The sequence below is a fragment of the Sciurus vulgaris genome, assembly GCF_902686455.1.
Source record: "Sciurus vulgaris genome assembly, chromosome: 1".
NCBI lineage: Eukaryota > Metazoa > Chordata > Mammalia > Rodentia > Sciuridae > Sciurus > Sciurus vulgaris.
Genome location: NC_136461.1, coordinates 135,950,441 through 136,072,336, shown reverse-complemented (window position 1 = coordinate 136,072,336; position 121,896 = coordinate 135,950,441). Strand labels below are relative to the sequence as shown.

Below are 121,896 nucleotides of genomic sequence, written 5' to 3'. Positions count from 1 at the left end.
ACTTCTCATATAGAAATATGTAGTGTGGTACCTCTTGGCAAATCTCATCATCTCATCTCATCGTGTACCTGTTCATGTATTTTTATCTTGGTTACCCAACAAGATCACAATATCCTAAGAAGTAATGACCCAGTGTCTCTGAGTATCTGTCTACCAGTAATAGGTTCTGTGTAGTACTTGGATACATAGAAGGGAATCAAAGCACAGGGTACTTGGGCACTTTGATTCCTTCCAAAAAATGTTAGTGTGTGTCCATTCTATATGCTGCATTTTGTAGTGTTGTTGAGAGGAATTAAATTCAAAATGTCCAATCCTAGATTTTATTCTTGGTTTCCCTGCCTTCCCCCCAGAGTCCTGCCACTTATCAGAGAGAGATGAGATGGATATTCACCTTTTATTCACATTTAATATTAAATGTGTTTGAGCATACATACAATTTAGAAGCATGTTATTCAAGCATCCCTTAGTGGTAAACAATCATAAGTAAATTCTCAGAGTATTTTCGGAAGTAAAATCAACGTGGAACACCAGGCATACCCATTAGGATAGCTCTAATCAAAAAGTCAGATAATAACCAGTATTGGAGAAGATGTGGAGAAATTAGAAACCATCTACACTGCTAATGGTGGGAGTGATAAATAAGGGTAGCCACTTTGGAAAACTGTTTTTCAAAGTTTAGAGAAGGAATTACCATTTGACCCAGCAATTCCACTCCTGGATTTCAATTTCACCCAACACAAATGAAAGTCCAAGTCCACAGAAAAACTGATGCATGAATGTTTACGCCAGCATTAATCTCCAATTAATGGACTGTTATGTCCATCAATTGATGAATATATAAATTCAATGTAGTATATTCATACAATGGAATACACTCCAGCAATAAAAATGAAGTACTGATTCGTGCTATAGCACCAATATACCTTGAGAGTATAGACCACATATTGTATGACTGCATTATTTGAAATGTTCAGACTAGGCAAATTCGGAGACAAAGCTGATTAGTGTTTGCTATGTCAGGGGCTTTGGGAGGGGCGGTTCGGGGTAGTAATAAGTAAAGGCTATAGGTTTCTTTATGAGGTGATGAAAATGCTCTAAAACTGTGGGGATAATTGCACGTATCTGTGAATATACTAAAAACCACAGTAGTTACATTTTAAACGGGTGAATTCTTTGGTATGTCAATTATATCTCAATCAAGTTGTTATTAAAATGACAAAAAAGTCACGGGATTAATTATTTCAACAATTGAGATTTGCGATCTAAAGCTACAAAATATTGTTTCAAGTCCCCACAGTCAACAAATTGGTGGTTTATGGGCAAGCATCGATTTTCATTCGTAAAATTAAAATGCCCCACTGTAAGGACTGGCGCAATGTTTCGTGTGTAAAGACCGCTCCTCATCTGGCCTCTGGCCTTTGATGGACTCCCGGGGCGGCCCGAGTGTGGGGCGCCTCGGGTCACCGCGCGCCCCTCCTCCGGGCCTGAGTCACTGCGCCGCCGGAGTCCCCACGCGAGGATGCTGCGGTGAGCGCGGCCGGACGCCGCGGGGCCCCTGGGGCGCAGAGTCGGGCTCTCGGCCGCCCAGCGGCGCCGCTCGGGAAGCCAGGCCCGCAGCCGCGCGCTCCCGGACGGCCGCCGCGTCCGCCTTCCCTGTGGCTGCTCCGGACCTCCTCGGCGGGCGGCGGCGGGGCCTGCCGTGCGCTCCGCGCCCGCCCGCGCCTGCTCTCCATGGCGTTTATCCGGAAGAAGCAGCAGGAGCAGCAGCTGCAGCTCTACTCCAAGGAGAGGTGCGCGCCCTGCGGAGGGAGGGCCGGGCCGGCGGCGGCGGGGAGGGCCGGGGGCTGACGGCCCGGTCGGGGCAGGGAGTGGAGACCTGAGGGTCGGAGTCGGAGTGAAAGCCGGGACTGTGTCCGAGCCAGGCGCTGGGGCCAGAGGCCGGAGCAGGAAGGGAGCGCCGGCCAGAGCCCTGGGGGACGGAGCCGGCGTGGGGACCGGGCAGAGGCCGGGCGAGGAACGTGTCCTAGGCCTGAGTCCTGGTCTGGGTGGCGCCCGCCGGGTGTAGGGGCAGGAACCGGAGCCCGGGCCCGGAGCCGTCCCGCGGCGAAGCCGCGCGGGAGCCCGGGCCGGCTCACCCGGAAGGCGGCGCCGAGTCGGGCGCGGGTCCCCCGGAGCCCGGGAGCCCGGCGTTCGCCAGGGAGCGTGGTTTAGCCGGCCGAGCGCACGTCCCCTCTTCCTCACACCCGGAAAGGTCCTTATCCAGGATCGGGTCCGAGCACTCGGGGTCGCGCAGCCCGGCGACCGTCCTCGTCTGCACTTGGGTGACGCTGACCTAAGGCACCGCGCTTGTTTCCCGACATCAAACAAATGCAAGGCCAGCTGTCTGTCCTAGTGGGCTGAAAGGAGGGCTGCCAGAAAGGCCTCATTCTGAGAAAAGCCAGGGTTCTCCCCGCCACCACCTGCACCGCAGACATCTCCCCGAGCAGTGGTCTTGATCTAAGCGTGTTTGAAGGCACTGCGTTCAAAAGCGCGGGGCAAAGGGTCCTTTTCACCCGCGTTCGGGTAAGGATTTAGGGTCTCACAACAGTGCTGTTTAGGAGTGTCTCACCCCATCCCCAGAATTCTCTCTTAAGAAAGTTCACTTAGGCTCTTCCTAATGCTTGCTCTTGACCAAAGCAACTCTTTTGACTTCTCAGGTTTGTGGTCTTAGCCAACTGCCAAAAGAAACTCTGGTTAAATCATTTTGCAAACATAGTTTTAGTTGTGAGAGCTATAGTTATCTCCTAATGCTACCAGCCTGTCGCGTTGTCTCAGAGTGGATACCAAGAAAGATTATACATGCAAGTACAAGTGCAATTAAATATGTGTAATTTTTGTAGCATCTGCACCTCTACCTCTGTAGGTGTTGGCTCAGTCACTTCCATCCAAACACTGGCCTCTCCAGGTTACCCAGTGTGAAATTGCATTTCCCTCCTGTAGAGAAATGACAGAAAACAGAAAACACTGGATTTGGCTTCCAAAAGCGTTTTTGGGAGTGCGATGAGGCTGTAGTCACAGAAAGATTTGTTTGTTAAATAACAATTGGGCCACAATTAAAATAACTCACACTCTTTATTCCTAAGGCCTGTTTCTTGTATAAAGATCGTTTGGTACCAGCAGTATCCAGACTTACTGGTGCTCTGTATTAAATAGATGAAAATCCAAACGAACATTTTCAGAACTTTGAAACACTTGAATTGCTGTCATGTTCTATGTCCTGAGGGTCATATATAATAATTCTGTGACTTGTTTGATATACAGGGAAACTTGTTTTCTTTAGGTCTGCCTCTTATTTTGATGGAAATAATTTGTTTATTTTGGTTAGCTTATACAGCTCTGCAGTTTCACAAAAATCTTCTGCTCTTGTTATTTCCATGTATAGGCTGCTTTGTTGATGTCCATTGATCAGAAAACATTACAACTGTCAACATTTGAAGTTAAGAGTTCTCACAACCAAAATATTTATCAATCAGGGTGCATCAGCTATCCCTGAGTGTCAGTAATTTGAAAACTTGGTACAACATGTTTTATATTTATTTGGATTCTACTTACCACCCACATTCCTTAAAGCTCTGCTCCATGGCTTTGCAACCTTGGGCTGATGGGTATACTCTAAAGTAGGATGTTATTCATAGAATATTGATTTGAATTACCGGAATCTGACAATGAATATAGACTGGAATCATGCAGTCTGTTTTTAAGTTCTTGAATTCATCTGAAAAACAAGAGTATTTTAAACCTTTATGGAGCCTCAGGTTTACCATTTATGCAAAGTTTTTTCTTGGCTTATTCCTTGGCAACAATAAACCCATATTAGCAAGATTGACATAGACCACTGGCTTGGGCATACCCAAGATACTTGTTACTTTCTCTGGAAAACTTGAAGTTACCCATGAGTGACCTCATGTATTCTTTATGAGCTCATTGGCTTCTCTTATGTTAAGTTAGGGATTTTAGATTTCTACAGCTAACAAATTGTGACCCCAAAGAAAGAGAAATTTGAAGTTAGCATTTATTTCTTATGTTGATGCTGCTGAGTTTGAAGGAAGTGATTTTTTTTAATTTTTTTTTAATAAAAGTAGAAGCATAGAGACTGTCCTGGAGATTCTTGCATTGGTGGCAACAGAAGGAATGGAGAACATTGGATTGATTCTGGATGTTTTCAGGAGGTAGAATGAATGGGTTCCACTGTGTTATATTGCATCTAAAAGGTGACAGAGGAAAAATCCCAGTTAGAATTGTCAGATAAAATACAGGATACCCAGTTAAATTCAAATTTCAGGTAGGTAATTAATAATTTTTTTAGTATAAGTATATCCCATGAAAGTTTGGGATATACATACAGTAAAATATTTCAGCATAATATTTTAGTATAAATTTTTGTATAAGCATGTTGTTTATTTGAAATTCAAATTTAACTGGGTATCATGTATTTTATTGGGTAAACATGGTAATCCCACCCTCAGACTTTTGAAAGGAATAAGTACACAATAGTGCCATTTATTGATGATGTTTGTAAAGAAATTCTTGGGTAATTTTCAGAATTAGGAAACAGACACTTAGCCATTCAAATTAAGTACACTAGTATCCTGGTTAAGATTTAGATGGCAGGAACCATATTAATGTACTAGTTGTTCAAAATATCCTGTGCAGGTGTTGATGAAGGTAAATGAAAAAAATTTAAATGACAACTCACATATATTCCTTGGAATTGTTAGGAATGGCAGATGTGGTCAGTGGGTTAGCCGATAAGGATATTTCATAAACTGCTGCTATTTAAGATATTTCTGTTTTAAGTTTAGTAGTAGAGTAATTGTTAAATATTTTTTGGCTTCATGTCTAGCTGTGGTGGTGGGACCACACTGATTTTCATATAGAGTTACGCAGAATTTTAGGTAATGAGGCATATTCCTCTGAGACGCAGTCATAGTTTTATCTCTGTAATGTTATGGAATAAATTAGTTGTGATTTGTAAGCAGTCATTTTAGAATAACACATTAGTGATCTTAATTCTCTGTTGGATACCTACATATTACATTCACAGTTTTACAGGCATTTGTAAGACCTCAACTTTGCTTCAGACATTGCATGGATATACAATTATCTTGGTTATGTTGATATTAAATTTCCTTAACTCAACATGTTTGTTTAATCAATTGGACCTGTATTCATTATATTAAAAACACTTCTTGACCAGCTGTGGCCACACAGGCCTATAATTCCAGGTGCTGGGAGCAGAGAAGAGGCAGGTGGATCCCGGAGATCTAGTTCAGCCTTAGCAATTTGACTAGACCCTCAATCCAAATAAAAACTGAACGCAGCTCAGAGGTAGAGCACTTTCCTCGTATGTGTGAGGCCCCGGGTTCAATTTCCAGTACTGCAAAATAAATAAATGAAAACACTTGTAAAGACAAAATGATTTGTTATACTCCTGTTTAATCTTCCATTTTTAAGGTGGATCATCCTAGTCCTTTAATCTCTCTTCCTGGGATATAACAGGTATTGAAAAGGAAAAATTGCAGAATCAGCACTCAGGAATGCTGATCAGTTGCAAGAAATCTGCCTAACTTAAAGAAATAGGGTTCATTTATTTTCTCACATAAAAAGAAGAATAACAGGATAGGATGTAAATGTTGCAAATATTTTAACTTACAATTTCCTTTGGCCTCACCCCAAATGCACACTAGCCTATACCCTTATTCTTTTATTTTACCACATTAACTTCTTCCAAAATGGCTGTTTTTGAGAAGGCACAAGAATTGACCCATAAATAGATTTCGAGTGTGTTTGCTGTATGATTTAAATTTGAAAATGTCTTTAAAAATGTGATATAAAATAGCAATAGCCATGTAAGGATTCAGTGCTTGGTTCCTCCTAAATACCATTGTGATTTCATCTTTTACCTGTTAGATATTTGGAAATGCATCTTAAAATTTCCATCTCATAGATTTCAAAAAATACTTTTTTGTTATTACTTATGTATTATTTGTTTATTTATTGTAACAAAGGAGATAGAACCCTGGAATCCTAGCATGCTAGGCAGACTTGCTCTACCACTGAGCTACACACCTAGCCCTTTTGGTTTTTTTAACTTGTATCTCATGAATAGCTTAGAAATGTTATTTTCTTGGCAAAGTGAATCTTTTATGAACATATAATGACCTCTTTACATAAAGTAATGATTTTGTCATTTTCTCTTATATTAATGTATCTGTCAGGTTTCTTACAGGTTATTAGCATTATATTGAATTTGCCATTTTAATATTTCTGTGTCCTTAATTAGGCATTTTTTATAGATAGCTTAGATTTTAACTCTTTTTAAAAGCTTTTGAAATTGTTAATACACTTTACATATAATGCAACTCAGGTAAAGATGATTTAAAGGCATGTAGCAAATATACCAGGATGTTATGATATTCAATATATGAAGAACTCTTCTAAGTCACTTAAAAAAGATGAATGCACCAACAGAAAAATGTCAGAGAACAAACAGAAAATGGAAAGAAACTATCACTTATTGCCAGTAAAGACGTAAAAACTTATTTTTCAACCTCACTACTAATCAGAGAGATGCTGTTTAATATCATAAAATAGGATTTGTCATCAAGCAAATCAGAAAAGATTGTTCAAAGTGAGAGTGTAATGTCAATAACAGTGTGATGAGAAAGATACTCATTCACTGCTGATGGCAGTGGAAATTGAAAAAGAAATTGCAGAATGCAGTTTGGCATTTTTATGCTTTTCTCTATTACCTGAATTTTCTGCAGTGATCCTTTTATTATAAAAATACTTTATTTAAAAATTACATTTTGAAAATAAACTTTTTTCTAATTTTGATAATTTTTATCTTAAATTAGTTCAATTGTATTTATAATTACAAACATTTTGATTCATTTTTACTTTTTTATTTTACTCTTGTATCTTCTTTTCCCCCTTCTTTGAATTAAATAAAGTACACTGGCTGTCTTTGATTTTTCCCTGAAGAATATGGAAGGTATATATTCTATTTCTGTTTTTCTAGGGCTTACCTGATATTTTACCCTCCTAACAGTATAAGGATCTTGTAATACCTAACTCCTGTTTTCCCATTCCAAATTATACTCTAATGTTGTTTGGTATTTTTATTAATTAATTTATTTATTTATTTATTGGGTACTGGGGATTGAACTCAGGGGCACTCAACCACTGAACCACATTCCCAGCCCTATTTTGTAGTTTGTTTAGAGACAGGGTGTCACTGAGTTGCTTAGCACCTCGCTTTTGCTGAGGCTGGCTTTGATCTTCTGATCCTCCTGCCTTAGCCTCTGAGCCTCTGGGATTACAGGCATGTGCCATGTTGCCTGGCTGTTTGGTATTTTTATCACTATTTAAAATCTATACGTTAGGCATTATGATTGTCCAGTTAATGCTTCTATAGTTCTGGCTGCTTATTTACCGTTGTCTTTGTTCAGCATTCCTTTTTATATGTCTTATCTTTCTTATGGAATTATTTTTTCTTTCCTGAAGACTGTCCTTCGGAAGTTCCTGAAACCAGGGTTTTATGATATAAACTGCTTCTGGTCTATCTGAACATACTCTTATTTTGCCCTTCTTTACAAAGTCAGTTTTGCTAGATGTATCTCAGCATTTTGAAAATTGTACAGAGGTAAATGACCAGAGAATATTGCCCCAGATTTACTGGAACAGTGTTAAATAGAAGGGAGAATCAGAAAAGAAAAGAAAAAAAAAAAAAAAAAAAGCCAGTAGCAGCTTGTTCTGTGTCCTCCTGGGGCAGTGCACAGCTGCCTGGCTGGGCCAACCTCAGGCTCTAAGAGACTCAAGGAGAGACCAAGGGCCAGGATGCAGTAGGACTCTGCTGTGGGGGAGCCTTGGTTCATCTGTCCAGTTCTGCATTTGTGACTATGGGCTGTCCTTGCCCCCTCTCTGGCTCATTTGGGGGCTGAGTCGGTATGATGTTACAGGGTAGGAGCAGGATATGTTGCATCACTTTCATGGTTTGATGGGGAAGAACCAGCACTTTGCCTGGCATGATTAGGACCCTGGGGTCCAAGCCTTGTGACTGATTGCCTTAAACACAGCCAAAGCAGGAGCAGGATTCTGTGGATCTTTTCAAGAGACCACCTTGTCTTCTGGGACAGCAGCCTACAACAAAGCAGTACTGCTCAAGTCTGCTCTTTCTATGTAATCTGTCTTTTCTCCAGTGGCTTTTAAGATTTCATCTTTGTAGTGTTTTGCTGTTTGTCTAGATATAGATTTCTTCATTTATAACTGCTTGGGGTTCCTAACGCTGAAATAGTTTTGGAAACTTTTGGGGTAGGTCTCTTGACGTATTGTTTCTCCCTTATTCTTTTATGGTTCCAAAATGCCTCTTTAATATTTATCATCTTTATTTTCCTTTGGTGCATTATGGGTTATTTAAACCCATTTTACAGCTTACTAATTTTCTCTGAAATTAAATTGCCTAATTTGGTGTTTAACCCACTATTTAAAATTTTAATTTGAGTTTTTTTTTTTTTTTTTTTTAAGTTTCTAGGTCTTTTTGGTTCATTTTAATAACTGTCTGGTCATTTTATCTTATTAAACATAACTATAAAAAAACCAGCTGTAGATTATGAAATATTTGTGGCCTTTCCAGGTTTAATTAAGTGGTTTGTTGTTTCCCTGACAATCAGTAATTGTACTTCCTAGTGTGTTTAATAATTTTTGATTGTGGCTTCTTGTTCCTTGAAAATTCTTCCTCAAGAAATCTCTCAGGCCTAAGTGTAAAGTGTATTTTTTCTGGAAAGTTTTCATTTGTTTCTGTCTGAGTAGGGAGAGGGACCCCATTCATTTCTCTTGGGTTTTATTTTACTGTATCCTTTGGATTTGCCCCTAATAAGTTCAGGATATTTCTTGAAAGTTAGGAAAAGCCCCCAGGGGAAAAAAAGACTGTTCCAATGTCTACTGACTCCACAGGATGTCTGCTTGTGTTTACTTTGTACTTCCAAGACTCTCCCTTACTTGTTCATCCTTTCAGCCAAGGACTCAAAAAGATTTTTATGGTGACTTTTCTAGCAATTTCAGAACATCTATAGTGAGGTTGTTTCTTTAGACATTGGAACTGCTATTATGCCTGAAATAAAATCCCTACTGACTTCTTTAAGCTCAGGTTTATTTATAGTTTCACTGGTTAAGAAGAAAATCTAGTCTTTATCTCCCTAAGTTTTATGTTGAAGAATGTAAGGCCTACATAAGTTATTTGACCAAGGTCAAAAAACTAAGTCCTGGCTGAGCTAAGGCCAGCACTAAAATTCTCTTATCCAAATTCAGCGCCTTTTTCAGTGTAACATACTGCTTCTGTTCTAAATATGAGGTCTGTGGGCTACTGGCCTGTGCTTATCTTCATGGTTTTCCAGTTTAGAATGTTTCTGCAATGGTTGAAGCCTGGTTTATGTGGATATTGGAACCTTGATACTTCTTGGTACTCTAAAAGTGTGGTACCCTGGCCAGCAACAGGAACATACCTAGGACTTGTTAGACACGCAAACTCTCAGGCCCTATTCCAGATCTTCTGCATCAGAATCTGCATTTAACAAGATGCCTAGAGGATTGTGTTCACGTTAAAGTATGAGAAGCACTGTTCTAGATAACACTATTCTAGATACAAGTGTGTATTCATCCTGGATTTTTGGTTTGCTGGTTAGTCCCTTCAACCATACTTCCTTCTTTATCTTCATTGTGTAGATAAGGCTTGTGAAAGCATCCTGACCTGGGCTATGAGCCTTGAGAAAATTGAAAGAAATTGAAAGAAAATTGAAAATTGAAAATTATTATTTTTACCTCTCTCTTGAGATTGTTGAGACTTGGGATTGGAAAGAAACAACTGGCTTTACGTGGCATCAGTGAAAGGGATTTTGATATAAGAACTGTCTCGGCATCTCACAGAAGTCAGAGAGGAATATAATTTCCTAGAGTCTGACTGGGTGATAGAGCTTAAACTTACTACTGAAGGAGGTCTAAAAAGGCCAGGTGAAACAGTGAATTTGATTATGTTGGAGGACACTACCACTGAAATGAAGTGCTTCTGTGGGGGACGAGTGGCTGGTAATTTGCATGAAAAAACAATGGTGCAGTAACTAGAAATACTATTTAGTCACTCAGATATCTCTATATAAATATGTAGAACATGGTTAATAAAATGAGCCAGGTTATATTACAAAGGAGGATTAGTGTGTGTGTCACTGAAACTTGATAGGACCAGACTCAAGATCAGAAAAGACTCTAATGCTGAAAAGCTATATATTTATACAAAAGGAAAGTTGTGTTCGTGGAGAGCCCACTGGCTTTGAATATCAGGAAGATGTAAAACGTTTGTACCGACATTCATGACCAGAAGGAAAAAACCCAGAGAACATAATGGAAAGAGGAACAAAGAACATAATTGTATTCATAATTGTTATAGGCCAAGATAGTGGGTGGAAGAAATGGCAGATGTGTACCTGGTGTAGATCAGAAAACAGGAAGTGGCCATTCTGATACCTGCTGAAGGCTTAGATCTAATTACAGTTCTTTGACTTCCTTGTTGAAGTTTTAATTAATCCTAATGCAGAGAGCTTGGGAACTTTACTTAATTCTGAACATTAAAAAATTAATACGTAGCAATGAAGAAGCTGCCAGAAAAAACAGTCATATCATGTTACTTATTAACTGAAACTATATTTTTAAGAAAACAGATGAAAGGTTCAAGAAATAAAATGAGAAGTATTGACAGTTCTGGAGTCTTCAAAATTATTATTCTGAACTTCCAACTGAAATCATCTTTCCTACAGAGTTATGGATCAGGCAATAAGATACAGTAATTGCACAGGTAGTGTTCCACCAACCTTATAATATTTTTTAAAATATGAAGCAAGAAGGTTAAACACTGCTACCTTCAAAATGTTAACTCCCCACTTGAGTAGAGGCTTTAAAAAATGCTATAGATTAAAATAACAAAAACAAAGCAAATATTCTAAAGTTGCATTTGAAATGAGGAAGTACTGACTGTGGCCTCGGACCCAGTCTGGTCGTCTAACATTGATTTATGACAGAGAAAGTGGTCCTTATTCTGTACTCTGTGCATGACACTGATCATCAGGATGAACTTTCATAAGACGCATGAAGATGCAGAGAATACACATGCGTTCCTGGCTCCTGGCTTATCATCCTGGGAGAGTTTGAGAGTAAAAACAAAACAGTTTCAGTGATCTAGGAACTTTGAGTGCAAAGAACATGTACATATAGGTTTAGTGCTAATTTGAGATGAGACAGATGGTTCCTAAACCACTAAAAGAGGAAGTTGTCACCAATCTCCAGCATGAATTCACTACAAAGTCAAGTCATGTTATTCTAATCTTCTTTAGTAGAGTTCTTCTAACTTGTAGGTTCAGAAAATGCAGTAGATTTAGATCATCTGAACTTTGGCAGAGAATAAGGTTTGTTTTTGTGATATCTTAGTAACAGAATTAAGAAAGTGGAAATTAAGATTAGTATAGTTAGTTGAAATAATATTGTCGGAATGACTGTGTTAGGGCTCAGAAAATGATACCCCAAAGTATGGCACTTCAGCATGTTAAGTACATTACCTTAGAGCTTGGAAAGCCTTACCAGTGGCCTCAGAAGCAAAGTCCCCGCCTCTTGCCTTCCCTCCTCCAGTCTCTTCCTCCCTGTGAATGAGTCATAGAAACCAGAATTCCCCTTTCTCAAAGTGGGTCATAGAAACTAGAACCCTTCTCCCCCAAAGTAAGCCATAAAACCTAGGAAGGTCAATTACCTTCTCCCTCTTTTCTGAGGACCTTCATTTCAGAGGGGTCCTTCCCATATTCTGGAGGAAGGAAGACTTCCCAGAGGGGCAAGAAGAATCTGGACAGACAGGCCTTGTTGAGTTTTCCCTTGGCTTGTTTCCATTGTGTCCAGTCATTTTCTTCATGGCTATCCATTTTTCATTGAACCTAAGGCCAAAAATGGATAGTTTTCCTGTGTCTTAGGGTTTTTTTTATTATTGAAGACTTCTACATCATGTTAAACTTTGATTAAACACGTTTTTTTGGTCTTGCTTTTCTTTTATTAACCTATCTTTTATTACTGAAGTATCAGCTCTGACCCTTGTGATGGGTGAGGAAAGGTGTCACATCTTCTGCCCCTACAGTGCTCTTCAAATATTGCTGTCAAGTGTATTATTGGAGGCATTTCCAGTGAGGGGGGTGGTCAGACACAGGATTGCAATCTTACCCTATCAGTTTTCTTAATTTTTTCTTTATTTCAGAAACTATTTAAAAAGTTTGGATAAACCAACTCACTTGTTAAGCTCACTGTTGTCAGACTAATGCAAGGATGGTGTTGGAGTGTTCAGAGTATAGATGGCAAATATATGGCACCCGTGGCTCTCCAGGCCCCTGTGGATATCACAGCACTTTCTCCCATTGAGCTTGCATCACACCCCTCACAGTGAAGCCTCTCTTGCTTCTATCATTTGGATATAGGATTGGCTGGTAAAACTGTCAGTACTGTTCATCAACAGAATGTTGAATAATTCTCAAGTGACTACAAATGCCAGGCTATCCCTAAAGACTGGAGTGGAGCTATTTGATGTTCTTGGCTAAGTGTTAAGCATGTAAGTATGCTTTAAAATTCAGTGACATTGCTAGGCACAGCAGCATGCGACCTGTAATCCCAGTGACTAGAGAGGCTGAGGCAGGAGGATTGCAGGTTTGAGACCAGCCTCAGCAACTTAGCAAGACCCTGTCTCAAAATAAAACAAAAAGGTCTGGGACTGTAGCTCAGTGGTAGAATACTGGGTTCAATCCCCGGTCAAGAAAACAACAACAAAGATTCAGGTGACACAAGGATAGGACAACATCTTTTTAGTAAAGTTGACTTGCTCCATGAGGAAATTTATCTAAAGAGAATGACTCCATACTCTGTAAAGGTGGGTTAAACCAGGAATATTCAGGGCCACAGTCAAGAATCTCCTAAAGAAATAACTTACAGCCTGATGTAATACTACTGGTTGAGACCATACAACTACAAAACAATGATTTTAATTTTGTTTAAAGCATGGGATCTTTTAACAAAATTAGAATATAGCTTGAAAATCATTGTAAAAACCATGAAACTTAATTGTTATAATTTTAAGTGGAAAAATATTAAAGAAGATATAACTATATACTTTAGTAAACAGGAAAAAACACACATGAAAGTTTCTTACTAAGTTTGAACAAGTATGATTTAGTTATATACCTTCTCCATGTGTTTTACATTTAATGCAAAATATGCATATAGATAAATTGAGGAAACTATATTAATCTGTTTGCTAAAATGATGATTTTAGTTCTAAAATAATTAACATAAACCTTTTTGTGGGTAGTACTAGAGATTGAACTTATGGATGCTTTACCAGTGAGCTACATCCCCAAACTTTTTAGTTTTTTAAAATTTTTGAGACAAGGTCTTAGGAAGTTTCTGAGACTGGCCTAGAACTGTGATCCTCCTGCCTCAGCCTCCTGAGTTGCTGGAATTATAGGCATGCACCACCATGCCTGGCTGATATGAACATATTTTAATAATTATATGGAAGAACTAGTTGTCTCTGAAGGTGGCTTGTGCTTCATAGCTATAAAATGATGACATTGTCTTCCTGGAGAATATTTGTTTTTCCCTCTCCATAAGAGTAGGAAGATCAGGAGAGAGAAGAAAGAAGTGCTCAACTCCAGCCTAAGCAAAGGGTTTCCAGACATTGAGATGTAAGGTAAAAACAAGGGACAAAGTAATTAATATCTCCCTGGTTTATACCTTCCTGGAAATCATCTGACACATCAAAGGACTGTTTCTAGCTATCCTAAATCTTGTGAGTATGTTGAAATTCAAATAAGTATTGAGCATTTCAAATTTTGCTCTGGTAGTTTAGCCTCCTTCTGTCTCCCCCCACCCGCCCCCCCAACACATACACATACCTATGACATATTTATATTGCCTATGACATACACATACCCATACATACATACATACATGCATACTGGGTATTGAACCCAACTTATGACTGATTTTTGTTCATGGATATAAAATGAATTACAGGTCAATAAAAGTTTCCTATTAGGATAATAAAACTGGTTTCTATGATCATTAATTTCCTGAGTCACTCGTTTTGGTTCAGATCATTTTTTTAAATGAACAATATTTTGGGGGGTCATGAGTATAATTTTCTGTTTGTGAGGATATTAATTATGGTCTCTTGACCTTCTGTTCTCTGCATTGCCTCTAGTCCCTCAAGTTGCATTCTTCCTGCTTGCTTGGATCTTGTTTTTCACACTAGGGGTTGGTGATCCTGGGATGTCCATTTGTATTTATATACTCTCTTGGAACTTGATACCTGCCATTTCTGGACTTTTTGGAAATCCTGCAGCCTGCTTGGTTTTCTACTGAGTGGTGCCTCCTCGGAGGCATCTGATATTCTTTATGGCTCTGCTTACTCCTCCATTCTGCTTTCTATCTCCCACAGATTTGCTCAAAACTCTTTCTTGCTTTGATGTCTTTCTAATTTGTGTTAATATTTGGATTTTGCCATTTTAAAATATTTTTATTTAAATTTTAGTTGTATTTCAGAAGGAAACAAAAGAAGCATGTATGTGTAACCTGTCACACTTAATCTGCATATCTTTATCCAACACACCACAACTCCAAAATGCATCTCAAGTTCCACACTTCTGATGAACACTTTTCCCTGTAACTCTAGATGCTATTATGTTTCCTGGTCCTTACCACAAAACAAACTATGCTTGTTTTCACTTCTTTGCCATAGATATTTTCTGTGGCCATGCAACTCAATTTTTTTTCATCTTCCTTACTTATTTTTATAAGTTTAAAACACTTAAAACTTAAAGAATTATAATTCAACCCATTGCATTCAGTTTACTTACTTATTAAATACCACTGTGCACAAAGCATTAGGTTGGTAATGACAGGCACTATCAAGACTGTCCTACAGGCACACAGTCTTGTGGGAGTAACAAGATGAACTCAAATCACTATGAGATGTGATGTTGGCAGGGAAGAAGTGGGGGAAGCCTGACATGTTCCCTCAAGTAGAAACTAAAAATTCCATAGGTGGGAGAGAACCAAGCTTCTTCAGGCCAGAAAAAGTTTAATTTCATGAAAACTTGGGATTTCTATAAACAAATCCCTCATCTGCTTGATGAGTGACTTCATTTTTGGCATAGTGGTCATTTGACCCACCAGGTGGGCTGGTCTATATGCTTCCTCCCCTACTGGGTAGCTAGAGAAGAGTGCCTGGCATGCAAGAAATGCTTCAAAAGTACTTTTAAATTAAGAAATGGGAAAGCACTTGACCTGCTTATACTTCCTAAAAACTAAATATAAAAGAATTTTTTTTCTCTCCCCAATTTAGGTTTTCCTTGTTGCTGCTTAACTTGGAGGAATACTACTTTGAACAGCATACAGCTAATCATGTTCAGCACAGTGGTAGCCAGGAAGAAAGGTAGGAGAGCTCTTGGAGGTTTGTGCACTAACATACCTTTCTGATGTCTGTTTTTTTATTTAAATGTAGGATCACATAGGATTTTTCTCTCTTCTTCTTAGGTAGAAATTAACAAGGAAATAGATTTATAAGTTACTGTCATAACTTTAAATATTTTTCAAAGCCAAAGGTGGTTCCTTCTAATTTTTCCAAACTTGCTGAACAGGACTCTGAAGTTACCCATTATTTTTTTCTTATAGTTAAAACAGTGTACTCTGTTCTTAATCATTGTGGTTATGGTGTTATAAAGGAATGATCATAAACAGTAAGACTGATATAAAATCAACTCTTTCAAAATGAATAAGTAATAATGTAGTTTGAACTAGAAGCAAAATCTTAATTTCTCCATGTTTTAGTAACTATGGTTATGACTTTTAAAAGATTCTTCTTATTTGTTCTTATCTTTAGAAAGCTTTCTATAAAAGTGCGTAGTGAAGTTTTTTTGTTTATTTTCCTTGTACAAGTTGTATTTCAGTGTCACCAAATTGCCAATTAGTTCTTTGCTAACACATTCTATCTAATAAATACAGAAGGAATGATAACATTTCAATCCCTAATGAAATAATGGATCACACTAGGAGATCAGCAAACTATGGCCTATTGGCCAAATCTGATCCACTACTTCTAAATAAAATTTTACTGGAACACAGGGCCCATCCATTTGTTTGTATTGCATGCATCTGACCTCTGCAACGTTAGAGGTGAATAGTTGTAATGGAGATCTTCTAGTCTCCAAAGCCAGAGATACTATCTGGCTCGTCACAGAGGTTTGCCAACCTCTGATCTAGACAGTAGTCTTCAATGGCTGCTGAAACCATTAGTAAGAAGTTTCTGAGAAATCTTATAATGGATATTATCCAGATGGACATCACCTGAGGCCTCCAGTATCTGCTGAAGCAAAGGCAATACCTGTGCCCCTCCTCTGAAATATTCTTGTCAGAAGATCAAACCACAGTCTGATCCAGTCATTTAATCTTACCAATAATTTCAAGGAAGTACGTGGGTATAGGAAAACCATAGAGATGCATTTAGCAAAATTTGTAGTATGAGAAAATTAGCTTAGATTAAGAGATGTGATATGGACTTTTTTGGGATTTTATTTGAGCAAACTGACTGTGAAGACATTCATACAATAGAAGAATCTACTTTCTATTATAAAATACGAAAATATGAACACTGACTATGTACTTGGTGAAATTAAGGAATTGTTTTTAGTGCTTGGGAATGGGCTTTGCACACATGCTTAGCATGTACTGTACCACTGAGCTATGTTCTCAGTCCTAATTTTTAAGTGTGATAATGAAAGGCCATTTATTAAGAGTGTTTCCTGTGTGATTCATACTAAAGTATTTATGGATGAAGTGAATGATGTCAAGAATCTTCTCAGTAGTCCATGTGTTCAGTCAGCGTTCCATTTATTTAACAAACACTTGAGATATCAGCTTACAAAGAGACAAGATGTTTTTTGGTTCACAATTTTAAAGGTTTCAGTTCATGACCAGCTTGCCCTGTTTTTTTGAGCCTGTGGTGGCACATCAGGGCAGGCAACATGTGGCGGAACAAACCTGTTCACCTCATAACCAAGAAGCCAAAGTGGGAAAGGAAAAGGAGCTGGGGTGCCATTATCCCTTTAAAGGGCATGTCCCAGTGACCTGACGACCTCTCACTAAGCCCCACCTCTAAGCTCCTTCCACCTCCCAGTAGTGCCTAGGGGGACCAAGTCTTTAGCACATGGTCTTCTGAAGGACAGTTATCCAAACATGGCATTCCTGTCTATTCATGTTAGAAATTTTACAAGCTTTTTTTTTTTTTTTTTTTTAAGTTACTATTGGGCAAGTTTGGGCATAAAAAGTAAATGCATGTAACAATATGAAAAAATGATATAAAATTTCAAAACCCTTTGAGGAAGAGGATTATAAAGAATCACAATCATCGGTGTGATGGGCCTTCTCATCCATTCAATGCATATGTATTGAGCACTGAAGAGAGAAAGCTAAATAAATACTTCCTTCCCACAGAAGAACAGGGAGTTTTACTCTGTTGGTGCTGGCGGGAGGTCTGAGGAAGCAGCGTTATCAGACCATAAGCCTTGTTTCCCTTTGTGATTATCTTCTTTGCATATCAACAGGTCCTTATATAGAAATTTGGGTATACAGTTGTTCCCCAGAATCTACAAGGGATTAATTCCTGGACTCCCGCAGATGCTGGAATCTTTAGATGTCCTCCTACATACTTTAAATCATCTCTAGATTACTTATAATAACCTAAGTATAGAGCTGACACATCACTTCATTCTCATGAATTCAGTGTAGTACTAGGTACATGGCAAATTCAAGTTTTGCCTTTTGGAACTTGCTGGAATTATTAAGAGAATTTTTTTCCTGTAAGATGGATTGCATATGTAGATTCAGAACCTCAAATATGGAGGGCTTCTATTAAGTCAGGGAGATAAGAGAGCCCTGGGATGGACAAAGCAAGAGGGTTGACCAGAACACCAAGAAATAGCCAGAGAAAAATTCCAAATGTAATGGAAGTTATTTTAAAGAACCTGAGATTTTTAAAATTCTACTTGTAGACAAAATGTACTATTGGAAACTGATCTTAAGGTGATTTCTGTATATTAGTTTTCCAGTATCTTCTCATTCACATTCTGACTACATAATAAGCCATTGTCTTGGTTTGATCATTGATAAGTCATCCAAACAATAAATGAAAATAAAATTTATAGTTTTTTATTATCTTCTGGAAAGTGATGCTTATTAGCCAAAACTAACAACTGCCTCTAAAATGTGTGAGCATGTTTCTTTCTAGAACTTATTGAAAACACATAAATGTCAAGAAAATATGAAAATGGTAAAGTCCATAACTGATTTACTTGATATCATAGTAGTAGATAGATTTAAAAGCATTTATTATCATGGAACAGATTTTTTTTCCCTCAATTCCTCCATACCCAAAATCTCTGTAATAGGCATTTTATGTGCTGAATTTAAACTCTATATTTTTGTATGACTTTAAATTAAAAATACCTTTACCTAATCAATTTTAGATGTTTAATATTACCTTCTGAATTGGTCTTTTGACTATAGAGAATTTACTGAAGATATGGTAGAGTCAGTATTTATTAACCTTTCTGGTCCTTAGTTTCTCTTGTAGAATAGCTGTGAGGACCAAATAAGGCAATAAAAATAGCAGGTATGATACAGTGCTCAACAGATGAAACCATAATTTAAAAGTGTGCAGATTTATCTAACATCTAAGGGGGTGGAGATAAGGGAAAATTATTTTATTTTTTATACGCTGCCATATCTTCTCTAATTGTGTTACTGAACCTTTATTAGCTGATGACTTAGAAACCTGTTTTCTACTTAAAGTGTATCATGATTATTTTGAGACTATTGTTATATTCATTAAGTAATATCTTCTATTTTAATTCCCAGGAAAATCAGAGGCTCCTTAAAAATATGTTCAAAATCAGTGATTTTTGAACCAGATGCAATATCCCAACCTATAATTAAGGTAAACATATTCTAAGTGTGAACAGAAACATTCCTGGTTTTTGTGTATTTTACCTTTGCTTATTTTTATAATATTTTTTCTCAATTTTATCTAGATTCCTTTGAGAGATTGTATAAAGATAGGAAAACATGGAGAAAATGGAGCCAATAGAAACTTTGCAAAGTATGTCCTCTTCATTAACTGTTTATCTTTTAGTTTAATCAAAGAGTTTTATATATCTGATTACTTTTATCTGTATTTTAGGGCAAAATCTGGGGGTATTTCACTCATTTTCAGTCAGGTAAGAAGCACCTAGTAAATCTTTTTTTCTAACTTTTATGAACACTTATATATATATATATATATATATATATATATATATATATATATTCGTGTGGTTTCTTTTCACATTATGAATTTTTTTTGTAGAAATGTTACCATTGGGATATATGTGTAAATACTTTTAAAATTTAGTCATTGAAGAAAACTTTTTAAGGATGTGTTCTCCAACAGGATCCTTGATGTTTACTAGGTGTGTAATATCTGTGGGCTTAGGGTTTTGTCCTCAGGTGCTCAGTCAATGTGGGTAGATTGAAAGAAGAGTTCCTCCTTAACCTTGTAGCCATTTAGAAGGCGGAAGGCCAGCAAGAGCCGGTCACATGCATAGCTCAGGCTGACTCAGGACAGCCCAGGTGTGACTCAGGAGGTGTCATCTTGTATCATCATGACTGTTGGGGTCATGGTCTTTTGTTGATTCTGAATTTATTCTGAATTCTTTATGTACCCATTATTGTGCTCAATATAGGTGCTCAGTATAGTACTGGCATTACGAGAGATTAAAACCTGTATATGTTTTGTATTGACGTCATATGATTAGCGTGTAGATTTTCTTTAAAGTTGTAAATGAAAAGGGAGTAGAGATCTACCACTTTCTTTGGGTTCTCGATTTCTTCTTCACCTTAAAATGAAACATTAGCTGTGCTGCCTCAATTCTGCAGGGCTCTAGTTCTTTGAGGTGTGGAAGTGTTCAGAGAAAGATCATTCTGTGATCAAGTAAGTTTCAGAAAAGCTAAACAAAGACAGATTTGTTTCAGGACCCCATTCAAAGGCTCACCTAAGACAGTGTGGGGAGTCTTGGGGCGGTAACTGAGGAGAGAGAGTGACCCTACCACTCCTTGGATCACTGAACCCTTTGGTTCATGGGACACTGTTTATTGTGTGTTGAAATTTATTTTATGAAATCTAAGAGATTTCAGATTAGATGATTTTCTGTGTCTGTCTTCCATGAGTCTATTAATTTTAAGGAAGAAAATATTTTGTGAGCTCCTTTTTTTTTTTTTTTTGGTGCTGGGGATTGAACCCAGGGCCTTGTGCATGTGAGGCAAGCACTCTACCAGCTGAGCTACATCCCCAGTCCTTTTGTGAGCTCCTTGACTACTTCTTTTATTTATTTATTTTGCAGTACAAGCGATTGAATCTGGGGCACTCTACCTCTGAGCTACTTCCCCAGTCCTTTTCATTTTTATTTTTATTTTGAGATATAATCTTAAATGGGGAACTTGCAATCCTCACACCTGAGCCTCCTGAGTGGCTGGAATTATAGACCTACACTACCACGCTGGAAACTTCATGTTATTTCACTGGCCTAAGTGAATACAGTTTTTCTACTGTTTTGAGAAGCTGCTGTTAATTCTGGTCCACCCCTGTGTTCTCATATCTATTTATCTTACTACTTTATGATCCTATTTTTTAACATCTAAATTTGGAAAAGTTATTTTATCACTTGAAAGTAGGATTTCCATTATAAAACTTTGATTTTAGTTACTTTAGCAAAGTAACCAGGCGACTTTTCTGTTTTCTGATTACTTCCTGGGTCATAGGCTCTTATAAATATGCTGTGGTGCTTTAGATTTAGAGTTTTGCTTCCAGATGTTTTTGGTGCTGCTAAAATAACAAAGGGTGTATGTTATGTAAGTATTAGTTTTAATTGATGCATTCAGTAAATATGCAGGGCCCCAGATAGAAGAAAGAACAAGATATCCAAAGCCTCTCTCTCTCTCCATGAATTATTCTTTTCAATGGGAGAGACTGATACTAAGCAAGTATTTTATCCAGTGTCAGGTAGGGATAAATATTACGAAGAAAATGAAAGCAGGACCAAAAAATAGAAGGTGCAGGAGAATATTACTGTGAGTGTTCAGCGATGCCTTCCTGAAAAGGTACCACTTGACTAGACTCCCAAAGGCAGGAAAGAGGGAGCTATGGGACTATCATGAGCAGAGCAGAGCGTTCCAGGTGTAGAGAGTGGTGGTGAGAAACCATGAGGTGTCCATGGAGCAGGAGGGTGTGTGTGCTGGGTGGCAGGAGTTGAGAAGCACGCTCAGAGGGAGACTGGAACTGGGGCTGGAGCCATGGTAATGCTTTAAGGTTTTAGAATAAAGGGAAAAGAAGAAAACCTACTGGAGAACTAAAAGAGAAGAGTCAAAATCTGATTTGTACATAGTTATAAGTCTCTTTAGAGACTGGGTAGAGAACAAGCTGTTCAAGGGCAAGTTGGGGGACCCTTGGGGGTGTTCAGAAACTCAGTCATTTTGGGTCAGGATAGTGACTGTTGGTCTTTGGATATATTCTGAAGAAAAACCTAACAGATGTGCCAATAGATTAGTGGCAGAGTATATAGCAGAACAATCAGGAAGGACTCCAGTAGGTGCATTAGTGGTGCCTTTTATTGAGATAAAGAAGTCTGGGGAAAAACAGGCATGGTTTAGAATGTGAGATTTGAGATGCCTAACAGACCTTCAAGAGAAGTCCAATAGGTGTTAGGATGCATTTGTCTGGGTTTTGGAGAGGAAACTGAGGTTAGAAAGATAAGTGAAGGAGTTGAAAATTTCCAGATAGTACTGCTGCTTCTTTTTTTTTTTTTTTTCTTTTCTTTTCTTTGGTACCAGGGATTGAACTCAGGGTCACTTAACCACTGAACCACATCCCCAGTCCTTTCCTTTTTTTTATATTTGATTTTGAGACAGGGTCTCACTAAGTAGCTCAGGACCTCACCAATATTCTGATGCTGGCCTTGAACTTGCAATCCTCCTTCCTCAGCCTCCTGAGCTACTGGGATTATAGGTGGGCACTGTGCCTGTCTCCAGATAGTCATTAAACCCTGGGAATAGAGATTTGGACAGAGAATAGAGAATGGACGGAGAGGTCCAAGGACTAGGGCCCTGCTGCTCTCTAGCATTAGAGGTTGGGAAGGTGGTGTGGGGAAGGGGTGGGGGGAAGGGTGCAACAGGAGCCAGTGTCCTACAAGCCTAGTGGAAATGCCATCAACTCTGTCATGTGCTCTGAGGAGAGCTAAGGTAGACTGGCAAACCCACTGTTGAATTTGGTGCATGGAGATTTTGTGCACCTTTTGTAACCACTGAAGAAGTGGTTTCTACCATGGTAGTGTGGCTGGGTGAAAACCTGTCATGGACCCAAGGAAAGGTACAGGAAGCTCTTGCAAAGTTTTGCCACAAAAAGGAACAGAAATAGCCAGAGGAGGATGTGAGACCAAGCAGGGTTGGTTACCTGTGATTTGTGTAAAATGGGAAAGGGTGCAGTGTATAATCACACACTTGCAGAATTGACTCACAGGTAGAGGGGTGCGGTCAGCATTCTGTGCCCCAGGAGAGCAGCTGACCTTTGAGAGCCCACGCAGTCCCTCCACTGTCTCTGGGAGGACAGGCAGGGACAGGGTACAGGTGCAAGAAGTCAGTGCTCTGATGAATGGTGTTGCTTGTTCTACATAATTATCAATGCATTGTGTGAGAACTGATGGCCTGCTGAAAACACTATTCATTTTTGTTAATGTATTTCATACCACAGTGGCTTTGTTTTACCCACTTCTTAGAAAACTCAGTGCTTATATTAGCTTCCTTCTGTCTACTTTGTTACTTGGTACAAATAATAACATTCATTAAGAATCTTAGATATTCATCTATTCAGTAATTATTATTTCAATGTTATCTTGATGATTCTCTTTTTAATTTAATATTTGTTATTTTAATATCTGAACTTTAAAACCATACAAGTATTAATGCAATGCTTTCATAAATAGAGATTATGTAATGATGATTTAAAGTATTCTATTCATAATTTCCTAGTTTATAGTTAATCTTTATGGTAAAAAATTTTGGTTATTATTTCAAAAGTATTGACTTGTCTTCCTCAGGTGTATTTTATTAAAGAACATAATATTGTTGCACCATATAAAATAGAAAGGGTAAGTAAAGTTCTTCATGTATTCCCAACAATTTATGTAGTGATTTTTCAGTATTAAGATTTTGTGACTTGATTAGCATCTTTAATCAAATATAACAATATTGGATACTTAAAAGTTTATTACCAGTTAAAACAAAATTACCTAAGGGAGGCACAGACTTTAATCCAAGAGAATTGAATTGACATCAAAAAATAAATAAATATGCCTATAAGAGGGAGAGCTTAAATGATTAGATTAGAAATTGAAATCAGAATATGGATCATTTATAAAAGTATTTACTGGACTTCGCTGAGAATTTATTTGCTAATACATTACTAAAATGTTTATTTACAAGTTATAAAATACTCTTCTTTGAAAACTCAGTTATAACTTACAAATACTCTTAATTGGGTTGAAGCTATGAGTAGACTTGAATACAATTCTTTATACTTCAGCTTAATATATGTTAAAGAGGTAACTAGCTAAAAGAGAGTGTTTACAGCAGTTAGGAACAGGGCCAGTGCTTCTTATCTGTGAAGTAGGAAAATCCCTTCCTTGGGTTGACACAGTTGGTCCAAGTAGCAGACCAACCTGCAGTGTCTTAGCCAGCAGTTTATTAAATGCACAACTGGATCTCGCTGATAAGCGGATGATGACACATAATGGGGGGTGGGAGGGGTTAGGGTTAGGGTTAGGTTTAGGGTTAGGGTTAGGGAGAGGGGCAAGAATGGAGGAAGGAAGGACTGTATAGAGGGAAAAGAGGGGTAGGAGAGGTGGGGGGAAGGGAAAAAATAACAGAATGAATCAAACAACATTACCCTATGTAAATTTATGATTACACAAATGGTATGCCTTTACTCCATGTACAGAGAAACAACATGTATCCCATTTGTTTACAAAAAAATAAATAAATAAATAAATAAATGCACAACTGTATGTGCCTGTGGGTTTTACAAACATTTGTATGCCCTGATTACTCCGAAAATACAAATATCGAGTTTTAATTACTCTTACAAGATATTGCTGGCATTTTGGGCAGGACAATTCTTCACTGTATGTGGCTGTCCCTCCTTATAGTCTCTTGCTGCCTGCTAAATGGCTCATACACTGCTCCCTTGTTTGGACAGCACCTCAACACATTGACAGAAACCTCCAGAGAAGTGGAAGACCCTGCCCCCAAATAGAGAACCCCTCCCTGCGGTGCTGTCTCTCTTAAAGGCTCTCCCGAAACCCACCTTAAGTGCAAGCTGCACAGTTATACATATATGTGTTAGGGTTCTCTCGAGAAACAGAACCAATAGGATGTATATATATGTATGTATGTGCATTAGTACATACATGAATGCATTGTGTGTGTGTGTGTGAGGAGATTGAGATTATTATAAGGAATTGACTCATATGATTGTAGAGATTGAAAGGCACAGACCCAGGAAAGCCGTCCACGTAAGTTCTACTTTGAGTTTGAGTCCTAGTCTGAAGACAGGACATCACCAATATCCTAGCTTGAAGACAGAGGAAGAAAATTTTTTTTCTACTTAGCCTTTTATTTTATTCAGGTCCTCAGCAGATTAGAGGAGGCCCACCCACATTGGGGAGGTTAATCTGCTTTACTAAGTTTACTAATTCAAGTGTTTATCTCATTCAAAAATTCTTCAGAGAGACATCCAGATACAATGTTTAATAAAATATTTTGGCATCCTATGGCCTAATCTCATTGGCACATAAAATTACCTATCACAATATATAAACATCCAATCTCAGAGCACCTAATCATATGAATTGATCAATAGATCAATAACAGATTTCAGTATAGGTAGAACATTGGGTAGAACATCTAGATAGAACATCAGTGAGGAAACAGAAGACGAGAAGCATTGTAGACCAAATGGACCTGGCAGACACACACAGAACATTCTACCCAACGGCAGCAGAACACACATTCTTCTCAAGCTCGTGGGACATTCCCAGGACAGATCAGATGTTAGGTCACAAAACAAGTCTTAACACATTTAAGATGATTGAAATATCACTTATCCTTTCCACCCACAATGGAATGAAACTAGAAATAATAGCAGAAAGCTGGGAAGTTCAAAGATATAGGGCAATTAAACAACATGCTGTCAGCCAACCAGTGAATTAAATAAGAAATCAAAAGAGAAATTATGAAGTATCTTAAGACAAGTAAGAACAAAACACAACATACACAACAATGTATGGGAGCAAAACAGCATTGAGGGAAGTTCATATAGATAAACGTTAAAAAAGAAGACAGATCTCAGAATAAAAATCCTAATTACACATCAAGGAATTGGAACAAGAAGGGAAGAGTAAATCCAAAGTTAGCAGAAGGCAGGAAGTAATAAAATAGCAAATCCAGGGTGAGGCAGAAATAGGCAGAATTTAGCAGGTGTTGTACAAATGACCTTAATGTCACAGGGTTGACATGCTCCTTCTCCTCTGATGTTTTGATATCTTCCTCTTTATGTTAGGGCAAAATGGAATATGTCTTTGAATTGGATGTTTCAGGAAAAGTGGAAGATGTGGTGGAGACACTGCTTCAGGTAAGCCAGTGTCTTAGCCACTCCCTGGAAGAAGAACTCAAAGCAAACTGAGGCAGAAACTATTTTTTAAAATGACATATTTCCCTATTATCCAAACAGCAATCTCTTTTCTATATACCTGGCAGATTTATTTGAATATGTAGAATGTGCAAACTGTCTATTAGGAAGTAGCCATAAATATATACAAAATAATCTGGGCTATCACCAAGTGATAGAATAATTAGTGTATTTTGTTGCTTCTAAAGAAATACTCCATGCCATCTGAGAAAAAAACTGATCGTGTGTATTTATGATATCGTAGCTTCACAGAGCATCATGCCTTGACAAACTGGGCGACCAAACTGCCATGGTGAGTGTTCCCATTAGTGTCTGTGTGAATTACCTTGTGTCGATATGTTACTCATAAGTACTTAACTTTCATGATTTTTAATGGTTCTCTTCTCATAGATAACAGCTATCTTGCAGTCACGTCTGGCTAGGACATCATTTGACAAAAACAGGTATGTTTTTAATAATTTTGTTTCCTGGTTAGAAAAGCAGTGGACATTGTCATCTATAGATCTCACTGAGCATGTCCAAGATTGATAATGTCATTGTCATCTCACCCCAAACCTGCCCACCCTAGGGGATGCACCGGTCCCAGTTGAGGAGGAATTTGGGGACTTCCTCCACTCTTCACACTTAACATGTCAGTGAGCCGTGTTCATTATGCTCCCTGATCTCTCCAGTATGTCCACTGTGTCTTCACCCTGTGGTTGCCCTTGTTCAGGCCACCTTGACCTCCACCCAGCGTACCTTCACAGCTCTTAGTCCATTTGCCTGACTCAAGTCTTCCCTCTTCATTTGTCCTCTACCCTGGACCTAATGTCATTTTAAATGATGCTATTTCTGAAGGACTTAATTAATCATATCGCTTGCCTGCTTATAGTTCTTCAAGACTCTCCAGGCCTTCAGGATGAGTCTAAACACCTCCCTGTGGGCCCAGCTCTTAGGGGCCAGTTCATTTTTCTGTTCCTAGTATCTAATTGCTTTTGAGCTCTGGGCTCTAGCTGTTTGCATTATGTGAGTTCCTGTCATCTCATGGGTTCTTACCTCAGAGCCCTTGCTCTGCTTAGAACATACACACTCCTCTTTTGCACATAGCTTTCTCGCTTTTCTGATTTCAATTTAGATATCAGTTCTTCTAGAAAGTCTTTCTTGACCCCTCAAGTTGCTTTAAATACTTTTCTGTGGTGCCCCAAAGGGACCTAGAGAGAGTACATACACTCTTACAGTTCTGTTGTTCTTTTCATTGATTTTCTTGGCTTTATTAAGTAAATAGTGTATTTTCTGTAAGTAATAATATTTTTGTATTATCCTATTCTCTTGTTTCTTGCCTTATATTAAGTAAATTTGAGCTGTATATCTCTATCTTCCTCTCTGGACCATTGTGTCAATTACTCTTGACTCATGGTGCCTATTGACACCTGGTGGTTGGTATAAGGCCTCACATCCTGTTTTCCTAGTTTAAATTATATCTTCACTAATCTTGGTCTTATTCACTTTTGTATAAATTTAGAATCAGTTTGTCATTTTCCATAAAAGAAAGTTTGGAACTTTCTGCAGTGACTGCAGAGAATCTGTAGTCTTCTGTTAAATCTTCTTTAAAATCTTCTCTATAATCTTTCCTATCTGATGTTAGATTTATTTCAAATACTTCAGGTTTTTGATGGCATTACAAATGATGTTATTAAAATTTTCATTTTCTGTTGGTGTTGATATATGGGATGCAATAGATGGTTGCGTATTCATCTTTTCATCAACCCTGCTAAACTCCACAATCAATTTCATTAACTTTAGATTCTTTATATGTATAAAATGTTATCTATGAATTACTTGTAGTCTCCATTAGCATTTTTATTTTAGACTTTTGCATTTGTAAGCATTCATTCTTCAGACAGGAGAAAGTATCAGTGGAACAGATTGATTTATGGATTATTATGTTCTAGGCTTTTGCTAGAAGCCTATGTTTATAAATGAGATTTGTTTGTAATATTGTATTAGATTGCTGTCTTTGTGAAATTTGGGAATCAGAATCATCCTGACCTTTGCCCCTATATTTTAATGTGTTAAAGAACTTGCCTGCAAAGCTGGGCAGTAGTCCTATTTTTGTTTTGTTTGCTTCCTTTTCCTTTATGCTCTACAGTATTAATTTTCTTTCCACTTTTGTAGTGGCAGGATATTTTAGGTAATTGGATTGCCAAAGGAAGAATAGTTTTCATTTTAGAAAGGAAAAGAATAAATAATAAGAATCACCTTCCCCTGTCATTTTTCTAAGTAGTGATTTAGACTTCAATTCTGTCCCTCTATATTATATTCTGTTAATTATAAAGAAATTTACTTATTTTGGTGCTGGGGATTTGAACCCAGCATTGAACTTATGCATGCTAAGCATATGCTCTACCACTGAGCTATACCCCCAGCCCAACAAGATTTATTTTCAACCCAGATTTTTAAAGTATTGCCATAAAATATGACAGATTTGGTTGTTTTCATAATAATTTTAAATTCATAAAGCAGAGTAGATTTTTCTTAATATTAGTTCTTTTTAGATATATATGACAGTAGAGTGTATTAGATTTTTTTGATTATATATTTTAGTAGTGGCTAATAGGTCATTTTTTACATTCTTTATTAAAATAGATCTGAACAACAAATATACTTTGAAATGACATTGAAATAATTGTAATTACGTAGTCATAGCCTGTTAAAGTATAGTGTGAATAAATGTCATTTATGTCAAAACTGTTTCTATGACTATTAAAATAGGTCTGAATGACACAAAAAATAGAAAAGTATATGAAGGTAAGAATAGTTTCATGGTCAGTTTATTTTGGGAGGAGTTAGAGTTCATCTAAGGGTGGTTATATGTATTTGCCTTGCCCCTGATACATAATCTCTTTTGTTTTTAAAACATCAAATTTTCATTATATCATAAAATAATATCATCTCTATCTTAGTAGCCAATTTATATTACCACTTTCTTATGTTAAATGTGATTAGACAAATGTCATACAAAGTCACACTATATAGATAAACCTAGAACATAGATCAATTTCTTCCTTTTTTTTTCTTTTTTTTTTTCCTTTTGCTGAAATCACATTTTCAGATTCCAAAGTGTTTCTGAAAAGCTACATATGGAATGCAAAGCAGAAATGGTGACACCTCTGGTGACGAATCCTGGACACGTTTGCATCACAGACACGAACCTATATTTTCAGCCTCTCAATGGGTACCCGGTATGTAGACCCCAGGGTCGGGTGCAGAGCTGCCTCCATCTTTGAACTTGATTTTTCTGGGATCTTGACTTCACAATTACAGTGTCCTCACATTTTGTTGAGGGTCAAAATCACCTTCCCGCTACCCCTCCCAGCACCTATGTATTTTGCAGGTTCCCTATGTAATCCTGGAGCACAATCACCAAAGTTCAAGTTCCTTCAATCTATTTTAGGTCATTCTAGAGTCTCTTGATTTTAGTATTGTAGAAAGAAACCCTGCCGTTCCTGATTTTAAGGGTCAATGGAGATTTCTACCTTTTTATTAGAAAGCACTGCTGAAAGAGACCAAGGAAATACACTACCATTAAAAAGAAATGGATGTTTCCTATATATTCACTTATGTGTATACATAGGAGGGTATTTCTTATTTCTCCTTAATCACAAACACAGCAGATCTGAATGAAGATTTCTTTTATCTTTTTATCTTTTTCTTGAAGAAATACTATGAACCTGCCCTCTTGGTTAGCATGGAGGGGCATGTAGAGATGCCATTTTGGGGGCTCCTTCTATGATCTTTGAAATAATCTTCTCTTTCACAAGGACATTAGACTCACTGGGCCAGAAAGTATACTCAGATTTCTTCACTAAAATCTGTAAAGAGTTGTTGCAAATAAATAAATAAGAAGAGTTGTTATTTCCAGAGAATAGGCTTCTTTTTGGGATGGTTCATTTAAAAAAAAGCAAAAACAAGAAATCCTAACACCCTTTAGCAGTGCAACTTAGAAAACTGAGAATGTTTTCTGCCATAGAAAGCAACATCATGAAAATTCTCCTGATCATGAAAGAACACTAATGCAGCTTGTGCTGTGTGCTGTTTTAGTCAAGGATGGTGCTATACCAACTCCCTCCACTAGGTGGTGAGGCATACTTGCTAAGTTCTCCAGTAGATGGTACACATGACTGGAATGGCGTTCTCTAAATAGTGAAGTGAATTGACTTGGCTACTACCATTACTGTTGCTTAGCTCTTACCCCTCCCAGATCTGAGGGCCAGGATCCTTTACCTGACTGGGATCTTTGAGGCATTTAACTATTGCATTACCTGGCCTCTGCAGGCTCTTCCTCCCTCTCACCTGGAAGCAGGAATGTGGAAGCATTGCCAATTGTAGTACCTCTTGATTCATCTCATTTCTCTCTCATTAGTGCTCTAAGTTCTGGAGTAGCAAGAAAACTTTTTTCTTTGTTAAGAAACAGTTCAAAAAAAAAAAAAAAAAAGAGTTCAGAGGCCCTGCCATATTCCATGTAGTAATTTAGTACACTGTAATTGTTAAGGAGCTATAAAACAGGATTCTAAAATAAAGTATGTCAGTGTATCTGCAAAAAGATAACAAAATTTCTGAGTTGTTATCTATACTAGTCCTTTAATATCCCATATCATCCAACAATCTTGAAATAACCTTAAAGGTAGCTGACTGCATTGTTACTGGGGGGTTACTGACATGGCCAAGGTCATGAAGATAGTGAAAAATAGCAGAACAGAATGTAAAATCAGATATGCCTTGTTCCAAGTTCACTTGTAACAACACATTGGGGAAGAAGTATTTGGCCTTTTTTTCCACCCTGCTCTTTCCTGGTATTAAAGAATAGCTTCTAATTGTGTTAAAATGTTGATGTTTGAGATTATCTTTCTACTTTTTAAAAAGAAACCTGTGGTCCAGATAACACTCCAAGACGTCCGCCGCATTTACAAAAGGAGGCATGGCCTCATGCCCTTGGTGAGTTTGAGTACAATTCTATTTCTTGGTGAATGGTTGTCAGACCTTCAGTTTAGCTGGTGGCTTATTGACTTACAGTTCCTAAGGAATGCTTGATAAGTACAAGTATGTTATGTTGTAAGCACATGGACTCTAATTCTTGTTATTCTTTCTTTTGGATAAACTTGAAATCAACAAAAGAATAGCTCCTTTCTGTAAATAAGAGGTTTCCTTGTGGAAATGTTTCTTTTGTTTCAAGATCTAGAGGTCTAGAGTGCCCCTAAGTCTCTCACCCCTGAGTTCTCAGAGTTTCTAGGCTTAGGCTAAAATTATGAATGCAGACCTAATCCAGCACTCTTCCTTGCCACCTGTTCACTGCAGCTCATTCTCAGAGTAGAATTTGGAAGATATTATGAAGGTAACTCTTCAGTAGAACTGTGGTATAGTCATAGTTAACTTATATCAGCTCAACCTTTGGTCTTGGTGACAGAAATAGATAATATAATCATTTAAATCATATGGGCTGTTCTTCCCACCATTCCCCTGAATAAGCATATGTCTGAATTTCTGTTTATCTTACTTACTTTAGAAACCATTCCTTACTGAAGGTATTTCGATGTTACATCAATATATAGTTATTTTATTTTCTCCTTGGAAGATCAACCAGTGACTTCATTACAGAAGTATTGTGGAATTTTAATTCTCATTTTCTGTGTTTTCAAATTGTGAAATATAACTTTTGCTGCCTATGTAAATACTGATACTACTTTACACTGCCTTTCCAGTGGTAATAGAGAATCAGGTAAACAGATACTGTTAAAAATCTCCTTCTCTGAGTATAGAGATCAGTCAGATAGAGAAGAAATAAATACTGATTAAGTGCCTTCTTTGTCATTTGCCATGATAATCTCTGTGAGGTGAATGATCTTATATTTTAATAATAAAGAAATTGAGATTTAAAGAATTAGCTTCCTAAGTTTCCTAGCTAGTAAATGAAGAAAACCTGAATTTGAACCTAGAACATGTCTGGTCATTCATCTTTAGTCCGTTCCTGCCCTAAATCCCCTTGTCTGCACAATATTTATAAAGCTCATAGTTTTCTGAAAAATAATTGTACTTTATTAATTGAATGGGTTACTCAGTTACCACTTTGTTAAATATACATAATTATTTGTAGAGAAAGCTAAATTTATGTGTCTGAAAAAGATCTTGAAGGCATGGATAAGTTAATTTTGAATTTCAAAGTAATAAGTTCATGAAAGGTATTATCAATGCAAGCATTCAACACCAAAGAGAATTTTATAGTTTACTTGAAATGCATGTGCTATTCTCAGGAAGTTTATAAATACAACATACATAAATATAGAGAGACATATCTGTATCCTTGAGTCAAATTATAGGTGGAAAACAAGTTGTAAAAATCAAAAATACAGATATGTGACTGAAAAGTTTTTGTAATTAGGCACTTACTCTGGGATTGCAAGATAAGCCTGGTACCATTTGTTCTACTCTTTTGTTTCTGAATTACAGGGCCTGGAAGTGTTCTGCACAGAAGACAATCTGTGTTCTGACATCTACCTGAAATTCTATGAGCCTCAAGATCGAGATGACCTCTATTTTTACATTGCCACATACCTAGGTTTGCTGTTCACCCTTCATCTTGTCTTTTCATGTGAAGGTGGTTTAACTCCTGAGGAGCTGGGATAGCACCAAGGAGGAGAAAGATGCTCTATCTAGAACCACCTCCCCATTGGTGCTACTTACTTCTCATCAGTAACTATAGTTGTCAAAATAATATCTTAAAAACTGAGGGATATATACATTCATTTTGGTAATAGTTCATTCCACTTGAGTATTTTTAAAAATCTTGATAAATGTGTTTAAATGTTTTTACTATTTTAATGATCTCCAACTTGAATAGATTATAATGAATCTTCCCAAGTATTTTTTATACTGTCATGTCTTATGGTAGTTTATGAAAACCAGGACTGAATTTCTTAATGTGAGACAGTGATGTATCCAGTGATATGATTGTGATCACTGATTTTGGTCTTAATCACAGAGCTGCAAAACCACACAGAAGGATCACATAAACCTTCTGATATAGCACCGTCAGACTAAAAATCACTTTTCATTAATGATGATTGCTTAACCTTTATTGAATTTCCTTGCCTCTATCAGAGGGACACCTGTATTTTTCTTATCGAGCATATGCTTTTTTTAATAAGTTGCATTACTAAAATAAACTTATTATTTACAAAGTTGCTAGATTACTAGAATGATTTTTAAAAATGAATGTTGGGGTTTTACTAATACTATCTTAATTTTGTTTGTTCTTCTAGCATACAGTGTATCCATTTATGAGATACATAGTGAAGTACATTTTCCCTTACCAATTGAATTTACACTCAAAGAAGGATAGTTTGCTTGCAAAAAGGAGTATATATTATTTTACATTAGGTTTATAATTACATTTTTTTAATTCATTGAACTATTTAAGTGAACTTAATACATGTCTAAGCTTTGCTACAAAGTTTGCTTTTATTTTTTGGTTCCTGAATTATTTTATTTTATTTTTTTCTAATTATAATAAGACTACAGCAAAAAAATCAGCTTCCATGATGAATCCTAAAATACCAAGTCAAAAACCTTTCCATGATCTAAAACATCTGTCTTCTCTCAAGCCTTCAGTTCCCTTTGAATTTTTTCCTAAGATTGTACTTTTTCAGAAGTGGCAAAAGGGGAGGGGGAGAATTTTGATTTTTGAAGCCCTTTCCTAGTATCTGATTGGAAAAGATACTTGTTAAAAGTAAATATGAATATCAAATTAACATGAATTCAATTGCTTGATTTAATTGCATCCAGTAAAAAACTGATAGCAGAATTTTCTGAACAAAATGAAAACCCTACTTGTAGGAGGACAGTTGGTTTGTTCCACGCTGTGAGACTAAAGTTCTCATTGGTACATGTTATCTGCGATTCCATTTTTGCAGTCAGAGGCCTCTCTGGTTCTTCCGGTTTGAGAATTGGTCCTCCTGCCAAAATTTTTTTTTTCTTTAACAGTTTCTTTTCTTTTTCTTAGTCCTCATGTACATGATATGTAATTGTTGACTGATTAGTATTAGTATACCTCTTCCAGATCTAAAAGAAAACCAAAGGATAGTTTTTTTTTTCTGATTCCATAAAAAGTGAAGATAATAAACCTTCACAAATGACCACTGGTTTTAAAAATGCACTAGAACTCAGCACATTTGGAATGATCGTTTATTATTTATTGTATAAATATCTGGTTGCCTTTTAATATTTATATATTTGCTCTGTAATTTTATATTTGTTTAGGTTATATTATATTTTTATGGTTAGATACTAGTAGCTCAGTATATTTAATAACTTACCCTCCTAGATCGTAGAGATACTCATGTTCAGTTCAGCTACTGCTTTGTGAAAACAAATCAACAGCCTACTTTTCTTTTTCTTAAAACATGTTTCAGAAATTTGTGGGAGGGTCTACATTTTAAGCATGTAGTTTTTACATACTAAGTGAATGCCAGCCAGCCATTTGCAGAGTGAAGTGACAGACTCTGGGCCTTTCTTCCTTCAGAGCACCACATGGCAGAGCACACTGCTGAGAGCTACATGCTGCAGTGGCAGCGGGGGCACCTTTCCAACTACCAGTACCTCCTCCACCTCAACAACCTGGCTGACCGCAGCTGCAATGACCTCTCCCAGTATCCCGTGTTTCCATGGGTAATCAGTGATTATTACAGCTCAGAACTAGGTAAATGCTATGCATGGGTTTTGATAGAACTTAGTTGGCAGCAGTCGTTCTTTATTGTTTTTAAAGGAAACAATTCTACTTTAGAATTGTGATGTCATACATGAGCAAATTAGAACTCATTACAGTTTTATTACTTAACATCACCAATTTCTATTCCAAGATACTGGATAAATGTTCCATAAGTCATATAAATGTTTTTTCCACCATATCTCTTGAAGGAGACACAGAAAATATGTGTGTAATTTTTATCTGGTGTTAATATTGTTTTCTATAAATACCAAGTTTGAAATATTTAAGCTTTTCATTGAAAATCTTGACTCAGTTCATCTTATTATTTTAAAATTCATTTTGAAAATGGTGATTACCAAAAGAAATTTAACTCTTTATTAGGTAATATTTAATCAAAGAAGGAAATAGAAATCATCCATATTTGTATAACTGAGACATAACCATTTTAACTTTGTGGTCTATGTACTTTTTTTTGCTCCCTCAAATTATTAAAAATGTAATCACATTGTAATTTTATTATGTAAATTTTTTTAATTATACATTGTGGAACAATGAGTTCCTTTTGACAGTTCACTAAATTGAACCTTTGTCATGGAAAGAGATAAAAAAATTTTTAGGAATATGAAAATTTATATCTCATAATATTCAGGTCCCTAGTTTTCAAATTATGCTAATATCACAGAATAATAATATTCACTGTCATCCAAACATAGGAAAGACGTCTTGATAGAATTACTTTTTATGTTTCTTTAATTTCTTCTTGTTTTACTTAGAGTACAGTTTTTTTGTTTTTAGAAACCTTTTTTTAAAAAAATCAATTTTATTGATTTTTGTCAACGCTGTTACTCTTATATGGATTTTGCTAACCTTTTTATGATAGCTTTATAAATAACAAATGCTGTACTTCTTATGAATTTATATTGATTGTTTTAAAAAACTATTGTAAAAATAAAAGTGTGAATTTGAATCAATTTAATAGGATGATGGCATAAGCTGAAGTTATTTGTTCATATCTACAGATTTGTCAAATCCAGGAACCTTTCGTGACCTTAGTAAGCCTGTGGGAGCCTTGAATAAGGAACGTCTGGAGAGACTGCTGGTACTGGAGGGGGGTTCTTGGTTTTGTGAGCCACAGCCTGTGTTTCCACAGTCACTGAAATTCATTTCTCCCAGACTTTGGGGAGGTGTACCAGGAGTGACTCACTAGACCCTACATTATGTGGTTTTTCACCCCTTTTCCACCATGAGTGTTCCCCAATTGCATTTTTGATCTACAATTCAGGAAGTAGGAGGGTAACCTGTTTAAGACTTACCGAATTATTTTCATGAAGGCGTTCAATGGTAAATGGCAGAAGGGATGCATGAAATCAGGTCTATTTCATCCAGCCCCAACACCGTTACCACAAAGTGAAGGAAACCAAAATTTTTGTGACAGGAATGCTGTTAGTCACAGTTATTCCTTCCCTCTTAGAAACTTCTGTTTTTCCTATCTAAGAGGGAAATTAAAGAATGTAATGTATCTGTGCCATGATCTCTTAGATTTTTACCTGAGTCAATTACTACTTTATAGCCAACACTTAGCACTGTTTTTCTTCCTATATTATAGACACGCTACGAAGAAATGCCTGAACCAAAGTTCATGTATGGAAGTCACTACTCTTCCCCAGGTTATGTGCTATTTTATCTTGTTAGAATTGGTAAGATTCTTCAGCATTACCCTGAGTTACATTTTATGTTTCTTCCTGAAATGTCTCTGTGATCTGACGTAACCTGATTTTTTTTCCCTCTAGCACCAGAATATATGCTGTGCCTACAGAATGGAAGATTTGATAATGCAGATAGAATGTTCAACAGGTTTGATATCAATGCCTCCCCATTTTTAACATTTTGATTACGTATGCACAGCGAGTTTGTTTTAAAATACTAGACATAAACAAAAACATGAATATTAAAAATCACTATTTCTTATAACTTTTCCTTTCAGGATTTTTCAAAATATATGTGCATGAATGTGTATATAAATGAGAGAACATATTTTAAATATAGATTTTTCTCCTGGTTTTTTATAGCCTATTAGATCTTGACATTTCCCCCATATTATTAGCTATTCTCTAAAATAGTGATTTTAAAAATTATTATATCACATTCTAACATGTCATAAATTATTTCAACTATCTTTCTCTGTCGTTGGACATTTAGATTGTTTCCAACATTTTATCATTCTTAATTCTGCTATAAATTGATTCTAACTTTCTGAAGGCAGGAAATGAGGGTGGGAAATATTATTTACAGTAATATTTCCTTTAAAAAATAAAAACATAAAGAAGTAAATTTACTTGGAATCTCACCATGCTGATATGATAGTCATTGTTAATCTTTTGGTTTATGTCTATACACATACTTTTAAATGAGCTATTAAAACAGTTGGGCTGATCTTTTAATCCTTGAATGGGTCCAGTATGTGTGTGTGTTGTCTAATGGTATGGACTCAAACTCCACACTCATCCCTCTGTGACCCCAAAAGAAGTTACATCAGCTCCTTGAGCCCCAATTTTCTCTTCCATTGAAGGGGGATATTCACTCATGTGGATGTTGAGAACTGTGAGTGAATGAGAAAAATGAGTTCATATAAGTAAAGAGTAGAACAGTAGTTGTTGCATAGGTGGGTGCATAGGGAGCTCTGCTGTTGCTATTTCTGTAGCTCAGATTTAACATGAGATTTTTTTCCATATTCAGTATTGCAGAAACCTGGAAAAACTGTTTGGATGGTGCGACAGATTTTAAAGAGGTGAGCAGTACATACTGATGATTCACAGGGCTTGCAGTTTCTAACTTCATTAAAAAGGTTACTGTTTTCTTTTTTCCCCTGGAACTTTCAGTTGATTCCAGAATTCTATGGTGATGATGTCAGCTTTTTAGTCAATAGTCTGAAGTTGGATTTGGGGAAGAGACAAGGAGGACAGATGGTTGATGATGTAGAACTTCCCCTGTGGGCCTCAAGTGAGTACCTTCTTGTAGGGATTGTGTTATGTACATTCTTTACCGAGTAATGCAATTTCAGTGTCATTATTTTCTTGCTTCAGTTTTTAAAAGTAACAGTATTATTTTATAAATAAGTCAATATCTTTAGTCTGTTCCATCCAGAAGTATTCTGAGTCTATGATATAAAAACATTCATATGTATTTGAGAGAACTAAAGATTGGAAAAATGATTCTTACCACTTCCCTCTTCCCTCTCCCCACAAAATGTACATTTCATGTGGGAGGGAAAATCTCATTAAGAAATATACACCTCCTGCCTATCCTAGAAGTTTGATTTGCATAGAGACAGACAAAAGAGAGTAAATGTGATGGAGTCTGCATCAGGTTTTGATTGAGTCTAATTTGATAGGTCCTGAGGACTTTCTCCAGAAGAGCAAGGATGCACTGGAAAGCAATTATGTATCAGAGCATCTCCATGAATGGATTGATCTGATATTTGGCTACAAGCAAAAAGGGAATGATGCTGTTGGGGCCCATAATGGTATGTTATATTCATTAAAATTTCAATTAGGTTTTATTGAGGAGGAAAGCAAACAAAGAAAAATAAGGTTAGAGCAATCAAACATTTCTTTAGCAGAAGCATCTTATATCAAAAAATAGTGGTCACTGGCTCCATGACTGGGTTAGATACAGAGTAACCAAGGAGGTAGGGCTTTTGCCTAAACAACAACTGCTGCACTGTGGTCTCAGTGATCCCTTGGTATCTATGGGTAATTGGTTCCAGGACCCCCTGTGGTTACCAAAACCTGTGGATGGTTAAGAGTTCCTTATGTAAAATGGTGTTGTGTTTGCAAATAACCTTACATACGTCATCCTGCATATTTAAATCATCTCTAGATTACTTATAACACCAAATACAATGTAAATTCTGTGTAAATAACTGTTATATTGTTTAGAGAATAATAAAAGAAAAAATCCTGTACCTGTTTAGTATAGATGCAGTTCTTTCTTTCAAATATATGCAGTTGGTTGAATCCACAGATGCGAAATCCACAGATACAGAGGGCTTACTGTACTTTCCATCCCATTTAATAATGTCAATTAAAACTTAGTAAAATTGGATAGAACAGCAACCTCAATTCTTATGAAGGGCCCCAGAGTTTCTTTTTAATTAAACAGAAAGAAAGTAGCCACAGTATACCTCCTCTTCAGCTTCTGTGCTTATCTTACTCCACCTTTCTGTGTCAATAACAAGAAACTGAAGCTGGAAATTCAGACCTCAGTTCTCATATGGAAGTGCAGTCTCAGACTAAACACTGACTCAGGCTCCCCTTAAGGAGAAAATAATGCTGACTGAGATACACTAAGATAACAAGTCAACTAATCAGCCAATTAGATTTTTGTTCATCAACAGATAATAGTTCAAGTTAATATTTACTCAGTTTATAGTAGTATGTTTTGCCAAGTGCAAATCAGTCTCTTTGAATACAGTTTTAAGTTGTTAGATTGCTTGTTTAAATTCTGAACAGGGTGTGAATAGTATACCTAAATAGTACATCTTTAAATAGTGTTTACATCTCTCTTTCAGTATTTCATCCCCTGACCTATGAAGGAGGCGTAGACTTGAACAGGTACTTAAATGTCTATAAGGCATTTCTATAAGAGTTATAAAATATCTCTACCTGAATTATTAATGTAGTTATTTGAGAGTGTTAAAGTATGGAAATTTTAAAATAATTTCTGTCTTGCCTTCACCATTATGTTAGTTATAAAATAATTTAAAGGTTGTGATGAGGCTTAGATAGTCCTGGCCCATAGTTGCTATTATTATTTGAGGATTAATCTCTCCTGTTGATCTGCATTATTTAAAATATGTGCTTTCAGGGATCTTGAACCTGGTGGTTCACTGCATTATTTGTGTTCTGTTCTAAAGCATTGAGGATCCTGATGAGAAAGTAGCCATGCTAACTCAAATCTTAGAATTTGGGCAGACACCAAAACAACTGTTTGTGACACCGCATCCTCGAAGGATCACCCCCAAATTTAAAAGTTTGTCCCAGACCTCCAGTTATAATGCTTCCATGGTAGATTCCCCAGGTAAGTTTCATAAAAAGACTGTGAGCACCTTCTGTTTCTCCTTTGTGTTTAAGATGTTTCTGAAGATTCTGAAGAGGAGATGAACTGCTTAGAGATGTTTGTTTCTCAGGGGCTGGAGGTGCAGCTCAATGGTAGATAACTTGCCTAGCATGCGGAAGACCTTGGTTCAATCCCCAGCACTGAGAGGAAGATGTTTGTTTTTCTTCTATCCTGGCTTTTTTTTTTTTTTTTTAACTGTTAACTTTAAGATAAACACTTTTATTTTCTGGTAATTTGAGTAAGACTTGGATGTATTTTGTGCTGTTAGTCCCTTTCTTTTCTGTTTTACAAGCTGCTGTTCATTGCTGAGCAGTTCACATATTCTTACTTAAAGCCCCCACCATGGCTTCCTCCACCCCTAATTCCTTACCAAACCCACATACAAATCTCAAATTCAAACTGCTCTGTTTCTTTATTTCTTTTTTGTTATGTAACTTTTGATAGACAGGTACAGAGTTTTCTGTTCAGGCATATGCTAGGTGCTGAAATGAACTTGACCCACTTCTCCTACTTAATATTTGGAAAGGAAGGAACCATCACCGTACCTTCAGCCAGTTATGTGTGTTTTATATCTGACATGAGAGATCCTCAGCGCACAACCCCTGAGGAGGACCTGTGTGGTACCATATGGCACCTTGGCAGCAAATTCACTACATCTCATTTTATCTCCAATTCGGTCTCTCCCCAAACACATCCAGGCTTCTCAGGCTCACAGTCTTAAGACTGGAGGAACAGCTTACAGGAGTTACTTGACCCAGGGGTAGCTCAGTGCACTTCTTTAAGATGTTCTGTGTGTTTCACTGGGTTAAGTCATAAGACCATAGGATTATCTTGTGATACTGTTTCACCCTGTGCTCTGCTTAGTCACCAATTGTAACCGTGTCATGTGATTGCTTTGAAGTGTGATTGCTCCAGCATTTCTTAAAGCGGAAGTGAAAGCATTTCTTCTATTCTGAAACCCTTGTGTTGATTTCTTCTCTCCTCCTCCACCTCAAAAACAAAATAAAACTTCAGCATTCTTAGGCAGTGGCCAGGTTTTTGCAAAAATTGCTGATAAGGAAATGGTTACTAATTCTTATATTTCCAGAAATTCATAAGTCAGTAGGCAAGTAAAAGCTTTGCAAATTTTGGAAGACTATAGTATTCAAAGGTACCTTTTCATCTTTCTCTACACGATTTCTTTCCTTATCTAACATGGGGCTATATCTAACAAGTACATTTGAAAGCAATTACGATTTTATGAGGTGTTTTGTTTTCCTGGTGGTTTAATTTTCATAGATAATAACATGAATAGGATGCAGCTGTCTGATTTAGTTGACTCAGCAATGATTTAATGTAGTCTCCCCAGGTGAAGAGTCTTTTGAAGATCTGACCGAAGAAAGCAAAACACTGGCCTGGAATAACATCACCAAACTGCAGTTACATGAGCAGTATAAAATCCACAAAGAGTAAGGATATCTCCATGCTTCTCTGCAGCCTATAGTTATTGTGAAAGTCCTGACATGGGATTGAATGTTTTAAACTGAGTTGTGGGGGGAAAGTTTGCTTTCAATGTTGTCTTGGTTGCTTTTTATCCTCCCCCCACCCTAATGTCTATAATGATCTGCCACCTAAAGTTGATGTAGCAAGTGAAAACTTTTGGCACAAAATGATGTGTGCTGGCCCCCCTCAGCTCATGCTGCTATTCCTGCCATCTGTCGATCTGTAACATGAGTTGAAGTCTGAAGACAAGAAATGGTTTTGTACTTCTCAAACTGAACACACTACCCCTAGAATTGTTGCTCATCTAAAGTTAACTGGATTTCACTGCATGGTCATTGCAGATTTTATGCCAAATTTTTTTGCTAAAACAGTGGGATACCACCCATTATGTGAAGCTTTTTATTACTATTATTATGCTGGTAGTCCTTAAAAATCATTTGTTACTAAACTGTCTTTGGTACAGGATTAGAATGTGTAGAATACTCATAAATATGTGTTAATGTGGTGGCCATGAATGTGATGAAATACCAGGAGAAGCATGATCTGTCTTCCTCAAATGTCGAATTTACTGGTAATATAGGGGGAAATGCCTCTTTTAAAAATATTATAACAAATATTAGTGTATACACAGAGAACATTGCAAAGATCATATGAATTTTAAAATAATATCTGTACTTCAAAGAAATGGGGTTTGCTTGGACGCAGAGGGGATGTGTGTGTTCCCTGTACTCCTGTAGGAAGGTTTGAGAAGCACTAACCTAGCCTGGCCCACCCTGCTGCAGGAAGAAAACCCAGGCCTGGGAGTCCAGGGTCCTGCTCCATGGCCATCAACAGCCTGACAGTTTGGTGACTGCATATGCCATTGTTCATGGGTGGACCTGTACATGCTGTATGCCTGGCTTCAGGTGCATGGCTCAAACCCAGAAGCATTCTGAAAAGAAATAACTAGTTCTATCCTGTTTATTATTTTAACGATGGCATTTCTTTTCTCAACTTATCCAAATAGCATGTAGAAAGGGACCTTATAATGCAGGACATGAATAAACCTCTAGTGTTCATTCATGTGATGTTTAATGACTCTTGAATGTCATCTAGGAGGACATGCTAGAACCAGATAATTGTGTCATTCTTGACAGACCAGATGCCAGGGAAATTGGATTTGGAAATGACACAAGCGAGGTGATTATAAAGAGGAGGTTCAGTTATTTTGGTGATGGTCAAATAAGGTAGGATTGAAGGAGAAGCATTTTCCATTTGTCAAAAACTGTCAGAAACATGTTCAACAGTGATCCTGTCAGCTTGGAAAGCTAAGAATGAATGGGAATGTTTTCTGGCCACAAGGTATCATCAGATCAAAGACAGATATTGCCAAACAGTGATCTGGTAATGGCAGGTATATGCTGTACAGATCCAGCAGACAAGGTTCAAAGAAAAAATTAAGTAACTTAGTGAAAGTAAATTAAGGACTTGGAACACAGCAGATGTCTGAGTACATGGCTGATAGTAATTTATAAAACTTTATTTTTAAACAGGGCAGTCACAGGGATAGCAGTCTCTTGCAATGGGTCTTCAGTTTTTACAACATCACAAGGTATGTTTTCCTACCCAAAAAGAGGTTTAAATAGATTCATAAAGCATCCACATTTCTTTATCTACTGGTTGAACACTCTACTTGCATATGCTGCCTCCATATAAAATAGATTTGGAACAATTTGTTTGTAATATATTACGGAAAATTTCATTGTAGTCAAACACAAAATGAAATACCTTTCTGTTGTTGATAAGTTTTCCCAGAATGAAGATATAGGACAGAGTCTTTTACCCATGTTCATGTTTGGTGGGGATCTTTACCACCTGCCATGGAGACATGCCAGGTCTGCTTGCTGACTGTGCATCAGCCTAGAAAGGGATGGTAGAGTGTCGTGCTGTACCAGACATAAGTGTGTGCATTAGCACGTGGAAGTACAGATTTGCTGTTACATTTCTTACTATTGTCATGCAGCATATATCTGTTTGGGATGGGGTTTTTTTGTAGGATTTAACTTGAAATTGAATTCATATATTGCTAATGTGGCTATACCATGTCAAAATTCTAAAAACCCCTGACATGACTTATTGATAAAACTTACAACTGTTTTTCAATGATACATTACAGTTCGGCCATCTTGATCTTAAATAACAAAATGGATTTCTTGCTGTGCATTTCTTTGTTTCCCTGGTAGTCTGTGTAATTATATAATTAATCAAAGTGTGTCCTGTCCCTGTTATGTTCAGAGCCTCAGTTGGCACCCTAGAAGATATGAAGGTAAAAAGGGTAATACTTCAGCTGTCCTGCTTCAGTGATAAGAAAACCAGTCTGAAAAACTGAGCAACTGTTTTTAATGAGGCTACTTGTTCTTTAGTCCTTACTTATAATAGGATTACGTTTTTCATCCATCAAGTAATCATATCCAACTAAACACTTCCAGGTGCATCAGTACTCAGGTTCTGTTTCCATGGTTTATGGTCTGTAGGATTTCATTAACTTCTCCAAATATATTCTCAGATTTTATAAAACAGAATTTTCTACAAAATAGAAAATGTTGGTACTGTAGACCCTAAGGAACATCACATGCAAGACCCACACCGGCCAGATCAGAGTCCTGAGACGGTGCTGTGGTAGAGCGAAGCAGTCCATGTTTTGCCAGGATTTCCACTTGCTGAGTTTGCCAACATTACAGTGCCAGAGATGATTTTTTTTTTTTTTTCTTTTGGTACCAGGAATTAATCTCAGGGGCACTCAACCAATGAGCCACATTCCCAGCCCCATTTTGTATTTTATTTATAGACAGGGTAATTCTTTTTTTTTTAAGGCCCTAAAAATAATTTATTTTTATTTTTATTTTTTTATTTTAAGGTATTTTTATTGTAAACAAATGGGATACATGTTGTTTCTGTTTGTACATGGAGTAACAGCATACCATTTGTGTAATCATACATTTACATAGGGTAATGTTGTTTGATTCATTCTGTTTCTTTCCTCCCCCCCTTCCCACTCCTCTTTTCCCTCTATACAGTCCCTCCTTCCTCCAATCTTGCCTCACTTCGACCCCCCCATTATGTGTCATCATCCGCTTATCAGTGAGATCATTCGTCCTTTGGTTTTTTGAGATCGGCTTATCTCACTTAGCATGATATTCTCCAATTTCATCCATTTGCCTGCAAATGCCATAATTTTATTATTCTTTATAGCTGAGTAATATTCCATTGTATATATATACCACAGTTTCTTTATCCATTCATCAATTGAAGGGCATCTAGGTTGCTTCCACAATCTGGCTATAGTGAATTGAGCAGCTATGAACATTGTTGTGGCTGTATCTCTATAGTATGCTGATTTCAGTCCTTTAGGTATAGGCCAAGGAGTGGGATAGCTGGGTCAAATGGTGGTTCCATTCCAAGTTTTCTGAGGAATCTCCATACTGCTTTCCAGAGTTGCTGCACTAATTTGCAGCCCCACCAGCAGTGTATGAGTGTACCTTTCTCCCCACATCCTTGCCAACACCTACTGTTGCTTGTATTCTTGATAATCACCATTCTAATTGGGGTGAGATGGAATCTTAGGGTAGTTTTGATTTGCATTTCTCTTATTACTAAAGACGGTGAACATTTTTTCATATGTTTGTTGATTGCTTGTAGATCTTCTTCTGTGAAGTATCTGTTCATATCCTTAGCCCATTTGTTGATTGGGTTATTTGTATTCTTGGTGTAGAGTTTTTTGAGTTCTTTATATATTCTGGAAATTAGTGCTCTATCTGAAGTATGAGCGCAAAGATTTTCTCCCACTCTGTAGGCTCTCTCTTCGCATTGCTGCTGGTTCATCCCTGGAATGCAAGGATGGTTTAACATCCGTAAATCAATAAATGTAATCCATCATGTCAATAGACTTAAGGATAAGAATCATATGGTTATTTCAATTGATACAGCAAAAGCATTTGACAAAATACAACACCCTTTCATGCTCAAAACACTAGAAAAAATAGGGATAGGAGGAACATACCTGAACATTGTAAAGGCTATTTATTCTAAGCCCATGGCCAACATCATTCTTAATGGAGAAAAACTGAAACCATTTCCTTTAAAAATGGGAACAAGACAGGGATGTCCTCTTTCACCACTTCTATTCAACATTGTCCTCAAAACTCTAGCCAGAGCAATTAGACAGACTAAAGAAATTAAAGGCATACAAATAGGAAAAGAGGAACTTAAGCTGTCACTATTTGCTAATGACATGATTCTATATTTAGAGGATCCAAAAAACTCCTCCAGAAAACTTCTAGATCTCATCAATGAATTCAGCAAAATAGCAGGCTATAAAATCAACACGCATAAATCTAAAGCATTTTTATACGCAAGCGATGAAACATCTGAAAGGGAAATGAGGAAAACAACTCCATTTGCAACAGCCTCAAACACAATAAAATACTTGGGAATCAATCTAACCAAAGAGGTAAAAGATCTCTATGATGAAAACTATAAAACATTGAATAAAGAAATTGAGGAAGACCTTAGAAGATGGAAAGATCTCCCAAGTCCTTGGATAGGCAGAATTAATATTGTCAAAATGGCCATACTACCAAAAGTGCTATACAGATTCAATGCAATTCCAATTAAAATCCCAATGATGTACCTTACGGGAATAGAGCAAGCAATCATGAAATTCATCTGGAAGAATAAGAAACCCAGAATAGCTAAAGCAATCCTTAGCAGGAAGAATGAAACAGGGATATCGCAATACCAGAACTTCAACTATACTACAAAGCATTAGTAACAAAAATGGCATGGTATTGGCACCAAAATAGACAGGTAGATCAATGGTACAGAGTAGAGGACATGGATACACACCCAAATAAATACAATTTTCTCACACTAGACGAAGGTGTCAAAAATATGTAATGGAGAAAAGATAGCCTCTTCAACAAATGGGGCTGGGAAAACTGGAAATCCATATGCAGCAGAATGAAACTAAACCCCTATCTCTCACCCTGCACAAAAATCAACTCACAATGGATCAAGAACCTCGGAATCAGACCAGAGACCCTTCGTCTTATAGAAGAAAAAGTAGGTTCAGATCTTCAACTTGTTGGCTTAGGATCAGACTTCCTTAACAGGACTCCCATAGCACAAGAAATAAAAGCAAGAATCAATAACTGGGATAGATTCAAACTAAAAAGCTTTCTCTCAGCAAAGAAAACTATCAGCAATGCGAAGAGAGAGAATGCTGCTTTAATGAAGCCTGTGCTATTAGCTGGATCTTTCTGGCATGGTTTATTAAATTCTTCAGCTCACTATACTTGCATGACCCTCTGAACCTCAATTTTTATGAGTATCAATCTTCAGCTCTCAGGCTTATTAAGCATTATACCACTTATTTGTGGATTTGCCAAATAAAGCAAGAGATTTTTTTTTTTAATTTTTTGTTTGTTTCTTGTCATGTTTAAACTTTCATGATATGTGGTACTGATTTGTATGTATTCTGATGGTCAGCCCAAAGTTACATTCCTTCCTCATCTATGCTGCCCAGTTTAGGAATGTGGGTATTCACAGTACGTACTACCTGAGATCAGCTCTTAATGCAGTCTCTCACCTGATCATCTCTGGTATAGGGAGCAAATCTGATTTCAAGTAAAACATCTTCACATTCCCGACTGGCTTAAAGTGTTCTGTAGGATTTTGTTCAGTATTTTGTAGTGAACATTCACAATTGCCTAATAGGATCAAAAGCGTGGTTGGGAAGATTTATCAGCATGATCCTACCTCCCAAGCATGTTTGTTCTTTTGTTTTGGTTTTCAAGTTAATGCTGAAGCTATTTGCCTTCACTTTAACTTCAGTTCACCTCAGTTACCAGGCTTTATTGTCTGCAGTCATGCTGAAACATCAACAGTGTACCATGTTTATACTGATTTCTGGGTTGGTTTCCTCATCATGGAGTTCTAGACTGTAGAATATTCATGTGGATGAGGCCTTAGATCATCCAACCCCGTCGACACCCAGTCCCTTGGAATTAACATTCCCCATTAGCCTCCAGGAATAAGAAGAGCAGCCCTCCTTTGCCATCTGTAGTGGGTAGAACTCTTTCTTATATGTCTGCTTTCTCATTACTACCCTAGATTCTACCTTGAAGATGTTTTCTAAAGAATCCAAAATGCTTCAAAGAAGTATATCATTTTCAAATATGGTGAGTTCATTTCATCAGTATTGTTATGGAAATTCATATAGTAGTTTGTTTTATACATACATATAATATTTAATTTCTGCCAAAACAACTTAGTTTATTCCTGTGTGGCATCTGTAGAATACCTTGGTTAAATTACTTCTAAATTCAATTTAAATTTTTTTAGGTTATCTCTTTCTCATACTATTGTGATTTCCTTTTCAGCCTAAAAATCTCGAAGAACCACCCAGTAGAATTCTCCTTAATAAATCTTTCCTTTTTTTTTTTTCTAACTGCCAGACTAAATGTTTATGTGCTACTTAACTTAGGTATTTCCAAATTGGTAGGATACCCACTGCAACAAAAACAATTCCTCTAAACTTAGAACACATTTTTAATATAAATCATCCAAAACATCTTGGAATTCCCTGAGGGATTTTTGAAGTTTTCCTCATTTATATAAATGTGTAACCTGGAGAGGGCATTTTTGTTGTTGAGCATTATCCCCAGCCTGCAGTCCACCCTTTGTTTGTGCCAGAGTGTTAACAGGACCTCCTCTAGCCCAGGGCAGTGAGGGCCACCAGAGCATGAGAGTCTTAGGTCATAATACACTTGACACATTTGGACATTGGGAGGGATCCTTACATCTGAAATTTGCCAGTTCAGAAAACCTGGTCATGAGGAGAGCCACCATAAAGAGAATTTGAACATTCATCTTGGGAGGAACTTATAATATAGTTGACCATGTTAATGATTTACTAATAACTTCAGATTGTTAATGTCAGGTCATTTATATTCCAGGCTTTATCGTCTTGTTTACTTTTACCAGGAGATGCCACTGTCATAAGTTCTTCTTGGGATAATAACGTGTATGTATCTATGCACACTCCTTTGTAATTCTGCATGCAAAATAGCAGAACCTTCCACTGCCAGGACGCTTATGTTTTCTAGAGAGAACAAATATTAGAGATGAGGACAATATAAATTATATTCAAATACCATTATTTGAATCTAAAAATTTCTCCACTGGAACCTGTTTTCTTCTAAGTTTTAAATGGGTGAAAATACAAATGAGCCAGACTGAGAAATTTTTAGTTTTAAATTCAAATTTTGAATATTTTGCTTTAATAACATCAGAACAAGCAATTTGTAATTTTAGTAAGCCTTAGGAAGTATAGCATTAAATAATATTGTGTTTTCTTAAATATGTGTTTGAGTCTTAAAATTAAGCTGGAATACCACTTTAATACCTCTTATTATCTTTTAGCTATTTTTATTCCATAGCATTTGGAAGACGCCAGGACACGCTGATGGGACATGATGATGCTGTTAGTAAGATCTGTTGGCATAACGACAGGCTATATTCTGCATCTTGGGACTCAACAGTGAAGGTTTATATCTAACTTTTACTTGAAATGTTTGAGCATAAAAAATTATAGATTGTTGACCAACTACCTGATTTTAGTATCATCAATCACTTCACTCTTTAACAAAGTGTATAAGTAAGGATACTGAATATTATTGCCTTTTTCTGAAAATTTATGTACCTAATATAATAAGTTTATACTGATTTCTGTACTTTGTATTCAACTGGTGGTTGAATGTTCTAATATTCATTAAAAGTTGTAGACAAAAATACAGGAGTCGACCCTCTTATCTGACCTGCCTAGAACTAGTAGAGATCAGTTAATCAGAAAATTTCAAGTTAAAGTGAACAATAATTAAAAGATATGTTTAAAATCTAAAACATATAGATGCTTCATTTTCATTTAACATTCTTTTTATGTAAGACTAGGCAAGCCCTTTTCTTTGGAATCCTACACAACTTTCCCACATAAACCACACCAGTGTTCATCTTAGATTTTTTTTGGGAGGGGAGTGGGTGGGGGTACCAGGGATTGAACTCAGGGGCATTCAACCACTAAGCCACATCCCCAGCTCTATTTTGTATTTTATTTAGAGACAGGATCTCACTGAGTTGCTTAGTGCCTCATTTTTGCTGAGGCTGGTTTTGAACTTGCAATCCTCCTGCTTCAGCTGCTGGGATTACAGGCTTGTGCCACCATGCCCAGCTAGTCATCTTAGATTTTCAATTTATATTTATGTAAAAGAAAGCAAGACCCTTAAAACCCTTTGAATTTCCTCAGGAGTTTTTCAGGATTTTTTTTCTCTATTTGATATGTTTACTTGCCTATACCTAATTTTAGTAAAATTTTCAAATATTAATGACATTATACTGCTACACTCATATATCATTGCTCACAAAATACTTAAAGCACATAATTATAGCAGTAAATGACAGGGACAGACACAGGCACAGTCACCTGTAAACAAGCACATGCTGGCAGGGGCAGTGGAGGGAGTATGGGCCCCAGGAAGGAGGAGCTGGATGGACTGTTATCAGCTTAACTTCATCAGCAAGTATATTAAATGGAGGTAGGTCAAGACAGTTTTCCCTAAACAGGTTGGAAATGATTTTATATGTAAAGTTTGAAAATACCTTCTATAATTATGTTCCCTCCTAGGTGTGGTCTGGTGTACCTGCAGAGATGCCAGGCACCAAAAAACACCAGTTTGACTTGCTGGCTGAGCTGGAACATGAAGTCAGTGTGAGTACCATCAACAGAACTGCAGAAAGCTGAGCTCAAAAGTCTAGCGGGTGGATGGGGAAGAGGTTCCTGTTTTAATTTGTGTGTATTAATTCATTGGTGGTGTTGTATTTTTCTTATTGGAAACAGAATAACTGTTTATCAAGTTGACCCTAACTTTCTGAGTCTGCTTTCTTTTCTTTTTCCTCCAATATGCATCTTTTCACATTTCCCTGAGAATTAACTTCTATCCCTCTAGACTCAAAATATCAATTTCTGAGCCTCAAATTCTTTGGGGCAACAAGATAGAACCATCTTGGGACCACGTCTTCTGACCTGGAAGGTAGATGGGACCTGTCTGTTCAGGAGACACACATCTCACAGTTAAGAACAGTTACCTGCCATCTAGGATGGCCAGTTGTGCACAGCCTGGTGGCAGAAACAAAAGGGATCTTAGTTCTTGCACATTCTGTTTTCATTGGTCACACTGCTGCATCTTAGGCTATAACTTACGGCACTGTCTTTCCCTTACGGCTGTGAATTGATGTCTAATATTCATGGTCTTCAGATTAGCTGAGGTTGAAAAATATTGAGTATGTAATACAGGATGATATGCAAGTGTAATTCTGTGGATCGATTCTCACTCCTTATAAATCCCTCAAATAGTCATGGATCAGCCCTACTTCAGGCAGTTTGGTACCACACAATTTATAGGTCATGGAATTGTCTGAGACTAAGAGTTTTAGGCTTTTTGAAAATAGCATGGCAGTTGCCCTCTCAATACTTCATTTTCATCTCTACTTGTATTTGGCAGCACATTAAGAATTCTACTTCATTTTAAAATAAATTATCATTCAATAGGATGCTGTTGAAATACGCCTATATTAGCTACACCAGCATACTGCGTGAAAGTTTATATCATATGACCACATATTTCAGTCAACCTGGGGAAATGTAGCTAATGATCATTCTTCTTAGTGGAATATGTATTCCTGTGTTTTCTTCTGTAGGTAGATACAATCAGTTTAAATGCTGCAAGCACACTGTTGGTTTCAGGCACCAAGGAAGGCATGGTGAATATTTGGGACCTTACTACTGCCACCCTGTTGCACCAGATTCCATGCCATTCAGGGACTGTTTGTGATGCTGCTTTTAGCCCAGGTAGGTATTATCCTTTTTAATACAGATTATACCGTGTGTATTAAAATTCTGAAATAAATGATAAAATGTTAAATGAAAAACTCTTTGCTGGTAAGTGCCTATAGCTAAGGCCAGTGTACAGTATACAGTATACCTGTGTCACTGCTACACAGTAGAAAAGGATTGTATGTTTTTCTTAATTCCTCAACTCATCAGGGAAATTAATGTGTAAGATAAAAATGAACTCACAGCAAAGACTTATCATCTCATCCCTGTGTCTTAGATAGAACAGGACAGTATAGTTATTGCTTAAACGTAAGTTGATGGGGAAAAATGTGGACAGTAGTAGGCCACTGGATTCAGAAATAAGATCTCAGAATAAACTAACCAACAGTCTGAAGCCATCAGTCTATCTGTGCTTCCCTTTGTGTTGCAGATAGTCGCCACATCCTCAGCACAGGAGCAGATGGCTGTCTGAATGTAGTAGATGTGCAGACAGGGATGCTCATCTCCTCCCTGACGTCAGACGAGCCCCAAAGGTACAGTTCTTGAGCAGGCCTTGAAGACCTTTGCGCACACACAACCATTTCATTTGGGTTTATTTGGCCAGTGTAACCTACCCTTCTTTCATGATGACAGAACAACTGTTTTCAAATCATTCTTGCAGGTGCTTTATCTGGGATGGAAATTCCGTTTTATCTGGAAGTCAGTCTGGCGAGCTGTTCGTTTGGGACCTCCTTGGAGCAAAAGTCAGTGAGCGAATACAGGGCCACACAGGTAAGCAGTTACTGCAGCTGTCTTTTCTAAGATACTCAAGCCTACCTCTTCCATCAGGGAACACATCTTGGACAGATCCTCATCTCTTAGGTATGGATTTTGTTTTATGCTGACAGATATTTTGACTCCAAAAAGGAAGTCTTAATATTAACTTTCACAAGAATTAAAAACCATAGTAAAGTTATATAATAAGTTTTTAAATATAATATATAACGAAAGTTTTTTTTTTTTTTTTTGCTACATCCCTGGTCCCTTTTTATTTTTTATTTTTTTTTTGAAAGTTTTTTTTTAAAGCCAGAAATATTTCAATGTAATTGTAATGAATTACAATTAAAAACTAAGGCTTCCTCCTACTGCTATCACACTGACTCTGGTATCCCAGTCCTCCTGAGAGGACATTCACCAATATATGCTCTTATGTGCATTCTCTTTAATGAGAGAGTGTATGTGGCTAAAACTGTAGGATACATGAAGTGTAATATAAAACGGTTCTGCTTTTTTTCTCCATCTAGTGGTATCTTTTGGAGGTTTCACTGTCATGCTTGCATATTGCATGCTTTCCTCCTGATCATTCAACTGAAGAACTGAGTTTTTAATTCTAGTATCTATTGACTTCCTGCTGTGAATTTAACTTCCCATTTTTATCCTCTCCCATGTTCCTGATTCACGATTATTTCTTATTAAATTTATACCTTAAAATTATGCATCTTTTTTTCCTTCAATAGCTCTAATTGATATTTGATTCCTTCCAATGGAAAAGGACACAAATCAGCAAACTTGGCCTATTTGGCCACCTTTTCCCTCCCAATCTGTTTCCTGACATAATTCCAGTTCTTTTGGCTTTAGATATACATTTAAATCATTTCTTTTCATTCCTCACAAGTTCTTTGTACCAAGCAGTTAATTTTTAATATACTACAAGGATTTTATTAGAGAAAGAGACAAGTAGCACTTACTTTTCTACTTCATAAATGAATAGCAAGCCAAGAGTGTATCTTTTGGCTACCTCCTGGTCACCTTTTCTATTTAACCAAAACATTTCTTTCTCTCAGGTGCTGTGACTTGCATATGGATGAATGAACAGTGTAGCAGCATCATCACGGGAGGGGAAGACAGACAAATTATGTTCTGGAAATTGCAGTATTAAGTGCCTTTTCCTCTCTTGAACATAAAATTCTATTTAAAGTATTTTTAAACCAAACTTTTAAAAGAACTGGTGAATGTGCAATGGTAGTTATTAGAAGTTTTACCACATGGAAAATTTGTGGTTTTAAACTTTCTAAATCATGGTGATTTTGTTTTTGAAAGCCATTCGTTGCCATTCTCTAAGGCAGATAGAATTATGGCAGGGTTAAGGAGAAAACATTACATCCCAGTGTGATGATGGGTAGAAGACTGGGTTAAGTGGCAGAGAAAAGCTAAGAGATACTAAACGGGGTTGGGGAAACATCAGAAAGCACAACAGCTTAGAATTCCCCAAGAAAATGTGCAGTTATCCTCTGCTACTTCTGAGTCACTCTATTTTGACTTCCTGATCTATCACAATTGCTGACACTGGGTTTTTAAGAATGTGTTTTTTTCATGGCGTGGTTACTTTCTATAATGCTGTACCCAGCTTCTAAGAACCTGGGAAAGGATTAGCAGTTCTTATAACAGTAAATTTACTGTGTATAGGAATGGTTTGTATTTCATTAAGCTATTAAATGCTCATCTTTTCTACATTAAAAATATTTTTCTGTAATGAGAGAAGTTTCATTTTCTTAAATTTATTATAAACACTAGTAGCTTTTATAAATCACAAGTGTTGATCCTTCTTAGAAAACCAGTTTAAGAAATAATGGAACTATATTCATCACTATCTTCACACTAAAATCCAACTAGCCAGATAGATAATGAAACTGGGAAATGTACTAAATTTCAAACAAGGTAACCTATATAGCAATAACACCGATTTTCTTTCATGTTCAACTTCTGAACAACAATAATTATGTAATTTTAAATTTTCCACACTCTTTAGAAAGCATTGTTATCTTGCAGGAGTGCAGCATAAGGAGAAAAATTCTGAATCAACCAAGATAACAGATATCAAGGTCAGTTTTAAGTGTCAGTAAATATCACATGGTCTGTGATGTTGGTAGAGAGAATCCGAGTTCTTGCTGCACAGCCTGAGTGCACAGGGTGAATAATCCCTCAGATTTGCAAACTGGGGCTCCTGGCTAGAAGGGGGAGCTTCGACGCTCACAGCCTCTGAGGTGTAAGGGAAGTTCTCAACAGCCATGGATGTCAGCTGCTCACAGAGAGCACAGCCCTGCTGCCTTCCATAGCTGGAAACAAATTTCACATGCCCATCAAGACTATAAACAAGTATGACGACTGATAAAGTTCCAAATGATGCAATAACAGACTAAAATTTAACTTTATACATATTTAATTAAAATAGGATAGGCATAAATCAAAAAGAAAACAGGATAAAATGTCACTGCATTTTGTTTTCAAGGAAGAGTCAGTCAGGGACAACAAATTATCAGGAAAACATTCTAAGAGCATTCTGAAGTAGGTAAGTTACACATAATTAAGATTCAAATGCCAAAATTAAGTATTATCTCACTTAATCCACAAATGAAAAAAAGGAGTCCAAAAGTTATCCTGTTTAGTATAAGAAATTTTTACATTAAATATAATAGCAATTTATTTTTCAGAAAGTGATACTGGCAAATATTAGAAGAAAGAAATTTCTATTATGCAATGACTAGAAAATCTCGACTACAACTAAGCAGCTATGCCATAGCTCAGTAAGTACCATTAAACTGTTATGGGCTAGTGTACATTTCAGTTTAATATACAACTACATTTTGGGTTTCAGAAAGGCAGCAATAATTATATTTTGGCTTTTATTCTAGATGCTTAACACAGTTAAGGCGACAGTTCAAGCATTATTAAGTGAAGGTAGTTAAAATTTAATAACAATCATTACAATCTCTGGCAACCTACATACACTGTAATGCTTACATGGAATGAAATCAGTGTTACTTAATTGGTGTCATACACACACACACACACACACACACACGCACAGAACTTAAACTATCAAAGGCAATCATCCTAAATGTACTATGGTAACATGTTAAAAATGTAAATACACCATACAACTAAAGTAACATGAACACACTATTCATTACTCAGGAGACAAGTGACTGCTTCTCACACAAAACTAAACCTGTATCAGTCATCCTAATCACAATGGCTTATAAAAGCATCAGGTTCCCAGTAGAGAAACTATTCTAGGAAAGTCAGTAAATCTTTTGAAAGTTTCACATCTGTAAAACCAGGATAAGGCTACAACTATCTTGAAATCTGAAGAAAGTATCAGATGCAACAGTAAGGTTCCCAGCCATGATGTACAGAAAGGTCCTCATGCAGCATATGCTCCCTGGCTCCAGGAAAGCTTCGAGTGCATAACGCAGAAGTTGCCGAAGAAGGAAATTGGAGAAGTTCAGCTGTGTTTACACTGTGCTATGACTTAAACCTCAGGAATGGTGTGATCCATCAGGCTTTTCATAATGCTCGGTGCCATCCTATAAGAGAGTCACTTTTATTACCCTTGGAGCTTTGGTTTGGTTTTTAAAAAAATGCTATGTTAAGTTAAAGAAAACCCCAATTACATTTGAGCATCAATTATCATCAGTGAGATGGGGAAGATGGAAAAGTTCTTTCAGATGAGCTCAGATCTAAGTCTCTGGTAATTTTGTTGATGGAAAACAGTGTGAAAGGCTAGACAAATTAAGATATAAGTTCTAAAAAACACACGGTCATAATTAATTGGAGAGGAAATGGGGAAGAAGTGGTTTAAGGAAAAACTCTACAAAAATTCGTCTTGAAAGTAACTCTTCTCTACAATAGGTAGTTACCAGAAGCTTCTACCTAGAAGCCAACATAAAAATTTCATTACAAAGGTCATGTTTATGAATTTGTAAAATCTCATATCCACATGCATGACAGAAATTCTGAAAGGAGGATTCTAAGTAGGCTTGGCAAAAACAGTTATAACAGAAGCTCAGATTTAAAAAGTACTAGTGAAAGTAGCCCTATTCAGTTTTTTCCACTGAGCTTCCCAATCCTATCCTGTGGACAGACAGCAGCACTACCTGAGATGCTCAAGAGAAATTCTCTATTATTTTTGTATGCAGCACTGGGACTGAACCCAGGACCTTGCACATGCTAGGCAAGTACTTGACCTCTGAGCTACACTGCCCACTCCTTTTTAATTTTAGTTTTGAGAGAGGGTCTCACTAGGTTGCTCCTCTAACTTCTGATCCTACTGCTTCAGCCTCCCAAGTAGCTGGGATTACAGGCATGCACAACTGTGCCTAGCTATTATTCTTAACATTCAGTAAGTAAGAATTCACCACCACAAACCAGCATGACTAGATTTCTACTGAGTAGAGGAATTGTAGGCAGAGTGCTACTGCAGTCATTTGTATTGCAAGTTGAAAGCAAGTTACCTCTTCTTGAAAACCTTTTACTAGGCATTGTTAAAATTTATCAAGAGTATGGTGAATTTTATTTCATACTTGGGAAATAGCAAGGAGCCATCCTTACACCAAACAATTCCTCTGATATAAATAATTTATTTCAAATTTCTAGATAAAAACACCAATGTCATCTTTAAGGTAAAAGAACCAAAGGACTGGAAATTAGATATGGTGCTTATATGAAGTCCCATATCTATACATGTTAAGTTGAAGAATTTATGTACTTACCGTTTAATAATGTGCTCAAAGATAAAAGCAGGCATGACTGTGATGGTAACTACAGTCCCTGATGTTGACAGTATGTCTGCAATTTGAGAGTCCTGAAGAAAACACATAATGAAAGTTAATTTCACTGGAACTTTCTTTAATATTCTTGATAAATATTTAATATACATCCTGTTGTATTTTATTAGTATATCCAAAATCCTGACCCTTGGTATTTCTAAACTTTTTAAGCTTTCCTTGCAAAGTTTAATTCTACACTATTTTACAGCTGGTAACAAAATCACTAAAGTAAACTGAGCTAAATATACTAGACAAATCATCTTTTCATTATTTACAAATGAGTAATTTTTCCATACATAATACAGTATCATGTCAGTTAACTACATTCTACAGTTCAAGAAATGGGGTCTTAATTAAACCTTTATGACTGAAAACAATTTGTGGAAAGAGACAAAAAAAGTCTAAAATGGACAAAAATTATTACTCATTTCCTAAATTCCTGGATTGAAAAGATAGCCAAACCAATCACTCATTAAATGTTGTCAAAATTTTCACTGCCCAAGTCTCCACAGAATTTTAACTCAAGTAACTTCAGGGATCATTTAGTCCAGCCCCTTCTGTACACAGGAAAGATGATTCTAGAAAACATTCCAGAGAATTTTTGTGACTGTCCCAAGAACAAAGCTAGCTGAGCCCAGGCCAGACCACAGCCCAAGGTCCTATGCCTCCCACCTCCCAAGTTTCTGTATTTTGGAGGTCAATATAAAACAGCACCACCTAAATGGTCAAAGGAAAAAGACATCTGATAGAATAAAACTGCAGCAGAACCAAGCAGAAGGACTATTCCTCACCTTCAAACCAATGACATTCTGCCCGTTGATTTCACAGATGTTATGTTCGGTGAGAAGACCATTTCTGGCTGCAGAACTATCTTTCACTATGGATGTTATTTTTCCATTTTTAAAGATAAAACCAACATGTCCAGTACTATCCTTGTGCATGGTAACTGTGCGTTCAAAGGGTCTGAAAACAAAATGGACAATTCCAATTAAAATTTTAATACCAAGGTAAACATTTCAATGAAATTGCTATGCCATAAATTCCATCCCATTGAATAGTTTGTTAAATTCTGTTTCCAGTAACAACTTATTATAGCTCTGATGTACATGTACCAAACTTTGTGTAAAATGTTTTTAAAAATCTCTTCATTATGATTTGACTTATCTGAGGAAGGAAATCTTGATTAGTATCATAATGCTTCATGCAGTTCATCAACAGCTTTTTCCTTTAAAATTCATACTTTTGCATTAGCAATGGGCTTTGAACTGAATCAAGAGTTAAAATTGAGCATTTACTTTTCATTGACTTTAAGCATTTCTTGAAGCCTAACTCTTAAGAAACATTTTTAAAATTTTAAAGCCTTTATAATATTTCTCACATCATAAGTTTGAAAATTTTATAGAAAATGTTTTTTTGTTGTTGCTTTATTTTGCTCTATTTTAGAAGAACTGCAGAAGCAGTAAGATTTCCTCCAGAGGGTACACAGCTATTATAAAGAGACAGTGTGTGTGTGCTCTTAGAAGGTGTCATACCAGTTATACTTCCTCACATCTTTAAAACTCTGCTATCTGGGGGCTGGAGACATAGCTCAGACCAGCACTACCACAATCCCCAGCACCACCACCAAAAAACAAAAACAAAACTCTGCTAGCATGTTATAAGGGTTTTACAATCAACCTATGCTTACATTATAAAATTCAGAAGAGTCCTATCTTCTGTTGGTGAAATTGTGCTTATACAAAAAAAAATGACTTTCATCTATAAGAATGTTTAGTAAATATCTAAAATATATAAGAAATTAGAAACAATTTTAGAAAAAACAGAAGTTTAACTGAGAAGAGAAAAGAATTCACAAGTTTATTGTAACAATGTGATACAGCTCCACCCTTCATACTTACAGGGACTGGAAAAGAAAAGAAAGGAAGGCTCAGTATGATGAGCTTAATAGTTAAGAGTTATAACTGAACTAACTGCTACTAGACAACATTTTATCCTCTTGACAACAACAGCTGCATAACCACCCAAAAGGCCAGATTTGGTTTTCAAAAATCATAAACTTCCTGGGGTTCTAAGTGGACTCTAACCCTCACGATGCTTATAAATTCTGAAATAAGGTATATATGCAAAATCAGAATTCTATTTTTAAAAAATCAAACTATATAAGAAAAATCTGCATCATAAAACTACAAGACTATAAGGCTTGTCAACATGTGATTATTTTCTGCAACACTATATTCACAAAATCCTGAAAGCCCAAGAAAATAGCCCCCTAAATTTTCATTTTGAACTGTTTACTAATAGTTTACCTGTCACGAATGGTCATAGTAATCTTCTCTCCAAAAGCCTGTTTGAGCACCTTGTGTGCTTTATCAGAGTTCCAGCCTGCACAGTTTTCACCGTTGATCTGCAGCACCTGGTCCCCAAATCTCAGACCAACTAATGAGGCTGGAGAATTAGCCTGGACTAGCTGAACAAATATACCCTAAACAATAAGGAAAATAATTGGTCATTTCCTGTTAGATATTTGAAAGTACTGTTTAGAAATCTCCCTTCAAAACCAGGGGGGAAAAAAAAAAAAAAAAAGGAAAACTATATAACATGGCAAATTAACCCCTTAACAGAATATGAAACCTTTATCCAGGCAATCACCTCAACAAACAAGGCAAGGGCTTGTGTTGTAGCTCAGTGGTAGAGTGCTTAACTAGCACATGTGAGGCACTGGGTTCGATCCTCAGCACCACATAAAGATAAATAAATAAATTACAACTAAAAACCATTTAAAAAAAGAAGAAGAACGAGGCAAACAGATTAAGATCTCAGTGGTAATTTCTACCGCAAATCATGAGTACCTGACCAACCTCAATCAGCCCCTTCATCACCTTAGAGTGAAAACACTAAGGAGAATGAAGTAGGACAGTTTTCATCAAGATAACCCTCTAGAAGTCTGATAGAATACTAGATGGGTGTTCTTATCTGGGGGGAAAGCAAGTCAAGTGTTAGAAGTCTGGTGAATCTTTTATGGCTTTAAAAAAAGGTAAGGCAAGAATTTTTGCTTTTAAGCTAAAAAAATCCTTTGCTTATTTGCTAAATTATGCATATCAAGTAAGATTAGAGTTTAATGCCTAAAATAATGAACATATTAAATATGATGTGAGCTCTTACAAAAAATCCACTATGAAATAAAGAAAACTCAAGCATCACTAACTAAGAATTAAACCCACATGGATAGTCTTATTTATGTAAGCTCTCAGATACTGAACCAAATATAATGAAGAGTAAACCTGGGAAAATACCAACACATCTACAAGGCTAGACCTTTTTCTACAAAGGTAGGTCAGACATGATTTTTGTCATTATACTTTAAGGTAGCTCCCCATAAAATGGACCAATATGCTTTGGCCAAGTGGGCAAATCCACTACAAGGATAACTACAGTGGGGCAAAGGGGCCTACAAAGACTACCTTTTTTCTTTATGGCACAGAAAAGAAGCAGGAAAGATATCCTGGCTGATGAGTCAACTGCAAATTCTACTCACGGAAAAGGAAGTGAGAAAGAGTAGCTAAATCAGGACTCCCAATCAAGCACAATGATGTGTCTTCAAATGAGCTATGAGTGTGCAGATATCAAATACCCTCAGCCCTCTAGATTGTCAGGCAGACATGGGGCTTCCTGCCAAGGTCAGCCTTATTGTGTGTGGAAAAGCTAGACTTAGTGAGCTGATGAGACTTAATACTGACACTAAATCCAATAAGGTAATGGCTAAAACCACAAATAAGGATAAAGACCCAACATGTTCTGTTCTTTTTTTTTTTTTTTTTTGGGGGGGGTACTGGGGATCGAACTCAGGGCCTTATGCTTGCAAGGCAAGCACTCTACCAGCTGAGCTATCTCCCCAGCCCCCAAACTGTTCTTAACAAATTCTAAAATGTTCCTCAGTGAGTAACCCCGTTTCATGTCTTCAGTATGATGAGAAATAATTGCTTTACTACTACTTTATTAAAATGATTTATTTACTAAAGTTACTTACTTTATTAAAATAAAGTAGTAATTGCCCTAATTAGAAGAAACAGGCTCAGAAAATGACCTATTAAACTGAATTTTAAGGACACAAATAACCTTCAAAATCATCTTACAAACTAAATAATCATCATTTAGTTTAAAAATGCATGCATGTTGATCCTTACTGATCAGTTTTTAGCTTTCATATATGTTGCCCTATTTCAATCCCAGAATGCTCTTCTATTATGTTATAGACACTAACATAGTTTATAATAATAAGACTAGTAAACTTTGTTAGAGTACTCAGAAAAGAAAAAAAAAATAGATCAAAGTAATATCCTTGCAAGTTCTCACTCTGCTTTCTCAAAATAGGGCATCTACAATTGAACAAATTTAAGGTTGTAAATTTATAATATCCTCAGTTACAGATGCATCATTACAACTAAAGCATTTCCATTTCAAATTATTCTAACATTATTAATTATTCTAACATTAATTACTTAATATAAAGCTATTTAGATAAATGAAAATAGATATGAAAATACTTACATTATCTATTGATTTAAGCCTAAGCCCAATTTTTCCATCTTGATCCTTACACAAAATGACTTCACGAATCCCTTGCTTAATCTCTGCTCTACGAATTCCAACATCATTACCGGTTACAGGAGCCACCATATAATTCATACTGGAAGGCCTTGCTACCAACTGCTGACAAAAACATATAGAATGTGTCAATATTTAGTAACACTGTCCTGAAAAAAATTTAAAATACCTGGAAAGTAATTCAGTTGTGTTTTTCCAAAAATTAATTCATAAATAATTTCCTTCAGATAAAGTCTAATCTGCAAAAATGGCACTCATATTTATTTACTAATTTCCTCAGGTAATTCCCTGTTGTGTGCCTTCTCAAATTCACTGCGATTTGTTTCATGCATACCATCTTTTGCTGCATAAAGACACAGAACTCAACCACAGACCACCAATGACAGTGGTCTAGTACGTTATGGCCTATTGATTTAACAGCCATCTTAGTTTGTGCAAATACACTCTATATGTGCACAATGATGAAATCAATTAAAATCATTTTGTAGAACATATTCCTCTCATAAAGCAACTCTACTTTGATTTGTCTTATTTCAAATATATTTTCCTTGAACTTAAAGCCCATGCTATACTTTTGAGACACACTTTCCAGAATGATCTTTTATGCTGAAGCCACTTCATTTTTATCAGAGGTACTTGGCTTGATTTTTACACACTCCTAAGTTAAGAATGATTTTTATGTTTTTAAAAGTTGTAAACAAACAAGAAAACATGACAGATCAAAAGTGATTATTAAAACCTAAAATAATTATGGGAATCTTTATGGAAAAAAAAAACTGTTGAATCTCAGTTTTATGAAGGTGAATTGCATCTTTTACAAATAAAATACAAAGCTGTTACTGTTATATAAAGTTCAAATATTTCTAGAAGTATGTGGATATACACAGAATCATAAAAGTACGTAGTCTCTGGTACTAAGCTACTGTCTGTAAGCTCCAGATCCACCTTTCTATTCTTAACTTGGTGACATTGGGGCTTGAACTGTTAGTTACATTTTCCTTTATCAGAATCTTTTGGGTTCCCTTCTATCACATGAGGCCCTAGACAGACCACAGGGACAAGAGCCTATTCTTTCCTGTTTGCTGCTTGTTCTTATCAGCACTGCTTGAGTATGGCCCTTAACTTACACAGCAGCACCTATTTCCAGTCTCCAGATTTTAGTGACACTTAGAACCAGCCTCATTTCAACCTTTGAGGGTTGATACTTCTAGCAGGATCCTCTCCTCTAAGGTCGGAGTCCTAGCTCTTGGGATCTTTGCCTTAGCTTCAAGCTTCTATTAACTTCAACTTCTTGGAGTCCTGAGAGAAGGAGCTAACTTTCTGCAGTTACACCTCTGTTCCACTTTTGCTTTTTCAATTCTTCATTTCTTAAATTATCTCTGTTGAAAACTTACTACAATTTAATTTCACAACTGAACCCTGACTAATTACAAGCCAAGTTTTCAATATTTGGTAAATAAACACAAAATACTGTATTAAGCACTGGGGTTATGGCAACAAGACAGACATGGATTCTGTCATGATGTATTTTACTGTAATTATAACTAAGCGCTATACAGTGCTATGGTCTTACAGGAATGGCTGTAATAAAATAAATATGTTACCCAAAATCTGGGGCCTAATTATAAGGAGTTTTGGATTTTATAGGAATGTTAAGAGATACAAGCAAAGAAATGATAAGTGACAGATCTGTACTTCAGATTAATTAACCCAACAGCATCTTAATACTGTTTGAAATAAGAAGTTACTATGGGAAATGTACCAGATTACTGTAATAGTCTAGTTTACAAGTCCAGAAACCCTGAATACAGTTATAGTAGAACCAGAGTGGATAAAATGAGCACAAGAAATATGGTAACGACAGAATCACTAGGCCTCAGTAACTGGCTAAATGCAGAAGACAAAGAACCAGTAAAAAGCATCTGAATTTTAAGTCCAAATAAATCCAAACAGTGATAATAGCACAAAAGGAAGCAGATGATGCAAGAATATCCACAAAGAAATCTAAAATTTGAGAAGTCAATGCTTAAGTTATAAATTTGAGAGTTAGTTACAAAAAGGAGAGCTTATATCTATGTATAAAATTATGACATATAATTCAAAATTAATTATACTATACATACCCCCTGAACTGGTGCTCCAGGGACCATGGCCATATTTGCACGTATTTCTTCATCATTTAAACTTAGGCCCATGTACTGGGAGAGCTCTGGATACAGTTTAGGATAGAGATCTAACATAAATAAATGGAAGAATGAATGAATGAAAAAAGGCACTGAAAGAATACTCAAAAGGAAAACTGTTCACACAGGGCTTCTACCTGTGTTTTAAAAATGACATTTAAGTTAGAAAACTTAGGATGAATATAAAGTAGCAATTTAGAAGAGGACTTCCCTATCTATGTGATTAAAAATGAAAAATACAGAAAATGTTTAAGATAAAAGTCATAAAATATGAATATATCTGAACTGAAAAAATCTTCAAGTTCTAAAACAGGTATTCCTTAATATCCATGGGGGATTGGTTTCAGGTCCCACCACAGATAACCAAATCTGCGAATCCTCAAGTTCTTTATATAAAATGGTGTAGTATTTACATATAACCTATGCATATCCTCTTATATACTTTAAATCTCCACTAGATTACTTGTATTAATTAATATAATGCAAATGTTATAATTTGCATAAATGTTAATACAAATGTTATATAAATGGTTATTGATTATATTATTTAGGGAATAAATGACAAGAAAACAATTTTGTACATGGTCAGTATAGATTGTTTTTCTGTTTTTATTTTTTATTTACTTATTTTTGGTACTGGAGATTGAATCCAGGGGTACTTTGACACTGGGCTATGTTCCCAGTCCTTTTTATTTTTTATTTGAGACAGGGTCTTGCTAAGTTGCTCAGTTAGTTTGGCCTTGAATACTTATAATCCTCCTGTCTCAGCCTCCAGAGTTGTTGGGATTATAGGCATGCACAACCACACCCAGCAATTCTATTTTCAGTGTGTAGTTAAATCAATCTGTGGATAAAGAACCCAAGGAAACAGAGGACTGACTATTCAAGAGTAAAAACAATTTTTCCAAATAAATTATATTGCCCTTTTGTTTCTTAAACCTATTTCATTAGGAATTATATACGAATACTGCTGATTTCTCCAATTCAGAACTGACCAAAATGTCTACTTTCAAGTCAGCTACTATTCACTAAACACAGCTATGGAATGAATCTTCTCAACTAACAACAATAAGAAATAAAATTCAAAGCTCATAATATTATTTAGTGCCATATCATTTTAATGTTAATCAAATTCCAACAAAATCCTAAAAATAGTATTTTTAAAGATTAATAGTACTTTGACTTTTTAGTAGTTGTGTATTATTTCTAAAAAGCTCTTTTTAAAATGATCTATTTGTAAATTAAAATGGATTTTCTAAAGGAACAATGTTATAAATAGCTATAAAACAAGATGACAGGTCCCAAAGACCTTACAGTTAACATTTGATTTGCATCTTAAATCCTCTTATTTAAAAAGACTCTGTCCTGAATTTCCCTCTGAAATTTGAAGGAAAAGTAAGAAAAGACAGGATATGGAGATTTAAAACACTCTTGGATTTGAGAAATATTCCAAAAAGTAGGTGGTTGGAAATTTTAGAAGTTCCCCTAGCAAAGACAAAAGATGGTTGAGGAAGTTCAAGAGCAATAAATAAACCAGTGCTTCTGCAAATTAGCTAATAAATTACTATTTTCAGAGAGTAATCCAAAATGGATGGCAAAACATTTTACATTTTCATAGTTCCCATGTAAGGTTTTTAAATAAATGAGTCCACCGTGTGTGAGAGACTTAAGAGTCAGAATAAAATCAGTTTTCCTTAAGTTAGAAACAAATCTTCATATTCAGTTATTTTCTTAATTAGGTAAAGGACTATATTTTTTAATAAATATTTTTCTTATTTCTACAAGAGCTTTAACCACCAATTTTATACAGTATATCAAAAAGGAAAAATAAATAAATATTGGACACTTAACAGGTATTTCTGTGCTGAGAGAATAAACCCAAAGTATAAACCTACTTCCATCTTGAGAGATGGGAGCAGAAGCTTCTGACAAAATTGCTGGGTTGGCAGGGTTTGCAGAAAAGGCAGTTTGAGCCTGAAAAAGAGGAGAAGAAAATTCTCACATCACATCATAAATTCTTACTTAACATTCTTAATTTACAAGTTTAACCCAGTACTTCCAAAAAGAAACTAAAACCTTAAGTTTTCTAGTAAGTTTCATTTCAAACACTTCACAGCAACAAATTTTTTCAAAGGAAATCTGTAAATCAAAAATATATTGCATACTCTGAATATTTTAAAGCTATCATAAAAATTGAATAAACATCATTTTACCTCTATTTCATCCCCCTGCCCCCAGCACTGGGGATTGAATCCAGGGCCTCACATATGCTAGGCAAGTATACTACCAATGAAGTACCTGTCCAGCATTTTTTTTTTAAGCACTTTTTATTTTTTGAAAAAGGGTCTCACTAAGTTACCCAGGCTGGCCTTGAATTTGTAAGATCCTTCTGCCTCAGCCTCCTAAGTATCTGGAATCATAGCTGTACACCATCACCCCTAACCATTCTACATATCTTGGTAACCAGTATTTAACAGTGCTTCTGCAAATTAATAAATTACTATTTTCAAAGAGTAATTCAAAATGGATGGCAAAACATTTAAATTTTCATTATTCTTTAATTAGTCCAAATGAAAGCATTTAAATTATTTGCATAAGAAAAAAAGTTCAATCATATTCATGTAAGTCACATATCAGAAAACACCTAAATTTTCATATTATTTTGTTAATTTTTATTCTACCATTTTAGCATGTCTCACTGAAATAATATATGATATACTTAGCAAGTACAGGAAGGGATTAATTATAAACTATGCCTAAAACATACTTCATCACTAATGTAAAAGAATGGTATTAAAACACTTGCAGTATTTTCACTAAGTAGACATTTGTCCATGCTACTCATGCTCAAGTATGCTTTTTCATGGGGCTTCATAGCCTACGTCATATTAAGTACAAAGTACATTCCACTGATGGAAGTACTTTGTCCTTTGAATAAAGAACTCTCTTTGCAATAGTCATGTCATTTTGAAACAAGTTTGGCAATAAGTTGTATGACCAATCTCTAATTATCACTTATTACCCAGCTGGACATGTGTCAAATTAAGAAATGAAATGGATACTTATATCTCAACCTAGCTATGCAATCAATGTCAAAAATAGTCTCAAAGATGCTAAGAGAGATAGAACTTTAAATAAGTACAGTCTATGAAAGCTCTGAATGGTACTAAACTTATTTGAATTGTGAATGTTCTCATATATTTACTTATAATTGAGTCATCCTATAATGTTTTAGAATTTATTATACATTCAAAATTGAAACAAAATGCAGCATGAAAATACTTTAATTGTAATAATCCACAAATCCAAAGTGAATTCTGAAAGTTCTTTTACCAACTTTCAACTAAAAGTAGTCAAGTAGCTAGTTGGATTTTCTTGAACCATCTCTAAGGAAATAAAAGATACTGCTCATTGCCAAAAATAAACAAGTTATCAAGCCGTGAAAAGACAGGGCAGAAACTTAAATACATATTACTAAGTGAAAGAAGACAATGTGAAAGGGCTAGGTATTGTATGATTTCAACAATATGACATTCTGGAAAAGGCAAAACTGTGCAGACAGTAAAAGGATTAGTGGTTGCCAGGGGTTAAGAAGAGAGAGATGAACAGGCAGAACACAGATTTTCAGGGCAGTGAAACTATTCTGTATAATATGACAATTTCTTCATATATTTGTCAAGGCCCATAGAAAATGACACATAAATCAGTGAACCCATAGTAAACTATGGAGTTTGGGTGACAATGATAGAGATTAATCAACTGTTAAAAAATGTACCACTCAAGTGCACATGTCCATGTGTGGCAAAGGTTGCACACATGTGGGAGTAAGGGGTGTACTGTGCCTTTTTTTCCACTTTGTTGTGAACCTAAAATTGCTCTAAAATACAGCTTATGAATTTTAAAAATACTGCTTTTCCTTAAACTATTTTTTATTCTTTCATTATTATAATTACAACACTTGAGAATTTATACAGAAAGTTCTCTGAAAGTAATATTATATAAACTTAATCATGTAATTTGTAGTAAAAATAAAAGGAAACATGCAACAGAGTCTAAAGACAGAAAACTATTAAATGTAGCAAATTATTTCAAAGTTACTTTGAAAACTGAACCTGTTTTTAAACAGAGGGTTGGGGCATAAGGGAGACTGCTCCAAAAAGCAGGCAATTACTGCTAGGGCATGCTCTTTCTGTCATTTACAGAAAGCAGGTGGAGAAACCATGCTTGTAGAGTCACTTATGCTGTCAAACTCTGCTCACCATTAAGAGGAAACTGAAAGCACTGGTTCTCTGCATCATTGTTTCTTAAAAGCTTGATTTTTTTTTACAGGATGAGGAACCACAGGCTCTTGTTAGGATTATATGATGCTGAAAGCCACAGCCTAATGGCTATTGTAAAATAGGTCACAAAATATGAACTGCCAGTTCACTGCTACAACTTAGCTTTGCTGTGATATAAAAGGCCAGGAGATGAGAAAATGAATACTACACTGCTCTATATAGTACCTTTTCAGGAACACTGAGAATAAAACAAATGCATCATCCATATTAGAAAAATGAAGCAAAAACACCCAAAACATAGTCCAAGATTTTAATGGCTAAATTAGTGATATTTTTAAACATGGTTAAAAGAACTATGTAGCCCTCCTTACTTAGCTCCATCACTTAGCAACTATTTTTCTGATCTAACAAGAAAGGTCCTGTAACAGAATTATTCATGCAATGTTTCTCCTTAAAGAAATCAGCCTGATGTAGATGGTAACCCTCTTTATTTTTCAATCCAACATCTGTCAATATCGATGGCTTTTTCTGTTTTCAAAATCAAAAGCCTCTGTTCAGAGCCAACTGTAGTTAAGTTCAATTCCACAAAAGGCTAACCAAAAAAAGTGGAAACAAAGTTTAGTCACTCTCAAATCTGCCTACACATCCTTATCAGATAATGTACTGATGTCATATTAATGGCTTAATGGCTCGTTCTGGAAAGTTAAGTATTTAATATAAAAGCTTTCTAAAAAGAAAGAGCACTTGTTCAGATGAACTTTATGGAAATAAAAACCACATTAAAAAACATTGCCAAAATACTAAAGAACTGATACAACATTTAAGATGACTGAACAAGCCACTTAAAACTCAGAAGTATCAAAGTTTTGACAGCTCAACTATAGATTACAGAGATTTTACAAACCACATTTTAGTACCCACCCTGGATCTACAATGGTAAATAACTGTCCATGACTCCGTTCAAGTAGCAATTTGCTCACCCACTACCACAAAGTTAATAATCCTAGTCACACCTTACTGCTACTGCTCTATTTGTCTTTTCTTTTACCCCAGTAAGGCCAAAATTTTGCCTAAAATATGCTTATATTCTTCAGGTTGCTTAAGACTTTTCACATCTTCATAATAAACTTATTCTGTTCATTAGTCAATCATTAAGAAATAATCTCATTTTAGAATAAAAGGAGGTCAGGACTCAAGTAAAATGAGTTTAGGATAAGGAGTTTTCAAATAGTGAGCAATTCAAAAAGAAACTCCTCTTACTAATCATATTAAAAACATTATTTGGAGAATTAGTATAAAGAGTTCAGTTTATTTTGTGAAATTTAAAGAATAAACCATAGCCTAATTGATTCTGAGTTTATAAGAGATCAAGTGGAAAGCAAACTATAATCAGAAGGGTTCAAAATTGTCACCAGTTAAAAAGATTACCAAACATTTTCCAAAATAGGAAAAACCTAACCCAACTACACATTTTCTTTAGAAGTAGAAGCTAATACATAAGGGACTATAAAAATTTCAACTTAATGTTATTAGAAACAGTGTGATGTCCAACAGACATTTAAAAGCAGGAACAAGTGAAATGCCTGCTGCTTACCTCTAAAAGGAAAAAAATCACTACACCTTTGCACTTTTACAATACTGTTCTTTTAAAAGGAGCATGTGCTCCACTATTTCTGAATTTTTAAACTTCAAATAAGAGGCTAAGAATTATTATAAAGACTGGTCACCTAAAGATCCAAAAGAAAAATGTACCACTTCTACACAAAATTTTAAGTATGTAAAGGCTGGAGTACATTTTATCAACTTAAATTTGTTGTAGTTTAAATTTTAGTCTGAAAAAGAAACTGTCTTTTAAGTTTAAGGCAAATTTTGAAGAAATAACATCCCATACCTATTCACAGTGAAATGAAAAAGAAATACTAGTTTCTCTGTAATATTTTCATTTACCATTAACAGAACTGAACAAAAAGTTTTATGAATTATAAAAATGAACAAATACATCTGCAAGTTGTTTCTTGCTTTGCTTCACAAATAGAATGTATGTTACAGTATAGTAAAAAAAATAAGAAATATTTAAACATACCTGAATTACTTTGTCTACCTTCAAATCTTCAAGAGATGGATAGAGAGACATTTTTGTAGGATTTTTCTAAAGAAAAAAAAGTTGTATTATTCAAGTGTCACAGAATACACAGTATGCACAGCCAGCAACAGACCTGTGATCATGTACAACTGTTTAATGCAATAAAAACATATGAATTTTTTGTATTTCCCTAATGACTAATAATGTTGAGCAACTTTTCATGTGCTTGACCATCTGCATTCTTATTATCTATCTCTGCATCTTCTATCTATACAAAAATGTCTATTCATATCCACTGCCTGATTTTTAAAAACTGGATTATTTATCTTTTTTTTTGAGTAGTAAACAGTTCTGCATATATTCCAGTCATTACTCTTAATTCATTCAGGCTACAAAAACAACCAATCATGGACTAGGTGGCTTATAAACACAAATCTATTTCTCACAGCTATGAACAATAAAGTCCAAGGACAAGGTGCCCAAAGATCTGGTGGCTGGTGAGGCTCCATTTCCTATGCAATAGATGGTGCCTTCAACTTGCACATGGTGAGAGGGACAAGGCAGCTCTGAGGTCTTTTTTATAAGAGCACTAATCCTATTCATGAAAGCAGAGCCCACACAAGCTATTCGCTCCCAAATGTTCCACCTTCACCTTGGTCACTATGGGATGCAACATATGAACTGGGGGTGGTGGAGGGAAGACAAACATTCAGACCATCTCACAGAACCCTATCAGATGATTTGTATATACTTTCTTCCTATGAACTGCTTTGTAACATTCTTGATAGTGTCCTTTACAGCACCAAAGTTTTAAATTTGGATAAAAGTCAAATCTGTGTTTCTTCTTGGTTGCTTATGCTTCAAATGAATTATTTAAGAAACTAACTCAAAGTCACTAAGACATACATTTGTTTTTGTCTAAAAATATTATAGTTTTAACTCTTACAATTAGGTCTTTGATCTAGTTTAACTTTTTTATTTTTGGTGGGGGTGGGGGGTTCCTGGGATTGAACTCAGGGGAACTCGGGCCACTGAGCCACATCCCCAGCCCTATTTTATATTTTATTTAGAGATAGGTTCTCACTGAGTTACTTAGTGCTGTGCCGGTGCTGAGGCTGGCTTTGGACTCTAGATCCTCCTGTCTCAGCCTCCTCAGCCTCTGGGATTACAAGCATGCGCCACCACACCTGGCTATTTTAACTAATTTTGGTAAATAAGTATCCAACTTCTCTTCTAGGTGGGAAGTCAAATGTCCCAGCACCATTTTTTGAAAACTTTTTTTTCTATTTAGTTATTTTGGCCCCCTTGTTGAAAATCAATTGCTTATAAATATATTATTTCTGGACTCTAAATTCTATCCCATTGAGCTATATGTCTATCCTTTTAACAATACCACACAGTCTTGATTACTGTACAGTTGTAGTTAAATTTTGAAATTAGGAAATATGGCTCCTACTACTGTATTCTTATTTTTCAAGACTATTCTGGTTATTTTATGAATCCTTTCAATTCATTATGAATATTAGGATCTATGTGTCTCCTTTTACAAGGAAAAAGAAAATTACATAGAGATTTCAATGACTTTGTAGAAGTCTTACGTCCATGAATGGGTTTTCCTATTTATTTAAATCGTCTTTATACTCTTTCAATTATGTGCTTTTGCTTATGAATCTTATATTTCCTGTGTTAAACTGCTTCCTCCTATATATACTTATTAATGAATGTGATTTTTTTTTGTGGTGTTAGGGATTGAACCTAGAGCCTCATGCATGCTAGATATGCACTCTACCACTGAGCCACACTTCCAGTCCTAATTTCATTTTTAGATTGTTCATTACTAGTCCCAGAAATAAATCCAATTTTGTACACTGATATTGTACACAACTGTGCTGAACTCAGTATCAGCTCTAATAATCTTTTTTGGCAGGTGGATTTATTGGGATGTTCTATTTATAAGATCAAGTAGTTTGAAATGAGATCACTTTTCCTTTTATTCCTTTCCTACCCAGATGACTTCTTTCTTGTTCTTTTAAAGTAGTAGCAAAATATACATAAAATATCCACCCTTTTAACAGTTTTTAAGTGGTTAGCATAATTATATGCACAATGTGTGGTTTTCTACAATTTCATTCCATGACTACAGATACTGAACAACTCTCTATTTCCCCTCCCCATCTGTAACAATCACCATTCTACTTCCTGTTTCTATTGACTATTTTTAAAATGTCATGTGAATAGAATTATGCAGTATTTGTCCACCTCTTGACCGACTTCTGCTTTCAATTATTTTGAAGAAATCCCATTTCATCATGGTGTAGATCCTTTAGGTGAGCTGAACTTGGTTAGCTAGTATTTTGTTGGGGATTTCTGCATCTATGATTGTCAGTTATATGGCCTGCAGTTTTCTCTTCCTGTGATGTGGTTATTTGTGTTTGTTGTCAGGGTAATGCTGGTCTTATAAAATGAATACAGAAGATTCCCTCCTCTTCAATTTTTTGAAGAGTTGTCAGAACTGGTATCACTTTAAATAGCTGGTAGTTTTCTCTATTGAAGCTTTTTGGTTCTGGACTTTCACTTGTCAAAAGGATTTTGAATACAGATTCAATTTTCTTATTCATTTTGTTCTTTATTAGTCTGTTTTCTATTATAAGAAAATGAGGCTAAATAAAGAAGAAAGATTTAGCTCATATTCTCAAGCTCAAAGTCCAAGATGGGGGGGATGGCAAGCACAGATCCACCTGGGGTGAGGCTCACCTCACAGTACGTGGCATCATGGTAGGAAGGCATGTAAGAGCAAGGAGCTCATGTGGCAAGATGGGAAGCCAGCAACAAGGAAGGGCCAATAATGACCGGGCCCCACCTCTGAAAGGTCCCAACACCTACTTAACACCAATACACTGAGACCCAAGTCTTCAAAACCTAAATCATTTAGGACAGATCCTATTCAAACTACTGCAAGGTTCTTCAGATTTTATATTTCTTCATGATTCAGTCTTGGCAAGTGGTATGTTCTAAGCAACTTATCTACTTCTAGGTTATTCAGTGAGTCAATGTCTAACTTTCAGAGCCTTGTTGATTCTGTAGCATCATTTGGAATGTCTCTTCTTTCATTTCTGATTAAGGAGTCTCTGTTGTTCTTAGTCTAGCTAAAAGTTTGTTCATTTGTTCATTTCTAGAAGAAAAAAAACCTGTTTTGTGAACTTTTGTTCCAATTTGTATTTTGTTTCTGCTCTACTCTAGTGAATTGATGCTTTTATTTTATAAATTCCCTCCTTCAGTCAACTTTGAACTTAATTTGCTTTTCTTTTTCTGGTTACTCTCTCTGTTCCCATCCTGTGGTGCTTTTTTTGACCAAAAAAATTTGTTCAGGAGTGTGCTTAATCTTCACACATTTGTGAATTCTCCAGTTTCCCTCTGCTACTGATTTCTCGTTTTATTTCACTGTGATCAGAAAAGATGCTTGGTATTTCAATACACTCAAATCTGATAAAACTTGTTTTGTGACCTACTATGTTATCTACTCAGGAAAGTGTTTTATGTGCCCTTGAGAAGAAAAGTGTATTCTGCTGTGCTGGATGCAATTTTCTGTCATCTTTAGGTCCATTTATATGAACTACAGTATTGTTCAAGTCCTAGGTTTCCCTTTTTTGCACCCAGAATTGCTTAACTACCAAGTCACATCCCCAGCACTTTATATTTTTATTGAGGCAGGGTCTCACTAAGTTGCTTAAAGCCTTGTTAAATAGCTGAGGATGGGGCTGGGGAGATAGCTCAGTCGGTAGAGTGCTTGCCTTGCAAGTACAAGGCCCTGGGTTCAATACCCAGCACCTCAAAAAAAAAAAAAAAGCTGAGGCTGGCCTTGCACTTGCAATCCTCCTACCTCAGTCTCCCAAACTTCCCAAATTGCTGGGATTACACACATGCACCACTGAACCTGGCTGTTTCCTTATTAATGTTCTATCTGATGGCTTATTCATTATTGAAAATGTGATACTGAAATCTACTATTACCCTGTTATTTTTCCTACTAATTCTGTTAATATTTGCTTCATGTATTTCAGTGATCTGAGATTGGGTGCATGTATAACTGTTCTTCATTCCTGGTAAACTGACACTTTTATATATTTACGTAACGTCCTTCTTCATTTTTCTGTGACAGTTTTTGATAGTTTATTTTATAAGAAATAGAATGACCACTCCTCCCCTCTTTTGGTTACCATCTGCATGGAGTATCTTTTTCTATCCTTCCACTTTGTGTTTTTAAAGTGAATCTCGTACAGAGCATAAAATTGGACCTTAATTTTCTTCATCCATTCATTCTGTCTTTTGATTCAGGAGTTCACTATCCATTTGTACTTATAAGTAATTACTGATAGAAAAGGTCTGATATTGTTGTTTTCTATTTTATAACCTTATAACTTTTTTCTTTCCTTTCTTGCCATCACCCTTTTTATATGATTAATTTTTAATTTTTATTTTATTTTTTTGGTAGTAATAGGCTTGGATTCTGTTCCATTTTATTTTATGTTCTACAGGTATTTTCCTTTGTGGTTGCCAGGGAGCTTAAATAAAAGAGTGATAACTGTGTCTGTATTTGGTACTAGAAAGGGAACCCACTGAGCCATAGTCCCAGCCCTTTTTATTTTGAAACAGGGTATCCCTAAGTTTCTCAGGGCCTCACTAAGTTGCTGAGGCTGGTCTTGAACTTTCATTCCTACTGCCTCAGCCTCCCCAATAACTCCAAATGCATATAAAAACCCTTTTTCTTGTCTTCCATCCTCCAGACGTTGTTACCTTTTGTATTGAGTATCCATTAACATACTTCTATAGATATGGGTATACCTTAGATTGTTGTCTTTATGACTTAGAGACCAGAAATAAAATGATTTATGTACCACCTTTACAGCATTGTACTATTCTCCACATGTCTATATATTCACCTTTATCAATAAGTTTTATGCTTTCATGTGCCTTTGTGTGGTCAAAAAAACATCCTTTAGCTTCAACTTGAAGGATTTCCTTTTAGCACTTATTGTAAAGTAGATAAAGCAGCAATGAAGTCTCTTAACCTTGACATGTGTCATTTGTCATTTGTGAAGAACTGTTTTGTCTTATATAATACTTCACTGGAAGTGTCCCCCTTTACCTCATGTATTCTTTCAGCACTTTAAGTATATAGTTCTACTCCATTTGGCCCTGCAAGATTTCTGTTGGGAATTCTGCTTATAGTACTACTGTACATGACAAGTTGCTTTTCTCTCGTTGCCCTCAAAATTCTTTGTCTTTTTGCCAATTTGATCACAGTGGACGTCATGGTGGACATCTTTGGATTGCACCTATTTGTTGTTCATTGGGTTTCTTGACTTTGATTTCCGTTTTGTTTCCCAGATTTGGAGAGTGTGGGTCCTATTTCTTCAAATAAGCTTTCTACTTCTTTCTTTCCTGTCCTGGAACTACCATATTATGTATGTTGGTCCTGTCCCATAATAACTATCATAATTATGTATGTTGTTGCTGTCCCATTAATTCCCTAGGCTGTCTTTATTCTTTGATTCTCTTTTCATTGTTGCCTTTCTAACTGATAATTTCAAATCACTTGTCTTTGAGTTTTGCTGACTCCTTGTTCAGCTGCTGAACACCCCCTAGCATATCATTTGATTGTTACTGCATTCTTACCTCCAAAATGTTTGGCTCTTTACTTTTTTCTTTATTGATATTATCATTTTGTTCAAAAATACCATTTTTCCTGAGGTCTCTGAGCATCTCTATGGTGGTATGTTTGAATTCTTTGTGAAGTAATTTGTGTAACTCTACTTTTTTAACATTGGTTCCTGAATAGTCTGTTCCTTTGATTTTGCCATGTTTCCCTGATTCCTTATATGCTTTGTAAATTCATGTTGGGATCAAAACACGGCACTCAGAAAAAGAGTCACTTCTACAAGGCTTTATGAAATGACTCCATACAGAGAAAAAACTCCACTAATTATCCTGGTTAGATTCTGGGTACTTACTGAATCTTTTCTGCAGCTGCATCTTCTCTGGACTTTTGTGTACAAATTTTTAAAAGAATTTATAGATTTCCATTTTTATAAATCTTACAATCCTTTCCTCTTTTTGATAGCTGTCTGTGGTACCTCAGGTTCTCTCAAGCTGCTGCAAGCTACCCAGCTCTAGAAGCACCAGGCAGAAAATCTTTTGAGCAGCTCTCTGAGGACTTGAAATCATTCTAGTCTCTCCTTCTTGCCTCTGACACTACAGAGAGGAAGTCAAACTATATCAGTTACTGTCTGCTCAACCACAGGCCCTCTAGAACAGAAGCAAGTCATTCAGCTCTCCTTTGCTCTCAGTGGTTCCCAAGCATCTAGAGTAAGCTGGCTACCATTACAGCTCTGAAAAAAGGAAGACAGAAACCAGCCCCTTGGACAGTGCACTGAAAGGCTGAAATACTGGACAGTATTCTGGCTCCTGTCAGCATTCTAAGATAGAGAAAAGAAAGAAACCAAACCTGTGGGTAGCCAGGTGAAAATCAAAACACTGGATATACTCCCAACTTGGATTTCTCTATGCGGAAGCTGGAAATTGGTGGGTTTTTCCCTACTCGTTCCATGCACAGCAAGATGAAGAGACTATGGTGTGTACTAGTCTAAATGGTTCGTGTCCCTAACCTGGTACCCTTTTCTATAAGTGCCAACACTCTGTTAAAATAGATACCAGTCCTTTGGGCAAACCCCTGCAAATCCTGAAAGTTACATATGTTTCAGTCTTCTTTCCCTCCCCAGGAAGAAACCAAGAGCTGGGGTTTCCTCCTTGTTCCGTGCCGAGCTAAGGGATGGTCTATGATGAGCAAATGTCATGAGTTTTCTTTCCATTGTCAATGCAGCTATCAGTGATTGCTCTGGGTCCAGTAGCCTCTCAAATTATTTTCTGGATTTCTCACAAAGAGAACTTATATATGAATTGTTGATTCAGTATCTCTGTGAGGAGCAGGTAGGCCTAGCATCCATCTTCATTTTTCTGTGTAATTTCCCTGGCTATAACCCCCAGTAAAATGATGAGAAGAAGCAATATGGTACAATTCTTAAGGGAAAAAGTAAGACTTAGGTTTACTAATAAAATACAAATTCATGAGAGAACACAAATACTATTTAATCATATTAATACAGGAGAAATTAAATACTTCCTTTGTGTTCAAACATCAGTTCTCTTAGCAGACTTTTTTCTTTCTTTTTTTGTTTTTTAGTTGTTGATGGATCTTTTTAAAATTTATTTATTTATATGTGGTGCTGAGAATCACACTCGGTGCCTCACACCTGCTAGGCAAGGAATCCACCAGTGAGCCACAACCCAGCCATGCAGACTTTATCTATCTATCTATCTATCTATCTATCTATCTATCTATCTATCTATCTATCTATATGAGGTCCTGAGAATCGAACCCAGTGCCTCACACATGCTAGCCACGACCCCAGCCCCCAGACTCTTAAACATAAACTTTTTACTTCAAACTTTCAGCCACTTTATCAATAAAAGTACATGATATAAACAAAATATAAAGCAAGCTCTAATATCGACAACCAAAATGCACTGAAAAGAGTTATCTGTCTACCACTATTTTTATTTTTGGTTCCACCACAGGCTAAGTACAAGATCCCACTGTCTTCATGAAAAATAAACTGGACCAACTTAATTACTAGTTTTCTAACTTTTCTCCTCCACAGAAGTGTCTGTTCAGACAAATATTAATTGAAGTATTATGAACAAGTCTCCAGTTACTAATACCCACCAACTGAAGTCTAGAAAAGAAATAGGCTTTCAAAATTTTTGTGAGCTATGACCGTAACTTTTACTTCTATAAAAATTTAGTTTCAGGTTTTCTTTAAATGTGTTGATCTTAACTGATTTTGACCATTCTTTTAAGACCTAAAGCATTCCTCCACAATTTTACTTTCTTGGCCTCTTTTCACCTGATTTCTTTCCAATCATTAAAATGTTCTAGCCACAACCTACTTGGGATTTGCCAGCCAGGTTATGTTTCTGTGCCTTCACATTTTTGGAAAAAGCACTTTCTCTTCCTGGAATGTCCTTCCAAGACTTTTCCAAATCGAAATCCCAGTCAGCTTTAAGGCTTAGCTCAAGTGCCACTTTATTAGTCTTTGATGACATCAATCTGACATTATTTGTTCCTCTCAATCCAGCAATTTAACTTTCCTTATGTTACAGCTAGTACACATTTACCTCTGAAATTTGAGGGCAGAGCCACAATTTCTTATTTATGTAGCATAAATGCTTTATTCTCAAAGACATCAAATGTTTGTTTACTATTATCAGTAAATAATATATCTTTAAATAATTATTGAAAAGGTCAAAATACTGTTAAAGCAAGTCTGTAATTTTGAATTTAACTGTAAAAAACCTTGCAAGGGAATAATTAATGCTTGTATTATTTTTCTGAAGAGTTCCATTAACTCATGTGTATACTGTATTTAGATATTCTTAAAATATTGATAAATTCAACTTATATTAAAATTAAATAGTGCTCATCAAACTGTAGAAATGGAGTAATAAAGATAAAACACAACCTGGGGGAAATTATTTTCGGTTCTGACAAATGAAAAGGGGTTAGTGGGCAGAATATGTTAGAAAAAAAGGGAAGAGGTTTTAAAAATAAACATTCACATGAATTAAACATATGAAAACTATTTCACATAAAATGATCACATAGAAAACATGCTCAATAACAATGGTAACCAGTAAAAAGCAATATATAATTACATGAAAATAAAGACAAAAAGAATAAGCACACATACACATGAATGGTCAGATTGTTAATTAATATACTATACTGGCATTTCACAGAAAATTTGAATTTTACTTATAATCTCTAACCCTGCAATCCTCCCCCCCCCCCCCAATGTGTAGAAATTGCTGAAGGGTCAGCACTCAGGGACAAAAATAAGAACATTTCCAACATCACAAAATAAATTTAAAACAACTGAAGTCCCATAAGGAGTGGAATTTGAGAGTAAACTGGGTGACCCACAAACTCAGAGAACAGAGCAAGTGTAGGACAGACAGAGGTATAAAAACCACAAAAATCAAACTTTTCAGCATAATATTCATGGCATATTAATTGTAACATTAAGTTACTGAAAACCAAAAAAAAAAAAAAAAAAAAGCAAAAGTAAGCAGAATCTGCTTGGTGAGAAATAGATGGTAAATCTATAAAGAATAAGAAAAAGTTCCAGGACTATGGTCACCCTGGGTGCATAAGGTAGATGAGGTCAGGAAGACACACCTGAATTGCCCAGTGCCTATTCCTTCATTCGGAGGGGCATTTATATTCTTATTATTTAAATTTAGCATAAAACAATTTTAAAAAATAGCTTCTTCACTCTGTATCACTTAATCCACTCAGATTTTCATCTAAGAAAATAAAAATCATATACTTAAATCATGTAATACAGTTCTTAAAATACTTGGGCAAGCTGGAATCACATGGCAGCAAGATTTTAAAAGGAAATAGAAGGGAAATAGCTCAGAAAGGCAGTCTGTTCACCTACACAGTTCACAAGGAATCTTCTCTCAATAGGTTAAACACATTCACCAAGCCTGGGGACCACTCTCACCGTGGAGATGTAGCCCAGGGTGGCTTACTGCCAGGAAGACAGTGAGAAAAACCTAGGCAGCTGGGAAATTTAACTTTGGAAGCTTTTATAAGCCCCCACTGCCCCCTCCCTTTCAGTGTGGAAATGCTCTCTCCTCCAGGGTCTCAATTCTCATCATCAAAGATTCATCTGGAGTTGGTTTTAGATTACTGACCTATGACGTCTTTTTTGTGAAACCACTTTTAACACCTAATGTGTGGAGTCTGAACACCAACCAATTATCCAATAAGAACTAATATTTAACAATTCAACTCTAATACCAGCCACAATTAGTACAGACTCCACAAGTTCAGGGCTCAGTTCCACAACAATGCCCCCACTTCACAGGTGCCAATCACAAGCCCTGCCTAGAAACTAAAGGATTCTATAATCCCCTCAAATTCAATAATTTCACAAAACTACTCACAGAGTTCAATAAAACTTTACTTATATTTACCAGTTTATTAAAAAGAATATAAATCAAGAACAAATGGAACAAATGTAATCAAAGGAAGGGGCAGGGGATGATGGAATAGGTAAATAATTCTGACAAACAGCTATGATTTAAAGAAATCCTCCTCCCCACCCTCATACTCTGTGTTTTCCTAGTTTAGCTTGAAGAACTTCCCTGATTGAGACTTAATGTCCCCTTTTTTACCTATGAGGAAGCCAGACAATGAATTCACAAATTCCCATTTTTTGCCTCAATTAGCTGAATAGTTTTCTCCTCAGTGTTCAAATAATACTCATTATCTAAATTTTGCTTGTATTTCTCTTTCCTTCAGGATCCTTAACTTTGATCTACCCTCAGCCTAAGCCAACATATAGTCCCTAAGATGCCTCCTAGATTAGGGCTGACATAGGGGTGAAACTTTATCTGACCTTCGATCTGACTTTGCCACTCTCCAACCTGCCCTTCCCCCATACTTCTTTTCTAATCTTTGCTCCTTCCTATGAAAGGCAGCCCTTTTTTGCCCAGATGCTTGCAGATCTTTGACTTGGTGCTCCCCCCATCCTTTACAATAAATCCACTTTTTACCTAAATCTGAATTTGTTTTGACAGTCTAAAATAGCCCAGGACAAGAACAATTACCATCCCAGAAAAGGCAGCACTTTTTCCTTCCATTACAATTCCAGCCACATCTACCTGTGCATACTCACCTTTCCAAAGCTCTGTAATCTCTCCTTGTAAAAACTCCTTCCACGGCCAGAGTCAGAAGGCTAGAATACTTAACTTGCTGGGGAGGCTAGCCAGGAAGAACTAACCAAACCATCAACAACCTCCTTTTGCAAACTCAAAATAGGTCTTGAGTCACAAGGCTCTGCATCTCTGCCTACCAATGTTATTCACTTAGTTTTAAATGAGAAATTAGTGTTCTGAAAAACCACGCAAATTAAGTATTTATGTTTCTAGGAAGAAAACTGTAAGGCACTTACTGTAAGGCAATACCTCGACTGGAAAAGAAAAAGTGTCTATCCCATTCAAACAATAAACATCATTTAATTAATATTTTCATGATAACAAATCGTTTATTAAACAACTAATCACATGTGAATCTTGTATCACCCCATTGGAATTAGAAGTAAACTCTTAAGTTCAGAAAACAGGATAGAGAACAGAGTTGTCCCCTGTCAAGCCATTTCCCAGCTTCCTACAGTACTTGTATGTTACAGAGACTGGAGCAGAGCCTGTAAATTACATTTAAATCTTTGCTCTAAATCAAAGTGTCAGAAATACTTAGGCCTTTTTGAAGAACCACAAAGCTACCCTTGGGAAATCCTTTCAATTATGACTGGAATGTCACAATGATCAATGAGATTTAAGAGGATTCTGAAAATAACTATTACAACAAGGAAGATTCTCATTTTACCTCACAATTCTATCAAGCACCACTACTGCACTGCCTAAACTACAGAATTTTGTTTCTAGGTCTTTCTTTCAGCTGGCCAATACAATATAGCTCCCACTGCACCTGAAACCATCAGACAAGTCACAGTGGCCATCTACTCTACCAAGGTTTGCTCACAACTTTGCCCAATCAAAATAGCTGTTTTTTAGTGGCCTAATGCCCTGGAAAGAACTGGTGCTCTCATCCTATTCTTAAGCCAGGTTTGGGCCACTCTACACTATGCAACCTTCTTGACACTCTTCATGCCTTATGAAAGGCCACTGAACCCCATGTATCCCTGGGCCTTGGAAAATAATCCCCAAATTAGTTTCTACTGAGGTATTTCTCAGGGATTGGGTTAGTACCAAGGCTTTTTCAAGGTATCTACAAAGTACCTTTTTTGTCGCGCTATGAAGTTTCTGATTTGTCCCTCAACCCCCTCAGGGTAGTGTGGAGTCTTTAAATTTTTACACAGTGAAAGCAACCCAGAAACCAGTCTAGATTCGGGAACTCATGCAAGAGATTTTATTAAGTGGACAGGCAGAGTGTCTGCATGCAGGGTGAGAGAAAGAGAGAAAATGAGAAAGAGAGCACGTGCAAGAGAGAGAGCAAGGGAGAGAGACAGTGAAAGCGAGGAGAGAGAGAGAATGGTGGGGGAGCTATTCTTAAGTAGTGGAATTTCAGGGGCAAATAACAATGGACCAATGGCAGCAAGGAGGTTTGAAGGCTAACAATGTAAAAGGGTGTGAAGAGGGAGAATAATGGAGACCTGATGCCAATACACAGAACAAAGGCCTCAATAATTCAAACAAAGTATATGGTACTTTGGAATACCTAGTTAATTTCCTTTCTATCTGCAAACACATTGGTATACCTGTAATGATATACCTGTAACGGCAATACTCACTGACTTCACCCCTTCTCAAACCACCCACTGCAACTGGCTTCCTATAAAAACTACATGACCAAGTTATAATAATATTTGTTTGCCTGTTTGTTTTAATCTGAGGCTATTTTAAAATACTTGTGATGATGCAAATTCAGGACTGCAGAATCTCTAACTTTAAAAAAAGGAAAAAATACAATGGTAAGACTCAAAAGATCTGAGTTCTAGTCCCGGGTCTGCCATCAAATTAAGCTGCTTTCCAGGATCTTAAAGTTTGATACATTTAATCAACAACAAAAAATACTTTCTCTGAGGCAGAAAGTCTTTAAATATCTACTACTGCAAGCTCTATTCCCCTAACTATAACAACAAAAGGTTTGAACATTCTAGTCCCATAAATTATTTTTATATGGATGCAACATATCAAACTATTTCCTTAATTAAACAAGTAACCATTAGCTTTAATTATTGTGAAATGAAAAATAATACAAAATCATTTACCTTGGCACAGAAAACAACTACAACACACAAAGCAGTAGCCTCAAGTACTATCATATGGTATCAAAATAAAACAGAACTTAAGGTCCTGAAACAGCAGTTCTTCAACTTCAGAGTGAAAAAGAATAATCTAGAAATCTTGTTAATAACAGATTTCTAACTCCATACAGCAGAAACTGAAATAGGAGGCCCCAGGTGGGATCCAGGAATTTGCACTGTAATTCTTTGTATACAATAAGGGTCTAATGGATCCAATTTTAACCTTTTTCCTATGACTTTTATTTTTCCTTATAAACTTTTTCAAAGAAAAATGGGAAAAATTTTTCGATAAAATAAAATCATTATCTTACAAATACCATCCAGGTTTGCTGAATCTATACATGATGAAAATCTATACACGATGAAATCTGTGAACTTATTTTTTCCTACATCTTGAAACATATTATTAATCTAAAAATTTATCATTATTCATTAGTTATTCCAAACTATGCTATAAAAGACTAAAGTGACAACAAAAATAACAGAATTGTTGCATGATGATGCAACAGTAAAATAAATTATCACATTACACATCTTTCAGTTTGTGTGGCCCAGAGACAGTAACCTTTGCAAGAAAGGATAAAGTCTAGAAATAGCACTTTTGTAGTGTCTTTTTGTTTTAGTCTTCAGTGAACACAGTAGAAAATTGTTTTTTCTTTTTCATTCAATGTCAGAAAAAAGCTAAAAGAGAAAGATGAAAACATTTACTGAACAAATTAGAAAATGAATACAAAAAGAAATAGCTACCTTTTAGACTCTTAATAAGAAAACCGACCATATAAACAAAATCTCAGATTATCAATTTTAGATGACGATATTCTAATTGAAATCCCTCAAACTTAAGAATCAATAAACTTAAGAATCAATATATCTCTAATTAGTAAAAGGAACACTTTTCTTTCAGTTATTCAGCAGGAAGGATATTATCATGTAATACCTCTGAGGTAAGGACTGAACTATCCTGTTTTACTAAAAGGATCTTAGAATCTTTCATCTTTTGTATCTGTACATCAAAATTTACTTATGATTTCTAAGAGGGTCAAGTGAAGATAGGTATATAAACAAAGGTGAATGGGTGGAAACAGTAATGTAGAAATTAAAAAAATATTTATGGCACGATTATTCTCACTGGTGTTTATAAATGTATACGTAAAAATTCTTTAAAAGTACAGAGCAAACACGGTCATCTTCTCTACAAAATCTGTTTTCAAAAGTACTGCATTTTATCATGAAAAAAGTACAAAAATTACCAAATGAACTATTAGAGATATATTTCAAAACTGGAATCCATATTATATTTTGACACAATGTGCACAAAGTGTCATAAGTGCACATAAGTGCAAGAAGAACCAGAAGAAATGATATGCTACGACATATTGGAGATGAATTTGAAATCTGATATAATCTTAATACACATTCATTAATCATAACAATAGAAATTCATTAATTATGTGCAATTAGTTCAATTTAAAAAGTTGCTCATTTTAGCAATATGTATCTTCAAAAAACCAGGAAAATTTCAAACAATGTGGATTGTATTGAAATTGTTCTTAAAATTTCTAGTAAAGTTGTTTATCTCTTAATTTTCATTTTGTAAATTATTCATAAGATGATCTAAAAATGTAAATGAAAAGTGTCTGCTGGACTCGCATGGTAAAATAATGACAACCAAGTTTTCTAGTAAATTGAGGATTAGTAAGTATTACAGGTTGTTCATAGATGATGTCAAGGAACACACTTTGAGAAAGTCCTTTAAGCAGTCTCCCAGAGCAATGTTTCTCAAACTCAACTAATCATTAGATCAAAATTACCTGGGGCACTAATTAAAAATAGTTCCCCAGACTGACACAGATTTCATGAAACATCTTTGAGACCGTTCTTTAGTTTGAAGATCAGCCATTGAAAAATGTAGCAATATAAAGTCTACTTCAAGTAGAATAATTTTTTCTTACCAATGAGATTACATTTCTCTCTTACTGAGCCAGCAAAAAAAAAAAAATCAAAAGTCTGACAATACTCTTAAGGCAACGCTTTGAGAAACAGCTACACATTACTAGTAGGAGTGTAAACCAACACAATTTAGGTGGGAAGTGAGTTCGCAGCATCTACCAAGATTATAAAGTATGATACTCTCTGACTCAGCAACGTTACTTCAGATCTTTAAATCTACAAATATGCTTTTAATATCAGCATTACAAATATAATTTTGCAGAGGAAGAAACATGAAAACTTTACTGCTTCATTAACAGCAAATATTTATAAGTTCTATATATAGATATTTAAAAAGCTCCAAAATATTGTCACTAACTGAAAAAAATAAAAGCACTGTAGAGCAACATAAAAAGCATGACTACATTTGTGTTAAAAGGAAGGATGGAAATATATTCATACATCTGACTGTATAGACATAAAATATCCCTGAATGGGCACCTAGGAAGCTTAAAACAGTTGGCTGCTTATCAAAAGGCATACGGTTGGCTAGAAGACACAAAGAAAGGTTTTATAATGTATCTAGCAGATGGAAGATTATATATTGTAGGCATTATTGCTTAAATTTTGAGCTGACCTCCTCAAAAACTAAATACAATTCCAAAAAGCACTGGCAATACTTGGAAAGAAATTAATAAATGCCAATATAACTATTACTAGACATAGGAAGTATTTTAAAGTTGTTTAGGGGAGTTTTTCTTTTTAGAAATCTCTGCATTTACTACTTTAAAACAGAGTGACTATTTACCAAACCTTTGAAATCATTCCACTTCCTTATTTTTATTTCTGTGGCAGAAACCAATTCATCTACGATGAAAGGCACAAAAATTTACAGACCTTAGTTGGTAACTGAAAAGTTGAAAAAACATCTTTTACAGTTGCCCTCAACCACAAATAGGAAAATGAAAACAAGGAACAAATTGAAGTTTTAACGGATCACGTTTACATTTAAAATTCAGGGTAATTTACAAGGCCTGCAGCTGGTGTTAAAGTAAGTTTCGTTTTTAAACAATTGTTCTCTCTTAAACAAGTGGACAAAAATTTGGTAAGTGTACTTTCTAAATAATGAACACATTGGGGGGATAAAAACAACACATATATATATGCAGATAATCTATATAGACTAAAAATCCTAGAAATGCCTTTCGAAAATTGACATATTAGAATATTCCACGGTTCGATAATTTTGTTTTGATGAAACTGAAATCTTTCCACATGCCTATGCCTTCACTTTCCCATTATTAAAAGGAAATCCTGACGTGAAAGCTCTGAGTCACCAGATCTCAAGGGATATTTCCTTCTGAACACACCCTACTGGAACAACATTTCTCCCTTGGCTCCAACTTCTCCATAAATAAGCGCACAGCAAACTACCTCTCCCCCACCCCCTTCAAAAGTCGAGGCTTCGCCCACTGAACAAACACCTCCTTCCTCCTTCCAAATCCCGGACATTCCGCCAACGGCGCCAAGGAAGGTGATTAAGGACAGCCCGAGGAATGCGGATCTCAGGGGCACACCGTGGTGAGCAGCTCTTTTTCTACCAACCTCTGGAGATCTTATCCAGGAGGGGCAAGGAGGGCAGAGAGAGACCCGTCCCAGAGAAGTCGCGGGACTAGGGCAGGGGCTGCTGGCTTCGCCCCAGGCCGGGCCTCGAGGCTGCTCACCCACCCACCCCCCAACCCCCAGGCCGAGCGGGACCCCAAGGCAGGGGGCTCACTGGCAGGCAGAGCTTCCGCTGGGGAAAACTCCCCTCCAGATCCGGCAGGGCGCAGGGAGATGCGCGGAACACCCCCGCCCCCGCCCCAGGAGGGGCGTCGCGGCCGCCGCCGTGGCCATCCAAACACCGCTGTGACCCAGACGTTCTCCGTTAAGTAGCTCAGGGTCCCCGGGTCCTCAGGCCTCCGTGCCTTGTCCCTGCGCCCGCGACGTGCAACGGAGGTACCTTCTTTCGGTCAGAGCAGCTCACCTACGACACAAGCACCCGCTGGCCGCCGCCGCCTCCGGTCACTGGCACCGACTTCCGAGACCCGGGGGAAGGAGCTCGGCGCGCGCCCGAGACCGCCCGCGAGGAGCGTCACGGCGCCGCCCCCGCCTTCCGCCCGCGCAGGCGCGCGGCGCAGGGGCGCTCCCGTCCCCATGGTAACGGGCGGCGAGGAAGGGGCGGGGGGCGGGGTCCCAGCGGCGGCTCTGGAGTCTGGACCTCGAGCGTCCTCTGCGTGTTGCCCCCGACGCTGCGCTGCTTTGCGGTTTGCTCAGGACCTTCTCTGCCCCACGGTGGTTCTTGCCCTAGGATGGCCTGTCGCTGGCTCCCTGTTCTGTTTCCGCTTGTGATGACAGGTCCCGTCACCTTCAACACAAAGAGGTCCCAACAACCCGTGCTTCCTCTTTGGAGGTTTCCTCACACAGCCTTTGCCTTCCACCACTGCTGTCCTATCGCTGTCCTCTTGCTTGACTTCTCCACCCGGGACTCAAGAAACATTCATCCTGCTATCCTTTCTCCGTTCCTGTCCTATTTTTCTCCTACAGTTTTTTTGACTTTTGCTACTCTTTTGTTCACCTGAGCTAATGGTCATTGACTGTTGAGGGTTATGCGTGGTATTGTGCAAAAATAATAGGTGAATCCTAACATAAAAACATAAGAACTGTGATTTCTTGAGTGTTAATTATGTGCCAGTAATTGTTGTAAGAGCTAGTCTTTACGTTTATCTATAAGAGATACAACATACTATTACAAAGAAAATGAATATTACCTGAGCATATTCATACTTATTATGGAATACTGAAGTGTCCTTGACAAAACAGCGTTAACATACAAGCAGTTTATTTCTAGCTAAATTGTTTAGTCTCATAATAACTTAATCTGTGTTAAGATTAGTAAAAATCTAAGCATAAAAGACATGGCAAATAAAATGAAAACTCTGCCCTCAGGGAAATCATGCCTTAACTGATGAAGTAAACATTTAAAAACAATTACACAATAGCCAGGCATGGTGGTGCATGCCTGTAATCCCAGTAACCGTGGAAACCAAGGCAGGGGGTTTGCCAGTTTTAGGCCAGCCTCAGCAACTTGGGGTCTGTTAGGGTCCACTCCTGGTAGGAAGATAGCCACCTTACATTGTATCCTCACACAGTGGAGAACAGGGAAAGAGATAGTATGTTCTCTGCTGTCTTTTCTTATAAAGGCACCAGTACTCCATGAGTGCTCCACCTCTTGACATAATTATCTCCCAAAGATCCTCTCTCCAAATATCATCACACTTTGGAATAGCCTTCAACGTATGAATTTAGGTAGAGGGATATAAACATTCTGTTCATAGCAGTACTCAGCTTCAAAACTTACTATAAAGCTGTAGTAATCAAGAGAAAGTGATTTTGGCAAAAGAAAAATACAAATGCATCAATAGAACACAATACAAAGCCCAGAAATAGACCCAACAGATACTTTCAATGGGTCTTTGACAAAGGAGCAAAAGCACTTAAAGGAAAAAAAGTCTTCTTGCTGGGGATGTAGCTCAGAGGTAGAGAACATGTTTAGCAGGCATGGGCGCCCCAGGAAGGCAGGGAGGGAAAGAAAAGGAAAAATCTCAACAAACGGTGCTGGAACAATTGGACTTCTGCATGTAAAAGTGAATCTAGACAAGACCCTTTATAAAATTACCTTGAAATGTATCTTAGGTCTAAATTTAAAATGTAAAACTATCTAGAAGATAACAAAGGAGAAAATGACCTTGGTTTGGCAAAAGCACAATCCGTGGAAGAAAATGTGATCAAAGTTGGACTTCATTCAAATGAAAAATTTTGCTCTGTGAAAAACATTGTTAAGAGAAGATAAGCTACAAACCAAAAGAAAATATTTGCAGTGATGCAGCCACATCAATGTTTATAGCAGTTCAATTCAAAATAGGTAAATTTTGTAACCAACCTAGGTGCCCTTCAACAGATTAATAGATAAAAAATGTGATATGTATATATACGATAGAATATTACTCAGCCTTAAAGAAGAATGAAATTATGCCATTTGCCGGTAAATGGATGGAACTGGAGAATATAATGCTAAACTAAATAAGCCAAACACCAAAAGCCAATGTTTTTTCTGATATGCCAAAGCTAATTCACAATAGGGGGTGGCTAGGGAAATATAGTTACTTTAGGTAGAGGGGATTGAAGGGCAGGGCTGGGGTATGGGGATAGGAAGGATAGAATGAGTCAGACATTATTACCCTGTGTACATATACAACTATATGACCAGTGATATTCAACATCATGTATAATCAGAAGAATGAGAAATTATACTCCATTATATATGATGCATCAAAATGCATTCTGTCATGTATAACTAATCAAATTTAAAAATTAAAAAAAATTTGCAAAAAAAATCTGATAAAGGAGGGGTGGGGGGAAGGGAAAAAATAACAGAATGAATCAAACAACATTGCTCTATGTAAATTTATGATTACACAAATGGTATGCCTTTACGCCATGTACAAACAGAGAAACAACATGTATCCCATTTGTTTATAATAAAAAAAAAATCTGATAAAGGATTTATATTCAAAATATACATATCATAGTAAAACTCAACAATAAGAAAACAAGTCAGTTAAAAATTGGACAAAAGACTTGAACAAATATCTCACCAAAGAAGATGTGGATGGCAAAAAAAAAGTATATGAAAAAATGTTCAATATCATGTAACATTACATAATTGCCAATTAAAATAATGAGAGCATACTACACAGTTATTAGAATGGTTAAAATCCAAAACAATGACAACACCAAATGCCAACTAGGGTGTGAAGCAACAGAAACTCATTCTTTGCTAGTTGGAATGTAAAATGATCTAGCCACTTTGGAAGACAATATAGAAGTTTCTTACAAAGCTAACCATAATTTTGTCATATGAATCATTAATCATGTTCCCAAGCATTTATTCAAATTAGCTGAAAAGTTATATCTACAAAGACTGTACATGAATATTTATAGCAGCTTTATTCATAATTGCCAAAAAAATTGGAAACAATCAAGATGTCCTTCAGTAGGTGATGGAATAACAAACTGTGGTTCATCCATGCAATGGATTCAGCTATAAAAATGTCTTTGAGACACAAAAAGATGTAGGAGAATCCTAAATGCATTTTGCCAAGTGAAAGAAGCCAGTCTGGTTACATGCTGTATGATTCCAACAATATGAATTCCAGAAAGCACAAAATTATAGACACGGTAAAAAGGTCAGCAGTTGCCAGGAGCTTGTGGGAGGTGGAGAGGGCTAAGTCAGTGACACACAAGAGACTTTTGACTATTCTGTATGATACTTTAATGGTAGACATATGACCTTATGCATTTGTCAAAACCAAAGGGTATTAGATAAAGCTATATGGTCTTTGTCCCAAGTTTCTAGCACAGATCCTCAAAAACCATTGGAGTTTCCTGAGTTATAAGACGCTATGTAAATGAGCTTGTTCATGGCAGGCAAGTGAGATAGAGGGGCTCTAGAAAGCATCAAGGTGGAAGCCAGTCACCAGAAACAAGTATGTGTTAGGGCTAACACTCTTAGCACTATCCCCTGACCTCTGGAGAGGGAGCTCTGAGTTTGAATTTATATACTTCGAAAATGATTCAATCAGCCTGCCCCTGTAAGGAAACCCCACATCAAAATTCTGAATGCCAAGGTTCAGGGGAGCTTTCTAGTTGGTGGATGTAACAATATACTACAGAGAATGGTGAAACTTTTCAGACCGTTCCCTAGGTACCTCATCATCTGTTTGTTTCCTTTACAATAAAACTGTAATCATAAGTATATGCTTTCAATGGGTTCAGTGAGTCATTCAAGCTAATTGTTGAACTTGAAAATGGGGGTTGTGGAGCCTTCAAATTTGTAGTCAAATGGACCACAGTGGGGGCCTCATGAGGGCAGTTTTGTGGGAGAACTTATCCCTTATTTTGTGGGATCTGATGTGAACTCTGGGTCGTCAGTGTCAGGATTGAATATTGAACTGAATTCTAGAACAGTCGGTATCAGAGAGTTGTTTACAGAACAGAACACACTGTAAACTGATGTAAACTATGAACTTTAACAAATATTATATAAATATTGGTTCATCAATTATAACAAACGTACCTCATTAATATATAGTTATAACAGGCGAAATCATGTGTTGAGTACGAGGAGTGTATGGAATCTCATTGTACTACACGGTCTATTTTTCTGTGAATCTAAAACTACGTCCCCAACAAAACTGTCCTCACTTCCAGCTGCAAGTGACATCCTCATGCTGCCCACACTGTGGTTCAACTCAGCTATAAATTTGAAGGTTCCCAAACCCCTACTTCAACCTAAAACTATTCTAAAGAATAAAGATAATAAACATTTGAGAGAAGTATTTAGGAGGGGTGTAGTAGGGGAATGCCTGTAATTCCAGTGACTCCAGAGGCTGAGGCAAGCAGAACCCAAATCCCAGGCCAGCGGCAGAAATTTAGCAAGACTGCAGGCAACTTATTGAGACCCTATCTCAAAATAAAACATGAAAAGGGTTGGGGATGGAGATCAATGGTAAAGCACCCTGGGTACAGTCCTCAGTACCATAAGATAAAAAAAAAAAAGGTGTGTGGGGGGGATGAAGTAATTACACAAAGTAGTGGATATATGAATTAAAGGTTAAAGTCCAAAAGCAGAAGGCCCCACCTGCTAAGCCTCTGGTGAGTCTTCCCTTGCCTGGGCTATAAGAATAGAATAAATATGGAAGGAGAACCAGTAGGGAAGTGGGGAGATCACAGGTGAGACAGAAAGCCAGATAGGGAATGAGAGACTTGCTCTTTTATATCACCTTGCTCTTGCCAGAACTCATGAATTCTACAAGACCAACATTAATATCTTCTGACAGCAGTGCCATCAATGACCTACCCACCTTCCCCTGGCTACCTCCTTTTGAGGGTTCTACCAACTTAACACACTAGGGACCAACACATCCAAACCATGACATAGACTTCTCTTCATATCCAATCCATTCTCTAGGCAGTAACCAGAGCAATTCAAATTCAAATCTAATCATGTTACTCTTTTTGAGTAGCTTCAGTACAATCCCCGCTACTGCCCCAGCTTCAACTTAAGCCTTTCCCCCCACCCCCTCTTCTATCCACAATGGCCTCTCAGCTCCTGGAATGCATCAAGGGTCAATTCAACTCCAGTGCTTTTGCATTTGCTGTTCTCTTTGCCTGGAGTCCTTTTTCTCCATCCATCACTTACCTAATTCTACTCTTCAGCTTAAAAGCTACATCGGGGAACTATGAAAAGACATTATAATGGAATCAAATTATTCTAGCAGATCAAAGAATGCTTCCTTGAAGATGTAGCTTTTAAGCTGAAGAGTACAATTAGCCAAGCAATGGTGGAAAAGGACTCCAGGCAAAGAGAACAGCAAATGCAAAAGCATTGGAGTTGAATTGACCCTTGATGCCTTCCAGGAGCTGAAAGGCCATTGAGGATAGAAGACCTGGGAGGAGAAGGAATGGCTTAAGTTGAATCTGGGGAAGTAAACCGTGATGGAGAAACCAGACCTGGTTGTGAAACGAAATTGTGAAAACATTACCATAAGAAACCAATACCTGAGGAAAGGGTCAGTCCTTCTCCAGGAAGCCTAATTAACCATGGGTCCCTATCTTTGGGATTGTAAATAACTGCCCTAGGAGTCTGACAACTCCCTTTTTGAATGTAACAGATGCCTGTGAAAAGAGTTTCTTCTTACCATGTAAAGATAGAAAGAGCCCTCGACCTGTGTAAATACGAGGCTCTTCCCTAATTGCCCTCAACCCCTCATAAAAGCTGCAAAGAATCTTCACCTCTTATCTGTAAAGGCCAGGTGGCTGACCGTGCCAGCACAAAAGCAAACTTAAAAGATAATGATAACCCTCCTCAGGGTGACCCAGAACTTAAAATAACATTGTATACAATTTTATGTTAACCAATTAAAAAGAACACTGTAAAACTGTTTGCCTTTCATTATAAAAGCCCTGCTAAACCAGGGCTCGTGGCCTCTGAGCGTCACTGGTTACCGAGTGAGCAGAGGACCAGGCTCGAGCTTGCTAATAAATGACGCTTTGTTGCTTGCCTTGATCGTGGTCTCTGGTGGTCTTTGTGGGGTCTCGAGCCCCTGGGCACAGCAACCAATTTCTGTAAGCATGCTTTATAGTAGAGACGTGGCCTGCACAAGGCCTTCAGTCGCTTAGGTTAGGAATTTTTTTAAAAAAAATTTTTTTAAAAAGAGGAAAAAAGCCCCAATGATAGGATGGGTCTAAGACCACACCAAATAACCTGTAATTGTTGTGAGAAGCTATGGCTCAGGGCTCAGAATTTGGAGTTTTGGGGGTAAAATAAAGTTGGGAATTCTCCTGTGCTGTGAGTGCTGCTTACTGCTTCTCGACCAGTCTGTTTCCCATAACATTACCATCTATGGGTGCTGGGTTCGTTATCTCCATTTGGCAAAGAATTGAAGAACTGGACACAGAGATAGCAAGTAAGCAGCAGGTTTATTGCAAAAGTGATAGAGACAGAAAGAGAAAGGGCCCCAGAGCTGGGAATCTGGTAGGGGAGTTTTGGCTTGTTCTTTTCATGATGTCTGGAATTTTCTCCTTTTCTTATCTCCTCCCCTGTTCACGCTCACCTCACTATTGAAGCCAGAATTAAGGGCAGGCAGTTAGTGTAGAAATAGGTGATCGGTCAAATGGAGGAAACGAAGGCCATGAAAGACATCTGCCTCTGGAAGTTGGAGACTGCCCTGGGAGAATGGAATGTCAAGTATCTCCAGGGCCCATTGATTACCAAATTTACCTGCCTTTATCAAGGACTGAAACATGAAGCTGCTAATTAATGCCCCCTGGGCCCTTACCTGCCTGAATCACCTTGGCCCTCCCCCTGCCCATGGCTTCTCACTTAATGCAAAACCAGGCCTAGTCACGTAGGCAGGAAGGAGAGATAAGCGGGGAGAGAACTAGAGAACAAAAGAGACTTTAACCTATAAAAGATGTAGGGTGTGCTCACTTCTTGGGACTTTAGAACATCAGCCATGGCCCCCTTCTTCCTGCTGGGAGAAGTCTGTGTTATTACCTTTAAATAAAACCTGCTTAATATGCTTGCCTTGGTGTGCTTCTCTAGTGTTCAATCTGCAACATTAGAGGGAGCAGAACTTATCTCCAGTAAACAGCAGTATCACTATTATTAATTGGTGCCCCCTCTGTCCATGTGTCCTTTAGTTTTTCTATTGGAGTCCCCACTTAGGAATGTAATGTATAAAGCTGCTCCCCCGCCCACCAGGTACAGCCATTTTGCCAGCCTCCCAACCACTTGTCAATCTGTGAACATCCTGGCTAGCTATTGGTTCATCAGTCAGCTTGCAAGTATCCTTCTCCGATATTGGTCCCCTGTTAGCCCGGCAGAATTCAACTGTTTTACTGTAGCTTCCCTACCACCTTTTTCCATTCTTCTTCTGTCTGTCCTACACACTTTTCTCTATCCTCCTGGCTTTCCACTCTAGCGCGCACCCTTTTCTTTTCCTTTCTCTTTTCCTCTCATTTTCTCTCTTACCCTGCAGGGAGACACTGTTTGCTTAATAAATTCCCTTATGTGATTTCCCGTGTCCGGCGTGGTTCCGTGGAAATTCCTTACAAGGAACACAAGTACTGAGTGTCTGATTGGGTCCCCCACTTGTGTCCACAAGCACTTTTGTCATCCAGGAAGTTGACCTCATCAAAAGACCCTCTCCATGCTCCTTTGTTCTGGCCCTGCCCCCGACCTCCTCACTTGCCATCTTGCCCTGGCTGCTTAGGCCCTTCTACATATCCCTCAGGGAATCCTGTACTAAAGCTACTGAAAAAGAGTAACATGATTAGATTTACATTTATAACTATTGCTGCCTAGAGGATGGATTGGACATGAAGAGAAGTCTATGTTATGGTTTGGATGTGTTGGTCCCTAGAATGTTGGTATGAAGAGGTGGTAGTGTTTGGATATGGAAAATAAAAAAAACCCAAGATAGTGTGGCCTGGGAAAGGGGAATGAAAAAGAAAGCCATACATTGTTAGCTTTCCTCTCTTTCAAGAAAAATTCTTTTCAGATGCTGACCACTGGTGGGGAGAAAGTGTTTCATCAAACCTAGAATAATAGTCTCTAGGATACACTAATCTTTTCCAAGATAAATCCTCTCCAGGTGCTGGCCACAAACCCCCAACCCAAAAACCCAAATTCCTAAGTGCCCAAACTAACATGCTCACTAAATTTTCTCTCAGTATAACCTATATAAGCCCAAACTCCTCCTTAGGCAAGTGGCTTATTTTCCAACAGGAAAGTGGGTCCATTGGAGGTGTAATCCTGTTTCTGAATATAAAGCTGAGATGAGCTGTGAAATTTGCGTCTTGCCCGGTCCTTTTGTTCTAACAGTAGTGAATCTGGGGGACAAAAGGACAGTTAATATAGATAATAAATAATGGGGTCTGATCAGGAAGGTGGGAGCTTGTTGGAAAGAAAATCAAATGCTGCCCTTTCACCCTCCTCCTTCCCAATCCCTTCCCCCTGCTCCTGCTCCAACCTGTTGCTAAAGTAACTGGTCCCAGGAATTGTTCCTCCCTGTAGGGAGTTGTAAAAAGTTGTTCATTAATGCCCCCTGGGCTGCTGCTCCATTCCTGCCCCAGGTCACTCCACCTTTGGCCCTTTCAGTTCATCTGCTTCTCACCTTTTGGCCTTCCCACAGGCCTCTCTTGGGCCTAGTCACGTGTACAGGATGGGACGAAAGAAGGGTTTCAGGGCAGGAGAACCAAGAAAATATAAAATGTATAAAAGGGTGAGGACGCTCCCACTTTTGGGGACACCACGATACCAGCTATGGCCCCTTCTCCCTCCTGGGAGAAATCTGTGTTACTAATTTTTAAATAAAACTTGCTTTCTACGCTTGCCTCCATGCTTCTCCGGTGCCTAATCTTCACACCTGGGAAGGGGAAGGTAGTTAGGTAATTGGTGGCCTTCAGAAGATATTAGTGTTGGTCTTATAGAATTCATGAGTTCTGGCAAGAGCAAGGTGATGGAAAGGAGCAAGCCTCTCATTCCTATCTGACTTTCTGTCTGACCTGTGATCTCCCCACTTCCCAACTGGTTCTCGTTTCATTTTTATCCTATTCTTACAGCCCAGGAAAGGGAAGACTCACCAGAGGCTTAGCAGGTGGAGCCTTCTGATCTTGGACCTTCAGTCTCCAACATTGTGAGCTAAATTAAGCTCTTTATGTTATAAAGTATCCATCCTCAGATATTTTGTTATAGAAACAGAAAATGTACTAATGTAGTCTGGGATTTGAAACTACATACTAGGAAACTACTGCATAGTTCTGATGTGTCCATGATAGTAGAGATGAAGAAAAACAAAAAAAATTTAAAGTATTAGGATAAAGAATCAGGAAGGCTTGGAAGTTGTTCAGATATGGATTGATTTATAGGAAGTTATCTAAAATGCATATCAGTTTTCTGACATGAACAAGGAGGTAGAAGGCTGTGGATGTGGCTCATTGGTAGAGTATTTGCCTGGAATGACTAAAGTGCTGGGTTCAAACCCCAGCCCTGCCAAAAATAGAATATAAAATAAACAGGTGGATTTGGGTACATATATTGAGGTAAGGTACACTAAGATATAGAAGATTAGAAGATTGTTTTGGGATTTATTACATTTGAAGTTGTGTATAACTTACCAATAGTGGTAAGCTTAAAGACAGGAGCATTAAAGACAGAAGTCAAAAGAAACAAAAAAAAGTGGGATAAAGATAAGAAATTATTAAAAATTTATCATTAATCTTTTCCAACAAGATAAAGAAGATAGTGAATTCAAAAAAGAAGATCAAGAAGAAATTTCGAAGGTACATTCACACAAAATGCTATGCTTAAAACAAGAAATATGTGAAATTAAGAAGTACTATTTCAAAATATAAAAAAATTCATAGCTTGAAATATAAAGTCAATTCAATTTTCCACAAATGAGACCTAAATTTAAGATGATAAGTAGTAGAGAAAAAATAAAATCATGAATTCATTCAGGATGTACAGCATCCAAATACTAGGTATCAGAAAGGGGAAATGAAGAGGAGAAATAAATATTAGATTAAATATCAAACTATTGCAAGAATAGTATCAGCACTGGAGAATAGGTATCTCCAGTTTGCTAAAATGGCTTGATTGCCCAGAATAATTAAAGAAAGACTATACTGTAACACATCATTGTGGTATTTTAGAACATTAGAGGGAAAAAAAAAAAAAAAAAGATTCTGAAAGTTTCCAGATAGGAGGACAAGTTACATGAGTGGGAATCAGAATGACATTGGACTTCTCCACAGAAAAGTTTGGCAATAGGGCACGATGGTGTAACACATTCATAATTATATTGGAACATGATTTCTAATCTACAGGTCTATACTAAGTCAATCTATATTAATCAAGAATAATAGACTGAAGATACATAATCCATAAGAGGAATTCAAAAGTTTCAGTCTCACACTCCCTTTGTCAGGAAGTTAACCGAGCATCTGCTCTACAAAAATGAAACTACAATAAGAAAAAGGAAAAGAAGATGGGACAGTTTCTACAACACAGGTGCTCAAGAGGGAGGCAAAAGGTATTGTTGTATTGTTGAAGGGAGAGCCTGGGTGACTATTATACTGGAGGCATGGAAAGCAGAAATCCTAGTTGGAATTGGATGATAGAAGGCTCCAGGCAGACTGTCTCCAAAAAAAGTAATATATTTGAACATACTGGGGGATTCCTTTTTTCTAGAATAAAGTAGGAAGATAAATTAATTGTGAGAACTTAGAATTCAAAACAGTAAAAAAGTTAATGAGGCAAATAAACCAAGAAAGGTAATCATACCACTCTATAATATTTTTACATAATATTTATATAAGCATAAAGAGATCAGTATGTTATTAGTTTAGGTCCAAACCATGATTGTAAGTTAACTACAGATACTAATTTAAGCTATTATCCAGAAGATGTTTCTTTATTCAGGATTTTCAGTAGTGTGATATAAAAATAAATACACAAACATGAATATACTCTAGTAATTACCATGGTAGAGTATGACTAATAAATGATATTACTGCATATAAAATCTCTTTAATTTTCCATGCTGTGCATAAGGTATAGCACTCTTAATTCAAAAGAATGCCTCTAGTTTCTTCCTGGTTCATAATGGTGCTCAAGGGTAGGAGAAAAGATAGAAATAATTACCATAAATTTTTATTCAATTCTCAGAACTGGGAATATGGTCTTCTTAAGATCCCTAAAATATTAGTATAATACTATCAAAATCAGAACTGTTTATTGCTCTTTCTAAAAGCTTTTATTTCTCCATAAACCTCAAAAGAGAGTCAATCATCTGAGGTCATTTACTCTGTTGAATTATGTAACTTCCTCTTCATTTGAAAAATCTCAACCACATGACCAACCAACTGGCCCCAAACTCCTTGTATAAGCCTTTGTTCCAGAACACATTTCCCCATGAGGGTTTTATGTAATATCAGCAGGACTACAAGCAATGTTTTGTTTAACAGTGAAACCACCACTTAAAACACTCCTCAGCTGATGTTCTTGGAACAAACTTATTTATGTACATCCTAGAGAATCCCACTTGAGAAAGAATATGTTCCTGAAAAGAAGTATTTAAGTCATATTGTCTATTCAATCACCTTCTAAATGTTCCCTATTTTAAAAGAACATTGAAACAAATCATTGGCTAGAACCCAGACATTGTGAAGGGTGCATAATTATTCCTTAAGTTAATATGATTTTTAAAATTTGTTTGGACCTGGGGATTGAACCCAGGAGCACTCAAACCCCAGGTCACACCCCCAGCCCTTTTCATTTTTTATTTTGAGACAGGGTGTCCCTAAGTTGCTGAGCCTGGTTTTGAACTTGGCGATCCTCCTGCCTCACCCTTCCAAACTAATGGGATTACAGGTGTGCACCACCACACCCAACTCAGTTAATATGATTTTTAAGTTTGGATTTAGTAGAGAATATTCCTGGGTAAATTATAATAATCTCTTTGGTAAATTAAACACTTTTCCAGGTACTATTGTTTTAAGGTCATTTTTAAAATTCTTCCCTCATAGCTTATTCGACACAGTGAAAATATTATCTATTCTAGAGACTCCATACTCAATTATAGTCATGACCTATACTTTTTTTTTGGGGGTGGGGGGAGGAGTACCAGGGACTGAACTCAGTGTCACTTGATCACTGAGCTACACCCCCTATTTTGTATTTTATTTAGAGTTTGGGTTTCACTGAGTTGCTTAACATCTCGCTTTTGCTGAGGCTGGCTTTGAATTCTCAATTCTCCTGCCTCAGCCTCCCAAGTCACTGGAATTACAGGAGTGCACCACTGCACCCGGGCTATGATGTATATGTTTTATAGTGTTAAAAACATTGTTGGTTGACATGAGAATAGATTGAACATAATTTGTAATGTAAGTTAAATCAACTTATATAACAGCTGAATCTTCAGACCTTTAACAGGTAGTAAAAATACTGTTAGTTGACATATCAATAAGTTAAACACAACTTGTAAGTATAAGTGCTTTTAGGACATTTGGATCCCTCTTCAAAGATAAATGTTGAATTCTGCTTTCCTAAAGATTTTAAATAAATTTAACTGTATTTATGATTACTTGTCCTTTGCAAACTAGACATACTTAAGTCTTTTTATATTTTAAAGCAGTTAGTAACCTATAACTTCTTTTTTTCTCCCAAAGATGTTTCACTTGCTTTGCTTATTTGTTTTGTTCCAAGGTCCTATTTTTTACCTTCTCAAACTGGCTGTCATGAATAATACTTATGTGGAGAGAAATTCAAAACTCTATTAGCCCAGTTGATACCAGATTCCTATAATGAATATATAAAGAGGTGATCAGTGATGTGAAGAATATATTACAGTAGGTTTGAAATAGCCATGTTGGTAAAAAGGATGCAGCTTTTTCTACATCAGTGTTCAAGATACTTTTCATAGAATTACCAACTTATAATATTTTGTGGCCCTTCATATTCAGTTGAGATTTTAAAATATCTGGAATATTTAAGGATCTCTGCATTCTGTTAAGGGGTTAAAATCATTAATGTCTTTGAGTGCATCTACACTCTGCAGTTGATGTACCATCTTAACATTTGAATTTCCCTGGGCGCCATTACATATTGCCTGGTGTTTCACTACTACGCTGAGCAGTACTGATCAATGTGTAAAATTTATTTTTGCTTATAACTGTGGAATTTGCTATGGGATTCCTCCCTCAGTTGTGAAAATACACACCCTTAAAAGGGATGCTAAATGCTTAGTTCCAAGTTATGTGTAGCCAAAAGTGTTCCAGATGTTCAACATCAACCATGCTAGTTATATTTACACAGTCAGGAGAATGTATGATTTCTGAACTGTGTTCATATGGAAAATCACTACAGTTTCTTTCATTTATTTTGTTTCCTGTATATGGATAATCAACCAATTGCATGAATTTGACCTTTGGATCTTACTCTTTTCTTTCAGCTCTTGTTATAATCCCTACTGTATAATGTTACATGTGATCAGAAGTGGTCTTACTTGACTTTTCTTTCCTTTTGTTTCTTGAGTATTAATCATTCCTTCATCTGATGGGAATTTCCCGAGGGCTGGGGCTGGCTATACTTTAAGTGGTCTTTGATCTGGCACAATGCCTGAGGAACTAAAACTATTTGATTCTAGAATTACCGTATCTTCTCATTTCTAAGAGCCACATTATTTCTTCACATTTTAACAGTTCATAATTTAAGGTCTCTGAAATCATTGACATTAAAAGAATATTCCATGTGTTAGACTGAAAAGTAAGTTGAAAACTGTTTTCTTTCCCTGCTCATGTATGACCTTTAGCCATGCTCCAAAGGTATCTCTACAACAGACCATCACGTCATTTGCATTACTCACAGTCATAGCATAGGTAAATTTTAAACTCAAAGTGGGTGTTATGGTTTGGATATGAGGTGTTCCTCCAAAAGCTTCTGTGTTAATGCAGGAATGTTCTGAGGTGAAATGATTGGATTGTGAGAGCTGTGACCTAATCAGACCATCCTAGTTTGAAGGGACTGTGACTGGGTGGTAACTCTTATGTAGGTGGATGTGACTGGGGGAGGTGGGTCACTGGGGCAGTGCCCTGGAAGGGTTCATCTGCCCTGCGCTATGCCCGCTTCCTGGCTGCCATAAATGAAACAGCACTCCCCTGCCATGTAGCTTCCTCCTTGATGTGCATCATGCTGCAATGAATTCAGCAGACCACGGACTAAAACTCTAGAACCATGAGCCAAAATAACTTTCCCTCCTCTAAATTGTTCTTGTCAGGTATTTTAGTCACAGCAGGGAAAAGCTGACTAACATAGTAAGGGTCCGTTGTCACTGAAAAGGCCTTCTAAAAGATCACTCAATGAGGTAACTCAAGATTACTAGCTAAAAAGATGGCCCATGCAATTATAGGCATAAAACTAAAGCCAGAAGGAGATGGAATTTCACTATGTCATCCTGCACATATTTAAGGAGTCCTAGTTTCTTTTCTGAGGATTAAACTCTTCTCCAACAATAGACCCTATGAAGCTCCAACCTTGACACTGGGATGTGCAAATTCTCCATCCCAATAAACCTGATGTCTGTGTAAGAGACATAGAAAATGAGCAGGAAAATCTTTCAGTGGCAGATCTGGCTGGACATAAAGAACTGAGAGGAAGAATGTTCCATCATTACTTAAGGCAACAGGTCTACATAAAGATACTTAGGAGTAGCAACATGAACAATCATATAGTTGGTTCTGTGTTTTATGCCTGTGAAGGAGGTACAGAGATGGGGTCCTGACCATGGTTTGGGGAAGTAGATCAACCTTCCAAGTTAGGTCACTATCACAGAAGTGGGATACTATTCCATGTGCGTAGAATAAGTAAATCTATTGAAAATATAAAACTATTACTGGGACTATCAAGACTTAAGATGATTGATATCCACATTTATTATTTAAATCCTGAGAGTCAACTGAAGACTATTGTGTGTAGTGGGGTTTACAGGTACTGTCATATGTCTTTTTCACAAATCAATTTAGAGTTGGAGCTTCATAGTCTCATATAATTTTTCTCAGTATCCCCAGAAGATCTGTAAAACACCTTACACCTTATTTTTCAATATGCTCAAACCTATCAGATATAGTCTTCCATTTTTTTGTGACTTCGTTTCCTGTATCAGCTATGGTCAATTGCAGTCCAAAAATATTAATAGATAATTTCATAAATAAACTAGTCATGTTTTAAATTACTCTTCTGAGCACAAGATAAAGTCTCATGCCATCTGTGTCATACCATTCTATCTTGCTGAAGACACAAATCATTCCTTTGTCCAGAGCATATTATCTATCCACTAGTCACTTAATAGTCATCTGGATTATCAGATTCCCTGTCCAAGTATTGTAGTGTTTGCACTCATGTAACCCTTTCAGAGCAACCTAATGCTATATCACAATGCTTACATCACTCATTTCATTGCATGTCATCACACAAACATTGTATCATCTAACGTCATCTCAAGAAGAAGGGTGAATACAACACAACGAGATATTTTGAGACAGGTAGAAGAAAGACCATATTCCCATAACTTTTATTACAGTACCTTGTTATAATTGTTCTACTTAATTATTAGTTATTGCTGTTAATTTCTTTTTTTATTCAGTAACTGGAGATTAAACCTGGTGATGCTTTACCATTGAGCCATATCCCCAGTCCTTTGTATGTTTTTATTTTGAGAAAGGGTCTCAATCAGTTGCTTAGGGTATTACTACGTTGTTGAGGCTGATTTTGAAGTTGTGATCCTCCTGCCTCAGCCTCTGAGTCACTGGGATTACAAGCATGTACTACTATGCTCAACTGCTATTAATTTCTCACTTTGCTTAAGTTATAAATTAAACTTTATTATAAGTGTGTGTATATGTGTATGTGTGTACACACACACACACACATATATACACACATAGGTGCCCATACTATCCATGGTTTCAGACATCGGTCTTAGAATATATCCTGCTGTAGTCCCTTGGTTCTAGTTCCCCCGGAAACTCCCTCTTCTCTTTTGCTGAGTTCCAGATTCCTGCAGCCCTTCATTCACACTCCCATTTTGGAAGAGCACATCCTCCCAGAGCTTCCTTAGAAAGGGAGCATGAAAGGTAAAATGTTTTGCAATTTTCAAATGCTTTGCAGTTTTCAAAGATTTGATTCCAGATGTCAAACAAAGCAAAATTTTGGAATGAAGCAGGTTAGAAAGCCAAGCTGGAGTGAAGAATGGCTGTTAAGATGTAAAAAGGGAGCATTTTACCAGTTGTAGTTTGCTTGGAAGCTGTTCTTATTTTCTTACATATGGTCATAACATATGATATATGGCATAAATAGATTAAAAACAGACACACCTCCAATTTTATAACAGGAGCACCAGCCAAAACAAATAAAAAAAACTATTTAAAAAGTACTGGCTCTAGAATTGGGGGTATAGCTCAGTTGGTAGAGTGCTTGCCTCACATGCACAAGGCCCTGGGTTCAATCCCAGCACCACATACACATACAAAGTACTGGCTCAGTCAGTCAATATTCATTGGCAACCCATCCTTAGCAGTTTATGAACTCAGGGGTTTGCACATTCTCTTTGCAGATGTAGGGGCATTTGTTTCAAGAGTCCATTTTTATCAAAATTAAAAATCTTATTTAAGAGATGGATAAGGTGGCGCATGCCTGTAATCCCAGCAGCTCAAGAGGCTGAGTCAGGAGGATCTCAACTTCAAAGTCAGCCTCAGCAAAAGCAAGGCACTAAGTAACTCAGTGAGACTCTGTCTCTAAATGAAATACAAAATAGGACTGGGGGTGTGTCTTGGTGATTGAGTGCCTTTGAGTTCAATTCCTGGTACCAGAAAATAAAAAATAAAAATAAAAATAAATCTTATTTAAGGGCCTTCATCATCTTTTTTTTTTTTTTTTAAACGAAGAGATCAAAGAGATTTTCTTTTTTTCTGTTCTTGCCTTCCTAACTTGCTTTCTTCCTAGTTTCCTTCCTGCCTTCTTGATTTGGCCACTTGTCTGTCTTCATACTTTAGCTGATAGCTTAACATCCTGAAATACACAGTAGTTCCTGAATCCGCTAACTCTGTCTTTGCTAACTGGAGGTACCACTGTAGTATTTTTTTCTTAAGGTGTCTGTATATTGCTGAGGCTTTCTCTTTAATTGTGGAGACTGTCTATCCCTGATTTCATGGAAATCACATACGGGGAAAATCACTTACATAAGACTAAAGCAATTTTGACATTATTTCATGGTTCTCATTCCCCCATTTATCAATTTTGTATGAGTTAATTCACATTACTTAACACATGTGGCAGCAGAACACACTGTTTTGTTCTTTGAAATACTTTAGAGACTACATTATCCCTGGAATCCTAAAGTACCTAAAAGCATTTTGGATTGCCTTTAAAAAACAATTTTTTTCCTGCAATCCTTGCAAACAGAAACCCAAAATAAAGTGAGACTTAAACAGCGTAGATATTAATTTTTCTCACATACAAGAAATCTCAAAGTGAAATCACCTCTTGATGCAAAAATTCCTACTTTGCTCCAGTCACCTCACCCATATTTCAGATAGCAGGAAGGAGCCAAAGCAGGTGGTCCAAAGGACAAAGTCCCTCCTGCTTTAATGAAACTGAAGTTTCAAAACACTTAAATTGCATCTCATTACAAAGGTTTTAAGACATGTCACTTTTTAACCATGTACATTTCCCAACTTTTCATTATCAAGAAAGAAAGGAGAATGGCTATTGTGAGGCAATCAGCATTCTCTGCTCCACTGTGTTATTCAATGTGTTGAATATAAATTGAACATTCATTAAATACCAGAAAATGTGTTAAGTGTTGGGAAATTCAAAGTTATGTAAAGTTTGACTTTTATTAAAGACACACTTCAATATAATGTACAAATTTTGTCATATGAATTCACAGGAAGTCACAGGATAAGGATTCAGTCTTGGCATAGTGCCTTACTCAAAGAATACATCATCCCAAATTATATTTACTTAACTGACTGTGGCTGGCTTCCACTTACAGTCAGGGAGAGCACAGTTACCTTGAAGCAGAATTTTCTTATGTGGGAGGAATAAGAACAATTTGAACAAAAAGCTAGGGACTGCTTGGAGGAAAGGAGCATATACCCTAGTGCGTGTTCACTACAATTTGAAGTAATGGAGATGAACAAGAATCAACCTGGATGATCTAGAATCATTTTCAGTGTACACATGGCAAATGGGTCCCTGAAATAGTTACTGTGGCATTGGAGGTAGAGCTGGCTCTGATGTTGAGTCAGAAAAGAGGAAGTGAGGAATACAGTATCTGAGTCCTGGGTCCTGGGAGGGTGCATGCTGACACTGGACTCATCCAGGTTCCTGAAGTCAACTTGTGCTTCGGGAGTACTTACCCAAACAGCTGCTTGCTTCCAAATGTAAAAACTGGAGTTGAGAACTATAAAGGCAGATTTCCTTCTCTAATAGAACTGGAGCCAAGAGTCTCTTGAGTAACCTGAGTCAAGAACTTAGTCAGTAGGCTCATGCTTTGGAGTACAGGAATAGTTTCATTAGGGCTCTTGGCTCTTCTTTTGCTTGCCTCTTTCTCCCCCAACCTTTCTGAACAATATTTCATCCTTGTCTAATCTCAATTGCTTTTCTGAGTCATCTGCCATTCCAACAGCCAAGGGAGACCCAACAGCATTATCTCACTAACGTGTGCACCGTCATGGCTCCTTGTATGTGCAGTGCCCAGCATAATACCTGTCCATTCTTTTGGCTCTGTCAGGGATAAATATCTGGGGCACTATGGCTGTTTTGCTGGGAGTGTGCTTCATTGAAGATGACATGATTGATAGATAACCCACACCTGAAGAGTCACTATTGCTGGAGAAAGATGCCACCTGTATTAAATTCCTATTGCTGTTGTCACAACGTGCCACAAATTTAATGACTTAAAACAACAGTTCTGGATGTCAGAAATTTAAAACCAAGGTGTTAGAGAGCTGTCTCTCTTCTGAGGACTCTAGGGGAGAATTTGTTTCTTTATTTTTTTTCCACTTCTAGAAGCTTCCTGCATTCCTTGGCTCCTGACCCCTTATCTTCAAACTATACCACTCCAAGCTGTGCTTTTGTGACCACAACGACTTCCCTTGCCTTTTTCTTCTAAGGAGCCTTGAGATTACAGTGAGCCAAATTTGATAATCCAGAATAATCTCCCTATCTCATAATCCTTCACTTATTCACATAGGCCAAAGTCTCTTTTGCCATGTAAATTAATATATTCTAAAACTTGGGGGATTAGTATAAGGATATCTTTGGAAAACCATTATTTTGTCTACCATACCACCCTACCACATATTGTCCGTTATGAAAACAATAGACTGCTGAGCCTCTGCTTTGGACACAATCTACCCAAACTACATTCTACTCCACTGGCAGCCCCACTGCTGCTGTGAGCACACTGAGATAAGTACCTGTTAAACAGACTCCCCTAAAACACTCAGAAGCACTCAGGTGACTGAAAGAGGTGCTGAGATGGCTTCTCTCCCTCCCCAGAAAAACGATGCTGAAGGAAATTTTTACCCTAAACATATGCAGAAGAGCTCTAATTTGATGAAGTATATTTTATAGCAACTCTAAGATCAAATAAGTAAATGAAAGAAGTAAAAGAGTCATCAGAGTATTCAGCATAATCATTCATGAGGAACTAGATGCAGAGTAGGTTCACCTACTCACCCTTCCCTCTTCCTCCCTCCCATGTGGACAAGGGGCAATAGCAACCACTTAACAGATAAAACACCCAGTGTGGAAACTGGAGCCAGATAAGCCAGATATTCCATCAGGTGACTGATTTCTGACAAAACTGAAGAGAACTAAAAGACAAGCAATTTAAAGGTTTAGCCACACATTCCTTCATGAAAGGATTACTTGAGGATATGTGCTAGCAAATAAAAACTGTATCTCTAAGAAAGGGGGGTATATGTGGAATACAACGCATAGTTGTGAGTAATAATGAGAAAAATAATGTAGTTAAGTCTAATTGTTTGTATATGATATGAAAAGACACAAAACTTTAAAATAATAACCTAGAGCTTAAATTGTAAATTTTCTCTCCATAATGACTGGGAATGAAGAATAAGAAAAATAAGATCCTGCTCAATTTTTCTCATGTTAGAGAAAACAAAAGGACATTGAATATTTCTGGTTGCTGCTAGAAGAATATAGTTAAATGCATGTAACTAAGGTATATATAACTCCTATGTCACAAGAGAGAGAGAGAGAATGAAAATGAAATATGAGGGTGGAGAATTCTCAATTCAACAAAAGTAAGAATAAGAATGATTATTGGAAAACAAAAATTAGATGGGCAGACTTCATGATCGATTTGATCCTACATTATGTATAATCAGAAAAATGAGAGATTGAACTCCATTTATGTATGATCTATCAAAATATATAAGTGCATTCTACTGTCATGTACAACTAATTACAATAAAATAATTTTTTTTTAATTGGATGGGCAGATTACACCTTTTTACCATTTAAAAACTATACATGTTAAACCAGGCATGGTGGCACATGCCTGTAATCCCAGTGGTTTAGGAGGCTGACTCAGGAGGATTTTGAGTTCAAAGCCAGGCTCAGCAAAAGTGAGGCACTAAACAACTTAGTGAGAACCTGTCTCTAAATAAAATACAAAATACTGCTGGGGATGTGACTCAGTGGTCAGATGCCCCTGAGTTCAATCTCTGGTACACACATACAAAAACCTACACACTTTAAAAATTTATAAAAAAAAGAGCATATAAAAGATATTTAAGGCAAACACTAATAAAAAGACATAAGTGTAGCAATACAAAAGTAAAGCTAATTCAACTCTATGGCAAGAAATATTACTGATAAAGGTGGTAATTCCCTAGTCATAAACCTATATGCACCTATCCACACAACTTCAAATAAAAAGAGATCAAAACTGATCACATGAGTAGGAGAAATTGACAAATCCCCAACAAAATTAGAGAAGTTTATTATAGCTCAGAAATCTAAATTTTAATCTAAGAATACTAAAAATATCAAAAACTTAAACATAAGTAATAACCAATATAACAAAAGGATGTAGAATTCTATACAGGCAGAAATGTAGACTTCATTTCAAAATCTAAATGGAACATTCACCAAACTTGATGGTGTATTGGGTCATATTGAAAAATAACAGTTGTCAAAAAAGCAGAATTCACATGAAGCCTCATTCTCTGATCACAATATTTTAACTGTGGAAATTCACAATAAAATAATAAAAAATCAAAACAAAACAAATACCTTCCACGTGGAAGTTTATAATCATTCTTTAAAATAGCTTTTTGTTAAAGATAAAATAGAAACAAAGTTCTAAATGAACTGTCTTAGAGAGTTATTTTTCCTATATTACATTTTAAAAACCGAATATATAAAAAAAATCAGGAATTTCTAACCATTTCTAATCCAATCAGTGGGCTTGATTTTTTTTTTTTTTTTTCCCCACTACTGGAGATTGAACCCAGGGGTGCTCAAACACTGGGCTATCTCATATCATATGTGCCCATACATGAGACTTTAAAATAATGTCTCGATTAACTGCTGTGTGGACCAAGGGAAAAAGTATCTCAGAAAATGTCCAATAATATTCAAATATATATATTTTTACCAGCAAGGCAAATGTTTCAATAAGTGTTTATTAACAGTATTCCAAGAGATGGAGTCTTTACGTTCCTGGGGGAAACCTAAAAAAGCCCTCTATTCAATCAGCAAACTTTGTTGGCTCAGTATAGACAACTGGTGGAAAACAAAACAACTTCGAAAAAATTAAAAACCACTAGCCCTAAATCATGGTACACTATATATGTATGTCACCCAGCAGGTAAAATTGATAAAAACAGTGTAGTTAATAAGAGATCAAAAATGTGCCTCAATTCTAGAGAGTCCTAGGCAGTTCCCACACCTACACAAGTATCAATTCTCTGTTTTTCTTCCAACCAAATTCTCAATTTTTATCTTCTCCTGGTGATTCATTTCCTACCTTTCTATTCTGATGATCCTTTAGGAGATTTTTATCATCTCATTTTGGAAACTCTAGAATTGTGTCATGAGAACTTCTGAAAAATATCTGTTTTTGCTCTAAGCTTAGGGGATAGTGGAAGCATACCACTACTAGTGGGGAAAATATTGTGCAATTCTTACATTGGTTCAAAGAACAATGAATATTGGTTTAATGAAACCAAATACTGTCATTATCAATACTGTTAATAAGCCAACATGGGCTAGACAATAATAGAAAATCTTAATGCCAATCCAATAATAAGTACATGGTTTTGAGAAAAAGGAAAAAGAAGGTTTATTGCCTTGCTAGCAAAGGAAACACAGGGGACTCCTGTCCTGAAGGCTGTGATTCTGCCCATGAGCAGGAACAGGGGGTTTTTAAAGAAGTGATTCATACGCTACATTCCACACCTTCTCTGCTGGAGTTGTAATTCACTTGATAATTTGGGAGTTAGTCATTTTCTGAGATCTTCTGGTGCCATCCCCGAAGTCTGAATTACTTTGTTCCTATGTTGGGTGTGTACTCAAAGACAGAGAAATCTGCCTAGGATGGGGAAGAAAGGTAATCCTGTTCCCCCTAAGATTAGGGAGAGGGAGAGATTAGGGAGAAGCAGGGAGAGAGGAAGAGAAAGAAATATGTCTGTTTTAAAAACGAGTTGCAGTGACAGAGCAGCAAGGGCTATATTCAAAGCATAAAATGGACTACTATTACAATATCATAGTTCATTTTTATCTTAACCCTATTCTGAACACTTCTTTTTATTTTCAAATATTTGTCAAATAAAGATTAAATATAGTGCTCGCTTTGGCAGCACCTACACTAAAATTGGAACGATACAGAGAAGATTAGCATGGCCCCTGCACAAGGATGACACACAAATTTGTGAAGCATTCCATATTTTTATGGATAAAGAAATTGTGGTATATATACACAATGGAATATTACTCAGTCATAAAGAAAAATAAAATTATGGCATTTGCTGGTAAATGGATGGAGTTGGAGAATATCATGCTAAGTGAAATAGGCCAAGTCCAAAAAATCAAACACTGAATGTTTTCTCTAATAAGTGGATGATCATACATAATGGTGTGGAGGGGTGCTGAAGGGGAGGAAGAGAAGAATGAAGGAACTTTGGATGGTGTAGAGGAAAATGGGGCAGGAGGGCGTGGGGGAAGGAAAGATAGTAGAACGAGACAGACAGTATTACCCTATGTATATGTATGATTACATGAATGGGGTGAATCTATATTGTGCACAACCATAGAAATGAAAAATTGTACCCCTTTTGTGTAGGAATCAAAATGCTGTCTGTAAAAATAAAAATTTAAATAAAAGATTAAATATATCCAAAGTATTCGACATACTAATTTCATATACATATACGTTATATAATGATGACCACAATATTCAAATCTTTCCAAGCTGACTCAATACCAAAGATTTTCTCCAAGGATGCCCTGGTATATGACCAAATTCAGAGGTACTGGCTGCATCATATGAAGCCTTTCTCTCCTTTGTCACCCCAGTGACTCCAGCAAGCCTCTTAGCTGTTCCATCCAAATGCCAAGAGGGCACATAACAAACTCCTAGTGTTAGCACAAAAGGACCGGCCAGAGGCAAACTTCATGGATCATCAAAAGTCTTCATTCAGGAACAGAGTGATGCCTCTGATGGACCCCCTTTCCTGGTGGAAAATGAGGTCAAATGAGGAGTCTGGGCTTATATAGATTATACTGAGAGGTGACTTAATGGAGCATGTGAATTTGGGCATTCAAGATTTTGGGGTCTGTTTTACTAATTAATGAGCATGTCAGTTTGAGCACTCTGGAATTTAGTGGGCAGTGGAGGATCTGAGGTTAGAGGTCAGTTTTGGGGATTTGTTTTTACTGGGCAAGGTGGAGGGTCAGGGGTCAGTGATCAGCATCTGGAAAGGATTTATTCTGGGAGAGATCAATGCTTAAGTCTCTTCCCAGAGACCGTCATTCTAAGTTTGATGGACACCTTCTCCCCAGGGCTTGTTTTGTCCCTGGGAAAGAATGCATTGGGAAAGGAGCAACGCTATCAAAGTATGGCTTTCTTTTTCACTCCCTTTCCCCAAGATGCACTATTTGGGGTTTGTCATTTTTCATATCTAATACCTAGAGATATTTGAAAACCCTTCATTTGGTCTGAGCTGAGGGTAGAAAGCTTCTCACCCTTCTGCTACGAGTGTCATCATCAGGAATAGCCTCACTGCTGACCTCTCAGGAAGAATTTCCTCACTTCTGCTTACAAACCCACAGTACCCCAATGAGCTGAGGTTTCACAATCTCTTGGAATGTTTGGCACAGAAGGTCTGGTACCTGTGTTCTTGGTCCTAAATTTCTCTGCAGGAAATCTGAGACAATAGGAAAAGTGTCATTTAGATCTTCTTACACACAAATTATTAGGTAGAACTTGATCTAGGCAACACCATTTTGAAACATAATCCTCTATCCTCCATTTTAGAACCAGAGGCTCCTCAAGGTCATTCTGACTCAGCCTGACCTTAAACCCCAGACAATACATAGAAAGAAACCCCCAAACCCTCCATCATCATATGAAAGGAAATTGTCATCTTGGACTGAAATTCTGAGAACACCTGGTTCCTCATGAAGGTAACACGTAAGGACCCTTCCCTGACCAGTCCCTAACAAAGGTCTAATAACCCCCTCCCTCATTTCCCCTACATCTACCCCAGGCTATAAGGGGAAGACAGTGCTAGTCTCCACTGAGCCCCCTACTCAGGTGTGTCCAAAATAAACTTGTGTTACTATTGGGCCACCTCTACTCTTTATTTCCTTCATTCACTTCTTTCCTTACACAAATAAATCAAAATTGATTCAAAACTTGAAAACCAAAAAGACTAAGTTGAAAAGATAGTCAAAGATTTATCCCTAAAAAAGAAAAAAAAGTGATAGTTTTTTGTGTGTAAGCTTTATAAATATTTAAGAGATAATTCTATATTAAAATTTCCCAAAAAACTTCCTGACTTGTTCTATATGGTTAACAATCCAGATAGTGGTTCCAGGCTGGATGCCACTAAGAAAATCATAGCAAAACATTATGATAACAAATATCATAAAATGCAAAAGCCCTGAAAGTTTATATTAGCAAATAAAATCCAATACTATTTTCAAGAAGTGTTTACCCCAGGCATGCGTTAAAATTTAAAAATCTATTAATGTGGTTCAAACATTAACTGGTAAATTTCTTAATATACACTAACTTAATGAACTTAAAACTTCTCCTTTACATGCCACCTAACTTACTAGGTAAAATTCCACAGATCTCCTTCTAAATGTCCAGGTAAGCAATGTTTTCTTGTCTACTATATTTCTTAAGATCTTAAAGGCCTCTTAAGGACAATGAGGGTCTCAGCGCTGTTTGCCTTGGTTGTAATGCTCCATATTACACAAATAAAAGAACTCATCCAAGTACTCCTAACAATTTCTATTTTCCATTTTCACCTTATTTTGCCCCTGAGCATCTCCCTCCTTTCAACCTCTCATCGGTTATTTATTGTTAAATGCCAAAACATTTCTAGGCATTTGAGATACACTTTTATCAGTAACTAAAACAGAAAAAAATCACTACTCCAAATGCTAAAACTTCAGAACAAAGTACAGAAGAATAGACTTGAGATGAGATAGCTTTATGTAAACAGTATACAAAAGACATAGATTGTTTTAAAGCTTTAAAGGGTTGAGCTTTATGTAAACAGTATACAAAAGACATAGATTGTTTTTTAAAGCTTTAAAGGGTTGACCTTGTTAAAATAGCAATCTATATATATCAAAAATTTCCACACAAAGAAAGCACAAGTCAAATATTAGGTCATATGCAATTAACACAACACTCAGTAACAGTGGTCTATTTTATGCTTTGAATATAAGCCTTGCTCTTCCACCATTGCAACTTATTTTTAAAATGCACATGTTAAAAAAAATTAAAATTAAATGAACATGTTTCTTTCTCTTCCTCTCTCCCTACTCCTTTTTAATCTCTCCCTTCCCTAATCTTGGGAACCAGGATTACCTTTTTTCTCCATCCTAGGCAGATTTCTCTCTCTTTGAGTACACACCCACCATAGGAACAAAGTAATTCAGACTTTGAGGATGGTGCCAGGAAATCTCAGAAATGAATTAGTACTCCAGCAGAGAAGGTGTGAAATGTAGCCTTTGAATGACCTCTTTAAAACCCCCCTGTGCCTGCTCATGGGAAGAATCACAGCCTTCAGGACAGGAGTCCCCTGTGTTTCTTCTTTGCTAGCAAAGCAATAAACCTTTTTCCTTTTTCTCAAAACCATGTCCTTGTTATTGGATTGGCATCAGGGACAATGGCTGAGTTTTTGGCAACAAATTTGGTGACCCATGTGGGACATGAGAGCAGCCTCAGCTCCAGCTGTATCGGTCAGTCTTGTCTCTCCTAGGGACCCACTTCCATGCTGAGGATTCATGGTGCCAGGGAACTTGTTGAGAGCCAACTGCAGGGGAGTTAGGAGACAGGTGAGCTTGCCTCCAGTTGAACCAGTGGAGCTATTCCTGTGGGTAAAGGGAGGGACAGAGGGACCATCCCAGCAGCTGCCGAAGCTCATATTGCTTTAGGGAGCTCCCACTTTCTCACCCTCAAGAGTCCAGCTTGCTCCATCATGGTCCACTTTGAAAAAAAATTGAACTCAGAAAGTCGTGACAACTTTGGCCATTTGTTAAGCCCCCTGCTGAAGTCCTTGATTCCACACACCTGATTTCTTTTTGTGGGAACACCTGGTCCCTCTTTCTGGGGACATCTGTGGTGCCACTTGTGTAGGAGTCATAGTTAAGTGGGATTTGTACTCCCTCCTGATCTTTTATGTTGTCATCTGTTTATTGGCCTTGGGCTTAGGAATTCCCTCTGGTTGTCTTTTGTGTGTATCTACTACTGCCCCTTTTAAAACACCCCCAGTACTACTTTGATTCTGTGGGCAATCTCCTGGAAAAGATCTTGGCTGTTCAATTTCAAGGTTCTCATCTCTCAATCATGGTTTCGGGGCTCCTCTCCCGTCATCTCTCTCTGTGTCTTTTTTTTTGTACAAACTTGCAATTGGAGTTGGTCTGTCAGAGGTAAAGTGAGTTGAAGAAAGGGCCACCTGTAAGTCTGTCGAAGATAATGTTTTACTGTAATGATATTTTATATAGCTTTCTAGATTATTGTACAATCTTGACTTGAAATGTAAGTGGAAGAAATATGTATTTGCAGGTCTGTTTTAAAGGTTTCTGTCTATCAGCCCTGGTTTTTGTGATCTTCTCTTGTCCTTTTTTGTGTGTTACTGGCCCTTTAAGACATGGGCCATGCTGCATTGATCTTACCAGTACTCTCTTCAGTAGAGAGACCTTGGTTACATGGGTCACCTGTAGGGATAAGCCTGTCTAGGAGAAGAGAGGGTTTACTGTAACATAATCTTTTCTTTACATTTTTTTCTGGATTATTATATAATCATGATGTTGAGTTTGGTCTGTCAGGGATAAAGTGTATGAAAGAGATTCTGTATGTGTAGGCATTTATGCAGTTGCATGATATGGAATCTGAACCATTGTTGCCAAAATCTTGGTCCTTGTCCCTGATGCCAGTCCAATATGAGTATCTGGTTTTGAGAAAAAGGAAAAAGAAGGTTTATTGCTGTGCTAGCAAAGGAGAAGCACAGGAGACTCCTGTCCCAACATCTGTGACTGCCCATCAGCAGGAACAGGGGACTTTTACAGAGGTGATTCAGAGAAAGTGAGATTATGAAGGAGAGATCAGGAAGGAGAAGATCAAGGAAAAGGTCAGGGAGAAGAAGGTTGGGAAAAGAAAAAAAAAATCTGTTTAAAGCCACACATGGATCCGTGTTACTCCATCAGGAATCAAGATGAAGGTGCCAAAAGGTAATGCAAGTATAGCAAGGATAGCAGGACACCAGAAGAGACAGTTAAAAAGATTTAAATCTTTAAGCCCAGGGATGGCACTGCTAGCACTATCACTCATTCTGGCCCCAGGCAGCCACAGGTCATCTCACTGTGGTCAAGGACAGTAGCCCTAAATTCAAAGGTAAGGGGATCCCAGAAAAGCTGCTTGGGCTGTAAAAAATTGGTCAAAGACAACCTGGCCTCTGTCCTGTCTTCCAGCTCTTTTTGCTCCCTAAGGGGAGGCTACTGGCCACATGATGTCAGTAGGTTGCAACACTATCAGTTTAAGATGTGGGGACAGGAATAGTCTCCCCTTTTAAGATCTGAGTGGGTGCTCCATTTGACCAGGAGATATTTATCACTGGTGCAAAGCAATTCTTGATGTAGTAGTATCCCATCAAAAGAAATGCCTGGAGAGACAGGCAGAATAAATAACCACACTCCGAAAAGAAAAAGAGACTAAGGCCAACCTGTGTTTTGTAGGCATTTTCGGCAAATGGATCTTCAAGGAAACTTAAAGAAAAGGAGGAAAGCCAGGCATGGTGGTGCATGCCTTTAATCCCAGTGGCTCAGGATGCTGAGAGAGGAGGATTGGGAATTCAAAGCCAGCCTCAGCAAGAGAGAAAGGCTAAGCAACTCAGTGAGACCCTGTCTCTAAATAAAATGCAAAATAGAGCTAGGGATGTGGCTCAGTGGCCAAGTGCCACTGAGTTAAAACTCTGATAGACCCACACCCCCCAAAAGAGCAAAGGATGGAAAAGCTCTCCTCCATTGTATAGCAATATGCTTACTATAAGCAAAGGCCCAAGAAGAGCCTCTGGGTACAACTGACCATAGGGAATTCACTTAATTTTATGGCATTGTGATAATGATAATGAAGACGGGTCAGGCTCAAAAAATCCTGTGCTCCAATCCCTTGAATGCAACCTGGGAGAAAAAGATTAAAGCACAGTTTATTTATTTATTTATTTTGTGTGTGTGGGGGTTCTGTTTTGTTTTGTATATGCTAGATTGTCCAACCCTCTCCTGGGATGAAATTTGTTGTGTAAATAAATGCACAGAAAACACTCATAAGGTCTGTTTCAGAATATGAATTTAAGCAAGGGTCCAAAATTAGAAAAGATAAAAGAAAGGTATCGGCATGGAAATATTGTAGTATGGAATATTGGAAGGTAAAAGAAATGTTTCTGGATGAGAAAGTATTTTGTCTGGTAAAGTAATATTCTTGTGTAAAGTCCAAGATGAAAGAGGACATGCATGTAAAGTTGTGAATGTCTAAGTGAGTCACAGAAGGTTGGTGGAAAAAAATCTGAAAAAAAGTTTGTGTTTGCAATTAAATTGGCTGTTATTAGCAGTCAGTAAAATTATTTAAACTTTAATGTACTGATATGAAGCAATGTCTGAAACATTGATCTGCTCTTATCTGTTGATCATTTTGTGTTTGTCGAGTTTTTTTAATTGGGGAAACTAATACTGAAAGGCATTAGGGTTTGGACCTGTGTTAAAGTCTTAAATGATTTCTTTGTAACTGGTGAAACAACCACCTGTTAGGATAAAACAGTATTGCTGACACCCTAAATATGTGTGACTAGGTATATGTATGCATCTGAAAACTACATCTAAGTGTTGTCTAAGTTTTATATAAAAACTTATAAATTGAAAGCTTATGTAAGTTTACAGGCAAGATAACCAATAATGTCTTTTATACATTGTGTCTGACATAGAAGGGCCACATTATTACTTGAAGACCTGTCATATCGGTTTGCTTCAACTAAGTCAATATCTGATCATTAACACTTTCATAAATGTATAAGAGATTTAAGTCTATCCTTTGATTTTTGTTAACCCATGCAGACCTTTATTGTTGCAGACCTTTATTTATAGTTATCATATCTTGGATTCCAAATTGTACTTAAAAAGATAAACTTAGTTAAGTGTAAAGCTTAGGAGAGCACTTTGCCAAGTTGGTTATCCAAATTATCTGTAGCAGAAGTCTTGGATTTGTATGGAAATAATAATTTGGTTGGTATGTATTCATGTCATTTGATGTTTTATAGTTGAATAAAGTAACCCGTTGTCAATAAGTTCTATATTCAATTTTGTGTTACTGTTCACACTGGAATTGGAATTTAAGTTAATTTTTGGAAGATAATGAGAGCCTGATCTGTTGAAAGGTGACATTGTAAAACATGGAGACATTTTGCCACATTTTCCACACAAAGAAAATTTAAACATTCTCTTAGCCTTTCTTTGATTCATGTTTCAGATGTAATGTTGCATTGTGTTATTGTGAAGAGCCCCATCTTATCTGAGATAAGGGTTTACCGCCCACCTTAACTGCATGTTAAAAAGGCTCTTAAATAGGCTAGACTTCAGCTCATATAAAGTTGTGTTCAAAAGACTGTTATTTGTTGTAAAGGTAACTGATCTCAAACAGAGGGTACGATGTATAAGTAAAAGTTCAAGATTATAGAAGTCATTTTTCTTGGTTTGTAGTTATTACACAAACTGAATATGTGTTTGCTCTTTTAATTGTATTTTGTATTTTCCTTGTAAGCTTTGTAACTGTTGCCTGTTAGTGTTTTGCATAGGAACTGCTTCAAAAAACAAAACAATACAAAGAGACAAAAACCAACCTAGGTGAATTTGAGAAAATAAGCCATTTACTGCAGCATTAACTACATGCTGACTTCCAGTACTAATACTAACCCCAGTTAAATGAAAGGAGTATCTGTAAAATTAGAGATATTGAACTTATAACCTATTATTCCCTCTTTAAGACTAGTGAAACTAGCTTGCTGGATATTTAAAACCCAAAACTTGGAGACCAAAGTCAAGGAAGTAAAGGTGCCAAGGACAAAGCAGCCACCATTTTGACCCTTGCTCTCAAAAGTCAGCCAGGCTGAGAGAATGCCGGACCCCTCTCTGGGCCTGGCAACACTGGCGGGTTATCAATTTGCTGATCAGGGAGATCAAGGAGACCCTGGAGGAAGCTAACCGGTGCACATTTTGCAAAGAGGACAGGTCATTGGAGATGGAAATGTCCTTGATGCTTCCAAGAGAAGCCACATATGATCAGCCATATGTGGGCTGTTTGTGAGGTACTTTGGGTCCTGCTGGAGGGGCTCACTCTCCCTTGAGGCTTGCCCTTCCTCACCCCAACAGTTGCCTCTGGCAATATACTGAGGGCTCAGGGTCCAACCCTCATGCTGCCCCTGAGCCCTGGCCACACCTTGGTATCCACAGGACAGCAACCATACCACAACAACTCAGCATTCCCAGGCCCTAGAGCTGTGGGCTCACTCCACCCCTCACTCTTTGCATTTGCTGACCCAGATGCCAGTGGCTTCCTACCAAGGACTCTGCCCCATGTCCTTCAATTTCTCCAGTGGTCTGGAATCCAGCTGCTGCCTCCCAGAATGAAGAATTGGGGAGGGGGAGAGTAACCAGGGGTGGGCCTGCAGGGTGGGGTTCAGAGGCCCACCTGTCTGAGGTCTCCCCTTAGCTCTGTCTGTGCCCCCAGGGACACCGCCCAAAATCCAGGAGCAACTCTCAGTGGTCTGGGCAGGTGGGGCTTCCATGCCCTTAGGAGTACTTTCTGTGGGGGCTTGGCACAGGGGTAGAGGGAAGAATGGTGGGAAGTTCAGGAGGGGATGAGGAGACCGTGGAAGCTGGGACACCATAGGCCCAAGCTGCCCATGGCCACTGACTGTGCAAAGGACATGACAGCACCTCAGTGAGGGGCCCAGGATCTGAAGGCTGGGGACTCTTGGGAGTCCCAGCAGAGGAGCAGGCATGGGGAAGGACTTTATGTATTTCAGTGGCCCAAAAATCTGGAGTTGCTGGCGATTGCATTGGGGGCATTTGCCAGTGTCAGAAATAAGAGAAGACAATATAAAAAGGAAAATGAATTTAACCACAATTTGGAGAAAGCAAGGAAGAAAGTGATCTGCCTCCAGTGTTCCACTGTGATCCACAGGAACAAAGCCAGGAAACACACATGTGTAGACCTGATGGTCACTGCTAGGGAGCAGGTCAGTTCCCTCTAGCCCTCCTTTCCTTCCTGGGCCAGGGCTTTGGCCTGCCTAGGCATGGGACTTTGGCAGGAAGTGGCAGGATTTAGAAAAATGCAATTTGGAGCTTCTTTGAAATTTTCTTGTTTTAACTGGGTTCTGGCACAGTCCCCTCATTTTGTCCATCCCACAGTCTTGCGGGATGTGGAGCTGCATGTCATCTGACCCTTTATTACAGGGTTAGTGCAGACATCACTGAAGGGTGCCCAGAGCTTTTGAGTGAAAGGAGTCCACATGCAAAGATGCCCAGCAGCTCCACCTAGTGGAGACTTTGGAACCCTGCTCCAAAGCTTCTGCAGCACCTGGTTTGGGTAGGGCAGATGGCATGTGGCCAGCTCACTCTGACAATACCCCCACCCCATAAGTATTTCTGAAGACATTACTGGTTGTCCACTGAGTGGTCTGGGCTCAATTTTCTGGGATGGACTTGTCCCATCCTTTGGTCTGATCTGGCCCTCTTCAGAGGGGAAGTGAAAGACTGAAGGAGTCAGTGTCAAAAGATCCTTTTTAGCCAAATTCGAGCAACACACAGGCTTATGAAGAGTGGTTCGTAGGCTAATCTTCTAACTGGAGTCCTGATGCACCGGCCCTGGGGTCTTCCACGTGCAGCAGCAGTGGGCTTGCAGTGGAGGATTGGCACTGGCAGCACGTGCCCTCCTACCCAGCCCACACATCCAGGTTCCCTCTCTGCAGTCAATGCCCTGTCCAAATTTCCAGGACTCCCTTTCACCTCATATGGCTACATTTCTCTCCATGGCTTTGTGGGTGTCCACTATGAAGGGCACTGGGGACATCTGAGGATGTGGGGCACCCAGAAGGTGCTCAGATCTACCTCCCATCTCACTCCCCATCCTCTCAATCCCATGTGCTAACTGAGCTGTGGACCCTGTCCTCATCCACCCTCGGGGTACATGCAGTCCCAAAACCCAGAGCATTTCTCTACTGGTAGAGCTAAGACTTCCCACATCTGCTTTTCCTCATCCTCTCTCTTCAAAAGTGTGGATCCTGCAGTCATAGCTGGGAGTCCATGTATGATGGTGGCAGGCTCCTGCGGTCCCAGTTCTGGGGTCAATGTGATGTCAGTAAAGTGACCAGGTGACTCTGCCTCCCAACTCACACTCTTTGAGTCATTAATTGCATTCTACCTCCAATTAAATTATTATTTTTTATTGTGTTATGGAAATAGCACAGATTGCTGTAGAAACCTTGGGGCAGGTGTAGGAGGTCAGAGCAGGAGGAACCAGTGGCCTGCAAGGAAGTGCACGTGAGACCTTTGCCCAAGCCACGTGGGCATCTCTGTGGTCTGTGAGCAGGGAGATGGAGGCCAGCAGAAGCAGCAAAGACTTGCACGTTCTGCTGCCCAAGGTGACCAGGAACACACTTGGCAGACATCACCACTCCAACTCTGAGCAGGGTGGACGTTCCCCTCGCCTCCTCTCCACTTGGCAGGGCTCCAGGGGTCATCATCATGGAGGGAGGGAATATCCATGGTCTGGAGGCCTTTGCAACTTTGCCTTTGCATCTGGAGGATGGCATATATTTGATTTACCTTTCACTACAACCACTTCTTCCCTGCGGAGGCACAAGTGCCCTGAGGTCACTGTCATTCCTCAACCCACAGGAGTCAGGTCCTTTTTTCAGTTAAGTCTCCATCATTCTGTCCCTTTCATCTGTGGACTGGACCCACTCTCAGCCCTGGGCAGGAGCACAAACTGCAGCTACATTCCCAGCTAAGGACAAAACTACTGCAGACCCCACTGTCCTCTAAAGACTCAGGAGACTCCCAGAACTTGCCAGAAGAGACCTCAGAGCTCCCTGCAGTCTGCATGAGTCTTCCACTGCGTTTGTTTACTGGGTTAAAACATCCGTAGAGCCTGGTGCAGTGGCCATGCCTGTGATGGCAGCTACTGGGAAGCTGAGGCAAGAGGATCACACATTTGAAGCCAGCCTGGATGAATTAGTGTGAACCTGTTGCAATAAAAAAAAAAAAAAAAAAAAATCTAGTAAGTGCCCCTGGGTCTCATACATTGTACCACAATTCAACAAATACATATATGCTTCTTAAACATCCATAGACTAATGTGGCAAGAGCCAGCACCAGGACCAAAGGTGATCCCAGATCTGCCTGTGGAGGAAGTGAGTTCCCAGCAGCACCACACCTTGCCCTGCTTCAACACGCCTGACTCTGCTGCCTGTCACAGTTGTCTGCTGGGCTTGTCTAGGTGTGTCTAGGACTGAACTGCACTGGTTTTTATCTTGGCTTTCAGCCTTGTCTTCACCTGAACATGGTCGGGAGCTGACCCCAGCCTTGTGCCTTATCCTGCTGTACACATGGGTGTACAGGTGCTCCTGAAATTCATGTATAGCCAGGAAAGTCCAGGACTCTGAATGAGCCCACCATCCTATGGAGCTCCCTCAGGTACAACTGCTTGGCAGACTGTGCCTGTCATCTCACTGGAACACCCAGGAAGAACAGCCTTGCAAGTAACAGGACAGGACCCGCTCCCTTCTTGACCGACTCCTGTCTGCATCTTCCCCTGTAGGTTGCTGGTAGTACCACACATGGCCCTGGAGCCAGATGCGTCTGGGTTCTGGTACCTGTTCTGTCCCTCATTGCTTGGTTACCACTGGCAAAGTCACATCAACCCCTTGAGCATCCTTTGCCATTTGGAGACCAAGGATCTCACTGCTTCCTTATAGACTTGAGGCCGATGTTTCATGACATCGGGTATGTGGAGCATCATGCCAGTGTCAGGGCAGTAAGGGGCTCTCAACCAGTGAAAGCTCTGCCTTT

The 121,896-nt window shown here is 37.4% G+C and overlaps 2 protein-coding genes across 4 annotated transcripts; one reads left to right on the top strand and one right to left on the bottom strand.

The window, feature by feature from the left end:
* Positions 1–942: 942 nt before the first annotated feature.
* Positions 943–55,282, top strand: NSMAF (neutral sphingomyelinase activation associated factor). 2 transcript variants are annotated; one of them, XM_079116622.1, is made up of 31 exons: positions 943–1,790; positions 15,461–15,550; positions 19,030–19,108; positions 19,203–19,270; positions 19,352–19,388; positions 23,298–23,348; positions 25,817–25,888; positions 26,190–26,237; positions 26,336–26,388; positions 29,037–29,166; positions 30,848–30,919; positions 32,429–32,537; positions 34,500–34,676; positions 35,705–35,784; positions 36,292–36,382; positions 36,476–36,539; positions 37,422–37,473; positions 37,565–37,685; positions 38,077–38,208; positions 39,256–39,298; positions 39,601–39,764; positions 41,152–41,251; positions 42,818–42,876; positions 47,436–47,503; positions 48,281–48,348; positions 48,747–48,870; positions 50,005–50,088; positions 51,078–51,228; positions 51,644–51,746; positions 51,875–51,984; positions 53,037–55,282. In XM_079116622.1, exons 1-31 carry the CDS (start codon positions 1,732–1,734, stop codon positions 53,129–53,131), a joined length of 2,754 nt encoding a protein of 917 aa, XP_078972748.1. In that variant the 5' UTR covers positions 943–1,731; the 3' UTR covers positions 53,132–55,282. The 2 variants fall into 2 exon arrangements, with proteins under 2 accessions (XP_078972748.1, XP_078972747.1); XM_079116621.1 differs by having other exon boundaries at positions 944–1,790; positions 41,143–41,251.
* On the bottom strand, positions 55,000–86,970 carry SDCBP (syndecan binding protein). 2 transcript variants are annotated; one of them, XM_079116820.1, is made up of 9 exons: positions 86,863–86,970; positions 69,953–70,018; positions 65,485–65,563; positions 63,530–63,639; positions 61,350–61,511; positions 59,108–59,283; positions 57,593–57,764; positions 56,745–56,836; positions 55,000–55,559 (listed from the first exon to the last, which is right to left on the bottom strand). In XM_079116820.1, exons 2-9 carry the CDS (start codon positions 70,001–70,003, stop codon positions 55,505–55,507), a joined length of 897 nt encoding a protein of 298 aa, XP_078972946.1. In that variant the 5' UTR covers positions 70,004–70,018; positions 86,863–86,970; the 3' UTR covers positions 55,000–55,504. The 2 variants fall into 2 exon arrangements, with proteins under 2 accessions (XP_078972946.1, XP_078972947.1); XM_079116821.1 differs by having other exon boundaries at positions 61,350–61,508.
* Between the last annotated feature and the right edge of the window lie 34,926 nt (positions 86,971–121,896).

Coding starts and splice junctions, on each gene's coding strand:
- SDCBP (XM_079116820.1), bottom strand. CDS start 70,003: ATGTCTCTCTATCCATCTCTTGAAGATTTGAAGGTAGACAAAGTAATT. Junction 65,564..69,952: donor AGGTAGACAAAGTAATTCAG/GTATGTTTAAAT, acceptor CCTCTTTTTCAG/GCTCAAACTGCCTTTTCTGC. Junction 56,837..57,592: donor AGAATGTCATTGGTTTGAAG/GTGAGGAATAGT, acceptor TGTTTTCTTCAG/GACTCTCAAATTGCAGACAT.
- NSMAF (XM_079116621.1), top strand. CDS start 1,732: ATGGCGTTTATCCGGAAGAAGCAGCAGGAGCAGCAGCTGCAGCTCTAC. Junction 19,389..23,297: donor TTTCACTCATTTTCAGTCAG/GTAAGAAGCACC, acceptor TGTCTTCCTCAG/GTGTATTTTATTAAAGAACA. Junction 23,349..25,816: donor CACCATATAAAATAGAAAGG/GTAAGTAAAGTT, acceptor TCTTTATGTTAG/GGCAAAATGGAATATGTCTT.